General features: G+C 35.4%; 1 protein-coding gene across 1 annotated transcript; it reads right to left on the bottom strand.

The window, feature by feature from the left end:
• Nucleotides 1-55,679: 55,679 nt before the first annotated feature.
• LOC100371963 (uncharacterized) lies at nt 55,680-119,345 on the bottom strand. The gene is made up of 38 exons (XM_085505131.1): nt 118,954-119,345; nt 112,167-112,317; nt 110,876-111,006; nt 106,569-106,692; nt 105,854-105,988; nt 96,667-96,762; nt 92,477-92,613; nt 91,940-92,144; nt 90,196-90,307; nt 87,840-87,994; nt 87,340-87,462; nt 86,500-86,660; nt 84,116-84,266; nt 83,832-83,966; nt 83,455-83,615; nt 82,975-83,281; nt 82,762-82,872; nt 80,216-80,413; nt 79,596-79,768; nt 78,741-78,954; nt 72,402-72,602; nt 71,830-72,010; nt 71,225-71,358; nt 70,387-70,671; nt 69,732-69,859; nt 69,305-69,443; nt 68,768-68,953; nt 68,100-68,215; nt 67,167-67,344; nt 64,832-65,016; nt 64,136-64,258; nt 63,826-64,003; nt 61,278-61,553; nt 61,017-61,176; nt 60,208-60,371; nt 59,874-60,041; nt 58,180-58,450; nt 55,680-57,948 (listed from the first exon to the last, which is right to left on the bottom strand). Exons 2-38 carry the CDS (start codon nt 112,296-112,298, stop codon nt 57,827-57,829), a joined length of 6,156 nt encoding a protein of 2,051 aa, XP_085361257.1. The 5' UTR covers nt 112,299-112,317; nt 118,954-119,345; the 3' UTR covers nt 55,680-57,826.
• Between the last annotated feature and the right edge of the window lie 17,402 nt (nt 119,346-136,747).

Raw genomic sequence — 136,747 nt, 5'->3', positions numbered from 1 at the left:
TACAATAATCATATAGCCAATATATGGACTACCAACACATTTATGACCATTACATCCATACAATAATCATACAGCCAATGTATGGACTACCAACACACTAATGACCATTACATGCATACAATAATCATATAGCCAATATATGGACTACCAACACAATTATGACCATTACATCCATACAATAATCATATAGCCAATGTGTGGACTACCAACACAATTATGACCATTACACGCATACAATAATCATATAGCCAATATGTGGACTACCAACACAATTAAGACCATTATATCCATACAATAATCATATAGGCAATATATGGACTACCAACACAATTATGACCATTACATCCATACAATAATCATATAGCCAATGTATGGACCAGCAACACAATTATGACCATTACATGCCATACAATAATCATATAGCCAATGTATGGACCTACCAACACTAATTATGACCATTACATCCATACAATAATCATATAGCCAATATATGGACCACCAACACAATTATGACCAATACATCCATGCAATAATCATATAGCCAATATATGGACTACCAACACAATTATGACCATTACATCCATACACTAATCATATAGCCAATATAGGGACCACCAACACAATTATGACCATTACATCCATACAATAATCATATAGCCAATGTATGGACTACCAACACAATTATGACCATTACATCCATACAATAATCATATAGCCAATATATGGACTACCAACACAATTAAGACCTATACATCCATACAATAATCATATAGCCAATATATGGACTACCAACACAATTATGACCATTACATCCATACAATAATCATATAGCCAATGTATGGACTACCAACACAATTAAGACCATTACATCCATACAATAATCATATAGCCAATGTATGGACCACCAACACAATTATGACCATTACATCCATACAATAATCATATAGCCAATATATGGACTACCAACACAATTATGACCATTACATCCATACAATAATCATATAGCCAATGTATGGACCACCAACACAATTATGACCATTACATCCATACAATAATCATATAGCCAATGTATGGACTACCAACACAATTATGACCATTACATCCATGCAATAATCATATAGCCAATATATGAACTACCAACACAATTATGACCAATACATCCATACAATAATCATATAGCCAAAATATGGACTACCAACACAATTATGACCACTGCATCCATAGAATAATCATATAGCCAGTATATTGACTACCAACACAATTAAGACCATTACATCCATACAATTATCATATAGCCAATATATGGACTACCAACACATTTATGACCATTACATCCATACAATAATCATATAGCCAATGTATGGACTACCAACACACTTATGACCATTACATGCATACAATAATCATATAGCCAATATATGGACTACCAACACAATTATGACCATTACATCAATACAATAATCATATAGCCAATGTATGGACTACCAACACAATTATGACCATTACACGCATACAATAATCATATAGCCAATATATGGACTACCAACACAATTAAGACCATTATATCCATACAATAATCATATAGCCAATGTATGGACCACCAACACAATTAAGACCATTACATCCATACGATAATCATATAGCCAATATATGGACTACCAACACATTTATGACCATTACATCCATACAATAATCATATAGCCAATGTATGGACTACCAACACAATTATGACCATTACATCCATACAATAATCATATAGCCAATGTATGGACCACCAACACAATTATGACCATTACATCCATACAATAATCATATAGCCAATGTATGGACTACCAACACAATTATGACCATTACATCCATACAATAATCATATAGCCAATGTATGGACCACCAACACAATTATGACCATTACATCCATACAATAATCATATAGCCAATGTATGGACTACCAACACAATTATGACCATTACATCCATACAATAATCATATAGCCAATGTATGGACCACCAACACAATTATGACCATTACATCCATACAATAATCATATAGCCAATATATGGACTACCAACACAATTAAGACCATTATATCCATACAATAATCATATAGCCAATGTATGGACCACCAACACAATTAAGACCATTACATCCATACGATAATCATATAGCCAATGTATGGACCACCAACACAATTATGACCATTACATCCTTACAATAATCATATAGCCAATGTATGGACCACCAACACAATTATGACCATTACATCCATACAATAATCATATAGCCAATGTATGGACTACCAACACAATTATGACCATTACATCCATACAATAATCATATAGCCAATGTATGGACTACCAACACAATTAAGACCATTACATCCATACAATAATCATATAGCCAATGTATGGACCACCAACACAATTATGACCATTACATCCATACAATAATCATATAGCCAATGTATGGACCACCAACTCAATTATGACCACTGCATCCATACAATAATCATGTAGCCAATATATGGACTACCAACACAATTATGACCAATACATCCATACAATAATCATATAGCCAATGTATGGACCACCAACACAATTATGACCATTACATGCATACAATAATCATATAGCCAATATATGGACTACCAACACAATTAAGACCACTGCATCCATACAATAATCATGTAGCCAATATATGGACTACCAACACATTTATGACCATTACATCCATACAATAATCATACAGCCAATGTATGGACTACCAACACACTAATGACCATTACATGCATACAATAATCATATAGCCAATATATGGACTACCAACACAATTATGACCATTACATCCATACAATAATCATATAGCCAATGTGTGGACTACCAACACAATTATGACCATTACACGCATACAATAATCATATAGCCAATATGTGGACTACCAACACAATTAAGACCATTATATCCATACAATAATCATATAGCCAATATATGGACTACCAACACAATTACGACCATTACATGCATACAATAATCATATAGCCAATATATGGACTACCAACATAATTAAGACCATTATATCCATACAATAATCATATAGCCAATGTATGGACCACCAACACAATTATGACCATTACATCCATACAATAATCATATAGCCAATGTATTGACCACCAACTCAATTATGACCACTGCATCCATACAATAATCATGTAGCCAATATATGGACTACCAACACAATTATGACCATTACATCCATACAATAATCATATAGCCAATATATGGACTACCAACACAATTATGACCATTACATCCATACAATAATCATATAGCCAATATATGGACCAGCAACACAATTATGACCATTACATCCATACAATAATCATATAGCCAATGTATGGACCACCAACACAATTATGACCATTACATCCATACAATAATCATATAGCCAATATATGGACTACCAACACAATTATGACCAATACATCCATGCAATAATCATATAGCCAATATATGGACTACCAACACAATTATGACCATTACATCCATACAATAATCATATAGCCAATATAGGGACCACCAACACATTTATGACCATTACATCCATACAATAATCATATAGCCAATGTATGGACTACCAACACAATTATGACCATTACATCCATGCAATAATCATAAAGCCAATATATGAACTACCAACACAATTATGACCAATACATCCATACAATAATCATATAGCCAATATATGGACTACCAACACAATTATGACCACTGCATCCATACAATAATGATATAGCCAGTATATTGAGTACCAACACAATTAAGACCATTACATCCATACAATAATCATATAGCCAATATATGGACTACCAACACATTTATGACCTTTACATCCATACAATAATCATATAGCCAATATATTGACTACCAACACATTTATGACCATTACATGCATACAATAATCATATAGCCAATATATGGACTACCAACACAATTATGACCATTACATCCATACAATAATCATATAGCCAATGTATGGACCACCAACACAATTATGACCATTACATGCATACAATAATCATATAGCCAATATATGGACTACCAACACAATTAAGACCATTATATCCATACAATAATCATATAGCCAATGTATGGACCACCAACACAATTATGACCATTACATCCATACAATAATCATATAGCCAATATATGGACTACCAACACAATTATGACCATTACATCCATACAATAATCATATAGCCAATGTATGGACTACCAACACACTTATGACCATTACATGCATACAATAATCATATACCCAATATATGGACTACCAACACAATTATGACCATTACATCCATACAATAATCATATAGCCAATGTGTGGACTACCAACACAATTATGACCATTACACGCATACAATAATCATATAGCCAATATATGGACTACCAACACAATTAAGACCATTATATCCATACAATAATCATATAGCCAATATATGGACTACCAATACAATTAAGACCTATACATCCATACAATAATCATATAGCCAATATATGGACTACCATCACAATTATGACCATTACATCCATACAATAATCATATAGCGAATGTATGGACTACCAACACAATTAAGACCATTATATCCATACAATAATCATATAGCCAATGTATGGACCACCAACACAATTAAGACCATTACATCCATACGATAATCATATAGCCAATGTATGGACCACCAACACAATTATGACCATTACATCCTTACAATAATCATATAGCCAATGTATGGACCACCAACACAATTATGACCATTACATCCATACAATAATCATATAGCCAATGTATGGACTACCAACACAATTATGACCATTACATCCATACAATAATCATATAGCCAATGTATGGACTACCAACACAATTAAGACCATTACATCCATACAATAATCATATAGCCAATGTATGGACCACCAACACAATTATGACCATTACATCCATACAATAATCATATAGCCAATGTATGGACCACCAACTCAATTATGACCACTGCATCCATACAATAATCATGTAGCCAATATATGGACTACCAACACAATTATGACCAATACATCCATACAATAATCATATAGCCAATGTATGGACCACCAACACAATTATGACCATTACATCCATACAATAATCATATAGCCAATGTATGGACCACCAACACAATTAAGACCATTACATCCATTCAATAATCATATAGCCATTGTATGGACCACCAACACAATTATGACCAATACATCCATACAATAATCATATAGACAGAATATGGACTACCAACACAATTATGACCAATACATCCATACAATAATCATATAGCCAATATATGGACTACCAACACATTTATGACCATTACATCCATACAATAATCATACAGCCAATGTATGGACTACCAACACACTAATGACCATTACATGCATACAATAATCATATAGCCAATATATGGACTACCAACACAATTATGACCATTACATCCATACAATAATCATATAGCCAATGTGTGGACTACCAACACAATTATGACCATTACACGCATACAATAATCATATAGCCAATATGTGGACTACCAACACAATTAAGACCATTATATCCATACAATAATCATATAGCCAATATATGGACTACCAACACATTTATGACCATTACATCCATACAATAATCATATAGCCAATGTATGGACCACCAACACAATTATGACCATTACATGCATACAATAATCATATAGCCAATATATGGACTACCAACATAATTAAGACCATTATATCCATACAATAATCATATAGCCAATGTATGGACCACCAACACAATTATGACCATTACATCCATACAATAATCATATAGCCAATGTATTGACCACCAACTCAATTATGACCACTGCATCCATACAATAATCATGTAGCCAATATATGGACTACCAACACAATTATGACCATTACATCCATACAATAATCATATAGCCAATATATGGACTACCAACACAATTATGACCATTACATCCATACAATAATCATATAGCCAATATATGGACCAGCAACACAATTATGACCATTACATCCATACAATAATCATATAGCCAATGTATGGACCACCAACACAATTATGACCATTACATCCATACAATAATCATATAGCCAATATATGGACCACCAACACAATTATGACCAATACATCCATGCAATAATCATATAGCCAATATATGGACTACCAACACAATTATGACCATTACATCCATACACTAATCATATAGCCAATATAGGGACCACCAACACAATTATGACCATTACATCCATACAATAATCATATAGCCAATGTATGGACTACAACACAATTATGACCATTACATCCATACAATAATCATATAGCCAATATATGGACTACCAACACAATTAAGACCTATACATCCATACAATAATCATATAGCCAATATATGGACTACCAACACAATTATGACCATTACATCCATACAATAATCATATAGCCAATGTATGGACTACCAACACAATTAAGACCATTACATCCATACAATAATCATATAGCCAATGTATGGACCACCAACACAATTATGACCATTACATCCATACAATAATCATATAGCCAATATATGGACTACCAACACAATTATGACCATTACATCCATACAATAATCATATAGCCAATGTATGGACCACCAACACAATTATGACCATTACATCCATACAATAATCATATAGCCAATGTATGGACTACCAACACAATTATGACCATTACATCCATGCAATAATCATATAGCCAATATATGAACTACCAACACAATTATGACCAATACATCCATACAATAATCATATAGCCAAAATATGGACTACCAACACAATTATGACCACTGCATCCATAGAATAATCATATAGCCAGTATATTGACTACCAACACAATTAAGACCATTACATCCATACAATTATCATATAGCCAATATATGGACTACCAACACATTTATGACCATTACATCCATACAATAATCATATAGCCAATATATGGACTACCAACATAATTATGACCATTACATCCATGCAATAATCATATAGCCAATATATGAACTACCAACACAATTATGACCGATACATCCATACAATAATCATATAGCCAAAATATGGACTACCAACACAATTATGACCACTGCATCCATAGAATAATCATATAGCCAGTATATTGACTACCAACACAATTAAGACCATTACATCCATACAATTATCATATAGCCAATATATGGACTACCAACACAATTATGACCATTACATCCATACAATAATCATATAGCCAATGTATGGACTACCAACACAATTATGACCATTACATCAATACAATAATCATATAGCCAATGTATGGACCACCAACACATTTATGACCATTACATCAATACAATAATCATATAGCCAATATATGGACTACCAACACATTTATGACCATTACATCAATACAATAATCATATAGCCAATGTATGGACTACCAACACAATTATGACCATTACACGCATACAATAATCATATAGCCAATATATGGACTACCAACACAATTAAGACCATTATATCCATACAATAATCATATAGCCAATATATGGACTACCAACACATTTATGACCATTACATCCATACAATAATCATATAGCCAATGTATGGACCACCAACACAATTATGACCATTACATGCATACAATAATCATATAGCCAATATATGGACTACCAACACAATTAAGACCATTATATCCATACAATAATCATATACCCAATGTATGGACCACCAACACAATTAAGACCATTACATCCATACGATAATCATATAGCCAATGTATGGACCACCAACACAATTATGACCATTACATCCTTACAATAATCATATAGCCAATGTATGGACCACCAACACAATTATGACCATTACATCCATACAATAATCATATAGCCAATGTATGGACTACCAACACAATTATGACCATTACATCCATACAATAATCATATAGCCAATGTATGGACTACCAACACAATTAAGACCATTACATCCATACAATAATCATATAGCCAATGTATGGACCACCAACACAATTATGACCATTACATCCATACAATAATCATATAGCCAATGTATGGACCACCAACTCAATTATGACCACTGCATCCATACAATAATCATGTAGCCAATATATGGACTACCAACACAATTATGACCAATACATCCATACAATAATCATATAGCCAATGTATGGACCACCAACACAATTATGACCATTACATGCATACAATAATCATATAGCCAATATATGGACTACCAACACAATTAAGACCACTGCATCCATACAATAATCATGTAGCCAATATATGGACTACCAACACAATTATGACCAATACATCCATACAATAATCATATAGCCAATGTATGGACCACCAACACAATTATGACCATTACATCCATACAATAATCATATAGCCAATGTATGGACCACCAACACAATTATGACCATTACATCCATACAATAATCATATAGCCAATGTATGGACCACCAACACAATTATGACCATTACATCCATACAATAATCATATAGCCAATGTATGGACTACCAACACAATTATGACCATTACATCCATACAATAATCATATATTCAATGTATGGACTACCAACACAATTAAGACCATTACATCCATATGATAATCATATAGCCATTGTATGGACCACCAACACAATTATGACCAATACATCCATACAATAATCATATAGACAAAATATGGACTACCAACACAATTATGACCACTGCATCCATGCAATAATCATATAGCCAGTATATTGACTACCAACACAATTAAGACCATTACATCCATACAATTATCATATAGCCAAAATATGGACTACCAACACATTTATGACCATTACATCCATACAATAATCATACAGCCAATGTATGGACTACCAACACACTAATGACCATTACATGCATACAATAATCATATAGCCAATATATGGACTACCAACACAATTATGACCATTACATCCATACAATAATCATATAGCCAATGTGTGGACTACCAACACAATTATGACCATTACACGCATACAATAATCATATAGCCAATATGTGGACTACCAACACAATTAAGACCATTATATCCATACAATAATCATATAGCCAATATATGGACTACCAACACATTTATGACCATTACATCCATACAATAATCATATAGCCAATGTATGGACTACCAACACAATTATGACCATTACATGCATACAATAATCATATAGCCAATATATGGACTACCAACATAATTAAGACCATTATATCCATACAATAATCATATAGCCAATGTATGGACCACCAACACAATTATGACCATTACATCCATACAATAATCATATAGCCAATGTATTGACCACCAACTCAATTATGACCACTGCATCCATACAATAATCATGTAGCCAATATATGGACTACCAACACAATTATGACCATTACATCCATACAATAATCATATAGCCAATATATGGACTACCAACACAATTATGACCATTACATCCATACAATAATCATATAGCCAATATATGGACCAGCAACACAATTATGACCATTACATCCATACAATAATCATATAGCCAATGTATGGACCACCAACACAATTATGACCATTACATCCATACAATAATCATATAGCCAATATATGGACTACCAACACAATTATGACCAATACATCCATGCAATAATCATATAGCCAATATATGGACTACCAACACAATTATGACCATTACATCCATACAATAATCATATAGCCAATATAGGGACCACCAACACATTTATGACCATTACATCCATACAATAATCATATAGCCAATGTATGGACTACCAACACAATTATGACCATTACATCCATGCAATAATCATAAAGCCAATATATGAACTACCAACACAATTATGACCAATACATCCATACAATAATCATATAGCCAATATATGGACTACCAACACAATTATGACCACTGCATCCATACAATAATGATATAGCCAGTATATTGAGTACCAACACAATTAAGACCATTACATCCATACAATAATCATATAGCCAATATATGGACTACCAACACATTTATGACCTTTACATCCATACAATAATCATATAGCCAATGTATGGACTACCAACACACTTATGACCATTACATGCATACAATAATCATATACCCAATATATGGACTACCAACACAATTATGACCATTACATCCATACAATAATCATATAGCCAATGTGTGGACTACCAACACAATTATGACCATTACACGCATACAATAATCATATAGCCAATATATGGACTACCAACACAATTAAGACCATTATATCCATACAATAATCATATAGCCAATATATGGACTACCAATACAATTAAGACCTATACATCCATACAATAATCATATAGCCAATATATGGACTACCATCACAATTATGACCATTACATCCATACAATAATCATATAGCGAATGTATGGACTACCAACACAATTAAGACCATTACATCCATACAATAATCATATAGCCAATGTATGGACCACCAACACAATTATGACCATTACATCCATACAATAATCATATAGCCAATGTATGGACCACCAACACAATTATGACCATTACATCCATACAATAATCATATTGCCAATGTATGGACCACCAACACTATTATGACCATTACATCCATACAATAATCATATAGCCAATATATGGACTACCAACACAATTATGACCATTACATCCATACAATAATCATATAGCCAATGTATGGACCACCAACACAATTAAGATCATTACATCCATACAATAATCATATAGCCAATATATGGACTACCAACACAATTAAGACCATTACATCCATACAATAATCATATAGCCAATGTATGGACCACCAACACAATTATGACCATTACATCCATACAATAATCATATAGCCAATGTATGGACCACCAACACAATTATGACCATTACATCCATACAATAATCATATAGCCAATGTATGGACCACCAACACAATTATGACCATTACATCCATACAATAATCATATAGCCAATGTATGGACCACCAACACAATTATGACCATTACATCCATACAATAATCATATAGCCAATGTATGGACCACCAACACAATTATGACCATTACATGCATACAATAATCATATAGCCAATGTATGGACTACCAACACAATTAAGACCATTACATGCATACAATAATCATATAGCCAATGTATGGACCACCAACACAATTATGACCATTACATACATACAATAATCATATAGCCAATGTATGGACTACCAACACAATTATGACCTATACATCCATACAATAATCATATAGCCAATATATGGACTACCAACACAATTATGACCATTACATCCATACAATAATCATATAGCCAATGTATGGACTACCAACACAATTAAGACCATTACATCCATACAATAATCATATAGCCAATGTATGGACCACCAACACAATTATGACCATTACATCCATACAATAATCATATAGCCAATGTATGGACCACCAACACAATTATGACCATTACATCCATACAATAATCATATAGCCAATGTATGGACTACCAACACAATTATGACCATTACATCCATGCAATAATCATATAGCCAATATATGAACTACCAACACAATTATGACCAATACATCCATACAATAATCATATAGCCAAAATATGGACTACCAACACAATTATGACCACTGCATCCATACAATAATCATATAGCCAGTATATTGACTACCAACACAATTAAGACCATTACATCCATACAATTATCATATAGCCAATATATGGACTAACAACACATTTATGACCATTACATCCATACAATAATCATATAGCCAATGTATGGACTACCAACACACTTATGACCATTACATGCATACAATAATCATATAGCCAATATATGGACTACCAACACAATTATGACCATTACATCCATACAATAATCATATAGCCAATGTATGGACCACCAACTCAATTATGACCACTGCATCCATACAATAATCATGTAGCCAATATATGGACTACCAACACAATTATGACCAATACATCCATACAATAATCATATAGCCAATGTATGGACCACCAACACAATTATGACCATTACATCCATACAATAATCATATAGCCAATGTATGGACTACCAACACAATTATGACCATTACATCCATACACTAATCATATAGCCAATGTATGGACTACCAACACAATTAAGACCATTACATCCATACAATAATCATATAGCCAATGTATGGACCACCAACACAATTATGACCATTACACGCATACAATAATCATATAGCCAATATATGGACTACCAACACATTTATGACCATTACATCCATACAATAATCATACAGCCAATGTATGGACCACCAACACAATTATGACCATTACATCCATACAATAATCATACAGCCAATGTATGGACTACCAACACAATTATGACCATTACATCCATACAATAATCATATAGCCAATGTATGGACCACCAACACAATTATGACCATTACATGCATACAATAATCATATAGCCAATATATGGACTACCAACACAATTAAGACCATTATATCCATACAATAATCATATAGCCAATGTATGGACCACCAACACAATTAAGACCATTACATCCATACAATAATCATATAGCCAATGTATGGACCACCAACACAATTATGACCATTACATCCATACAATAATCATATAGCCAATGTATGGACCACCAACACAATTATGACCATTACATCCATACAATAATCATATAGCCAATGTATGGACTACCAACACAATTATGACCATTACATCCATACAATAATCATATAGCCAATGTATGGACTACCAACACAATTAAGACCATTACATCCATACAATAATCATATAGCCAATGTATGGACCACCAACACAATTATGACCATTACATCCATACAATAATCATATAGCCAATGTATGGACCACCAACTCAATTATGACCACTGCATCCATACAATAATCATGTAGCCAATATATGGACTACCAACACAATTATGACCAATACATCCATACAATAATCATATAGCCAATGTATGGACCACCAACACAATTATGACCATTACATGCATACAATAATCATATAGCCAATATATGGACTACCAACACAATTAAGACCACTGCATCCATACAATAATCATGTAGCCAATATATGGACTACCAACACAATTATGACCAATACATCCATACAATAATCATATAGCCAATGTATGGACCACCAACACAATTATGACCATTACATCCATACAATAATCATATAGCCAATGTATGGACCACCAACACAATTATGACCATTACATCCATACAATAATCATATAGCCAATGTATGGACCACCAACACAATTATGACCATTACATCCATACAATAATCATATAGCCAATGTATGGACTACCAACACAATTATGACCATTACATCCATACAATAATCATATAGCCAATGTATGGACTACCAACACAATTAAGACCATTACATCCATACAATAATCATATAGCCATTGTATGGACCACCAACACAATTATGACCAATACATCCATACAATAATCATATAGCCAAAATATGGACTACCAACACAATTATGACCACTGCATCCATGCAATAATCACATAGCCAGTATATTGACTACCAACACAATTAAGACCATTACATCCATACAATTATCATATAGCCAATATATGGACTACCAACACATTTATGACCATTACATCCATACAATAATCATATAGCCAATGTATGGACTACCAACACACTTATGACCATTACATGCATACAATAATCATATAGCCAATATATGGACCACCAACACAATTATGACCATTACATCCATACAATAATCATATAGCCAATGTATGGACTACCAACACAATTATGACCATTACATCCATACAATAATCATATAGCCAATGTATGGACTACCAACACAATTATGACCATTACACGCATACAATAATCATATAGCCAATATATGGACTACCAACACAATTAAGACCATTATATCCATACAATAATCATATAGCCAATATATGGACTACCAACACATTTATGACCATTACATCCATACAATAATCATATAGCCAATGTATGGACCACCAACACAATTATGACCATTACATGCATACAATAATCATATAGCCAATATATGGACTACCAACATAATTAAGACCATTATATCCATACAATAATCATATAGCCAATGTATGGACCACCAACACAATTATGACCATTACATCCATACAATAATCATATAGCCAATGTATTGACCACCAACTCAATTATGACCACTGCATCCATACAATAATCATGTAGCCAATATATGGACTAGCAACACAATTATGACCATTACATCCATACAATAATCATATAGCCAATATATGGACTACCAACACAATTATGACCATTACATCCATACAATAATCATATAGCCAATATATGGACCAGCAACACAATTATGACCATTACATCCATACAATAATCATATAGCCAATGTATGGACTACCAACACAATTATGACCATTACATCCATACAATAATCATATAGCCAATATATGGACTACCAACACAATTATGACCAATACATCCATGCAATAATCATATAGCCAATATATGGACTACCAACACAATTATGACCGTTACATCCATACAATAATCATATAGCCAATATATGGACCACCAACACAATTATGACCATTACATCCGTACAATAATCATATAGCCAATGTATGGACTACCAACACAATTATGACCATTACATCCATGCAATAATCATAAAGCCAATATATGAACTACCAACACAATTATGACCAATACATCCATACAATAATCATATAGCCAATATATGGACTACCAACACAATTATGACCACTGCATCCATACAGTAATCATATAGCCAGTATATTGACTACCAACACAATTAAGACCATTACATCCATACAATAATCATATAGCCAATATATGGACTACCAACACATTTATGACCTTTACATCCATACAATAATCATATAGCCAATGTATGGACTACCAACACACTTATGACCATTACATGCATACAATAATCATATAGCCAATATATGGACTACCAACACAATTATGACCATTACATCCATACAATAATCATATAGCCAATGTGTGGACTACCAACACAATTATGACCATTACACGCATACAATAATCATATAGCCAATATATGGACTACCAACACAATTAAGACCATTATATCCATACAATAATCATATAGCCAATGTATGGACTACCAACACAATTATGACCATTACATCCATACAATAATCATATAGCCAATGTATGGACTACCAACACAATTAAGACCATTACATCCATACAATAATCATATAGCCAATGTATGGACCACCAACACAATTATGACCATTACATCCATACAATAATCATATAGCCAATGTATGGACCACCAACTCAATTATGACCACTGCATCCATACAATAATCATGTAGCCAATATATGGACTACCAACACAATTATGACCAATACATCCATACAATAATCATATAGCCAATGTATGGACCACCAACACAATTATGACCATTACATGCATACAATAATCATATAGCCAATATATGGACTACCAACATAATTAAGACCATTATATCCATACAATAATCATATAGCCAATGTATGGACCACCAACACAATTATGACCATTACATCCATACAATAATCATATAGCCAATGTATTGACCACCAACTCAATTATGACCACTGCATCCATACAATAATCATGTAGCCAATATATGGACTAGCAACACAATTATGACCATTACATCCATACAATAATCATATAGCCAATATATGGACTACCAACACAATTATGACCATTACATCCATACAATAATCATATAGCCAATATATGGACCAGCAACACAATTATGACCATTACATCCATACAATAATCATATAGCCAATGTATGGACTACCAACACAATTATGACCATTACATCCATACAATAATCATATAGCCAATATATGGACTACCAACACAATTATGACCAATACATCCATGCAATAATCATATAGCCAATATATGGACTACCAACACAATTATGACCGTTACATCCATACAATAATCATATAGCCAATATATGGACCACCAACACAATTATGACCATTACATCCGTACAATAATCATATAGCCAATGTATGGACTACCAACACAATTATGACCATTACATCCATGCAATAATCATAAAGCCAATATATGAACTACCAACACAATTATGACCAATACATCCATACAATAATCATATAGCCAATATATGGACTACCAACACAATTATGACCACTGCATCCATACAGTAATCATATAGCCAGTATATTGACTACCAACACAATTAAGACCATTACATCCATACAATAATCATATAGCCAATATATGGACTACCAACACATTTATGACCTTTACATCCATACAATAATCATATAGCCAATGTATGGACCACCAACACAATTATGACCATTACATGCATACAATAATCATATAGCCAATGTATGGACTACCAACACACTTATGACCATTACATGCATACAATAATCATATAGCCAATATATGGACTACCAACACAATTATGACCATTACATCCATACAATAATCATATAGCCAATGTGTGGACTACCAACACAATTATGACCATTACACGCATACAATAATCATATAGCCAATATATGGACTACCAACACAATTAAGACCATTATATCCATACAATAATCATATAGCCAATGTATGGACTACCAACACAATTATGACCATTACATCCATACAATAATCATATAGCCAATGTATGGACTACCAACACAATTAAGACCATTACATCCATACAATAATCATATAGCCAATGTATGGACCACCAACACAATTATGACCATTACATCCATACAATAATCATATAGCCAATGTATGGACCACCAACTCAATTATGACCACTGCATCCATACAATAATCATGTAGCCAATATATGGACTACCAACACAATTATGACCAATACATCCATACAATAATCATATAGCCAATGTATGGACCACCAACACAATTATGACCATTACATCCATACAATAATCATATAGCCAATGTATGGACTACCAACACAATTATGACCATTACATCCATACACTAATCATATAGCCAATGTATGGACTACCAACACAATTAAGACCATTACATCCATACAATAATCATATAGCCAATGTATGGACCACCAACACAATTATGACCATTACACGCATACAATAATCATATAGCCAATATATGGACTACCAACACAATTAAGACCATTATATCCATACAATAATCATATAGCCAATGTATGGACCACCAACACAATTAAGACCATTACATCCATACAATAATCATATAGCCAATGTATGGACCACCAACACAATTATGACCATTACATCCATACAATAATCATATAGCCAATGTATGGACCACCAACACAATTATGACCATTACATCCATACAATAATCATATAGCCAATGTATGGACTACCAACACAATTATGACCATTACATCCATACAATAATCATATAGCCAATGTATGGACTACCAACACAATTAAGACCATTACATCCATACAATAATCATATAGCCAATGTATGGACCACCAACACAATTATGACCATTACATCCATACAATAATCATATAGCCAATGTATGGACCACCAACTCAATTATGACCACTGCATCCATACAATAATCATGTAGCCAATATATGGACTACCAACACAATTATGACCAATACATCCATACAATAATCATATAGCCAATGTATGGACCACCAACACAATTATGACCATTACATGCATACAATAATCATATAGCCAATATATGGACTACCAACACAATTAAGACCACTGCATCCATACAATAATCATGTAGCCAATATATGGACTACCAACACAATTATGACCAATACATCCATACAATAATCATATAGCCAATGTATGGACCACCAACACAATTATGACCATTACATCCATACAATAATCATATAGCCAATGTATGGACCACCAACACAATTATGACCATTACATCCATACAATAATCATATAGCCAATGTATGGACCACCAACACAATTATGACCATTACATCCATACAATAATCATATAGCCAATGTATGGACTACCAACACAATTATGACCATTACATCCATACAATAATCATATAGCCAATGTATGGACTACCAACACAATTAAGACCATTACATCCATACAATAATCATATAGCCATTGTATGGACCACCAACACAATTATGACCAATACATCCATACAATAATCATATAGCCAAAATATGGACTACCAACACAATTATGACCACTGCATCCATGCAATAATCACATAGCCAGTATATTGACTACCAACACAATTAAGACCATTATATCCATACAATTATCATATAGCCAATATATGGACTACCAACACATTTATGACCATTACATCCATACAATAATCATATAGCCAATGTATGGACTACCAACACACTAATGACCATTACATGCATACAATAATCATATAGCCAATATATGGACTACCAACACAATTATGACCATTACATCCATACAATAATCATATAGCCAATGTATGGACTACCAACACAATTATGACCATTACACGCATACAATAATCATATAGCCAATATATGGACTACCAACACAATTAAGACCATTATATCCATACAATAATCATATAGCCAATATATGGACTACCAACACATTTATGACCATTACATCCATACAATAATCATATAGCCAATATATGGACTACCAACACATTTATGACCATTACATCCATACAATAATCATATAGCCAATATATGGACTACCAACACATTTATGACCATTATATCCATACAATAATCATATAGCCAATGTATGGACCACCAACACAATTATGACCATTACATGCATACAATAATCATATAGCCAATATATGGACTACCAACATAATTAAGACCATTATATCCATACAATAATCATATAGCCAATGTATGGACCACCAACACAATTATGACCATTACATGCATACAATAATCATATAGCCAATATATGGACTACCAACACAATTAAGACCATTATATCCATACAATAATCATATAGCCAATGTATGGACCACCAACACAATTAAGACCATTACATCCATACAATAATCATATAGCCAATGTATGGACCACCAACACAATTATGACCATTACATCCATACAATAATCATATAGCCAATGTATGGACCACCAACACAATTATGACCATTACATCCATACAATAATCATATAGCCAATGTATGGACTACCAACACAATTATGACCATTACATCCATACAATAATCATATAGCCAATGTATGGACTACCAACACAATTAAGACCATTACATCCATACAATAATCATATAGCCAATGTATGGACCACCAACACAATTATGACCATTACATCCGTACAATAATCATATAGCCAATATATGGACTACCAACATAATTAAGACCATTATATCCATACAATAATCATATAGCCAATGTATGGACCACCAACACAATTATGACCATTACATGCATACAATAATCATATAGCCAATATATGGACTACCAACACAATTAAGACCATTATATCCATACAATAATCATATAGCCAATGTATGGACCACCAACACAATTAAGACCATTACATCCATACAATAATCATATAGCCAATGTATGGACCACCAACACAATTATGACCATTACATCCATACAATAATCATATAGCCAATGTATGGACCACCAACACAATTATGACCATTACATCCATACAATAATCATATAGCCAATGTATGGACTACCAACACAATTATGACCATTACATCCATACAATAATCATATAGCCAATGTATGGACTACCAACACAATTAAGACCATTACATCCATACAATAATCATATAGCCAATGTATGGACCACCAACACAATTATGACCATTACATCCATACAATAATCATATAGCCAATGTATGGACCACCAACTCAATTATGACCACTGCATCCATACAATAATCATGTAGCCAATATATGGACTACCAACACAATTATGACCAATACATCCATACAATAATCATATAGCCAATGTATGGACCACCAACACAATTATGACCATTACATGCATACAATAATCATATAGCCAATATATGGACTACCAACACAATTAAGACCACTGCATCCATACAATAATCATGTAGCCAATATATGGACTACCAACACAATTATGACCAATACATCCATACAATAATCATATAGCCAATGTATGGACCACCAACACAATTATGACCATTACATCCATACAATAATCATATAGCCAATGTATGGACCACCAACACAATTATGACCATTACATCCATACAATAATCATATAGCCAATGTATGGACCACCAACACAATTATGACCATTACATCCATACAATAATCATATAGCCAATGTATGGACTACCAACACAATTATGACCATTACATCCATACAATAATCATATAGCCAATGTATGGACTACCAACACAATTAAGACCATTACATCCATACAATAATCATATAGCCATTGTATGGACCACCAACACAATTATGACCAATACATCCATACAATAATCATATAGCCAAAATATGGACTACCAACACAATTATGACCACTGCATCCATGCAATAATCACATAGCCAGTATATTGACTACCAACACAATTAAGACCATTACATCCATACAATTATCATATAGCCAATATATGGACTACCAACACATTTATGACCATTACATCCATACAATAATCATATAGCCAATGTATGGACTACCAACACACTTATGACCATTACATGCATACAATAATCATATAGCCAATATATGGACCACCAACACAATTATGACCATTACATCCATACAATAATCATATAGCCAATGTATGGACTACCAACACAATTATGACCATTACATCCATACAATAATCATATAGCCAATGTATGGACTACCAACACAATTATGACCATTACACGCATACAATAATCATATAGCCAATATATGGACTACCAACACAATTAAGACCATTATATCCATACAATAATCATATAGCCAATATATGGACTACCAACACATTTATGACCATTACATCCATACAATAATCATATAGCCAATATATGGACTACCAACACAATTAAGACCATTATATCCATACAATAATCATATAGCCAATATATGGACTACCAACACATTTATGACCATTACATCCATACAATAATCATATAGCCAATGTATGGACCACCAACACAATTATGACCATTACATGCATACAATAATCATATAGCCAATATATGGACTACCAACATAATTAAGACCATTATATCCATACAATAATCATATAGCCAATGTATGGACCACCAACACAATTATGACCATTACATCCATACAATAATCATATAGCCAATGTATTGACCACCAACTCAATTATGACCACTGCATCCATACAATAATCATGTAGCCAATATATGGACTAGCAACACAATTATGACCATTACATCCATACAATAATCATATAGCCAATATATGGACTACCAACACAATTATGACCATTACATCCATACAATAATCATATAGCCAATATATGGACCAGCAACACAATTATGACCATTACATCCATACAATAATCATATAGCCAATGTATGGACTACCAACACAATTATGACCATTACATCCATACAATAATCATATAGCCAATATATGGACTACCAACACAATTATGACCAATACATCCATGCAATAATCATATAGCCAATATATGGACTACCAACACAATTATGACCGTTACATCCATACAATAATCATATAGCCAATATATGGACCACCAACACAATTATGACCATTACATCCGTACAATAATCATATAGCCAATGTATGGACTACCAACACAATTATGACCATTACATCCATGCAATAATCATAAAGCCAATATATGAACTACCAACACAATTATGACCAATACATCCATACAATAATCATATAGCCAATATATGGACTACCAACACAATTATGACCACTGCATCCATACAGTAATCATATAGCCAGTATATTGACTACCAACACAATTAAGACCATTACATCCATACAATAATCATATAGCCAATATATGGACTACCAACACATTTATGACCTTTACATCCATACAATAATCATATAGCCAATGTATGGACTACCAACACACTTATGACCATTACATGCATACAATAATCATATAGCCAATATATGGACTACCAACACAATTATGACCATTACATCCATACAATAATCATATAGCCAATGTGTGGACTACCAACACAATTATGACCATTACACGCATACAATAATCATATAGCCAATATATGGACTACCAACACAATTAAGACCATTATATCCATACAATAATCATATAGCCAATGTATGGACTACCAACACAATTATGACCATTACATCCATACAATAATCATATAGCCAATGTATGGACTACCAACACAATTAAGACCATTACATCCATACAATAATCATATAGCCAATGTATGGACCACCAACACAATTATGACCATTACATCCATACAATAATCATATAGCCAATGTATGGACCACCAACTCAATTATGACCACTGCATCCATACAATAATCATGTAGCCAATATATGGACTACCAACACAATTATGACCAATACATCCATACAATAATCATATAGCCAATGTATGGACCACCAACACAATTATGACCATTACATGCATACAATAATCATATAGCCAATATATGGACTACCAACATAATTAAGACCATTATATCCATACAATAATCATATAGCCAATGTATGGACCACCAACACAATTATGACCATTACATCCATACAATAATCATATAGCCAATGTATTGACCACCAACTCAATTATGACCACTGCATCCATACAATAATCATGTAGCCAATATATGGACTAGCAACACAATTATGACCATTACATCCATACAATAATCATATAGCCAATATATGGACTACCAACACAATTATGACCATTACATCCATACAATAATCATATAGCCAATATATGGACCAGCAACACAATTATGACCATTACATCCATACAATAATCATATAGCCAATGTATGGACTACCAACACAATTATGACCATTACATCCATACAATAATCATATAGCCAATATATGGACTACCAACACAATTATGACCAATACATCCATGCAATAATCATATAGCCAATATATGGACTACCAACACAATTATGACCGTTACATCCATACAATAATCATATAGCCAATATATGGACCACCAACACAATTATGACCATTACATCCGTACAATAATCATATAGCCAATGTATGGACTACCAACACAATTATGACCATTACATCCATGCAATAATCATAAAGCCAATATATGAACTACCAACACAATTATGACCAATACATCCATACAATAATCATATAGCCAATATATGGACTACCAACACAATTATGACCACTGCATCCATACAGTAATCATATAGCCAGTATATTGACTACCAACACAATTAAGACCATTACATCCATACAATAATCATATAGCCAATATATGGACTACCAACACATTTATGACCTTTACATCCATACAATAATCATATAGCCAATGTATGGACTACCAACACACTTATGACCATTACATGCATACAATAATCATATAGCCAATATATGGACTACCAACACAATTATGACCATTACATCCATACAATAATCATATAGCCAATGTGTGGACTACCAACACAATTATGACCATTACACGCATACAATAATCATATAGCCAATATATGGACTACCAACACAATTAAGACCATTATATCCATACAATAATCATATAGCCAATGTATGGACTACCAACACAATTATGACCATTACATCCATACAATAATCATATAGCCAATGTATGGACTACCAACACAATTAAGACCATTACATCCATACAATAATCATATAGCCAATGTATGGACCACCAACACAATTATGACCATTACATCCATACAATAATCATATAGCCAATGTATGGACCACCAACTCAATTATGACCACTGCATCCATACAATAATCATGTAGCCAATATATGGACTACCAACACAATTATGACCAATACATCCATATAATAATCATATAGCCAATGTATGGACCACCAACACAATTATGACCATTACATCCATACAATAATCATATAGCCAATGTATGGACTACCAACACAATTATGACCATTACATCCATACACTAATCATATAGCCAATGTATGGACTACCAACACAATTAAGACCATTACATCCATACAATAATCATATAGCCAATGTATGGACCACCAACACAATTATGACCATTACACGCATACAATAATCATATAGCCAATATATGGACTACCAACACAATTAAGACCATTATATCCATACAATAATCATATAGCCAATGTATGGACCACCAACACAATTAAGACCATTACATCCATACAATAATCATATAGCCAATGTATGGACCACCAACACAATTATGACCATTACATCCATACAATAATCATATAGCCAATGTATGGACCACCAACACAATTATGACCATTACATCCATACAATAATCATATAGCCAATGTATGGACTACCAACACAATTATGACCATTACATCCATACAATAATCATATAGCCAATGTATGGACTACCAACACAATTAAGACCATTACATCCATACAATAATCATATAGCCAATGTATGGACCACCAACACAATTATGACCATTACATCCATACAATAATCATATAGCCAATGTATGGACCACCAACTCAATTATGACCACTGCATCCATACAATAATCATGTAGCCAATATATGGACTACCAACACAATTATGACCAATACATCCATACAATAATCATATAGCCAATGTATGGACCACCAACACAATTATGACCATTACATGCATACAATAATCATATAGCCAATATATGGACTACCAACACAATTAAGACCACTGCATCCATACAATAATCATGTAGCCAATATATGGACTACCAACACAATTATGACCAATACATCCATACAATAATCATATAGCCAATGTATGGACCACCAACACAATTATGACCATTACATCCATACAATAATCATATAGCCAATGTATGGACCACCAACACAATTATGACCATTACATCCATACAATAATCATATAGCCAATGTATGGACCACCAACACAATTATGACCATTACATCCATACAATAATCATATAGCCAATGTATGGACTACCAACACAATTATGACCATTACATCCATACAATAATCATATAGCCAATGTATGGACTACCAACACAATTAAGACCATTACATCCATACAATAATCATATAGCCATTGTATGGACCACCAACACAATTATGACCAATACATCCATACAATAATCATATAGCCAAAATATGGACTACCAACACAATTATGACCATTACATCCATGCAATAATCATAAAGCCAATATATGAACTACCAACACAATTATGACCAATACATCCATACAATAATCATATAGCCAATATATGGACTACCAACACAATTATGACCACTGCATCCATACAGTAATCATATAGCCAGTATATTGACTACCAACACAATTAAGACCATTACATCCATACAATAATCATATAGCCAATATATGGACTACCAACACATTTATGACGTTTACATCCATACAATAATCATATAGCCAATGTGTGGACTACCAACACACTTATGACCATTACATGCATACAATAATCATATACCCAATATATGGACTACCAACACAATTATGACCATTACATCCATACAATAATCATATAGCCAATGTGTGGACTACCAACACAATTATGACCATTACACGCATACAATAATCATATAGCCAATATATGGACTACCAACACAATTAAGACCATTATATCCATACAATAATCATATAGCCAATGTATGGACCACCAACACAATTATGACCATTACATCCATACAATAATCATATAGCCACAATTATGTATGGACCACCAACTCAATTATGACCACTGCATCCATACAATAATCATGTAGCCAATATATGGACTACCAACACAATTATGACCAATACATCCATACAATAATCATATAGCCAATGTATGGACCACCAACACAATTATGACCATTACATGCATACAATAATCATATAGCCAATATATGGACTACCAACACAATTAAGACCATTATATCCATACAATAATCATATAGCCAATGTATGGACCACCAACACAATTATGACCATTACATCCATACAATAATCATATAGCCAATGTATGGACCACCAACACAATTATGACCATTACATCCATACAATAATAATCTAGACAATATATGGACTACCAGCACAATTAAGACCATTATATCCATACAATAATCATATAGCCAATGTATGGACCACCAACACAATTATGACCATTACATCCATACAATAATCATATAGCCAATGTATGGACCACCAACACAATTATGACCATTACATCCATACAATAATCATATAGCCAATGTATGGACCGCCAACACAATTATGACCATTACATCCATACAATAATCATGTAGCCAATATATGGACTACCAACACAATTATGACCAATACATCCATGCAATAATCATATAGCCAATATATGGACCACCAACACAATTATGACCATTACATCCATACAATAATCATATAGCCAATGTATGGACTACCAACACAATTAAGACCATTATATCCATACAATAATCATATAGCCAATGTATGGACCACCAACACAATTATGACCATTACATCCATACAATAATCATATAGCCAATGTATTGACCACCAACTCAATTATGACCACTGCATCCATACAATAATCATGTAGCCAATATATGGACTACCAACACAATTATGACCATTACATCCATGCAATAATCATAAAGCCAATATATGAACTACCAACACAATTATGACCAATACATCCATACAATAATCATATAGCCAATATATGGACTACCAACACAATTATGACCACTGCATCCATACAGTAATCATATAGCCAGTATATTGACTACCAACACAATTAAGACCATTACATCCATACAATAATCATATACCCAATATATGGACTACCAACACAATTATGACCATTACATCCATACAATAATCTTATAGCCAATGTGTGGACTACCAACACAATTATGACCATTACACGCATACAATAATCATATAGCCAATATATGGACTACCAACACAATTAAGACCATTATATCCATACAATAATCATATAGCCAATGTATGGACCACCAACACAATTATGACCATTACATCCATACAATAATCATATAGCCACAATTATGTATGGACCACCAACTCAATTATGACCACTGCATCCATACAATAATCATGTAGCCAATATATGGACTACCAACACAATTATGACCAATACATCCATACAATAATCATATAGCCAATGTATGGACCACCAACACAATTATGACCATTACATGCATACAATAATCATATAGCCAATATATGGACTACCAACACAATTAAGACCATTATATCCATACAATAATCATATAGCCAATGTATGGACCACCAACACAATTATGACCATTACATCCATACAATAATCATATAGCCAATGTATGGACCACCAACACAATTATGACCATTACATCCATACAATAATAATCTAGACAATATATGGACTACCAGCACAATTAAGACCATTATATCCATACAATAATCATATAGCCAATGTATGGACCACCAACACAATTATGACCATTACATCCATACAATAATCATATAGCCAATGTATGGACCACCAACACAATTATGACCATTACATCCATACAATAATCATATAGCCAATGTATGGACCGCCAACACAATTATGACCATTACATCCATACAATAATCATGTAGCCAATATATGGACTACCAACACAATTATGACCAATACATCCATGCAATAATCATATAGCCAATATATGGACCACCAACACAATTATGACCATTACATCCATACAATAATCATATAGCCAATGTATGGACTACCAACACAATTATGACCATTACATCCATGCAATAATCATAAAGCCAATATATGAACTACCAACACAATTATGACCAATACATCCATACAATAATCATATAGCCAATATATGGACTACCAACACAATTATGACCATTACATCCATACAATAATCATATAGCCAATGTATGGACCACCAACACAATTATGACCATTACATGCATACAATAATCATATAGCCAATGTATGGACTACCAACACAATTAAGACCATTATATCCATACAATAATCATATAGCCAATGTATGGACCACCAACACAATTATGACCATTACATCCATACAATAATCATATAGCCAATGTATTGACCACCAACTCAATTATGACCACTGCATCCATACAATAATCATGTAGCCAATATATGGACTACCAACACAATTATGACCATTACATCCATGCAATAATCATAAAGCCAATATATGAACTACCAACACAATTATGACCAATACATCCATACAATAATCATATAGCCAATATATGGACTACCAACACAATTATGACCACTGCATCCATACAGTAATCATATAGCCAGTATATTGACTACCAACACAATTAAGACCATTACATCCATACAATAATCATATAGCCAATATATGGACTACCAACACATTTATGACCTTTACATCCATACAATAATCATATAGCCAATGTGTGGACTACCAACACACTTATGACCATTACATGCATACAATAATCATATACCCAATATATGGACTACCAACACAATTATGACCATTACATCCATACAATAATCATATAGCCAATGTGTGGACTACCAACACAATTATGACCATTACACGCATACAATAATCATATAGCCAATATATGGACTACCAACACAATTAAGACCATTATATCCATACAATAATCATATAGCCAATGTATGGACCACCAACACAATTATGACCATTACACCCATACAATAATCATATAGCCACAATTATGTATGGACCACCAACTCAATTATGACCACTGCATCCATACAATAATCATGTAGCCAATATATGGACTACCAACACAATTATGACCAATACATCCATACAATAATCATATAGCCAATGTATGGACCACCAACACAATTATGACCATTACATGCATACAATAATCATATAGCCAATATATGGACTACCAACACAATTAAGACCATTATATCCATACAATAATCATATAGCCAATGTATGGACCACCAACACAATTATGACCATTACATCCATACAATAATCATATAGCCAATGTATGGACCACCAACACAATTATGACCATTACATCCATACAATAATAATCTAGACAATATATGGACTACCAGCACAATTAAGACCATTATATCCATACAATAATCATATAGCCAATGTATGGACCACCAACACAATTATGACCATTACATCCATACAATAATCATATAGCCAATGTATGGACCACCAACACAATTATGACCATTACATCCATACAATAATCATATAGCCAATGTATGGACCGCCAACACAATTATGACCATTACATCCATACAATAATCATGTAGCCAATATATGGACTACCAACACAATTATGACCAATACATCCATGCAATAATCATATAGCCAATATATGGACCACCAACACAATTATGACCATTACATCCATACAATAATCATATAGCCAATGTATGGACTACCAACACAATTATGACCATTACATCCATGCAATAATCATAAAGCCAATATATGAACTACCAACACAATTATGACCAATACATCCATACAATAATCATATAGCCAATATATGGACTACCAACACAATTATGACCATTACATCCATACAATAATCATATAGCCAATGTATGGACCACCAACACAATTATGACCATTACATCCATACAATAATCATATAGCCAATATATGGACTACCAACACAATTATGACCAATACATCCATACAATAATCATATAGCCAATGTATGGACTACCAACACAATTAAGACCATTACATCCATACAATAATCATGTAGCCAATATATGGACTACCAACACAATTATGACCATTACATCCATGCAATAATCATATAGCCAATATATGGACTACCAACACAATTATGACCATTACATCCATACAATAATCATATAGCCAATATATGGACTACCAACACATTTATGACCTTTACATCCATACAATAATCATATAGCCAATATATGGACTACCAACACACTTATGACCATTACATGCATACAATAATCATATAGCCAATGTATGGACTACCAACACACTTATGACCATTACATGCATACAATAATCATATAGCCAATATATGGACTACCAACACAATTATGACCATTACATCCATACAATAATCATATAGCCAATGTGTGGACTACCAACACAATTATGACCATTACACGCATACAATAATCATATAGCCAATATATGGACTACCAACACAATTAAGACCATTATATCCATACAATAATCATATAGCCAATATATGGACTACCAACACATTTATGACCATTACATCCATACAGTAATCATATAGCCAATGTATGGACCACCAACACAATTATGACCATTACATGCATACAATAATCATATAGCCAATATATGGACTACCAACACAATTAAGACCATTATATCCATACAATAATCATATAGCCAATGTATGGACCACCAACACAATTATGACCATTACATCCATACAATAATCATATAGCCAATGTATGGACCACCAACACAATTATGACCATTACATCCATACAATAATCATATAGCCAATGTATGGACCACCAACACAATTATGACCATTACATCCATACAATAATCATATAGCCAATGTATGGACTACCAACACAATTATGACCATTACATCCATACAATAATCATATAGCCAATGTATGGACTACCAACACAATTAAGACCAATACATCCATACAATAATCATATAGCCAATGTATGGACCACCAACACAATTATGACCATTACATCCATACAATAATCATATAGCCAATGTATGGACCACCAACTCAATTATGACCACTGCATCCATACAATAATCATGTAGCCAATATATGGACTACCAACACAATTATGACCAATACATCCATACAATAATCATATAGCCAATGTATGGACCACCAACACAATTATGACCATTACATGCATACAATAATCATATAGCCAATGTATGGACTACCAACACAATTAAGACCATTATATCCATACAATAATCATATAGCCAATGTATGGACCACCAACACAATTATGACCATTACATCCATACAATAATCATATAGCCAATGTATGGACCACCAACACAATTATGACCATTACATCCATACAATAATAATCTAGACAATATATGGACTAGCAGCACAATTAAGACCATTATATCCATACAATAATCATATAGCCAATGTATGGACCACCAACACAATTATGACCATTACATCCATACAATAATCATATAGCCAATGTATGGACCACCAACACAATTATGACCATTACATCCATACAATAATCATATAGCCAATGTATGGACCGCCAACACAATTATGACCATTACATCCATACAATAATCATGTAGCCAATATATGGACTACCAACACAATTATGACCATTACATCCATGCAATAATCATATAGCCAATATATGGACTCCCAACACAATTATGACCAATACATCCATACAATGATCATATAGCCAATATATGGACTACCAACACAATTATGACCATTACATCCATACGATAATTATATATCCAATATATGGACTACCAACACAATTATGACCATTACATCCATACAATAATCATATAGCCAATATATGGACTACCAACACAATTATGACCATTACATCCATACAATAATCAAATAGCCAATTTATGGACCACCAACACAATTATTACCATTACATCCATACAATAATCATATAGCCAATATATGGAATACAACACAATTATGACCAATACATCCATACAATAATCATATAGCCAATATATGGACTCCCAACACAATTACGACCAATACATCCATACAATGATCATATAGCCAATGTATGGACCACCAACACAATTATGACCATTACATCCATACAATAATCATATAGCCAATGTATGGACCACCAACACAATTATGACCATTACATCCATACAATAATCATATAGCCAATGTATGGACCACCAACACAATTATGACCATTACATCCATACAATAATCATATAGCCAATGTATGGACTACAAACACAATTACGACCATTACATCCATACAATAATCATATAGCCAATGTATGGACTACCAACACAATTAAGACCATTACATCCATACAATAATCATATAGCCAATGTACGGACCACCAACACAATTATGACCATTACATCCATACAATAATCATATAGCCAATGTATGGACCACCAACACAATTATGACCAATACATCCATACAATGATCATATAGCCAATATATGGACTACCAACACAATTATGACCATTACATCCATACGATAATCATATAGCCAATATATGGACTACCAACACAATTATGACCATTACATCCATACAATGATCATATAGCCAATATATGGACTACCAACACAATTATGACCATTACATCCATACGATAATCATATAGCCAATATATGGACTACCAACACAATTATGACCATTACATCCATACAATAATCATATAGCCAATATATGGACTACCAACACAATTATGACCATTACATCCATACAATAATCAAATAGCCAATTTATGGACCACCAACACAATTATGACCATTACATCCATACAATAATCATATAGCCAATATATGGACTACCAACACAATTCTGACCAATACATCCATACAATAATCATATAGCCAATGTATGGACCACCAACACAATTATGACCATTACATGCATACAATAATCATATAGCCAATATATGGACTACCAACACAATTAAGACCATTATATCCATACAATAATCATATAGCCAATATATGGACTACCAACACAATTATAACCATTACATCCATACAATAATCAAATAGCCAATTTATGGACCACCAACACAATTATTACCATTACATCCATACAATAATCATATAGCCAATATATGGACTACAACACAATTATGACCAATACATCCATACAATAATCATATAGCCAATATATGGACTCCCAACACAATTACGACCAATACATCCATACAATGATCATATAGCCAATGTATGGACCACCAACACAATTATGACCATTACATCCATACAATAATCATATAGCCAATGTATGGACCACCAACACAATTATGACCATTACATCCATACAATAATCATATAGCCAATGTATGGACCACCAACACAATTATGACCATTACATCCATACAATAATCATATAGCCAATGTATGGACTACCAACACAATTACGACCATTACATCCATACAATAATCATATAGCCAATGTATGGACTACCAACACAATTAAGACCATTACATCCATACAATAATCATATAGCCAATGTACGGACCACCAACACAATTATGACCATTACATCCATACAATAATCATATAGCCAATGTATGGACCACCAACACAATTATGACCACTGCATCCATACAATAATCATGTAGCCAATATATGGACTACCAACACAATTATGACCATTACATCCATGCAATAATCATATAACCAATATATGGACTCCCAACACAATTATTACCAATACATCCATACAATGATCATATAGCCAATATATGGACTACCAACACAATTATGACCATTACATCCATACGATAATCATATAGCCAATATATGGACTACCAACACAATTATGACCATTACATCCATACAATAATCATATAGCCAATATATGGACTACCAACACAATTATGACCATTACATCCATACAATAATCATATAGCCAATGTATGGACTACCAACACAATTAAGACCATTACATCCATGCAATAATCATATAGCCAATGTATGGACCACCAACACAATTATGACCATTACATCCATACAATAATCATATAGCCAATGTATGGACCACCAACACAATTATGACCACTGCATCCATACAATAATCATGTAGCCAATATATGGACTACCAACACAATTATGACCATTACATCCATGCAATAATCATATAGCCAATATATGGACTCCCAACACAATTATGACCAATACATCCATACAATGATCATATAGCCAATATATGGACTACCAACACAATTATGACCACTGTATCCATACAATAATCATATAGCCAGTATATGGACTACCAACCCAATTAAGACCATTACATCCATACAATAATCATATAGCCAATGTATGGACCACCAACACAATTATGACCATTACATCCATACAATAATCATATAGCCAATGTATGGACCACCAACACAATTATGACCACTGCATCCATACAATAATCATGCAGCCAATAGATGGACTACCAACACAATTTTGACCATTACATCCATGCAATAATCATATAGCCAATATATGGACTACCAATACAATTAAGACCTATACATCCATACAATAATCATATAGCCAATATATGGACTACCATCACAATTATGACCATTACATCCGTACAATAATCATATAGCCAATGTATGGACTACCAACACAATTAAGACCATTACATCCATACAATAATCATATAGCCAATGTATGGACCACCAACACAATTATGACCATTACATCCATACAATAATCATATAGCCAATGTATGGACCACCAACACAATTATGACCATTACATCCATACAATAATCATATAGCCAATGTATGGACCACCAACACAATTATGACCATTACATCCATACAATAATCATATAGCCAATGTATGGACTACCAACACAATTATGACCATTACACGCATACAATAATCATATAGCCAATATATGGACTACCAACACAATTAAGACCATTATATCCATACAATTATCATATAGCCAATATATGGACTACCAACACATTGATGACCATTACATCCATACAATAATCATATATTCAATGTATGGACTACCAACACAATTATGACAATTACATCCATACAATAATCATATAGCCAATGTATGGACTACCAACACAATTAAGACCATTACATCCATACAATAATCATATAGCCAATGTATGGACCACCAACTCAATTATGACCACTGCATCCATACAATAATCATGTAGCCAATATATGGACTACCAACACAATTATGACCAATACATCCATACAATAATCATATAGCCAATGTATGGACTACCAACACACTTATGACCATTACATGCATACAATAATCATATAGCCAATATATGGACTACCAACACAATTATGACCATTACATCCATACAATAATCATATAGCCAATGTGTGGACTACCAACACAATTATGACCATTACACGCATACAATAATCATATAGCCAATATATGGACTACCAACACAATTAAGACCATTATATCCATACAATAATCATATAGCCAATATATGGACTACCAACACATTTATGACCATTACATCCATACAGTAATCATATAGCCAATGTATGGACCACCAACACAATTATGACCATTACATGCATACAATAATCATATAGCCAATATATGGACTACCAACACAATTAAGACCATTATATCCATACAATAATCATATAGCCAATGTATGGACCACCAACACAATTATGACCATTACATCCATACAATAATCATATAGCCAATGTATGGACCACCAACACAATTATGACCATTACATCCATACAATAATCATATAGCCAATGTATGGACCACCAACACAATTATGACCATTACATCCATACAATAATCATATAGCCAATGTATGGACTACCAACACAATTATGACCATTACATCCATACAATAATCATATAGCCAATGTATGGACTACCAACACAATTAAGACCAATACATCCATACAATAATCATATAGCCAATGTATGGACCACCAACACAATTATGACCATTACATCCATACAATAATCATATAGCCAATGTATGGACCACCAACTCAATTATGACCACTGCATCCATACAATAATCATGTAGCCAATATATGGACTACCAACACAATTATGACCAATACATCCATACAATAATCATATAGCCAATGTATGGACCACCAACACAATTATGACCATTACATGCATACAATAATCATATAGCCAATGTATGGACTACCAACACAATTAAGACCATTATATCCATACAATAATCATATAGCCAATGTATGGACCACCAACACAATTATGACCATTACATCCATACAATAATCATATAGCCAATGTATGGACCACCAACACAATTATGACCATTACATCCATACAATAATAATCTAGACAATATATGGACTAGCAGCACAATTAAGACCATTATATCCATACAATAATCATATAGCCAATGTATGGACCACCAACACAATTATGACCATTACATCCATACAATAATCATATAGCCAATGTATGGACCACCAACACAATTATGACCATTACATCCATACAATAATCATATAGCCAATGTATGGACCGCCAACACAATTATGACCATTACATCCATACAATAATCATGTAGCCAATATATGGACTACCAACACAATTATGACCATTACATCCATGCAATAATCATATAGCCAATATATGGACTCCCAACACAATTATGACCAATACATCCATACAATGATCATATAGCCAATATATGGACTACCAACACAATTATGACCATTACATCCATACGATAATCATATATCCAATATATGGACTACCAACACAATTATGACCATTACATCCATACAATAATCATATAGCCAATATATGGACTACCAACACAATTATGACCATTACATCCATACAATAATCAAATAGCCAATTTATGGACCACCAACACAATTATTACCATTACATCCATACAATAATCATATAGCCAATATATGGACTACAACACAATTATGACCAATACATCCATACAATAATCATATAGCCAATATATGGACTCCCAACACAATTACGACCAATACATCCATACAATGATCATATAGCCAATGTATGGACCACCAACACAATTATGACCATTACATCCATACAATAATCATATAGCCAATGTATGGACCACCAACACAATTATGACCATTACATCCATACAATAATCATATAGCCAATGTATGGACCACCAACACAATTATGACCATTACATCCATACAATAATCATATAGCCAATGTATGGACTACAAACACAATTACGACCATTACATCCATACAATAATCATATAGCCAATGTATGGACTACCAACACAATTAAGACCATTACATCCATACAATAATCATATAGCCAATGTACGGACCACCAACACAATTATGACCATTACATCCATACAATAATCATATAGCCAATGTATGGACCACCAACACAATTATGACCAATACATCCATACAATGATCATATAGCCAATATATGGACTACCAACACAATTATGACCATTACATCCATACGATAATCATATAGCCAATATATGGACTACCAACACAATTATGACCATTACATCCATACAATAATCATATAGCCAATATATGGACTACCAACACAATTATGACCATTACATCCATACAATAATCAAATAGCCAATGTATGGACCACCAACACAATTATGACCACTGCATCCATACAATAATCATGTAGCCAATATATGGACTACCAACACAATTATGACCATTACATCCATGCAATAATCATATAGCCAATATATGGACTCCCAACACAATTATTACCAATACATCCATACAATGATCATATAGCCAATATAAGGACTACCAACACAATTATGACCATTACATCCATACGATAATCATATAGCCAATATATGGACTACCAACACAATTATGACCATTACATCCATACAATAATCATATAGCCAATATATGGACTACCAACACAATTATGACCATTACATCCATACAATAATCATATAGCCAATGTATGGACTACCAACACAATTAAGACCATTACATCCATGCAATAATCATATAGCCAATGTATGGACCACCAACACAATTATGACCATTACATCCATACAATAATCATATAGCCAATGTATGGACCACCAACACAATTATGACCACTGCATCCATACAATAATCATGTAGCCAATATATGGACTACCAACACAATTATGACCATTACATCCATGCAATAATCATATAGCCAATATATGGACTCCCAACACAATTATGACCAATACATCCATACAATGATCATATAGCCAATATATGGACTACCAACACAATTATGACCACTGTATCCATACAATAATCATATAGCCAGTATATGGACTACCAACACAATTAAGACCATTACATCCATACAATAATCATATAGCCAATGTATGGACCACCAACACAATTATGACCATTACATCCATACAATAATCATATAGCCAATGTATGGACCACCAACACAATTATGACCACTGCATCCATACAATAATCATGCAGCCAATAGATGGACTACCAACACAATTTTGACCATTACATCCATGCAATAATCATATAGCCAATATATGGACTACCAATACAATTAAGACCTATACATCCATACAATAATCATATAGCCAATATATGGACTACCATCACAATTATGACCATTACATCCGTACAATAATCATATAGCCAATGTATGGACTACCAACACAATTAAGACCATTACATCCATACAATAATCATATAGCCAATGTATGGACCACCAACACAATTATGACCATTACATCCATACAATAATCATATAGCCAATGTATGGACCACCAACACAATTATGACCATTACATCCATACAATAATCATATAGCCAATGTATGGACTACCAACACAATTATGACCATTACATCCATGCAATAATCATATAGCCAATATATGAACTACCAACACAATTATGACCAATACATCCATACAATAATCATATAGCCAATATATGGACTACCAACACAATTATGCCCACTGCATCAATACAATAATCATATAGCCAGTATATTGACTACCAACACAATTAAGACCATTACATCCATACAATAATCATATAGCCAATATATGGACTACCAACACATTTATGACCATTACATCCATACAATAATCATATAGCCAATGTATGGACTACCAACACACTTATGACCATTACATGCATACAATAATCATATAGCCAATATATGGACTACCAACACAATTATGACCATTACATCCATACAATAATCATATAGCCAATGTATGGACTACCAACACAATTATGACCATTACACGCATACAATAATCATATAGCCAATATATGGACTACCAACACAATTAAGACCATTATATCCATACAATTATCATATAGCCAATATATGGACTACCAACACATTGATGACCATTACATCCATACAATAATCATATATTCAATGTATGGACTACCAACACAATTATGACCATTACATCCATACAATAATCATATAGCCAATGTATGGACTACCAACACAATTAAGACCATTACATCCATACAATAATCATATAGCCAATGTATGGACCACCAACTCAATTATGACCACTGCATCCATACAATAATCATGTAGCCAATATATGGACTACCAACACAATTATGACCAATACATCCATACAATAATCATATAGCCAATGTATGGACCACCAACACAATTATGACCATTACATGCATACAATAATCATATAGCCAATATATGGACTACCAACACAATTAAGACCATTATATCCATACAATAATCATATAGCCAATGTATGGACCACCAACACAATTATGACCATTACATCCATACAATAATCATATAGCCAATGTATGGACCACCAACACAATTATGACCATTACATCCATACAATAATCATATAGCCAATGTATGGACCACCAACACAATTATGACCATTACATCCATACAATAATCATATAGCCAGATATGGACTACCAACACAATTATGACCAATACATCCATACAATAATCATATAGCCAATGTATGGACTACCAACACAATTAAGACCATTACATCCATACAATAATCATATAGCCAATGTATGGACCACCAACACAATTATGACCATTACATCCATACAATAATCATATAGCCAATGTATGGACCACCAACACAATTATGACCATTACATCCATACAATAATCATATAGCCAGATATGGACTACCAACACACTTATGACCAATACATCCATACAATAATCATATAGCCAATGTATGGACTACCAACACAATTAAGACCATTACATCCATACAATAATCATGTAGCCAATATATGGACTACCAACACAATTATGACCATTACATCCATGCAATAATCATATAGCCAATATATGGACTACCAACACAATTATGACCATTACATCCATACAATAATCATATAGCCAATATATGGACCACCAACACAATTATGACCATTACATCCATACAATAATCATATAGCCAATGTATGGACCACCAACACAATTATGACCATTACATCCATACAATAATCATATAGCCAATGTATGGACTACCAACACAATTATGACCATTACATCCATGCAATAATCATATAGCCAATATATGAACTACCAACACAATTATGACCAATACATCCATACAATAATCATATAGCCAATATATGGACTACCAACACAATTATGACCACTGCATCCATACAATAATCATATAGCCAGTATATTGACTACCAACACAATTAAGACCATTACATCCATACAATAATCATATAGCCAATATATGGACTACCAACACATTTATGACCATTACATCCATACAATAATCATATAGCCAATGTATGGACTACCAACACACTTATGACCATTACATGCATACAATAATCATATAGCCAATATATGGACTACCAACACAATTATGACCATTACATCCATACAATAATCATATAGCCAATGTATGGACTACCAACACAATTATGACCATTACACGCATACAATAATAATATAGCCAATATATGGACTACCAACACAATTATGACCATTACATCCATACAATAATCATATAGCCAATGTATGGACTACCAACACACTTATGACCATTACATGCATACAATAATCATATATCCAATATATGGACTACCAACACAATTATGACCATTACATGCATACAATAATCATATAGCCAATATATGGACTACCAACACAATTAAGACCATTATATCCATACAATAATCATATAGCCAATGTATGGACCACCAACACAATTATGACCATTACATCCATACAATAATCATATAGCCAATGTATGGACCACCAACACAATTATGACCATTACATCCATACAATAATCATATAGCCAATGTATGGACCACCAACACAATTATGACCATTACATCCATACAATAATCATATAGCCAATGTATGGACTACCAACACAATTATGACCATTACATCCATACAATAATCATATAGCCAATGTATGGACTACCAACACAATTAAGACCATTACATCCATACAATAATCATATAGCCAATGTATGGACCACCAACTCAATTATGACCACTGCATCCATACAATAATCATGTAGCCAATATATGGACTACCAACACAATTATGACCAATACATCCATACAATAATCATATAGCCAATGTATGGACCACCAACACAATTATGACCATTACATGCATACAATAATCATATAGCCAATATATGGACTACCAACACAATTAAGACCATTATATCCATACAATAATCATATAGCCAATGTATGGACTACCAACACAATTATGACCATTACATCCATACGATAATCATATATCCAATATATGGACTACCAACACAATTATGACCATTACATCCATACAATAATCATATAGCCAATATATGGACTACCAACACAATTATGACCATTACATCCATACAATAATCAAATAGCCAATTTATGGACCACCAACACAATTATTACCATTACATCCATACAATAATCATATAGCCAATATATGGACTACAACACAATTATGACCAATACATCCATACAATAATCATATAGCCAATATATGGACTCCCAACACAATTACGACCAATACATCCATACAATGATCATATAGCCAATGTATGGACCACCAACACAATTATGACCATTACATCCATACAATAATCATATAGCCAATGTATGGACCACCAACACAATTATGACCATTACATCCATACAATAATCATATAGCCAATGTATGGACCACCAACACAATTATGACCATTACATCCATGCAATAATCATATAGCCAATATATGGACTCCCAACACAATTATGACCAATACATCCATACAATGATCATATAGCCAATATATGGACTACCAACACAATTATGACCACTGTATCCATACAATAATCATATAGCCAGTATATGGACTACCAACACAATTAAGACCATTACATCCATACAATAATCATATAGCCAATGTATGGACCACCAACACAATTATGACCATTACATCCATACAATAATCATATAGCCAATGTATGGACCACCAACACAATTATGACCACTGCATCCATACAATAATCATGCAGCCAATAGATGGACTACCAACACAATTTTGACCATTACATCCATGCAATAATCATATAGCCAATATATGGACTACCAATACAATTAAGACCTATACATCCATACAATAATCATATAGCCAATATATGGACTACCATCACAATTATGACCATTACATCCGTACAATAATCATATAGCCAATGTATGGACTACCAACACAATTAAGACCATTACATCCATACAATAATCATATAGCCAATGTATGGACCACCAACACAATTATGACCATTACATCCATACAATAATCATATAGCCAATGTATGGACCACCAACACAATTATGACCATTACATCCATACAATAATCATATAGCCAATGTATGGACTACCAACACACTTATGACCATTACATCCATACAATAATCATATAGCCAATGTATGGACTACCAACACAATTATGACCATTACACGCATACAATAATCATATAGCCAATATATGGACTACCAACACAATTAAGACCATTATATCCATACAATTATCATATAGCCAATATATGGACTACCAACACATTGATGACCATTACATCCATACAATAATCATATAGCCAATGTATGGACCACCAACACAATTATGACCATTACATGCATACAATAATCATATAGCCAATATATGGACTACCAACACAATTAAGACCATTATATCCATACAATAATCATATAGCCAATGTATGGACCACCAACACAATTATGACCATTACATCCATACAATAATCATATAGCCAATGTATGGACCACCAACACAATTATGACCATTACATGCATACAATAATCATATAGCCAATATATGGACTACCAACACAATTAAGACCATTATATCCATACAATAATCATATAGCCAATGTATGGACCACCAACACAATTATGACCATTACATCCATACAATAATCATATAGCCAATGTATGGACCACCAACACAATTATGACCATTACATCCATACAATAATCATATAGCCAATGTATGGACCACCAACACAATTATGACCATTACATCCATACAATAATCATATAGCCAGATATGGACTACCAACACAATTATGACCAATACATCCATACAATAATCATATAGCCAATGTATGGACTACCAACACAATTAAGACCATTACATCCATACAATAATCATATAGCCAATGTATGGACCACCAACACAATTATGACCATTACATCCATACAATAATCATATAGCCAATGTATGGACCACCAACACAATTATGACCATTACATCCATACAATAATCATATAGCCAGATATGGACTACCAACACACTTATGACCAATACATCCATACAATAATCATATAGCCAATGTATGGACTACCAACACAATTAAGACCATTACATCCATACAATAATCATGTAGCCAATATATGGACTACCAACACAATTATGACCATTACATCCATGCAATAATCATATAGCCAATATATGGACTACCAACACAATTATGACCATTACATCCATACAATAATCATATAGCCAATATATGGACCACCAACACAATTATGACCATTACATCCATACAATAATCATATAGCCAATGTATGGACCACCAACACAATTATGACCATTACATCCATACAATAATCATATAGCCAATGTATGGACTACCAACACAATTATGACCATTACATCCATGCAATAATCATATAGCCAATATATGAACTACCAACACAATTATGACCAATACATCCATACAATAATCATATAGCCAATATATGGACTACCAACACAATTATGACCACTGCATCCATACAATAATCATATAGCCAGTATATTGACTACCAACACAATTAAGACCATTACATCCATACAATAATCATATAGCCAATATATGGACTACCAACACATTTATGACCATTACATCCATACAATAATCATATAGCCAATGTATGGACTACCAACACACTTATGACCATTACATCCATACAATAATCATATAGCCAATGTATGGACCACCAACACAATTATGACCATTACATCCATACAATAATCATATAGCCAATGTATGGACCACCAACACAATTATGACCACAGCATCCATACAATAATCATGCAGCCAATAGATGGACTACCAACACAATTTTGACCATTACATCCATGCAATAATCATATAGCCAATATATGGACTACCAATACAATTAAGACCTATACATCCATACAATAATCATATAGCCAATATATGGACTACCATCACAATTATGACCATTACATCCGTACAATAATCATATAGCCAATGTATGGACTACCAACACAATTAAGACCATTACATCCATACAATAATCATATAGCCAATGTATGGACCACCAACACAATTATGACCATTACATCCATACAATAATCATATAGCCAATGTATGGACCACCAACACAATTATGACCATTACATCCATACAATAATCATATAGCCAATGTATGGACTACCAACACAATTATGACCATTACATCCATACAATAATCATATAGCCAATGTATGGACTACCAACACAATTAAGACCATTATATCCATACAATTATCATATAGCCAGATATGGACTACCAACACAATTATGACCATTACATCCATACAATAATCATATAGCCAATGTATGGACTACCAACACAATTATGACCACTGCATCCATACAATAATCATATAGCCAATGTATGGACTACCAACACACTTATGACCATTACATGCATACAATAATCATATAGCCAATATATGGACTACCAACACAATTATGACCATTACATCCATACAATAATCATATAGCCAATGTATGGACTACCAACACAATTATGACCATTACACGCATACAATAATCATATAGCCAATATATGGACTACCAACACAATTAAGACCATTATATCCATACAATTATCATATAGCCAATATATGGACTACCAACACATTGATGACCATTACATCCATACAATAATCATATAGCCAATGTATGGACCACCAACACAATTATGACCATTACATGCATACAATAATCATATAGCCAATATATGGACTACCAACACAATTAAGACCATTATATCCATACAATAATCATATAGCCAATGTATGGACCACCAACACAATTATGACCATTACATCCATACAATAATCATATAGCCAATGTATGGACCACCAACACAATTATGACCATTACATCCATACAATAATCATATAGCCAATGTATGGACTACCAACACAATTATGACCATTACATCCATACAATAATCATATAGCCAATGTATGGACTACCAACACAATTAAGACCATTACATCCATACAATAATCATATAGCCAATGTATGGACCACCAACTCAATTATGACCACTGCATCCATACAATAATCATGTAGCCAATATATGGACTACCAACACAATTATGACCATTACATGCATACAATAATCATATAGCCAATATATGGACTACCAACACAATTAAGACCATTATATCCATACAATAATCATATAGCCAATGTATGGACCACCAACACAATTATGACCATTACATCCATACAATAATCATATAGCCAATGTATGGACCACCAACACAATTATGACCATTACATCCATACAATAATCATATAGCCAATGTATGGACCACCAACACAATTATGACCATTACATCCATACAATAATCATATAGCCAGATATGGACTACCAACACAATTATGACCAATACATCCATACAATAATCATATAGCCAATGTATGGACTACCAACACAATTAAGACCATTACATCCATACAATAAACATATAGCCAATGTATGGACCACCAACACAATTATGACCATTACATCCATACAATAATCATATAGCCAATGTATGGACCACCAACACAATTATGACCATTACATCCATACAATAATCATATAGCCAGATATGGACTACCAACACACTTATGACCAATACATCCATACAATAATCATATAGCCAATGTATGGACTACCAACACAATTAAGACCATTACATCCATACAATAATCATGTAGCCAATATATGGACTACCAACACAATTATGACCATTACATCCATGCAATAATCATATAGCCAATATATGGACTACCAACACAATTATGACCATTACATCCATACAATAATGATATAGCCAATATATGGACCACCAACACAATTATGACCATTACATCCATACAATAATCATATAGCCAATGTATGGACCACCAACACAATTATGACCATTACATCCATACAATAATCATATAGCCAATGTATGGACTACCAACACAATTATGACCATTACATCCATGCAATAATCATATAGCCAATATATGAACTACCAACACAATTATGACCAATACATCCATACAATAATCATATAGCCAGTATATTGACTACCAACACAATTAAGACCATTATATCCATACAATAATCATATAGCCAATATATGGACTACCAACACAATTATGACCACTGCATCCATACAATAATCATATAGCCAGTATATTGACTACCAACACAATTAAGACCATTATATCCATACAATAATCATATAGCCAATATATGGACTACCAACACATTTATGACCATTACATCCATACAATAATCATATAGCCAATGTATGGACCACCAACACAATTATGACCATTACATGCATACAATAATCATATAGCCAATATATGGACTACCAACACAATTATGACCATTACATCCATACAATAATCATATAGCCAATGTATGGACTACCAACACAATTATGACCATTACATCCATGCAATAATCATATAGCCAATATATGGACTACCAACACAATTATGACCATTACATCCATACAATAATGATATAGCCAATATATGGACCACCAACACAATTATGACCATTACATCCATACAATAATCATATAGCCAATGTATGGACCACCAACACAATTATGACCATTACATCCATACAATAATCATATAGCCAATGTATGGACTACCAACACAATTATGACCATTACATCCATGCAATAATCATATAGCCAGTATATTGACTAACAACACAATTAAGACCATTATATCCATACAATAATCATATAGCCAATATATGGACTACCAACACAATTATGACCACTGCATCCATACAATAATCATATAGCCAGTATATTGACTACCAACACAATTAAGACCATTATATCCATACAATAATCATATAGCCAATATATGGACTACCAACACATTTATGACCATTACATCCATACAATAATCATATAGCCAATGTATGGACCACCAACACAATTATGACCATTACATGCATACAATAATCATATAGCCAATATATGGACTACCAACACAATTATGACCATTACATCCATACAATAATCATATAGCCAATGTATGGACTACCAACACAATTATGACCATTACATCCATGCAATAATCATATAGCCAATATATGGACTACCAACACAATTATGACCATTACATCCATACAATAATGATATAGCCAATATATGGACCACCAACACAATTATGACCATTACATCCATACAATAATCATATAGCCAATGTATGGACCACCAACACAATTATGACCATTACATCCATACAATAATCATATAGCCAATGTATGGACTACCAACACAATTATGACCATTACATCCATGCAATAATCATATAGCCAATATATGAACTACCAACACAATTATGACCAATACATCCATACAATAATCATATAGCCAATATATGGACTACCAACACAATTATGACCACTGCATCCATACAATAATCATATAGCCAGTATATTGACTACCAACACAATTAAGACCATTATATCCATACAATAATGATATAGCCAATATAGGGACCACCAACACAATTATGACCATTACATCCATACAATAATCATATAGCCAATGTATGGACCACCAACTCAATTATGACCATTACATCCATACAATAATCATATAGCCAATATATGGACTACCAACACAATTATGACCACTGCATCCATACAATAATCATGTAGCCAATATATGGACTACCAACACATTTATGACCATTACATCCATACAATAATCATATAGCCAATATATGGACTACCAACTCAATTATGACCATTACATCCATACAATAATCATATAGCCAATATATGGACCACCAACACAATTATGACCATTACATCCATACAATAATCATATAGCCAATATATGGACTACCAACTCAATTATGACCATTACATCCATACAATAATGATATAGCCAATATATGGACCACCAACACAATTATGACCATTACATCCATACAATAATCATATAGCCAATGTATGGACCACCAACTCAATTATGACCATTACATCCATACAATAATCATATAGCCAATATATGGACTACCAACACAATTATGACCACTGCATCCATACAATAATCATGTAGCCAATATATGGACTACCAACACATTTATGACCATTACATCCATACAATAATCATATAGCCAATATATGGACTACCAACTCAATTATGACCATTACATCCATACAATAATGATATAGCCAATATATGGACCACCAACACAATTATGACCATTACATCCATACAATAATCATATAGCCAATGTATGGACCACCAACACAATTATGACCATTACATCCATACAATAATCATATAGCCAATGTATGGACTACCAACACAATTATGACCATTACATCCATGCAATAATCATATAGCCAATATATGAACTACCAACACAATTATGACCAATACATCCATACAATAATCATATAGCCAATATATGGACTACCAACACAATTATGACCACTGCATCCATACAATAATCATATAGCCAGTATATTGACTACCAACACAATTAAGACCATTATATCCATACAATAATGATATAGCCAATATAGGGACCACCAACACAATTATGACCATTACATCCATACAATAATCATATAGCCAATGTATGGACTACCAACACAATTATGACCATTACATCCATACAATAATCATATAGCCAATGTATGGACCACCAACACAATTATGACCATTACATCCATACAATAATCATATAGCCAATATATGGACCACCAACACAATTATGACCATTACATCCATACAATAATCATATAGCCAATGTATGGACCACCAACACAATTATGACCATTACATCCATACAATAATCATATAGCCAATATATGGACCACCAACACAATTATGACCATTACATCCATACAATAATCATATAGCCAATGTATGGACTACCAACACAATTATGACCATTACATCCATACAATAATCATATAGCCAATGTATGGACCACCAACACAATTATGACCATTACATCCATACAATAATCATATAGCCAATATATGGACCACCAACACAATTATGACCATTACATCCATACAATAATCATATAGCCAATGTATGGACCACCAACACAATTATGACCATTATATCCATACAATAATCATATAGCCAATGTATGGACTACCAACACAATTATGACCATTACATCCATACAATAATCATATAGCCAATATATGGACCACCAACACAATTATGACCATTACATCCATACAATAATCATATAGCCAATGTATGGACCACCAACACAATTATGACCATTATATCCATACAATAATCATATAGCCAATATATGGACTAACAATACATTTATGACCATTACATCCATACAATAATCATATAGCCAATGTATGGACTACCAACACAATTATGACCATTACATCCATACAATAATCATATAGCCAATGTATGGACCACCAACACAATTATGACCATTACATGCATACAATAATCATATAGCCAATATATGGACTACCAACACAATTAAGACCATTATATCCATACAATAATCATATAGCCAATGTATGGACCACCAACACAATTATGACCATTACATGCATACAATAATCATATAGCCAATATATGGACTACCAACACAATTAAGACCATTATATCCATACAATAATCATATAGCCAATGTATGGACCACCAACACAATTATGACCATTACATCCATACAATAATCATATAGCCAATGTATGGACCACCAACACAATTATGACCATTACATCCATACAATAATCATATAGCCAATGTATGGACCACCAACACAATTATGACCATTACATCCATACAATAATCATATAGCCAATGTATGGACTACCAACACAATTATGACCATTACATCCATACAATAATCATATAGCCAATGTATGGACTACCAACACAATTAAGACCATTACATCCATACAATAATCATATAGCCAATGTATGGACCACCAACACAATTAAGATCATTACATCCATACAATAATCATATAGCCAGATATGGACTACCAACACAATTATAACCAATACATCCATACAATAATCATATAGCCAATGTATGGACTACCAACACAATTAAGACCATTACATCCATACAATAATCATATAGCCAATGTATGGACCACCAACACAATTATGACCATTACATCCATACAATAATCATATAGCCAATGTATGGACCACCAACACAATTATGACCATTACATCCATACAATAATCATATAGCCAGATATGGACTACCAACACAATTATGACCAATACATCCATACAATAATCATATAGCCAATGTATGGACTACCAACACAATTAAGACCATTACATCCATACAATAATCATGTAGCCAATATATGGACTACCAACACAATTATGACCATTACATCCATGCAATAATCATATAGCCAATATATGGACTACCAACACAATTATGACCATTACATCCATACAATAATCATATAGCCAATATATGGACCACCAACACAATTATGACCATTACATCCATACAATAATCATTTAGCCAATGTATGGACCACCAACACAATTATGACCATTACATCCATACAATAATCATATAGCCAATGTATGGACTACCAACACAATTATGACCATTACATCCATGCAATAATCAAATAGCCAATATATGAACTACCAACACAATTATGACCAATACATCCATACAATAATCATATAGCCAATATATGGACTACCAACACAATTATGACCACTGCATCCATACAATAATCATATAGCCAGTATATTGACTACCAACACAATTAAGACCATTACATCCATACAATAATCATATAGCCAATATATGGACTACCAACACATTTGTGACCATTACATCCATACAATAATCATATAGCCAATATATGGACTACCAACACAATTATGACCATTACATCCATACAATAATCATATAGCCAATGTATGGACTACCAACACAATTATGACCATTACACGCATACAATAATCATATAGCCAATATATGGACTACCAACACAATTAAGACCATTACATCCATACAATAATCATATAGCCAATGTATGGACCACCAACACAATTATGACCATTACATGCATACAATAATCATATAGCCAATATATGGACTACCAACACAATTAAGACCATTATATCCATACAATAATCATATAGCCAATGTATGGACCACCAACACAATTATGACCATTACATCCATACAATAATCATATAGCCAATGTATGTACCACCAACACAATTATGACTATTACATCCATACAATAATCATATAGCCAATGTATGGACCACCAACACAATTATGACCATTACATCCATACAATAATCATATAGCCAATGTATGGACTACCAACACAATTATGACCATTACATCCATACACTAATCATATAGCCAATGTATGGACTACCAACACAATTAAGACCATTACATCCATACAATAATCATATAGCCAGTGTATGGACCACCAACACAATTATGACCATTACATCCATACAATAATCATATAGCCAATGTATGGACCACCAACTCAATTATGACCACTGCATCCATACAATAATCATGTAGCCAATATATAGACTACCAACACAATTATGACCAATACATCCATACAATAATCATATAGCCAATGTATGGACCACCAACACAAGTATGACCATTACATGCATACAATAATCATATAGCCAATATATGGACTACCAACACAATTAAGACCATTATATCCATACAATAATCATATAGCCAATGTATGGACCACCAACACAATTATGACCATTACATCCATACAATAATCATATAGCCAATGTATGGACCACCAACACAATTATGACCATTACATCCATACAATAATCATATAGCCAATGTATGGACCACCAACACAATTATGACCATTACATCCATACAATAATCATATAGCCAATGTATGGACTACCAACACAATTATGACCATTACATCCATACAATAATCATATAGCCAATGTATGGACCACCAACACAATTATGACCATTACATCCATACAATAATCACATAGCCAATGTATGGACCACCAACTCAATTATGACCACTGCATCCATACAATAATCATGTAGCCAATATATGGACTACCAACACAATTATGACCATTACATCCATACAATAATCATATAGCCAATATATGGACTACCAACACAATTATGACCATTACATCCATACAATAATCATATAGCCAATGTATGGACCACCAACACAATTATGACCATTACATCCATACAATAATCATATAGCCAATATATGGACTACCAACACAATTATGACCAATACATCCATACAATAATCATATAGCCAATGTATGGACTACCAACACAATTAAGACCATTACATCCATACAATAATCATATAGCCAATGTATGGACTACCAACACAATTATGACCATTACATGCATACAATAATCATATAGCCAATGTATGGACTACCAACACACTTATGACCATTACATCCATACAATAATCATATAGCCAATGTATGGACTACCAACACAATTAAGACCATTACATGCATACAATAATCATATAGCCAATATATGGACTACCAACACAATTATGACCATTACATCCATACAATAATCATATAGCCAATGTATGGACCACCAACACAATTATGACCATTACATCCATACAATAATCATATAGCCAGATATGGACTACCAACACAATTATGACCAATACATCCATACAATAATCATATAGCCAATGTATGGACTACCAACACAATTAAGACCATTACATCCATACAATAATCATATAGCCAGTGTATGGACCACCAACACAATTATGACCATTACATCCATACAATAATCATATAGCCAATGTATGGACCACCAACTCAATTATGACCACTGCATCCATACAATAATCATGTAGCCAATATATAGACTACCAACACAATTATGACCAATACATCCATACAATAATCATATAGCCAATGTATGGACCACCAACACAAGTATGACCATTACATGCATACAATAATCATATAGCCAATATATGGACTACCAACACAATTAAGACCATTATATCCATACAATAATCATATAGCCAATGTATGGACCACCAACACAATTATGACCATTACATCCATACAATAATCATATAGCCAATGTATGGACCACCAACACAATTATGACCATTACATCCATACAATAATCATATAGCCAATGTATGGACCACCAACACAATTATGACCATTACATCCATACAATAATCATATAGCCAATGTATGGACTACCAACACAATTATGACCATTACATCCATACAATAATCATATAGCCAATGTATGGACCACCAACACAATTATGACCATTACATCCATACAATAATCACATAGCCAATGTATGGACCACCAACTCAATTATGACCACTGCATCCATACAATAATCATGTAGCCAATATATGGACTACCAACACAATTATGACCATTACATCCATACAATAATCATATAGCCAATATATGGACTACCAACACAATTATGACCATTACATCCATACAATAATCATATAGCCAATGTATGGACCACCAACACAATTATGACCATTACATCCATACAATAATCATATAGCCAATATATGGACTACCAACACAATTATGACCAATACATCCATACAATAATCATATAGCCAATGTATGGACTACCAACACAATTAAGACCATTACATCCATACAATAATCATATAGCCAATGTATGGACTACCAACACAATTATGACCATTACATGCATACAATAATCATATAGCCAATGTATGGACTACCAACACACTTATGACCATTACATCCATACAATAATCATATAGCCAATGTATGGACTACCAACACAATTAAGACCATTACATGCATACAATAATCATATAGCCAATATATGGACTACCAACACAATTATGACCATTACATCCATACAATAATCATATAGCCAATGTATGGACCACCAACACAATTATGACCATTACATCCATACAATAATCATATAGCCAGATATGGACTACCAACACAATTATGCCCAATACATCCATACAATAATCATATAGCCAATGTATGGACTACCAACACAATTAAGACCATTACATCCATGCAATAATCATATAGCCAATATATGGACTACCAACACAATTATGACCATTACATCCATACAATAATCATGTAGCCAATATATGGACTACCAACACAATTATGACCATTACATCCATACAATAATCATATAGCCAATATATGAACTACCAACACAATTATGACCAATACATCCATACAATAATCATATAGCCAATATATGGACTCCCAACACAATTATGACCAATACATCCATACAATGATCATATAGCCAATATATGGACCACCAACACAATTATGACCATTACATCCATGCAATAATCATATAGCCAATATATGGACTACCAACACAATTATGACCAATACATCCATACAATAATCATATAGCCAATATATGGACTACCAACACAATTATGACCACTGCATTCATACAATAATCATATAGCCAGTATATGGACTACCAACACAATTAAGACCATTACATCCATACAATAATATAGCCAATGTATGGACCACCAACACAATTATTACCATTGCATCCATACAATAATCATGTAGCCAATATATGGATTACGAACACAATTATGACCACAGCTTACGTACAATAGCACATTTGATACTCTTTATTGCATTGATATTTCATTTTATCTGTTCTTCACTAAAACCTATCACCATATGGACACCTATATATTGCTGTCATTAATGGATTATATGGCAGTGAGTTGTAAACACATTATTATATACATGAATATTCTAAAATATATATCAAACTACTGACTATACAATTATAGTATACAATGATTGTACTACAGTCTAATACAGTCATGTTAACTTTTTAGCTCAGTGATTGTTATCTTAAATAAAGTAAATATAACCTGATTTTTGAAATTCTTGGTCTACATCTGGAGTCCTAATGAGCATATATAGCAATGTTCGTCTTAATATCTTAATTTGAAAGTCGGTTTAAACTATAATGTAGTTTTGGAACATATTATTCAAGAAGTTTCTTCATCACATTCAAGTAATAAATGCAGTCATCAAATGTAAGAATATTTTTGTCATGATTTTAAACTTATATAATTATAATAAATGCTCAAAATTCTTTTAATAATATATGTCAGCTAAAAAAACAGAAAATAATAATTTTGACATCATGGTATTAAATTATGTTGAGTTGCGTAGGTAATATTTAATAGATGATTAGAGAAAGACGTTCTTTAAATATTGTCAGTATTCCTGATGTACAGAAAGAAATATAATATTACAGTACATTACATTATAAAACATAGGAATGATCATTACACTGATGAAGTGTCAAAATGAGATTATTACATTTAAACCTAGCTGTGATTTAACTAAGACACATCTTCTTTCAACTTATTTGCTATTAAGATTTAAGAAACAGAACTACTACAAGAATAAAAAAGTAAAAAGATCAAGAAATAATAAAAATGATATTTTGGCAGTTTCCTTCATGTGTTCAATAAGATATTAGTATAATCAACAGTGTGATACATGTATGTCAATAGCACCACAGAGTGCCATAGACACATCAGTAACCATAGTGATATGTGAAGACTCCTTTCCACATGATTTACACATGTATGTCAAATGATCTGACCAATAACATCACAGAATGCCATGGTCTGAAGAAAGAAAGAACAAAGTTATTGGTTTATTCAACAAAATATGTAATACAAACAAATACTGGATATGCAAGGGCACTACAGTAATCGGATATGACTACTGTCCCTAAAATTGTGTGATATATCATGAATCTCCTTCACATATCACTGCACAACATCAACATTTTCACTACCAGACTTTCTCAACCAAATTTGTATATACTTTTTTTGCTAATATTCAATATTTCTGGAAATGAATCCTAATTGTGGAGCCAACAGACAAAATTTGAGTCAATTTTCAGTTTTTACTATAAAAAAATTTGGCAATTTTTGTCCAAATCTTTTGTAAATTTGTAATGAAAAGAGGGAACTGGTGGTGAAAAGATTATTAATGTACGATGGATATGTTATCATAAAAGTAAACAAATATGTAAAATAATAAAAATAAAAGAATATCAACTTTGAAATATACAATTAAAAAAAATGATATGATTACATATCAATGAAATGTACTTTTTGTCCATTTTTGACACAACTCTTGAGACTTCTCACAGGCTATTATGGATTGACTTCTTGTTATGGAAGTATTCAACTGAATGCATAGAGGGAGTAAGCAACTTGCTTGTCATATGCGTTAAGACATCAGTGTTTTCTTGAATCATTGTATTGAATTATTATTATACTTGCAGTATGTGTTAAGAGTAGAAACAACAACATACATGTACTTCATACTTAGACCAGTACTCAAGGTAATTAAACCAAAACACATACACACATTATATGTATATCCATCCAAAGAACAATCATGATGGCCAAAGACGTATATTGTTGCCATGGTAATATGTAACATCAAAGCAGTATGAGCAACTATTCACAAGAAAATTACTCAAAAATGCTTTTGGAATGAGGATAAGGATAAGCATTCTTAATCTGTCTAGACAGACCACAGGGAAATACTGGTGTTTTACATTTAATAATGTATATGGTAAACAATGTGGTAACTGACTACACAGCTCAGCCTCTCTCAATATGTAAATAAGACACCAACCAATCAGAACAGATTGTGGACAATCAAATGGTTCTATCAACCAATGAAATCTGATCAGCTGAATATTGTTTTCTTTAGATGACACCACCAGGTCCAGCCAATGAAGTCTCTCCCATCAAAAACAAATCTACTTGACGTGCTGCTTGGCGTCCCTCGTTAATGGCATGTACCACCAAAGATTGTCCACGCCTACAATCTGGAAAATAAAATAACAAAAAATTGAAGTAAACTATATTCAAATGTTTTAAAACTGGTTTGATTTCACACAACCACAAGATGTACATAGCACTCAAATTGAGTCAAATATTGGCCCTGTTCACCTTATGCTTAAATCTGAGTATTTATAATAACCACTGGTTATATTTCACATAAATGATTGCACATAAAGAATCCATGAGATTCTGTGTAAATTCTGATATCCACATACCTCCTGCAGCAAAGACTTTATTCATACTACTCAAGTATGTGCCTTCTGGTGTCTGTATATTAGACCTAGGGTCCTGGTTTAACTTGAGTTCATTTATAATACTGTTTTCTGGTCCTAAAAATCCCATAGCAATCAACACCATGTCAGCAGGGAAGATTCTCTCAGTTCCCTCAATTTTCTTCATTTCAAATCTTCCTCCAACTCCTTTAGTCCACTTGATTCTCTGTGCCTTAATGCCTTTTACGTGACCATTCCCATCATCCAAAAATTGCTGCAAACAAATAAAGAATTAGCATTTATTAATCCGCCATTTTGAATTAGAACTTATGTGAAACATGTACAATGTTCTCCCCTGGATACAAACTGTATGGCTGCTCTGAGAAATTGCCTTGCTAAAAATCATTACTGCCATGATTGATTTCTACACCTTCTGCCCCTGTTGGTTTTTTATTTATACAGGTATTGAGACTTGTGCTTGCTGTTCTTTTAGGCCATGAAGAATAACCAACAGAAGTCAAAAACATGCTAAGTTTATTTGGGTTGGTAATGTTGAAAATAAATCGTGAATGAAATCGTTTAAACAAATTTTTAACGTGCTTTTCCATTGTAGCTGGTTTATTGGAATCGGTAAAACATCACAAATTCAAACAGTTTGTATGCTACTTTTATCGATCACACCACGACTGATATCTTGAGAACAAAAATCGTTTAAAGAAATGCTGATTCCAATGTTGAAAATAAAACTTTTTATGAAAGTACTAATGACTGAAACATTGATGAAATCAGAAAATTGTTGCAGGCTTCACGTAAGGCCAGGAAAACTTAATGTCAAAAATGTCAACTTGCTTTCTATCATGGCTGGTAATCTCTCGGCCTACCTTATTCACAGACTGCAGTCTAACTACCGTTGAGGGCGTTTAATCATAACACTAAGTTGAGAGAACTGAAATACTGCATTCTGGGTAGATACTTTTGTTAGAGTTAACAAACAAGGCTGCCATGATGGTTTACGATCATCGTAACCTTCAATTTACACTATGGGTAGGTATATTTTTTACAGTTCATATTTTGAAATTATTTTTGCACAACAAATAGCAGATGAGTACTTTATAATAATATTGATTTTTTAGATTTACGCCACGAGTCAGGTTTTCATTCTGAATTGTAAAAGTCATGCACGTATGAGGTTTGTATGGTCAGGGCATGTCAGTGATATGGTTTGAAACAGCATTTTAATAAAACAAAAAGGTTACCATTCACCATCTCACATCAGAGCATGAAACAAATAGACGTGTACCCCAAGAAGCATGATGTATGTGTGCTTTGAATATGATCACTCCAGTCATGTCTGATGAGAAATAGATGGGGATGCACAAACACACAAGTTTACAAATTTTTAGAACTGCGTTTGAAAACTAATTAGCATGCAAATGTCCAGTGTCTCTATATCCTGAGATAAATTATTACTAACAAAGCCTAAATTAATGTCAGAGTGGAAAAACGATTAGCTTTAAAACATCATTTTTATTTCCTATATTTAATCGCCATTAATGTCAACATTGGCTACAAAGACTTGGTTAAACTTGTGCCCTGTACGTCTGTGAATATATGTTAAGTCAGAATATTATTTTGACATAATCTATCAGGTACAAAGCACCAACAAGGTAAAACAAATCAACAACCAAAGGACTTACCTCACTGAGTATACAGAAATGTCTGGGATCTTCTCCAAACTTCAATTTGGATTCTTCATGTCCATAGTCAACACGGAATATACGTGGCCATGTTGGCCATGGATTGTTCTCAGCTCTCCCTACAGGAGGCTCATCTAAGATTTCAAAGGTTGTTATACTTTTAGCACCCTATAATATACAATGAGAAACACATTAGCTGGCTCCAGTTTTCAAAAAAAATTACACCTGCATCACAGCGATACACAGAGAGCTAATCCTGTTATAGTAAAATCATCAAAACGTCTTAGAATTTGATAATTTATATGTATACAGCTACCAGTATGTAATAACTTACCATTCTCAGTGATGTTCCAATGCAGTCACATCCAGTATCACCACCCCCAATAACAATGACGTCTTTATCTTTAGCATCCAGATACACATTATTATTGCCCATCTGGTTCTTCTGCCATCCTTCTAAGAATTCCATAGCAAAGTGAATACCCTCCAAGTTATGTCCTGAAGATATACACCTATGTTACTACATATAACTCACTAATTACTAGGAGTAGTGTATAGTGGTCTGTGTAAGGCGAAAAACAAAACAAAACTTATGTTGCCCTCAAGTCGGAAAATTGAGTCAGTCGGTTGGATTTTTTTTTTTTTAAACTCGTGAAAACTAAGGGTATCGTAAATAGCAGAGGTATATGGGAATCAATCAAACGCATGCTAGATATTAAACACAAAAATCAAAGTGTTTCTTTCAGTCTTTTATATTTAAATACACATCAACCTGAGACGGGATTGTTAATATTTAGAGGAAATACATTTTTACTGCTTAAAATGGTGAGTTTTCAATATTTGGGTCTATTAAAAAAAAAAAAAAAAAAAAAAAAAAAAAAAAAAAAAAAAAAAAAACGCGACCCAATATTTAATATTTTTCGATCGGCCTGTCGCTGAGGGCAACAAAACAATTTTCCTTTTTTTTGATACACACCAATGTTACTAAAAGCTTAAGCACACTATTCTCCAAAAACCTCCAATGTAAAAGGAAGAATAATTTGATCTACTAAGAGAGCATTTAGTGCTACACCAATATTATACTTCTTGAGAGATTTTGTGGCATAGTTGAACAAGTCCTTGATACAGCAATATTATACATACCTGGTATGGGGAGATTTCTCGGTAATGTTGAGCCGAGACACAAGATAATTGCATCACTTTCATTCAATAATGAATGAGGTGACATGTCTTTTCCAATTTCACAATTTGTTACAAACTTGATTCCTTCCTCCTTCATCAATGCAACTCTTCTGTCCACAACCTGTCAGATTAAAACAACAATTGCACATAATGAATAATGCTTTAACAAACAATTAACTATAGTGTACCACACGTATACCTTCCAGTGTCAAGAGAAATTACCTGTTTACTTAGTTTCATGGTAGGTATACCATATCTCAACAACCCACCAATCCGATCTTTTCTTTCATATACAGTTACGTCATGACCAGCTTTATTTAACTGCGCTGCGGCTGCCAAACCACTCGGACCACTCCCAACTACAGACACCTTTTTACCAGTTCTATGTTGTGGTATGATTGCTTTGATCCAACCCTCACTGAATGCATGGTCAATTATTGTACATTCAATGTTTTTAATGGCCACAGCTGGTTCATTAATAGACAACACACAGGCACCCTGTAATTATAAATGTAAAAACATTTGACATGTGCTTCTAATAGCATTTTTATGACACAAATACAAATAGTACATGAATAGTTTATTACTTAGGCAAAACAGGGAGGCACACAACGTAATCCATTGGCTTACAAGATATATACCAGGATGGACATGTCATGAGCCCCCACCATGTGAACGCAAGAAATAATACACAACTCAAAGATTTGTGTTAGTAATGAAACTTCAGCTGCGGAGGCTATAGTGTATTGAGAGATTGCAGCGTGACTACAATTTGAGGTATAGGCAGCGAAAGCAGTGTTGGCTGCAAGAAGTTAGTAGTTATGGTAGATGCAGCGTGGCTGCAAGAAGTTAGTAGTTATGGTAGATGCAGCGTGGCTGCAAGAAGTTAGTAGTTATGGTAGATGCAGCGTGGCTGCAAGAAGTTAGTAGTTATGGTAGATGCAGCGTGGCTGCAAGAAGTTAGTAGTTATGGTAGATGCAGCGTGGCTGCAAGAAGTTAGTAGTTATGGTAGATGCAGCGTGGCTGCAAGAAGTTAGTAGTTATGGTAGATGCAGCGTGGCTGCAAGAAGTTAGTAGTTATGGTAGATGCAGCGTGGCTGCAAGAAGTTAGTAGTTATGGTAGATGCAGCGTGGCTGCAAGAAGTTAGTAGTTATGGTAGATGCAGCGTGGCTGCAAGAAGTTAGTAGTTATGGTAGATGCAGCGTGGCTGCAAGAAGTTAGTAGTTATGGTAGATGCAGCGTGGCTGCAAGAAGTTAGTAGTTATGGTAGATGCAGCGTGGCTGCAAGAAGTTAGTAGTTATGGTAGATGCAGCGTGGCTGCAAGAAGTTAGTAGTTATGGTAGATGCAGCGTGGCTGCAAGAAGTTAGTAGTTATGGTAGATGCAGCGTGGCTGCAAGAAGTTAGTAGTTATGGTAGATGCAGCGTGGCTGCAAGAAGTTAGTAGTTATGGTAGATGCAGTGTTGGCTGCAAGAAGTTAGTAGTTATGGTAGATGCAGTGTTGGCTGCAAGAAGTTAGTAGTTATGGTAGATGCAGCGTGGCTGCAAGAAGTTAGTAGTTATGGTAGATGCAGCGTGGCTGCAAGAAGTTAGTAGTTATGGTAGATGCAGCGTGGCTGCAAGAAGTTAGTAGTTATGGTAGATGCAGTGTTGGCTGCAAGAAGTTAGTAGTTATGGTAGATGCAGCGTGGCTGCAAGAAGTTAGTAGTTATGGTAGATGCAGTGTTGGCTGCAAGAAGTTAGTAGTTATGGTAGATGCAGCGTGGCTGCAAGAAGTTAGTAGTTATGGTAGATGCAGCGTGGCTGCAAGAAGTTAGTAGTTATGGTAGATGCAGCGTGGCTGCAAGAAGTTAGTAGTTATGGTAGATGCAGCGTGGCTGCAAGAAGTTAGTAGTTATGGTAGATGCAGCGTGGCTGCAAGAAGTTAGTAGTTATGGTAGATGCAGCGTGGCTGCAAGAAGTTAGTAGTTATGGTAGATGCAGCGTGGCTGCAAGAAGTTAGTAGTTATGGTAGATGCAGTGTTGGCTGCAAGAAGTTAGTAGTTATGGTAGATGCAGCGTGGCTGCAAGAAGTTAGTAGTTATGGTAGATGCAGCGTGGCTGCAAGAAGTTAGTAGTTATGGTAGATGCAGTGTTGGCTGCAAGAAGTTAGTAGTTATGGTAGATGCAGCGTGGCTGCAAACTACCGAGGTTAGCATACTAGTAATATAGTACTGACTTCACAAATTGTCATTCAGTCCGTGAAACAGGTCAGTCTAATGACGTTATGTATCCGAGACTTTTCAGTAATTTGTTGTGAATCTAAAAAGTTTCTTGCCTGAACTTTGCTAAAAGATTATCACAACAGTTTATATATGTCAATAATTCAAATACAGGTTGCAGTAATAGTACACATAGTCTTAATACTGTTATACATAGTTATCAATACCATATATCAGTAATTTATACACAAGTGCTCTGTTATACGTTTTTTGAGTTGAACCAGCTAACTGACAAATACATCTTGTTATGTTTTATGATGCAATTCAAATTTGGTGAATTTGTACACACATCATATTATGACATCAAGAAGGTTACACGTTTGATTCCTCTAGCAACTGTTATCACAGCAGTATCATTCAGAATAAAGTTTGCTTCACTTTCAAATATACATCCCATGATACTAGACGTGTATTGTTGAATTGGAACAATCACATGACATATCTAGAAGATATTAATAATTTAGATTTCGAGTGAATCTTTATGAATCTATTGGGAATTGTACTTACTTCACATGGTGCTGGACACACTCTACCAGTAAATTCTGGAAAGTTGTTAGTTTGTTGTAATCTTTCCAGAGCTTCCTTCCAATTATCCTGAAATACCAAGTCATTCCATTTTGGAATAATATTCCCAAGTGGACATCCATTGGTAGACTGACAAAATGGAACTCCACAATCCATACACCTAAAAATTCATTAAATACACAAAATAAGCAGGTTTGTATTATCACCAGTTAAAAACATAACCACAAAATACACAAAACAGTTACCAGTTACAAACATAACGACAACATACACTGAAAAGTTAGAAACATACCTGGCAGCCTGCATTTTAATATTTGTCTTGACTTCTCCATGGTTGTGTATCTCACTCCAGTCTCCTATTCGAGAATCCACTTTACGATACTGATTATTATTTCTGGGATATTTGATAAATCCTCTGAAAAGAATTAGATACACCTTACTTTAGTGTAGCTAGTATTGGTCAAATAACACTAAACAATGACTTAGACTTTTGGCAACTGGCAATTCTCAATGAATATTTTGATTTAGTGACAGAGTTCAGCAAGAGTGGCCAAAGGCCGATAGATAAATAAATATATAGAAGAATATGGAGAAGTAAATATACCCTATAAAACGGTGAAACAGGTGGCACCCCCCCCCCCCCAGCCACCAAATTATGCTCTTCTTTGGAATGTCAATCAAAGATAAGGCAATCGTTTTCTGGCAGTGAACTGAAAATATTTTTATATGAATAGTTTTCTGGTCATTTTTATCAGCGGTGACACACAAATTGTGCATGGTGCAAGTATGAATTCGCACGTTTCATTGTTCTTTGGTTAGGTCAGTTCTATTTTTAGTAAATCAATAAACTATTTGGCTGTGCTTGCTTGCCAGGCATTGGCTGCAACATATTTTTATATGTCTTTAACCTCTCTGTAAAATTACAACTTTACATAGAATTTATGCAGCCATGTCAAGCATTGTATTCTGAGGGGAGGGTATTACTCACTTCTTTTTATCTAGTATACGATCTAGATTCTTCTGTGATTTTTCAACATCTGGAATACTGTCTTCAATATCAACAATGCTAGGCCCATTGGTCACACTTTTTTCAACTTTAATAACTGAATTCAACTCTGGTACTAACTTTTTATTTAGCTTTTTCAAGGCTGCTCGATATTCATGTGGAAATACCTAATAACACAACATGAAGTAGCATGAAATAACATAATGTAAGACAAGACACTGCATGTCATGTAAACTATTTGCAGTATCCCACGCCATACAGTCCAGCAGTATTCTACATGGTACAATCCAGCAGCATCCAATCCCATACAGTTCAACAGTATTCCACCCCGTACATCCCAGCAGCATTCCACCCCGTACATCCCAGCAGCATTCCACCCCGTACATCCCAGCAGCATTCCACCCCGTACATCCCAGCAGCATTCCACCCCGTAATCCCAGCAGCATTCCACCCCGTACATCCCAGCAGCATTCCACCCCGTACATCCCAGCAGCATTCCATCCCTTACATCCCAGCAGCATCCCATCCCATACAGTCCAGCAGTATTCCACCCCGTACATCCCAGCAGCATTCCATCCCTTACATCCCAGCAGCATCCCATCCCACACAGCCTAGCAGCATCCCATCCCATACAGTCCAGCAGTATTCCACCCCATACAGTCCAGCAGTATTCCACCCCATACAGTCCAGCAGTATTCCACCCCGTACATCCCAGCAGCATTCCATCCCTTACATCCCAGCAGCATCCCATCCCATACAGTCCAGTAGTATCCCATCCCATATAGTCCAGTAGTATCCCATCCCTTACATCCCAGCAGTATCCCATCCCTTACATCCCAGCAGCATTCCATCCCTTACACATCCCAGCAGCATTCCATCCCTTACACATCCCAGCAGCATCCCATCCCTTACACATCCCATCCCATACAGTCCAGTAGTATCCCATCCCTTACATCCCAGCAGCATTCCATCCCTTACACATCCCAGCAGCATCCCATCCCTTACACATCCCATCCCATACAGTCCAGTAGTATCCCATCCCTTACATCCCAGCAGCATCCTATCCCTTACAGCCCAGCAGTATCCCATCCCACACAGTCCAGCAGTATCCCACCCTGTGCAATCCAGCAGTATTCTACCCGGTACAATCCAGTAGTATCTCACTGCATAGTCCAGCAGCATCTCATCCCCTACAGTCCAGTAGTATCCCACCCCATACAATCCAGCAGTATCCCACCCCCATACAATCCAGCAGTATCCCACCCCCATACAATCCAGCAGTATCCCACCCCCTACAATCCAGCAGTATCCCATCCCATACAATCCAGCAGCATCCCACCCCCTACAGTCCAGTAGTATCCCATCCCATAGTCCAGCAGTATCTCACCCCCTACAGTCCAGTAGTATCCCATCCCATACAATCCAGCAGCATCCCACCGCATACAGTCCAGCAGTATACCACCCTTATAGTCCAGTAGTATCCCACCCCATACAATCCAGCAGTATACCACCCCCATACAATCCAGCAGTATCCCACCCCATACAATCCAGCAGCATCCCACCCCCATACAATCCAGCAGTATCCCACCCCATACAATCCAGCAGTATACCACCCCCTACAGTCCAGTAGTATCCCACCCCATACAATCCAGCAGTATCCCACCCCATACAATCCAGCAGTATCCCACCCCCATACAATCCAGCAGCATCCCACCCCCATACAATCCAGCAGTATCCCACCCCATACAATCCAGCAGTATCCCACCCCATACAATCCAGCTGCATCCCACCCCATACAATCCAGCAGTATCCCACCCCATACAATCCAGCAGTATCCCACCCCCATACAATCCAGCAGCATCCCACCCCCATACAATCCAGCAGTATCCCACCCCATACAATCCAGCAGTATCCCACCCCATACAATCCAGCTGCATCCCACCCCATACAATCCAGCAGCATCCCACCCCCATACAATCCAGCAGTATCCCACCCCCATACAATCCAGTAGTATCCCACCCCCATACAATCCAGTAGTATCCCATCCCATAGTCCAGCAGTATCTCACCCCCTACAGTCCAGTAGTATCCCACCCCATATAATCCAGCAGCATCCCACCCCATACAATCCAGCAGTATCCCACCCCATACAATCCAGCAGTATCCCACCCCCATACAATCCAGTAGTATCCCACCCCCATACAATCCAGCAGTATCCCACCCCCATACAATCCAGTAGTATCCCACCCCATACAATCCAGCAGTATCCCATCTCTACACAAAAAGCTGGTGTCAGAAGTGAGTATTAAAGTAGTTACCTTAACAAAGTTCCCAAGTGGTTGTGGCCATGCATCTAATATCTCCTTGGCAACATTTGATCCAGTCGATTCCACAAATTCCTCCAAAATCTGTTTGAGGAATTTAACATCTACATCCTTGACAACAGCTTCCAAGGAAATAGATTCTTTGTTACACATTTGTGAAAATTTCTTTTCCCTGATCAAAATAGATCATACATAAATGTTTATTAGCAGACTTTAACATGTTCCAAATTTTACGTCACTGATCAGTACATGTATGTGGATTGAGAAAGCACATGAAGAATTATTTGCAGGACTCACTTGTCTGAAATGTATGTTGCCTTTATATAGTCTCTTAAGGTAAGTCAGTTACTATTCAGTTGTCAGAATGGCAATTTAGTGTCAACTTGTGAATGGTTTTTTCACTACTCACAAAAGACGACAACAAAATACTTCCCAGTATTTTCAGTTACAAGAATAATTGTCTTACTATATACCTTACAATGATCACCAGTATTCAAAGCACTATTGATATATGCTTGATTATTACAAATCAGTTGAGTTGTAGTAAATTCAGTCTTTTGTGCTATGGGCAAGGCAGAATGTTCTATTAAAGAGACAGTTAGATGACTCAAACCTAATGCCTTGGGTCTTATCGAGCTAGGCCAAGTGCACACACTAAAATTCTCAGAGATGGGGCTACAACACATAACACCAGTGGAAGTGTCTGTGAAAACAGCTAAAGTCTATAAAACAGCACAAACTCAACTTCAAAGTAATCCTGAGCAACCAAAATATAAGGGTAATCTTGTTACACTGTTCAGGGGAGTCTAAACAACAATCCCAAAGCACAGTTTTCATAGAGTTTTTGTTGTTTGTTTTCAGTAATGGTTGCCAGGTGAAAATGCCTGGATGTCCACCCTGTAATTACAGTTAATTATATTGACTTACTTATCCAATACATATGCAATTCCTCCAGACATGCCAGCAGCAAAGTTTCTACCAGTTGTTCCTAATATAACAACTCTGCCACCAGTCATGTACTCACAACCATGGTCACCAACACCCTGAGTAGCAATACAAACATGTAATAAACACTGCTGTTTTGTTTCATATAAAATTAAACAATATTTATTTTAGAATTTATTTTCCATTGTTAATGCATCTACATGACATGGTGAAATAAGTTTAATTTACAACAATCGCATAATGTTCTAAACGTATCATATCAGGATCACTGTCAATAATACAGCAATAAATTTATAGCATCATCAGAAATAGTTTCTATTGGTTGACAGCAGTAAAATGTTAGTAATAAAATACAATGCATATAATACTAATAAAATGTCAGTCATTGCTATTCCTAATTTTGTATATTCACCAGCTGGGTTTATTATTACATCTTCTTTTTTTCGGCAACATTGTAAGTTTGGTTTTGAATTGGATATGTCCACCCTTCTCTTATTTCTAAAACATGACTGCTTATTTTGAAACAAGTCATTGTGATTTTACGTTTCAAATTACATAGGAGAAATATAGTTCAAAAGTGTACAAGTATTTATATGCAGCATACATCAATAATAAAATTATGTAGTAGAGTTGGAAAATAGTTGACATACCTCTACGACAGCGATTGCACCCGAATTTCTAACACAGAATCTCTCAGCAGCACAGCCTCTGAAGAAAGCCTTACCACTTGTAGCACCGTACAACACAACATTACCCACTATAATATTCTTGTGGGTTTGAAAGGAATCAGGCAAATCATGGGGAGGGTAGACTACAATTTCACCACCCGACAAGCCCTAATGAAGGAAAACATTATATATAACATGTACAAAAATAGACAAATTTCCACAGCTGTATTATAGTTAAACCTTAAAGGAATTCAATATCTAGGTGCCTATAAAATCAGCAACCTGGGGAGTCCCAGTACCCACTAACACCAGTTCTAATTTTGCCACTATAGAATCTATGGTAGAGTGTAGTGTTGGGAGGTGGGTAGGAATAAGGTAATTATCAATATGCATTGCAATATCATAGTAACTATTTATTTATTTATTTATTCAATTGCTCCCTCTATAAGGTGTGACTAAATAGAGACCCTTCTCAATAATGGGTAGACAAATGAGTAGACAGACAAACAAAATATTCACCTTTCCTACATAGTCATTTGCATCACCTTCTAATTCAACATGTATACCTTTAGCCATAAAAGCACAGAAACTTTGACCAGCAGTTCCAGTTAGCTTGATATTAATAGTTTTATCAGGCAGTCCTTCTTCACCAAATGACCTGTGAATAATAACCACCCATATTATGTAAATATCCTATGACACTGCCTGCTTCTTTGTAGTGTACATGTATTAAAAGGTATAACACAACAATATTTCCTATTATATATTAGGTAGTGTGTGTAGTTTGTGGAGTTCAGTGAAGAGTATCTTGAGTAACCAAGGATACCAAAGTGTCACGCTAACATGGGTATGATGCCAATAAGGTGTCCCCCTCATGCTTAGGGTGTTGTATAGTTTTAGCAAAAGATTCAAAAGGCAGCCATATTGTACAGACAAGAATACTCACTTTGAAACATAATAGCTTAATGTTGTAGCAAATGTTCTGATTTCATTGTTAATCTTCAGATTTATGTGTATGGGTTCAATTTTCACACCACTCAGAATGTCTTTACATGATTCTATTACAGCGTTATCCTGGTTCCACAAAAGAATCAAAGAATACAGTAATCAAGGCCCATTTACTTGGACACAGTCAAGAGAGTACAGTAAGAGTACATAACCCTAGCTTGTACTGAACAATTATTGAGCTAAGGATAGCTCAATAATAGCTCAAAGGATCAATTGCAGTTGATTCACTCAAGTCCAATTAATTGATAAGTGACGTGATTACACTATAATTTCAGTTTTCTTTCTAGCAAGCATCCAACATTACATTTGAAAGCTTACAAAATCTTGTACAACATAAGAAACATGTTTATCATTCATGCACACAATAAAACAAAATGTAATTCATAACATCTTGGCACCTGCATGTACAATGTATTTTAGAGAGACAACATTACAAGCATGTAATAAGATCATACAAGCAATAAGATCATGACGAGTGGTTATGAAATATAGCAACAAGAGAACATGTCTGATAAATCAAAACATGTCTACTTTTGCCAAACAAAACAACATCATACTGAGCAGTTTCAACATCTGGGAGATGAACTACTTACCAATCTATTTTCCATTTCATAATTCTGAGCTAGACTTCCACCAACAATATTCACCTCTGGTCTTAGATCGCTTGCATTGGTTAATATAGCATCAAAGTTCAATAGTTTAGCTTTGTTAACTGATACATCATTTGACATTTCAAGAAGTTCAGTATGACCAATCAGTTGTTGAAATTTACTAAATCCCATCTTAGCCAAAATCTCTCTTATTTCTTCCGCCAACAAGAAGAAAAAATTCACAACATGTTCCGGTTTGCCTTCGAACTTCTTTCTCAGTTCTGGGTCCTGCAATGACATTTCAACAATAGTATAAAATAATATTTTGCATTATAATATTATCATTGTCAGAATAAATTGAAACTATAAAAAATGTTTGAATGATGCCTTACATTCTCATCTATTTCATTTGGAGAGTACTGGAGTGTCTTATCTACAATGTAACTCACCTTCTAACTATATTGTTTACAAATATTGCTTAATTTAGGAGGATCTTTTAAATTAACATTCTGCAGTTAATTTGTCATTACCCATCCACAATCTCAATAATTGATAGTGTGTATATATGAGGCGGGAGAGGGTACCTCATAAACTTGCGATTTACATAATTATTTAAACATTCTGTATTTTTCTATTATTCTTTACTTTTTGACATTTGGAATTGATAGTTGGATACTACAGTGGATTCAGTCAACAGGTAAGTTGAATAAGTTATTGAGACCTGCATATTGAATACATGTGCAATGTATGATAAAACATAACCAGAATGGAGTGTTACAGAACAATTGATTTTAGCATGCATAGTAGAAAATTTATAATTCAGTTACTCTTTTTCACTAACCTGAGTTGCTATGCCAACAGGACATGTATTCAGATGACATTTTCTCATCATTGTACAACCCAATGTTATGAGTGGAGCGGTAGAAAATCCAAATTCATCTGCACCCAGTAACGCAGCAATAACAACATCACGACCTAGAAGAGAATATATGGTTGGATGCAGTCTATTCACATATATTATCTAGGGCAATAACTACATCACGACCTTGAAGAGAATATATGGTTGGATGCAGTCTATTCACATATATTATCTAGGGCAATAACTACATCACGACCTAGAAGAGAATATATGGTTGGATGCAGTCTATTCACATATATTATCTAGGGCAATAACTACATCACGACCTAGAAGAGAATATATGGTTGGATGCAGTCTATTCACATATATTATCTAGGGCAATAACTACATCACGACCTAGAAGAGAATATATGGTTGGATGCAGTCTATTCACATATATTATCTAGGGCAATAACTACATCACGACCTAGAAGAGAATATATGGTTGGATGCAGTCTATTCACATATATTATCTCGGGCAATAACACATAACAAAATAATTTATATTTTATGATCATCTTAGTTTGCAAGGTGCTTCATTTACTTGCCTGTTCTAAGCTGTCCATCTGTCTGTAAAATAACACGAGATCTCAGATCATTCATAACCAACACTTGATGTGTTTCTGCAATACCAAGTTCCCATGGTAACCCAGCATGTTTAATACCAGTCCAACTACTAGCCCCAGTTCCTCCATCATGTCCAGATATCACTATGTGCTCAGCTTTACCCTGTAAAAAATTTGATAATGTCAGCATTTGATGGTGGTAACATTATACCTTGTACAAACTAATTACTTGCATAAGTCACAAATTAGATGCATTTTACTGAAAGATATTTTAAACTGGCGATGTCATCAGAACTGTACAATTCCAGCAGAAAACGTGGTGTCTAGATACACTTATTTTAGCAAAATTTATCAAATGTGTATAGCACATTATTAAGAGTCGAAATAGTTATGAGGTTGCTGAAGCTCATGCAAAGTTTTGATGTCTCTATAATGCTATGACATCTTGTTTTTATGTACGGTTTCATGGATAATGTCAAATATTGCATGGAAAATTAGTTTTCAAAATTATAAATTTAAAATAAATCTCTATATTCTCAACAAACCATACTCACCTTGGCAACTCCGGATGCAACCACCCCAACACCAACCTCTGATACCAATTTAACACTGATTCTTGCTTGCGGATTGGCACATTTCAAATCATAAATCAGCTCAGCTAAATCTTCAATAGAGTAAATATCATGATGAGGTGGGGGTGAAATCAAACCAACACCAGCCACGGAATGACGAGTGGCAGCAATAGCTTCAGATACCTGAAAATAAACCAGACTACAACAATTACAATCTTATACTAGTTCATAGATATCAGATATACAAGCATTACAACAGATATTAAGGATAAATTAACAGCTTGAAATATTGCTGGAAAATGATCTGGCCAAAATTTAAACTTTAACTAAATACACAAACAGAGTGAAAAGACTGTTTTCTAAATGCTGGTTTAAGTCAGTTTTGAAAAAAATGAAAGAAAATAAGTTTATTAATAAGTAATAATTATTCAGTAGATCTTTCAATGACAATGACATGTATGATTTTATTATGGAATACCATGATCACATCAAAATTTCTCAAACAATACAATATCAAAGACATGTTTATGAAAAATACTGGCCAAAATTTGGCAGGAATTATATTTTATTTACCCTTTATATTACACATAAACATATCAGGGTATAGAATTATCTGAATAACAGACTTTGAAAAGTATTTGAACAGTGGCAAACTAACATGAGTTTCAGTAGCATAGGTGCCACTTTGTATTTATTGCAACCACAAAAAAATAATAATAATTGCATTAACAATGACATACTTCTACATGAATCTGATTATACAATGAAAGAATCAAAGAAAGCTTAAAAAGAACTCCTGTGTGCTGAGAATATGAAGACACATTAAAAATTAATTAAAAATTACTTGTACATTAGATATTGATGGAATAGCTGAAAACTAATTATGTAAATCAGGTAACTAATATGAACAAAACAATTATGCATTATTGTGCTAATTAAAGAATTAATAAGAACAAATTTTAACCCAAAATTAATCAGGCCTGTCTATTGGTCTAGAGCATTTATGTACCAAATTTCATTCAAAAATTCAGATATCAGTGTTAATTATGTTAATTAGGTGATTAATGAGCATAAATATTTACCAAAAACTAATTGGGTCTTTGCATAGTCCTAGAAGATCTATGTAGCAAGTCTCATTGAAATATGATGATTAGTACTTGGGATATCAGGCAAAGAGCTGAAAATTAACTAATTATGCTAATAAGGAGGTATGTAAATGTGTCTAAATGGACATAGTGCGAGTGGTTAGTGCGAGTAGCACTAATCCGAAAAACTACTAGATCTAGTGCTAAAATGGCACTAGATCTAGCGCTAAAATGGTACTAGATCTAATGCTAAAACGGCACTAGATCTAATGCTAAAACAGCACTAGATCTAGAGCTAAAATGTACATAGTGCGAGTGGGATTGATATCGCGTTGTCAACGACGTCAAGACATCCCGTAATTCTCTGAAAATAAATTAATATTTATGTAAAATTGTTGTATCTTTCATTCATTGGAAATGTGCTACAGTGGGAAAATTGAGAATGTCATTGTCCACGTTTGTCGTAATAGACCTTTGGAACAACGCGATCGGCTGGGAAACTAGCTGAAACAGTGAAACTGCAGGTCGAACTTCGCAATTTTTACAAATTGTGAATAGATATACTGTATGAAATGGTATTGTGGGGAAGTTTGTGTTTTCAACTTTGGCGAATGGAAACTTTATGTAAATGGTGGAATTCAGCGTTGATTTTTTTAAATCTCTGATGTGCCGTTTTATTTCTGGTCGGCGCCACACTTAATGAAAATAGATCTTCGAAAATGAAATTATGATGCCATATGTGAACTAAATAAAAAATTGGTATACTCCTAGTCTAAGTCCCGGGTCCTGTAATGCTCGGTGGATTTTGTGTGTACTGCGACCTGTGAATGGGCATATACATATTCACGCAATCTTGTTGTTACCTTTCTATCATGGAGGAACTAACGGAATATGAGGAACCTCGCCGATTTTTTGATTTTTTGACGTGACCATATTATATATGTCTGAACACTTTCTCTGCAATAATATTTGTTAGGAGCCCTTAGAATGTTTTGTTGTAGACTCTCGAAATCTTGTTCTTGCTACAGTTGCTAATAATTAAAACATGTGAAGTAACAAGTTCGTCTGTTGAATTTCCGGTTGTAAAATACGTATTTTAACCCTTCACAGCTAAACAAACCGCCCAGAAATCGCTCAGGGCGAATTTTCGACAGTTTTTAAATTTATTTTTTAAAATATTTTGTCGTAATTTATCGGACATTTCAATCGTCCCTTACGCCTAAATCAGTCTATTTAAGTTTTTATTCAAGAGCGTGTTTATTGTGACTAGCGTAAGCTCAGTTTGGACAAAGAGCTGTTATCACTGTAAACAATGTTAAAGTATTCTTCTTAGGGAACTGATCATTACCACCCAGCCGGTTTCCTGTGAGTTTGACTCGATTTACCGTACCGGTCGTTGCTTACCGTACCGGTCGTTGCTTTACCGTACCGACCGTTGCGTTACCGTACCGGCCGGACAATTACCGTACTGATAGGACCAATACCGACTATTTATCACCTTCGATTAATGAATGCATGGTAAACAAAGCCCCGGTAACTGATCGGCGCCTTGCCGGTAACCGTGAGTCATGCATGAATTAATTGGGCATTTTGCAAACAATAAGAATTTTTTTTTACCCACCCATTGAAAGTGAATAATTTGAAAAGGACATGACTTGTACAACAGAGTGTTACGTCCCAGTCGACTAGAGGACTCGATGGGTTAATTATTTGTTTATATTTGTCAGTAGCTCACACAGTGGAAAGAAAGTCGGACAACCGTCGAAATACAAATAAATAAATTAAATAAAAAAGTCTTTCTGAAATTTCATGGTTTTTTTTCAATATATGTGTGTTATTCACATATTCATGATCGCCTGTAACGCTATAAAACGACAGTCCTACATCGTAGCTTACCCACGACGTTGAATAAAACGTCTCAACCTGTCGCATGAATTCGATGATACTTGCATAATGTGTCAGCGTGACTCGCTTGGCCGAGCTCACATGTATTTAAATTCGGGCTTGGGCGTTCGAAAATCTGTTTTGATACATTGTTGACAATAACACGCGCAACGCGTGCACGTAGTCCAGATAAAATTCAAGTGCGTAAAACGGAATTTGACCTTGCTCTAGGTCAACATTTTTCTATTGCTTTTCGACCTCATTTTGTGAGTTTGCTTATGGAATTGTCCAAACATATTTACCCGATATTTACACACCTCCTCCAACAATCCCCAATGTAACTTTATTATAACAAAACAGAGTGTGCAAGTGTGCCGGTATATCTCTTTTTGGAACATGTGATTGGCCCTGAAAAGGGCTGTTTGGTTTGGGGCAGAATACGATTTAGACTGGAAAGGTCGGGACTTTTTTTTGTTTTACAAAAAAAATATAATTACAGCCAATACAAAGTCAGCTTGGACATTCAGTTGTGAGACATAACAAAATAAACGGTGCCAGCGATAGATTTTGCGAATGAAAGAACAAACTAAACGCAATCAAAGGCGCCGACCACTCGCGTTGGAAATAAACTAATAAAACGCGTTGCGACGAGAAATCTCGTCTGCATCTATCATTCACGCAAACGCACACACTTGCTATTTTCGTATGTTGAATGCGTTGGCAACGTCGTCAAATATTTAGCCCAATCACTGAATAAAAAAACATCCAAGCACACGTGCACTGGCGTCAGATAAAGTGAAAAAATGAAAACAAAATTACGTCTGCACTGTGCATTTTTAACAATAACCAAAACCATTAGGTTACATGCCAAAACTACCGACTCAGGATTCATCATACACAAATATAGCCACTTTCATGGAACTGTTATTTTTGTAACCCACTTTGTCGGCTCAGTTGATTTGGGAGCACTGATCCCAATTTAAAAAAAATAAAAATATCGTATAAAATAAAGACGCAGTTCCGTCTGTAGTCATATCCAACAGTTCACATGGACGTACTGGGAGCTCCATGGTCTCAAAAAAATCATGTGTAGCATTATCACGCGCAACTTGAATGTAAATATTATGCAATAATAATGATTAAGTTTAATCTCTGACAAATAAAAAGACGCAACAAATTGACCTGGTGGTGTATTTGACCTCGAAAGCTACTGCATAGCAAACATGAACAAAATGATTTATAAACAGACTATAACTACAAACTAAACAAATTCTACTCAAATTAATTCTACAGTTTTGCTTTCTCAGGCGATCCTGTGCATAAAACTGAAATTTAAACAGGTCGGCATTTTACCGGTAAACCGGAAAATCAATGCATAAATTAACTTGTCAGAAGTGTGAATTGCCTCCTGCCAGTACGGTAACGGCCTTGCCGGTACGGCTAATGACCTTCGGGTACGGTAAAGCAGCGGCCGGTACGGTAAAGCAGCGGCCGGTACGGTAAAGCAGCGGCCGGTACGGTAAAGAAACGCATGCCGCAGGAGACTCACAGGAAACCGGCTTGGTGGTAATGATCAGTTCCCTTATGCTAAGTTCATCTTTGAAAACAACTATTTTTTTTTATTTAAAAAAAAAATCATGCCATTTTCCCCTCAAAATCCAAGCCAAAAGAGCATACTACAACATCGGCAAATCTCTTCCGCGTTGCGTTCAATTACATTAACATATTTAAATGAGCTATGGTGATTTAAACGCGTTGGCATCATCCAGCATTTTGATTGGTTAATTAGCGATTCGACTATTAGCTCAACTCATGCAAGAGAAACATGGCGGATACACTACCGCATCGAGCGTTTATGCGTTTATTTGCTTACGATGAAACTAAGTTGAATTTTATTTGAATTTCATAACAATTAACGAATTTATTTTTTGTGCATTATTATAATCACTACTGAGTAATAATCAACGTTTGTGAAACATAGCATGTCTGGATTGAGCATCTGTGATCGCTTGCCGGGATAGCTTGTTGCTACGCAATGCAGTTGTGTTGGTTTTTATTAGAAACGTCGTTTAAAATATACATTTGTTACCAATAAAATAAAAACAAACGTATTTGAAAAATGACACTGGGCGACACTGTAATGACATTTCAGGTGGTCTACTTTTTAATTCAGCAAGAATTATTAATTATTATTAATTCTGCAATAGTTTCTTTCATCTTGGGTGGCCCAACTGACGGCATAGAAAGTCTGTGTAGTTGGATACAATGAAAATGTCCCCCCAAAATATTTGATAATTATTTTTTGAAATTTTAAACCCCAAATAAGCGCCCATCAGCCGTGAAATCCCCTGGGCGATTTTTCGGGTGGGCGAATTTACGGCAGAATCCGGTATTATATAAAGAAAGTATTATGGACATCTCGCACATATTGCGGATGTTTTATATACTGTTTGTAGTTTGCATATGAAAGTGGTTGTTGATGCCCCTCCTATTACTCGACATCGTTGACAATGCGATAACAATGCCACTCGCACTGAGCACATTTTAGCACTAGATCTAGTGCCATTTTAGCGCTAGATCTAGTGCCATTTTAGCGCTAGATCTAGTGCCATTTTAGCACTAGATCTAGTACTTTTTCGGATTAGTGCTACTAGCACTAACCACTCGCACTACGCCCATTTCGACACATTTACATACATGTAAGGTAATTAATATGCACAAATATTTTCCCAAAAACTAATCAGGGGTCTGCACAGTCCTTAAGTAACTATGTACCAAGTGTCATTGAAATGTGACGATTACTACTTGAAATATCAAAAGTTGAAAAATAATTAATTATGCAATTTAGGTAATTAATATGTACTAATATTACCCTAAAAACTATCAGGTTTGTGCAGTGTCCTATTACATCTATGTACCAAGTTTTATTGAAATGTGATGATTAGGACTTGAGATATCAGTGGAAAAGCCAAAATTGATTAATCGTTATGCAAATTAGGTAATTAATATTGCACAGATTTTTACCCAAATCTAATAAAATCTGTGCATTAGTTTGGAGCATCTTTGTGCCAAGTTTCATCAAAATCCAATGAGTGGTTCTTCAGATATCAGTGGAACAGCTAAAAATCAGCTAATTATCATGCAAATTAGGTGATTAATATGCATGGATTTTTACCAAAACCTAATCAAATCTGCACATTGGCCCAGAGCATCTATGCACCAAGTTTCATCAAAAATCAATGTATGGTTCTTGAGATATCAGTGGAACAGACAGACACACATACACACACATACACACACACATACAGACACACTAACTGCAAAGACTCCCACAAATTAAGAATGTACTTACCTTGTACCCGGGCAGTTCACCACCTTCTCCTGGTTTAGCTCCTTGAGCCATTTTAATCTGTAAATCATCGGCATTAGCTAGATACGAACTAGTCACACCAAATCTTCCAGATGCCACTTGTTTAATAGCTGACCTTTTGCTATTTCCTTCTTCTTGGTTCAGATAACGGTTTGCATTTTCTCCACCTTCACCTGTATTGCTCTTTGCTCCCATTCTATTCAAGTACGTAGAAACAACTAGGTCTTACTTTTCATTTTTATATTTTCATCTGCCATAGTTAATTTCTACCAACATTTTGCTCATGACATGCAAGATTTCCTAAATCTATTCGTAGCAATGGCTAATGTGAAATGTAGTGCTAAAGATATTTTAATAATGCCTACCTATTCATAGCAATGGCTAATATGAAATGTAGTTCTAAAGATATTTTAATAATGCTAACCTATTCATAGCAATGGCTAATATGAAATGTAGTGCTAAAGATATTTTAATAATGCTTACCTATTCATAGCAATGGCTAATATGAAATGTAGTTCTAAAGATATTTTAATAATGCTTACCTATTCATAGCAATGGCTAATATGAAATGTAGTTCTAAAGATATTTTAATAATGCCTACCTATTCATAGCAATGGCTAATATGAAATGTAGTTCTAAAGATATTTTAATAATGCTTACCTATTCATAGCAATGGCTAATATGAAATGTAGTTCTAAAGATATTTTAATAATGCCTACCTATTCATAGTAATGGCTAATATGAAATGTAGTGCTAAAGATATTTTAATAATGCTTACCTATTCATAGCAATGGCTAATATGAAATGTAGTTCTAAAGATATTTTAATAATGCTTACCTATTCATAGCAATGGCTAATGTGGAATGTGCTTCCAAAGAAATACTCCCAAAACTCATCGCTCCAGTAGCAAATCTTTTCACAATATTAGCAGCTGGCTCAACCTCACTTATATCAATAGGAACTTCTGGAAATTTCAAATCAAGTTGACCTCGAAGTGAACAATATTTGACCTACAAAAAATAACATATAAATTTGTTAGGTCTCTATTGAATTACTTCTAATAGATTAAACACATCATGAATAGTAATTTGAAAACTACAACATTTATATCCATTAATCAATGTTTAAATTGTCTATAAAACTTGACTTGCTATCGTTACCAATCCCACTATGTTTATTTTGAGTCAATGTTAGAACTGAAATTTGAGAAACTGTTGATGACATTAAAAAGTTGGTTTTACATGTTTTTTGGACAAATCGGTCCAGACATGTCAGATAAATGATCCATATAGACAAAACCCAAAACACAAGTCCCAATAACGAACTGCATCTGACGGAGACTAATAAATCTATTGTTTTACACACACACATATATATATATATATATATATATATAAAATGATTTTTTTCCCACTGAACATAGTTATCAACTAAGGCAATAAGAGATAGTAACTCACTGCATTCATAGCGGATTCTTTAAATTTGTCATACGCATGTTTACTGCTAGTTCTGGCAGCATCTTGTAAATTAGCCAAGCTTTCTGGTTCATTGATATGCTTCTCACCACCACTACGCCAGTGGTAATTCCCAGGGTTCAAGATAATTTGATTATCACAGCTTCTATCTGAATATGCAATCACATGACGCTGTAGAGCCTGTAAACAAAATTATAATATTAACTTCCTGTCTTCATCCAACATTTGCAAACATGCTAGCAAAACTGAGCTAATGGTCTGAACTGTGAACAAGGCATGGAAAGGTAGACAAGGCATGGAGAGGTAGACAAGGCATGGGGAGGTAGACAAGGCATGGAGAGGTAGACAAGGCATGGAGAGGTAGACAAGGCATGGAGAGGTAGACAAGGCATGGAGAGGTAGACAAGGCATGGAGAGGTAGACAAGGCATGGAGAGGTAGACAAGGCATGGAGAGGTAGACAAGGCATGGAGAGGTAGACAAGGCATGGTGATGTGGACGAGACATTTTTCAATCTTACAGTTGTTGGTAATAGCATGTGACTACTATCAACAGCCATGTCTCCATATTTTGCATGGAATCACAGATTTTGAATATTTACACATCATATAACACACACTGGTGATTAGAACACATTCTGCTGTATTTATTTCAGTGGTAAAAATATAACTGGATAGAAGATGGAATCACTAACTATACCATTCTAAACCACAATTACACATATATAATGGGACAATTCAATTATAGTAACAAATTTTTGGTTTGTTGGTACACATGGAACCTGCCAATTTTAATCAAGCCGTGGAAATAGATTCAAATCTGTAGTTATATCAAACAATTAAATTGACAAATATTTATGTCATATACACATGCATGTATAGTCAAAGTTTATGCAACCCATATCTGATATTCAAATTTTTGAGTTTACAATTATAGCTATATATTTGGAAGTACAGTAGAACGTCGATTATTCGAACTGTTAGGGGGACATGCTTTTTGTTCGGTTATGCAAACAGTTCGGATATGCGATCTTGTGTGGGCGTGCTCAAGTTTACAGGCTCACTACACACAAATTCTAACGCACATGACTGTAATGAAATCAAACAATAATACATGTAGAGTACGTCATTAAAAACATTTTTATTTAATCAGTAATACATTGTAATAAAAATGTTGCATGCTGGAATGTTAAAAAAATGTTTCAAAATGTCCGTAAAATGTAGCGATAATAAAGTTCTTGGGAAAACCAAGTCCCGGAACCAAGTGAAGACGGATTTCTCTGAATGATCGTCATAGGCTGTTTTCGTTATCTTTCGTTGCAATCCTGCACTTGAATCCATTTTACTGAAAAAATCCAGCAGCTTTTGTTTTGCCTTCATATCGGATATCATCGATTTACCAACACCATACTCGGTAGATAGATTGCTTGCGGTTTCGCCACGTTCTAGTCGATTTATAATTGACAACTTTGCGTCCAAATCAAGCACACCGCGTTTGCATTTCACTGGGGGGTAGCCACGCCAACGCTAGATAAAAGACGCTGATAAAGTAAACAGGTGAAAGGTCGCTTCGTATTCGCTGTGTATAGATCGGCTAGCGGCTCGATGTTACCAGATTGCTCGGGGATTTTCGAATGGTAAACTGCTATAAGATGTCCCGATTTTATTGGATTCAGCAAAGTTTTTAACACCTAAAACGATTGACATAATAAATTGTTGTAAAAATCCAGGTTGGCTACTGTGATCATCGGACGTAAAGACTTCGACGCTGTGAACCATCAAACGGCCCGCCGACTGTGGTCATTGGTTGCCGTTGTCTGCTGATAAACCATCAAAGAGGCACACCAAAGGGTTGTCGTTTCGCCTCTCTTTTTCACTGCACTATTAAACTGGCGTCGCTTCTGTGGCAAGACATCCCAGAAGTTATTTTCTTTCTTTTTTTATTCCGAAGAGGATGTGACTTCTCATACTGGACATTAAAATTAAAAATCGGAAAAAACATGGGATCGGCTCATGGCCGCGTTTCTTTGACGGCAGTGGAACATCGTACAATTTTCTCGGGAAACGTATTCGAACTGCGGTGACTTACAATTTGGTAAAGTTAAGGATCTGACTGTAAACAGTGGAGAAGACATTTGATGAAGTTTGTGTTTTTAGGACATTTTTTATTTACAGTGGAACACTGGTGTGGCGTAATAGGCTTGTCTGAATTTAGGAAATTATTGGATACTGTAATTCGTTTCATTGTTTGCGCAGACACTGTAAACAATGAACGTACACGTGAAAGACGTCAGATTACATGTTGATAACAGCTTTATTGAAAGTGTTGCACCAGGAAATCACACAAGGCGACTGTAGTATTTACTGTTCACAGTTGACTTTTGTATTATACAGAACACAGCCAGACCTGCATACAAACTTTGGGGGACACACAGTAGGTTCGGATAACCGAACATTTCGGATAATAGACGTTCGGATAATCGACGTTCTACTGTACCTAGACTAATTCATACTAAATGACAATACATACCTCCTCTGCAAGCACTTCAAAAGTACAGCCACCAATTCTGGATGCAGTTCCTATAAAACACTTACTAACCACTTCATCACTCAAGCCAACAGCTTCAAATATTTGGGCACCCTGTAAAAAAGAAATGTATATAAATAAATAAGTACACGTGAATGCTATAGTAGTGTCCTCTGGTAGTTGTTTAGCTTCAATTTGAGACTGTCCTGTACTTGCCTTGTAACTCTGTAAAGTTGATATGCCCATCTTTGCCATCACTTTAGAAATACCTCTCTCAGTAGCAGCTATGTAATTATCACTTATTATATCATCAGTTAGAGAAGAATCCAGCAGTCCATGTTGTCGTAGTGAAGAAATTGTCTCAAAAACCAAATATGGACAGATTCCATCAGCTCCATAACCTAGCAGCACGCAGTGATGTTGAACTTCACGTGTTTCTCCACTTTCAATGATGACACCGACTTTCATTCTTAGCCTTTCTTTAATTAGATAATGATGGACAGCCCCTACAGTCAATAATGAACTGACAAAAAAAATTTGTTAGACAAACAAAAAATCTTTGACTCACACCTTTCAAAATTATAACTTTCATTATGAAACTTTCCCCCCATACCCCTCCCAGTACTGGTATAAGTATGGGATTACACATAAAGGCATTACACCATGTATATATTTTGAAGCTGAAATATAGTTTACCTGACAGGAATTCTATCTTTGCCAGCAAGTCTATCAGACAGTACTATTATAGTATAATCCTTCCTTGCTGCAGATGCTGCCTCTTCACAAATTCTATCTAAAGCCGGTACCAATCCACCCTTACCATCACACACTGGATATGTAATGTCAATAACATGCGTCTAAAATATACATACAATAATTATTAGAATATGTATGTTTTGTTTTTGGTCTGAAATATATCTATAAGTATAATTCTACAAAATACACTAAATTATGACAAAGTAAAAGCACTTAAAACCATGTGTTTGAAGCAATAATTTTTAACCTATTCTTTATTTGTATAATATGAAAGGAAAAAGTGATAGAGAAAGTGCTAGATTCATGCATATAAATACCTTCCATCCATTGTAAGTGGTAGCTTTAATAACCTCCAAATCTTTCAACGTCAATATTGGTTGTTGTAGAAACAACCTTTGACACTGCTTTGCACTTGGTTCCAAGATATTGTCTTCAGGACCAATAGGACAAGCCTACATACAGCATCAAATAATCAAGATTAAACTAACAGGACAAGTCAGTTGGTTTTCTTTCTAAGATCAGATTACATTTCATACTGTTATTGTTAAACACTGCAATTTTGAATTATTTAATTTAAAACACAAACTTGAGAATGACTCACCAAAGACATCACAATCTTTTCTCTGAATGGATCAATTGGAGGATTGGTGACTTGTGCAAATAGTTGTTTGAAATATTCATACACCAGAGGATTTCTTGTAGATAGACATGCTAACGGAGTGTCATTTCCCATAGATCCCAGTGCTTCTTTTCTGCAAATTAATTATTATATGTTTAAATATGGTGGTCGCTGCAATGTGCCATACAATATCAGGGATTGCACTTCACAGATATATCAAAGGCAACTGCCCTGATGCCCAAAAGGTTTGAAAATTTATTTCTCCCATACTATATATGCAAAAGCCATTTTATCAAATTTTCCTTGAAGATGGGTTTCCTCTCAATACTGATGTTCAAGCCCATGGGTCCCATGCAATATAAATTACATCATTAGCTTACACCATAGGCTATATGACAACCACCATTATGGTCCAATGAAGTCCACAAAAATACAATCAAAGAAAGCTTAGAAAGAACTCCCATGTGCTGAGAGTATTGGAGACACATTAAATATAATTCGAAATTACTTAGCTGAAAACTAATTTTGCAAATCAGAAAATTAATATGACCAGATTTGAGTGTAAAACTAATGAGGTCTGCGCAATGTAACAGAAAATCTATGTCTCCAAGTTTAATTGAAATGTGATTAGAACCAAAAAATTATGAATTATTATGCTTATTAGGGAATTAATATGAACAGATTTTTACCCCAAACTAATTAGGTTTGTACATTGTCCTAGAGCATCTTTGTACTAAGTTTCATTGAAATGGAATAATTAGTACTTTAGATATCAGTGTGAAAGCTTAAAATTGGTTAATTATGCAAATTAGGTAATTAATATGTACAGATTTTAACCCACAATTATTCAGGTCTGTCTATTGTCCTACAGCATCCATGTACATTCATTGATATGTGATGATTAGTACCTGAGATATCAGTGTGAAAGTTGGTTAATTATGCAAATTAGGTAATTAATATGCACAATTATTTACCCTAAAACTAATCAGGTCTCTGCATAGTCCTAAGGATCTATGTACCAAGTTTCATTGAAATGCGATTAGTACTTGAGATACCCTTGGAAAAGCTGAAAATTAACTAATTATGCAAATTAGGTGATTAATATGCACAAATATTTATCGAAAACAATCAATCTCTGCATAGTCCTTGAGTATGTAAGTACCAAGTTTCATTGAAATGTAATGCTCACTACTTATATCAAATGCTGAAAATTAATTAATTATGCAAATTAGGTACTGATATTACCATAAAAACTATCAGGTCTGTGCAGTGTCATATGACATCTATGTACCAAGTTTCATTGAAATGTCATGATCAGTACTTATATCAAATGCTGAAAATTAATTAATTATGCAAATTAGGTAATTAATATGTACTGATATTACCATAAAAACTATCAGGTCTGTGCAGTGTCATATGACATTTATGTACCAAGTTTCATTGAAATGTGATGATTAGTACTTATATCAAATGCTGAAAATTAATTAATTATGCAAATTAGGTAATTAATATGAACTGATATTACCATAAAAACTATCAGGTCTGTGCAGTGTCATATGACATCTATATACCAAGTTTCATTGAAATGTGATAATTAGTACTTGAGATATCAGTGGAAAAAACGAAAATTGACTAATCATTATGCAAATTAGATAATTAGTATCCACGGATTATTACCAAAAACTAATCAAAACCTAGCATTAGTTCAGAGCATGTATGTACAAAGTTTCATCAAAATCCAATGAGTGGTTGTTTAGATATCAGTGGAACAATCATGGAACAGCTAAAAATCAGCTAATTATCATGCAAATTAGGTAATTAATATGCACAAATTTTTACCAAAAACTAATCAAATCTGCGCATATGTTCAGAGCATCTATGTACCAAGTTTCATCAAAATCCAATGAGTGGTTCTTTAGATATCAGTGGAACAATCATGGAACAGCTAAAAATCAGCTAATTAACATGCAAATTAGGTAATTAATATGCACAGATTTTTACCAAAAACTAATCAAATCTGTGCATATGTTCAGAGCATCTATGTACCAAGTTTCATCAAAATCCAATGAGTGGTTCTTTAGATATCAGTGGAACAGTCATAGAACAGCTAAAAATTAGCTAATTATCATGCAAATTAGGTAATTAACGAGCATGGATTTTTACCAAAACCCAATCAAATCTGCGCATTTGCCCAGAGCATCTATGCACCAAGTTTCATCAAAAACTGATGTATGTTTCTTGAGATAGCAGTGGAACAGTCGGACACACATACACACATACACACACACAGACACACTAACTGCAAAGACTCCCATTATGTGCTTCGCACATGGAAGTCAAAAATGAATGAAAAATAATTTTCTTACCTATCTTTAACCATTGGCAAGACCAGCATATTAATATGCTCCACTGTATAGCCAAACATTATTAATCTACGATCAGTTTCCACAGGTACACGCTCCTTTTCAACTACATTATTAATGATGTCAGGTTTTTTGTGAGCAGCATGTAATTCTTCTAATCCAATCTAAAACAATAATCAATATATATCTCAAAATACATGTGCCTGTCTTGATGACATCAAATAACAATTGTAAAAAAATAATATAAACCATGAAAGTATTCATAGTTTTCTGACTGTACAATATTATAATTTTATTACAAATATACACAAGGGCAGAAGAGTACTGTAAAATACTTTTGTTTAGCTACAATAATTTTTGCTGAAAAGACTTTTTGATGAGTGTTTTGTATGGAATTTATTTTCACTGATTTTTAACAAGTTGAATGTAAAATATAGGAAAAAATGTATATTCACTGGATTTTATTTTCACTGAATCATTCCTTCAGCAAAAATTAATTCCAAGCGAAAATAAAGTATTTTACAGTAATCATATCAACTGAGTGTAATGTATATGATCCTGTACTTTGCATACATTGTAGTATTCCTGCAATAACCTTTTTATTACACAACTTTTCCTACTTGTAGACATGATATATTGGCATACAACAGCCAGCAAAACACATCTAACAAAATTTTATCCTTATTTTATTTATAAAATATAAACATCATTTTACCATTGAAATTCAATAACTATAGTAAAAGGTTGTTGAAAAATACCAATCGAGCATTACTAGTTACGTTACAACAATCTCTATGTGTCATCATGACTTAGATGGAGAACTATCTCTTCACATACACATACCTGGAAATTTAGCCAGTCACCAAACGGTCTTGATGTAGAGACATATTTCTTCACTTCTTCATCCTTGATGACAGATCCAACTTTAGTGTCCACAAGTAACATTCTACCAGGCTGCAAACGACCCTATAACAAAAATCACACTCTCAATGCACTAGTTGCTATGGGAAAACATGACAACAACAAATTAAGTGAATTTGAATTGTTGGGAAGATGACATTTTTTGTTTTCATTTGTGAGAGATGTGTACATTTAATGCATGCAAGTTAGCACATGCATCTTGAACTAAACATTATCTATGCATAACATATTTTGCCCTATGACATACATCCCATAATAGGCTCCTTAATGTATGCAAATATTGTAATAATTTTGCATAAATTAATAAATGATATTATAAGGTTAGTAATCTGAAATTTCAACTCACATAAATATGAAATTATTCAGTTTACAGCTGAAACACCAAAGTTTTGGGTTTTGATAGCAGAGATCCAGTTACTCACCTTTTGCGTGACATTATTGTCAGGAACATTAGTAACACCAACTTCACTAGCCATGTACATTTGTCCTGTTTTAGTGATAGAATATCTAGATGGACGAAGCCCATTCCGATCTAATATAGCCCCAATGTATCTACCATCCGTGAATGTAAATAAAGCTGAAAATACAGAAAAACAAACAAAACAAACAAACTCAAATCTGTCAAACATACAAGATGATATAAGCATACATGTATATAAAGGAATGTACAGCTCTACAACATAAGTGTACACAGGTTTAGTTGTCTCAAAATCAATTGAGCTGCATGAAATGCAGAACGTTTTATCAAAACATTTTTAGAATTGTTTTAAAACACAGCACCATTCTAATTGCTACTAGTCTAAACATAGCTTCATATTGGAAGAGTGTAGTTTTGTCTTGCATTCTAGACAAGTGATCAGATATAATGGATATAATGCTCTTATCAACTGTACAAATAAAGAAAACAACTGGAAGTTATTTCACACACCTCAATTGATTTTGATTGTAGTTTGGGACATTTTGTAACAATTGCAACTAGCAACCCCAAACATTTTTAATTATTTGTCATATTTTGGGTGTAAAAGAGAAAATTTAAAGTGGGGAAGTAGATATCTGTAGATATCATATGACAAAGTGCCATGTCATTGTTTACAAAAAGAATTTACCCATGAGCCTTTGCATTTTTAGTTTCCATTGTAAGCGTGAGTTAGGACTCATTTCCCGCATGTGCACAGGTGACAACTCCCATATTTAAAAAAAAAAAAATTGTGTGTTTTCAGACAGTGTTTAATATGGTACTAATAATTCACCAAAAAATCCAACAGGTCTTGGAGGCTTACTTTCAACATATTAGTAACATGCACATATTCCAACTGAAACCTTATCAGGTCTGCCCATTATCAGAAAGCATCATTAAAATCTAATGATTGGTTTATGAGATATTGATGGAACAGACACACATAAATAGACATCTATATACCTACACAGATGAAGTAAACTGTAACAACTCCCATTGTATGCCTAACACATGGCAATCAAGTAGACAAAATTTATTCAAGTAATAGATTTTCAGATATAGATTTAGTCAATTTCCACCAAAACTTTATCAGGTCTATCATTATTTCTATGCAGCTACAAACCCAGTTTCAATTAGATTGGCAGTTCTTTTACCATTGATTGTTAAAAGGCAGTGGTCGCCGCGTCGCACATGCAAGTCATTTGTGTTGATAAACATTGATACTCCCACAATCCAATGTGCTCTTTTTAATTGAAATCATGAGTATGTATTTTGACCAAGGTGCAACATTCACCAAAGAAATGACATAGCTAAGGCTTAGTAATGTCTATGTTTATTATCATTGCAAGGTGAAGGTTTTATTTTAGAAACATTTCATCTCACTTCTCACTCTGCTCAAAACAGTACTACAGTACTACTACTAAATTAATCTTGGTGAAAAGTAAATAGTCATCTGTTTCCTGCTTACCGTTTTTACAGGCAAACATTTTTTGTGAAACAGTAACATAAATTGTGTTGTTGTCACAAGACAGCCAAACCAAGTTTCTTCTCCTAGTGCCTTGGTGGGATCCACCTTGTCAGAATAATTGCTTCCAAGCATGTAACCTGCCAGAATGGCACAGGCATTATTTAACAGTACATTGAGACCCAAGTCAGCCTGCTATTATGGACTACACATTATTTCAATATTGTTCATGAATCAATTACAGAACAATTACAAGTATAATGGTTTATACTATACACAGTACTGGATATCACTAAAAATGACGTCATTTTTAAGCAACACCCACACACGCACACACACATGAATTAGGATTGGACATTTTGTTTTTTTGAGGGGAGGGAATAATTCCATAATTTGGCAATTTATTATCCCAGATATACAAATATTATTTATTTATCATTCAACATCGATCAGTATTAGAATGTTATAATAGAATATTTTTACCCACCAGTATCAGCCATGGAGACCCAATAGTGTCATAGTAGAAGTCATTTAAGCATTTTTATAGTTTGTTATAGATAATTTGCATAATATTTAATGGATCGACTTCTGTATTACTGTGGAATACTTTATTTTCGCTGGAATTAATTTTCGCTGAAAAGGCTTTTTTGGGCGTTTTGTATGGAATTTATTTTCACTGATTTTTGATGAGTTTAATGTGAAATATAGGAAAAAAAGTATATTCGCTGGATTTTATTTTCACGGAATCATCCCTCCAGCGAAAATAGCGAAAATAAATTCCAAGCGAAAATAAAGTATTCTACAGTATCTTTTATCCAATCAAAAACATTTAACAAAATATATAGACTTGACTCACCTGGTCCATCCCATGGCTCCATGGCAAATGAACTCCATTTATAAAACTGTTTTTTCTCTTTAGTCATCAAAACATCGTTCTGCCAGGCTTCTGGTACCATAGTCATCATAGCCTACAGAATTCCATACATTTCATGTTATCAATAGCAGCCTGACATATCACCCATATTTGATTTAATCTTTGACAGTCAGAGAAGCAAATTAATTCGTAACCCTGAATGGTTAGTTATGTTATGTTGTTATCTTCCTTTTAACAAAACTGATTTTGTAGACATCTTTGAGTCAAAATGGATCTCAAAAAATCAAGTTGAATCAGTTTGTTGACTCCTGGGGAAAAAGAGGTCTTCAGAATAAATAAATTTCATTTCACAAAATCACAAAATTTTTAATTACATATTTTTTTGTTCGGGAGATCACTATATGATTTCTGTGATGTCATTGACATGCCAGTTTCGTCATGAAAAAGTTGTGTGCATCAGTGATGCGTTATTTCTACTTAGAGGGCACACTGGCAACTATTTATTATCACAATAAAAACAAGTATGTGGATTTAGATGCAGGTGTTTATAATGGGATTTTCTCAGCTGACAGTTCCTCTTTGATATATAAATATACATGTATCTTCATTCTATTTTGTGTGAACAGGTTTACCAAAATCAATATATACAAGCCAATATTTCAAGTGCCATTTATATTTTCCATTAATATGAAGTCACTGAGATTAAACTTAAAAGTTCAACCTTAGTTGGAAATACAGCGAACAAGTCATAAATGTCACAGTTATTTAATTATAAAATACTCATGTTAAAATAATACATGGAACATCTGTAAACAATTGAATTAATATGTACTCTATGTGGGTACAACTCATTATAAAGTGATTTCTCTTAATCTGATAACTGAAAACTTTCATTAACCCAGGTCCAAAATCCCAGAGTACACAAGTGCAACCAAACTAAGCCTCATACATGCTCAAGAATCTGCATTCATAAATCTGAGTAAACCTTGATGTACCTTTAATAACAATTTGACTTCTTTGTTAATTCAGGTCTTTGTATATTACCAGAACCTGGGTTTGTTTCATTATCACCACTATAATTCCCATCAAAATGTGGCCCTGACAATCTAAGCTAATTATTCTCTCAGTGGTGTTGGGAGAGGTAGTTTTGGATGAAAATCATGAAAAAGACCCACTTAGGATTTTCAAATCTGGAAAGATTACGTGCATATTCGGAAGAGACGTGTTCATCAACCTGCCAAGTTTCATCGATATCTGCTACAGAATTTCTGAGAAAATGTTAGAGACGTCACAGACGGAAAAATGAAATAAGAATTAATAGTCTGACAGGGACTAAAAAAATGGCCACCAATCATGCAGATATCTTGAATCTGGTTTTGAACAAACAATATGCACCTACAACCCAATATGTTTTCATATGCCAAATTTGATTACAATGCCCCATTTATCTCAGAGAACCAGTCACAAACATGTTCAAATATTAGGATTTATGCCTATTGTAGACTAAAAATGTTCAATTACTAGCCATATTTGTTCAACACAAAGACAAAATGCATATAACCATCATGCATTGTTTTTGTACCAAGTTTGAAAAAAATACACATCTAAGAAATGATGTTATTAAACTATGACTGTAACCTAAATTATTAGTCCCAATTTTTGGACTTGTCTACATCAAGGTTAAAATATTTACAGACCTGAAATTTTAATAATAATCAGTACAAACCTCAGGTAGGGATCTACCACCCGCCATTATAAGGAACTCGAGCACAGTATCCACACATCCAGAATCAGATAACCCATCTTCTACAACTGGGTATAATTTCTTGAGTTCATCGCCAAATTTCTTACTTTTCATAACACCCTCTCTGGCTTTCATCAAGTTCACATTACCACGTAATGTGTTAATTTCACCATTGTGAGCCAAATATCTACAGGATACATTATCAAAAGTATATTATCTATGTTATTAACCAACATACAACTATTTCAATCAGATTTAACATTTTGTACCCAGCTTTAACCCATTCAGTCAAGTGTAACCCTCACACAACCAGATTCATCCCTATCATAGCCAGATTCCACCCTATCATAGCCAATTCAACCCTTTCACAACCAAAATCCTACCATTCACAAGCACATTCAACCCTTTCATATCTAAATTCAACTTTTCCCAGATTCAACCCTTGTTAACCAGATTCAATCCTTTCACAGCAAAATTCAACCATTTTATAAGATTACATTAATTGTCATGGTTACTTACCTATTTGGATGTGCTCGTTCCCAGCTAGGAAATGTGTTGGTAGAGAACCTACTATGAACCAATGCTATGTGTGTTTCATAATCTGCATCTTGGAGATCTTTGAAATACAGCCATAACTGATGAGTTGTTAACTGCCCCTGTAAGTAAACGAGAATACTGTGTTAAAGGTGTTTATTTACATAATAAATCAACAAGGTCTGCATTTTATCAAAAGATTACTTCATTAAAAGAATCCTAACACACACACACACACAATACTATACAAATTAATAAAATTATTGCAAATAACTAGCTCTCTTGTCAAATTTGTGATATTCGAAGATATAAATGTAAGAGAAGAAAATTATTTAGCACATTGTTGATTATATTAGATTATACATATCCAAAATCTCCCATGTGATCATCGTACCACACCCTGTTTGGTGTAGCGTTGTACACAAACAGTGTAAAATACATTGTTCATTTATATGAAATTCAGGTGTTGTGCGACAACTACCACCCTTTAAGATGCTGTAAAGCAAAAGATAGTGGTTTGTTGATAATTCAAATCAAAAAATCATTTTCTGATTCATCTGCAAACAAATGGACTGCCTGGAAGCATGGTTGAAAATGTAGTACTTGAAATTTGAAATTTATTAATATATTGAAAACCATTGTGATATTACAATGCCAACTACTATTAATATTAAACCATGCATATTCTAATGAATATAAAACTGCCGATATGCCAACAACATGGCCTTCGAGGCAGATCAATTTATGATAGCATACTATTTTTAGAGAGACTCAAAATGTCAATCAAGAAATTGTTTTTTTAAAACTGCACTGCTGTTGTAATTCTGTATCACTATATATCACATGCATAATGTTCATGTGACGTAATAAAGGACAGATCAAAAACACATCACATAGTTTGACGTCATATAAAGGAGTCTTTTTTTCTTTGTACATGCTGTCTAAAGGTTATCTGAAGTTTTTGGGTTAATATATGGTCTGATAATTAGGAAAATGATTCTTTTTGGCAAGTTATTATTCAGTCGCTCAAATCTTTACAGACTGAAGCAAACATCACAAAGTAGCAGAAAAGCCACTCAGTGCACGCAATGGGTTCATGCGAGAAAGATCACTACAGTGTCAACAAAATTAGCATATGAGGCATGTGCAATGATAAATTTGTATTCAGTGTTATTTCAGCAAAAGAAAAATATTCCCACTTTCAACCTCTGTAGTTCAACCTCTGGAAATTTGCATGTGATAAATATATAATCCCACAATATTTTCTCACAATATATTACTGCCAGAGTACCATTAATCCTAGTCTGAGGTTCTGAGTGATACCTACATGTAACATGGCAGTAATCACTTGTGTCTGCTGACGTCAACCTAAGAGAAAATAACTATACTCCACCTACTCAATACCTAGTAAATATACAAGTAGGTTATTCTGCTGTTGATGTGGCATTTTATTTATTGGTTCATCCTAGAAAATTACTCCCCATGATTTAACATATGGACACCATAATGTATGGATATTGTATGTTCAGAAACATATTGATCGTATAATTAATTTTTTTTTTATATTTATAATTAACACAATACTAGACATTTCTAGCATTGTTGATATCTCAGTTTCATCTCAGCTGAGCCAACAAAATAAAACATCTGTGAAGATTAAAACTGAGCAGTATAGCTTTCTTTTTAGTTGCTAGGAAACGAAACACATTGATACCCATCTATACAAATACATGCAGGTGACCATGATCTTGTTACAATGGATTACATCTGATTTAAAAAAAAAAGATCTTTTTCAGGGTTGAAATACAATAATACATTTAATTTGCATATCTGTGTTTTCATTGATTATCATTTGTGCTAAAACATAAATGAATACATCTGGCATCACGCCTCAGTCTGATGTACCACATCATCTATTGAGACACAAGACAAGAACAAATCACTAATATTTGTCAAAGCAGTAAGATTTATACTTAATTACCTTCTTTGCAATTCAATCTCTTTGAAACTATTAACACTCCATTATAAACTCAATGTATGACATCATTCGTATCCATGGTGATTCTCAAATATTGTTTTTGCTTTCAATAAACTGGTTAAAAAGATGGATTTTATACAGCCTCTAAAATCCATTGACAATAGAAGCATGGTTTGAATACTAATTAATTGGTGGGGATGAGGAGAGAGGGTCCCTCACCTAATATAAAGTCTGAAATAATATTTAATTTTTATACGTGGTGAGATATGTAGCATACTTAAATTTTCTTGGCACATTAGAAATGGGAATAAATATACATGTATTTTCCCTCAGCATTAGAAACTCACAATAGTAGAACAAATTTATGCATGATATACCTGCTTTAATGAGATATTGTAATTATGTACTCAATATGTTGCAGTAATAGCAAGGCACTGACACAGAATAATTGAGAGTATGTACACACTAGTTTCAATTATTTATTTTATTACTTCCTTTCAACCAAATCAAATTATCATCAAACAGCAATTTACATTTGTCATCAGATTAGATTTAAGATGGTATTAAAGTTAAGCTCAAAGTGTAGGATGTACTGAATATTAATATTCAGATCAATTTTCAGTTGCCTTCCTTGTCTTCTACCAACCATTAGGAAATATGCCATGCTGTGACATTGGGTGCATAAGTTGACGGGGATGAAACATTTGAGTTTTTAATAGTCAGTAACACGCACTCAATATACAATGTGTGGAATTGAACAGACAATATTAAATCCTTAGGGACAGCAGTACAGTAATACAATTATAGATACATTCAGATTTCAATATACAATGTTGAAATAAAGCACTGATGCATTTCAATGCTTTCTCTGTTCTAACATGTCTTGAATACACACTCACTTCATTTTAAAAATAAAAGTTTAAAACAAGCCATGCATGACACAGTCTCTGTCAGTTATCAAACTTGAGATACATAGTTTTGTTTATAGTAATATAGTTGGAACATAAACATTTTTTAACATTGAAATTACTTGTCCATATTGGGAGATATTTTTCTGGATTAGCATTAATTAAAACAAAATGGCCACTAGTCAGCCATTTTGAATACATCTGTATATCTATAACATGATGTAAAATGAATATATCAAATTTGAACATAATCAGTCAAAGTGTGTCAGAAATTTGGCTCTAGAACTAATGCACTCAGCCATTTTGAATCAGATTTGAAAAATAAAACGACATGCATCAAGGTCCCATCCATAAATTCTCGATTTTGATGATTTTTCAGCATAAAAATGGTTGCCATCCGGCCATCTTGAATCAGATTGTGGAAAAAATTGATGTGCATATGTATAATATTATGTACGATGTATGTGTGGAGTTTGAATGTATCTATGTCCAGGCATGTCTAATAAACTTCGCACAAAAAATCCAACAATTGAAAACTAGTTCCAGCTAAAAAAAATATTTAACAGTATTTTCATTGGGTTCTATTTTTCCCACCCCACCAATGAAAATAATGGAAAAATAAGTGGCAATAAAGGTTCTATGGTCGAAGGTGACCTGAAAGAACTAATTTGATAATCTCACTACAATGTCAGAGGTCAGAGGTGAGCACATGGCTAATAAATAGAAAATCTTCAAAAAGAAGGGGCAAGGGGAAGATGCCTGGTACAGGTTGCGGGAAATAAAAAAAGCGTTCTATGTTTTTACAGGAAAATGAAAGTATAAAATTTGTTTTTACTCTTTACAGATAAAGCAAGTTCCTAAATACATTTTCACTTTTTATAATACATTTGATAATTGTTGTTTAAGAATCTAAATTACAAATTACGAAATTTAACATGGGAAATGCTTTATATGCTTACAAAAAATAAGATCTTTGTACAAATTACAAACGAATAAAATAGCTGATTACATTTTACACCTTGCCCAGGTCTATGAATTTACGTATTTAAAATACATTATTACGAAAATAAAAACAATTGATTACAGCTCACGAAAATACCCAATGCAGACCCGACCCTCTTCAAATGTATTATACCTGAAGCAGACAACAATTTTATCTGACATGTCAAGGTATTTTTAATTTTTGTCTAATTCAGTGTTTAGATTCAATACAACCCTATATACATGTCTATAGGGTGTGCCAATTTATAAATAGACATTCATACAGAGTTGACAATTAGTTTACATACCTTATATACTATAGTATCTGCTGACAGGTTACATATGTAGAATCTATAGCCTTCATGTTGGATCCGATGAGTGGACTGCTTTCTCAATGAGAACACCTAGCAATCAAAGTAAAATAAACTACAGTAAACTCATCAGGTAATTTTAAACAAGTCATTGAAAATGGCACAGTCCCCGTAAAATTTTTGAAAGTTCCCTTTGTGCTCATCATATTAAAGCGGAGGGGTTTGTAGCGAGCATCACATGCAAAGAATGAACGAAATCGATCCACAGAATTTTGAAATATGACTTTGGACAGACTGACGCACAGACGACTGAACAGACTCAGGAACTCACGGACGGCCTATGTATCCTAACATGTATGATCTATGTACTAAATTTGAATGAAAACTGACAAAGCATGTCCAAAATACGACATTTTCAAAAAACAAGATGGCTGCCAGTCAGCCATCTTTGATCCAATTGTGAAATAAATTGTCATGGACATGTATCCTAACAAGTATAATCTATGTACCAAGTTTTAATGAAAACTGACAAAGCATGTCCAAAATACAACATTTTCAAAAAACAAGATGGCTGCCAGTCAGCCATCTTTGATCCAATTGTGAAATAAATTGTCATGGACATGTATCCTAACATGTATAATCTATGTACCAAGTTTTAATGAAAACTGACACAGCATGTCCAAAATAGAACATTTTCAAAAAACAAGATGGCTGCCAGTTGGCCATTTTGAATCGAATCGCTAAACCACTGCATGTGTATATGTCCCACATAAAGTACTAGGCACATGCAAAGAATGAACGGAATCGGCCCAAGGGATTCTGAGATACGACTCCGGAGGGATGCACGGACGTAAAGAGGCCGAATTATAAGTCCCCGTTTTCAAACTTCGTCCGAACGAGGACTAAAAATGCTGTAATAAATACTACAACTTGTCAATATGTCAATAGCTAAAACAGCTAAAGTCAAGAAAACAGCACAAATTCAATTTTGAGGTAATCCTAAGCAACCAAATTGTTGCACATGTACATGTAGGTGTAATCTTGTTACTCTGTTCTGGGGAGTCTCAACAACTATCACAAAGCACAGTTTTCTGAGAGTTTTTGGCCTTTGTTTTCACTGCGATGGTTACCAGGCGAAAATGCCCGGATGTCTGACGTTGAAAATGCAAATTTTTATATTATATATTCCATATTAGCAGCCTTGGAGTCTCTAATGTATTGAATCCCATATTAAAACAAAGTTCACCCTAAGGCACTGTCATTATAATTCCAGTCACTAGTATAATGATATTAATGTGAATAATGTATTATCAACATAAATTAGAGATACAAATATATATATATCATAGAAAAACAGACTACTGATAAATATATGTTATAAAAATTCCTGTTTGCTTCCCAAAATATTTAGCTTTTTCCAGTCACTACTCATTTTGAATAGAAAATACAACCGGAATTGAATAACTTTTTTTAATAATAATATTTTTATAATAACACACAAAGGGGGCACTTGGCAAAATGTCAGGTACGCAAATATTGTACACATTGTACATAAAAGGTGAATGAATTTCTATTCACCAAGACTTGCTTAGGGGTAAATTGAAAGCTACTTTTTAGTCACTACCTACTGAATAAACATAAAATTAATTTAAAAAATATGCATAGTTGAAGAAAAAGACAAGACTAACAATATTATATTTACATGGACACGACAGAGTGTGACCACTAACCTATACCATTCAGCCATGGGTGTGACAGGGTGTGACCACTAACCTATACTATTCAGCCATGGGTGTGACAGGGTGTGACCACTAACCTATACTATTCAGCCATGGACATGACAGGGTGTGACCACTAACCTATACTATTCAGCCATGGACATGACAGGGTGTGACCACTAACCTATACCATTCAGCCATGGGCATGACAGGGTGTGACCACTAACCTATACCATTCAGCCATGGGCATGACAGGTTGTGACCACTAACCTATACCATTCAGCCATGGGCATGACATGGTGTGAACACTAACCTATACCATTCAGCCATGGGCATGACAGGGTGTAAACACTAACCTATACCATTCAGCCATGGGTGTGACTGGGTGTGACAGGGTGTGACCACTAACCTATACCATTCAGCCATGGGTGTGACAGGGTATGAACACTAACCTATACCATTCAGCCATGGGCATGACAGGGTGTGACCACTAACCTATACCATTCAGCCATGGGTGTGACAGGGTGTGACCACTAACCTATATCATTCAGCCATGGGCATGACAGGGTGTGACCACTAACCTATACCATTCAGCCATGGGTGTGACAGGGTGTGACCACTAACCTATACCATTCAGCCATGGGTGTGACAGGGTGTGACCACTAACCTATACCATTCAGCCATGGATGTGACAGGGTGTGACCACTAACCTATACCATTCAGCCATGGGTGGGACAGGGTGTGACCACTAACCTATACCATTCAGCCATGGGTGTGACAGGGTGTGACCACTAACCTATACCATTCAGCCATGGGTGTGACAGGGTGTGACCACTAACCTATACCATTCAGCCATGGGTGTGACAGGGTGTGACCACTAACCTATACCATTCAGCCATGGGTGTGACAGGGTGTGACCACTAACCTATACCATTCAGCCATGGGTGTGACAGGGTGTGACCACTAACCTATACCATTCAGCCATGGGTGTGACAGGGTGTGACCACTAACCTATATCATTCAGCCATGGGCATGACAGGGTGTGACCACTAACCTATACCATTCAGCCATGGGCATGACAGGGTGTGACCACTAACCTATATCATTCAGCCATGGGCATGACAGGGTGTGACCACTAACCTATATCATTCAGCCATGGGCATAACAGGGTGTGACCACTAACCTATACCATTCAGCCATGGGTGTGACCACTAACCTATACCATTCAGCCATGGGCATGACATGGTATAAACACTATTCTATACCATTCAGCCATGGGTGTGACAGGGTGTGACCACTAACCTATACCATTCAGCCATGGGTGTGACAGGGTGTGACCACTAACCTATACCATTCAGCCATGGGTGTGACAGGGTGTGACCACTAACCTATACCATTCAGCCATGGGTGTGACAGGGTGTGACCACTAAGCTATACCATTCAGCCATGGGTGTGACAGGGTGTGACCACTAACCTATACCATTCAGCCATGGGCATGACAGGGTATGAACACTAACCTATACCATTCAGCCATGAGCATGACAGGGTGTAAACACTAACCTATACCATTCAGCCACGGGTGTTACAGGTGTGAACACTAACCTATACCATTCAGCCATGGGTGTGACCACTAACCTATACCATTCAGCCATGGGCATGACATGGTATAAACACTAACCTATACCATTCAGCCATGGGTGTGACAGGGTGTGACCACTAACCTATACCATTCAGCCATGGTATAAACACTATTCTATACCATTCAGCCATGGGTGTGACAGGGTGTGACCACTAACCTATACCATTCAGCCATGGGTGTGACAGGGTGTGAACACTAACCTATATCATTCAGCCATGGGCATGACAGGGTGTGAACACTAACCTATACCATTCAGCCATGGGCATGACAGGGTGTGAACACTAACCTATACCATTCAGCCATGGGCATGACAGGGTGTGAACACTAACCTATACCATTCAGCCATGGGTGTGACAGGGTGTGAACACTAACCTATACCATTCAGCCACGAGCATGACAGGGTGTGACCACTAACCTATACCATTCAGCCATGGACATGACAGGGTGTGAACACTAACCTATACTATTCAGCCATGGGCATGACATGGTATGAACACTAACCTATACCATTCAGCCACAGGCATGACAGGGTGTGAACACTAACCTATACCATTCAGCCATGGGCATGACAGGGTGTGAACACTAACCTATACCATTCAGCCATGGGCATGACAGGGTGTGACCACTAACCTATACCATTCAGCCATGGGGGTGACATGGTGTGACCACTAACCTATACCATTCAGCCATGGGGGTGACAGGGTGTGACCACTAACCTATACCATTCAGCCATGGGCATGACAGGGTATGAACACTAACCTATACCATTCAGCCACGGACATGACAGGGTGTGACCACTAACCTATACCATTCAGCCATGGGTGTGACAGGGTGTGACCACTAACCTATACCATTCAGCCATGGGCATGACAGGGTGTGACCACTAACCTATACCATTCAGCCATGGGTGTGACAGGGTGTGACCACTAACCTATATCATTCAGCCATGGGCATGACAGGGTGTGACCACTAACCTATACCATTCAGCCATGGGTGTGACAGGGTGTGACCACTAACCTATATCATTCAGCCATGGGCATGACAGGGTGTGACCACTAACCTATACCATTCAGCCATGGGTGTGACAGGGTGTGACCACTAACCTATACCATTCAGCCATGGGCATGACAGGGTGTGACCACTAACCTATACCATTCAGCCATGGGTGTGACAGGGTGTGACCACTAACCTATACCATTCAGCCATGGGTGTGACAGGGTGTGACCACTAACCTATATCATTCAGCCATGGGCATGACATGGTGTGAACACTAACCTATACCATTCAGCCATGGGCATGACAGGGTGTGACCACTAACCTATACCATTCAGCCATGGGCATGACAGGGTGTGAACACTAACCTATACCATTCAGCCATGGGTGTGACAGGGTGTGAACACTAACCTATACCATTCAGCCACGAGCATGACAGGGTGTGACCACTAACCTATATCATTCAGCCATGGGCATGACAGGGTGTGAACACTAACCTATACTATTCAGCCATGGGTATGACATGGTATGAACACTAACCTATACCATTCAGCCACGGGCATGACAGGGTGTGAACACTAACCTATACCATTCAGCCATGGGCATGACATGGTATGAACACTAACCTATACCATTCAGCCATGGGCATGACAGGCTGTGAACACTAACCTATACCATTCAGCCATGGGTGTGACAGGCAGTGACCACTAACCTATACCATTCAGCCATGGGCATGACAGGGTGTGACCACTAACCGATACCAATCAGCCATGTGTGTGACAGGGTGTGACCACTAACCTATACTATTCAGCCATGGGCATGACAGGGTGTGACCACTAACCTATACCATTCAGCCAGGGCATGACAGGGTGTGACCACTAACCTATATCATTCAGCCATGGGCATGGCAGGGTGTGACCACTAATCTATACCATTCAGCCATGGGTGTGACAGGGCATGACCACTAACCTATACCATTCAGCCATGGGTGTGACAGGGTGTGACCACTAACCTATACCATTCAGCCATGGGTGTGACAGGGTGTGACCACTAACCTATACCATTCAGCCATGGGTGTGACAGGGTGTGACCACTAACCTATACCATTCTGCCATGGGTGTGACAGGGTGTGACCACTAACCTATACCATTCAGCCATGGGCATGACAGGGTATGAACACTAACCTATACCATTCAGCCATGGGTGTGACAGGGTGTGACCACTAACCTATACCATTCATCCATGGGCATGACAGGGTGTGACCACTAACCTATACCATTCAGCCATGGGTGTGACCACTAACCTATACCATTCAGCCATGGGCATGACATGGTATAAACACTAACCTATACCATTCAGCCATGGGGGTGACAGGGTGTGACCACTAACCTATACCATTCAGCCATGGGCATGACAGGGTATGAACACTAACCTATACCATTCAGCCACGGACATGACAGGGTGTGACCACTAACCTATACCATTCAGCCATGGGTGTGACAGGGTGTGACCACTAACCTATACCATTCAGCCATGGGCATGACATGGTATAAACACTATTCTATACCATTCAGCCATGGGTGTGACAGGGTGTGACCACTAACCTATACCATTCAGCCATGGGTGTGACAGGGTGTGACCACTAACCTATATCATTCAGCCATGGGCATGACAGGGTGTGAACACTAACCTATACCATTCAGCCATGGGCATGACAGGGTGTGAACACTAACCTATACCATTCAGCCATGGGCATGACAGGGTGTGAACACTAACCTATACCATTCAGCCATGGGTGTGACAGGGTGTGAACACTAACCTATACCATTCAGCCACGAGCATGACAGGGTGTGACCACTAACCTATACCATTCAGCCATGGACATGACAGGGTGTGAACACTAACCTATACTATTCAGCCATGGGCATGACATGGTATGAACACTAACCTATACCATTCAGCCATGGGCATGACAGGGTGTGAACACTAACCTATACCATTCAGCCATGGGCATGACAGGGTGTGACCACTAACCTATACCATTCAGCCATGGGCATGACAGGGTGTGACCACTAACCTATACCATTCAGCCATGGGGGTGACATGGTGTGACCACTAATCTATACCATTCAGCCATGGGTGTGACAGGGTGTGACCACTAACCTATAGCATTCAGCCATGGGCATGACAGGGTGTGACCACTAACCTATACCATTCAGCCATGGGTGTGACAGGGTGTGACCACTAACCTATACCATTCAGCCATGGGTATGACAGGGTGTGACCACTAACCTATATCATTCAGCCATGGGCATGACAGGGTGTGAACACTAACCTATACCATTCAGCCATGGGCATGACAGGGTGTGACCACTAACCTATACCATTCAGCCATGGGCATGACAGAGTGTGAACACTAACCTATACCATTCAGCCATGGGTGTGACAAGGTGTGAACACTAACCTATACCATTCAGCCACGAGCATGACAGGGTGTGACCACTAACCTATATCATTCAGCCATGGGCATGACAGGGTGTGAACACTAACCTATACTATTCAGCCATGGGCATGACATGGTATGAACACTAACCTATACCATTCAGCCACGGGCATGACAGGGTGTGAACACTAACCTATACCATTCAGCCATGGGCATGACATGGTATGAACACTAACCTATACCATTCAGCCATGGGCATGACAGGGTGTGAACACTAACCTATACCATTCAGCCATGGGTGTGACAGGCAGTGACCACTAACCTATACCATTCAGCCATGGGCATGACAGGGTGTGACCACTAACCTATACCATTCAGCCATGGGCATGACAGGGTGTGACCACTAACCTATACCATTCAGCCATGGGCATGACAGGGTGTGAACACTAACCTTTACTATTCAGCCATGGGCATGACAGGGTGTGAACACTAACCTATACCATTCAGCCATGGGTGTGACAGGGTGTGAACACTAACCTATACCATTCAGCCACGAGCATGACAGGGTGTGACCACTAACCTATATCATTCAGCCATGGGCATGACAGGGTGTGACCACTAACCTATACTATTCAGCCATGGACATGACAGGGTGTGACCACTAACCTATACCATTCAGCCATGGGTGTGACAAGGTGTGACCACTAACCTATACCATTCAGCCATGGGCATGACAGGGTGTGAACACTAACCTTTACTATTCAGCCATGGGCATGACAGGGTGTGAACACTAACCTATACCATTCAGCCACGGGCATGACAGGGTGTGAACACTAACCTATACCATTCAGCCATGGGCATGACAGGGTGTGACCACTAACCTATACCATTCAGCCATGGGGGTGACAGGGTGTGACCACTAACCTATACCATTCAGCCATGGGCATGACAGGGTGTGAACACTAACCTATACCATTCAGCCATGGGTGTGACAGGGTGTGACCACTAACCTATACCATTCAGCCATGGGCATGACAGGGTGTGACCACTAACCTATACCATTCAGCCATGGGTGTGACAGGGTGTGACCACTAACCTATACCATTCAGCCATGGGTGTGACAGGGTGTGACCACTAACCTATATCATTCAGCCATGGGCATGACAGGGTGTGAACACTAACCTATACCATTCAGCCATGGGCATGACAGGGTGTGACCACTAACCTATACCATTCAGCCATGGGCATGACAGGGTGTGAACACTAACCTATACCATTCAGCCATGGGTGTGACATGGTATGAACACTAACCTATACCATTCAGCCACGGGCATGACAGGGTGTGAACACTAACCTATACCATTCAGCCATGGGCATGACAGGGTGTGAACACTAACCTATACCATTCAGCCATGGGCATGACAGGGTGTGACCACTAACCTATACCATTCAGCCATGGGGGTGACAGGGTGTGACCACTAACCTATACCATTCAGCCATGGGCATGACAGGGTGTGAACACTAACCTATACCATTCAGCCATGGGTGTGACAGGGTGTGACCACTAACCTATACCATTCAGCCATGGGCATGACAGGGTGTGAACACTAACCTATACCATTCAGCCATGGGCATGACAGGGTGTGACCACTAACCTATACCATTCAGCCATGGGCATGACAGGGTGTGAACACTAACCTATACCATTCAGCCATGGGTGTGACAGGGTGTGAACACTAACCTATATCATTCAGCCACGAGCATGACAGGGTGTGACCACTAACCTATATCATTCAGCCATGGGCATGACAGGGTGTGAACACTAACCTATACTATTCAGCCATGGGCATGACATGGTATGAACACTAACCTATACCATTCAGCCACGGGCATGACAGGGTGTGAACACTAACCTATACCATTCAGCCATGGGCATGACATGGTATGAACACTAACCTATACCATTCAGCCATGGGCATGACAGGGTGTGAACACTAACCTATACCATTCAGCCATGGGTGTGACAGGCAGTGACCACTAACCTATACCATTCAGCCATGGTCATGACAGGGTGTGACCACTAACCTATACCATTCAGCCATGGGTGTGACAGGGTGTGACCACTAACCTATACCATTCAGCCATGGGGGTGACAGGGTGTGACCACTAACCTATACCATTCAGCCATGGGCATGACAGGGTGTGACCACTAACCTATACCATTCAGCCATGGGCATGACAGGGTGTGACCACTAACCGATACCAATCAGCCATGGGTGTGACAGGGTGTGACCACTAACCTATACTATTCAGCCATGGGCATGACAGGGTGTGACCACTAACCTATACCATTCAGCCAGGGCATGACAGGGTGTGACAGAATGTACTAACCTGCTTTCGAAATAATTCTTCACTCTGGTCTTGTTCTGTACTGATAACAAACACTTGTCTCATGTATGGTTCCACATTTTTGGCTACTCTACCAATACAGGTATTGTCAGTGGGAACAGTGCGCCAGTGTAATACCTATATAATTTAAATAACAAAAAATACTGAGTATGTCACATTGCATTAAAGGTGTAATATCATGCTTCTACAGGGTACATGGTTTCTTGTGCATGTGTTATTCTGTCTAATTATGACAGCAAACTCATAACAGCAACCTTACAGATTTGTTCAAAACTGGTTCATGCACGTAATGTCACTGTAAGATTTTAACAAAAGCATGATTTTGTGGTGTTTCAAATTAAACATTTATCTTCCATGTTGAAATATATATATTTGATTTTTATTGCTTAGACATTATAATAGATACTGCAAGAAGCATGTCACCTACTCACACTAGAAAGTATTTATGCACCTGTCATTTGATCATTTTTGTAATTAAAAATAACAATTCCAGGTGACATTACGTGTTGTCTTTAATATAGACTAAATTTTAAATTATCATTATTCATTTTATTTTATTGAATTATACCGTAGGTATTAACTGTATGTAGTGTGTAAATACTTTCTAGCAGGTCTAGATAATGTACAATTATAATTCAAGAATATGCAAAGTTGTATGCAATATTCAATGTGCTGTTTTCCCAACACATAATCTCACCTTTAACTTGCACTCCAAGGCAATGTTTGCAAACAATGTCTCGCATTCATCTGCAGTGGTTTTATCCAAAAACAGTATACCAGTAGCATATTTACCAAGGGCTGGCAAAGTTACACCATCCTTACTGGAATAGAGAACAGTATACTAGTAGAAACATAGCTAAACTCTCGATGCTTGCCTCTATCATGAAAAAATCATTTCATAGATTCTATCTCATGCAAATCAATTAAATCAAATCATTAACTATGGTCAATTAATATTAATAACAAGCCATGCATGGCACAGTCCCTGTTATTTATCAAATTTAAGATATATAGTTTTGTTTATAGTAATATAGCTGGAATATAACCATGTAAGAAATATGATTATAATGATTGTTTAACATTAAAATGATTGACATTTGTATCTGATCGTCAAACAAGTACTTGCTTTGCCATTTTGAATAATCTATATATCTGTGACATGATGTATAATGAATATTAAAAATTTGAACATAGTCAGTCGAAGCAAGTCAGAATTATGGCTCTAGAAGCTTATTTATTAGTGGTGTCCGGGAACCAAAATTAGGGACATGAATGGCTTGGATGACAATAATATCTAAGAGGTGAGAGACTACTTACCGCGAAAATGAGCTATGGTGATTTGTGACCCCAATCATATTTAAAATTTAGTAAGTGAGGGTAAAAACAGTTTCAGATCTTCAAAGTACTTTAGTGCAAATACATTGATTGCCTAGCACAGCAAATTCAATTTAGTGCGAGTGAATTTCCCTAAGATTTAAATGCTGTAGTTGTATGTGGTGTTCAATATGGCAACCAAGGGCAAAAGCATTGTTACACAAATTTGTTTGAGTTCTCTCGGTGATAGCTACGTGAATTTGAACCAAAATTTTATCGACAAGACTCAGAAGATGACAATGACAGCCACTGAAACGTAATTGAAGGCAAATGAACACGTCAAGCAAAAAAGACTGTTTCGAGTCATAGTGTAAAATGTCGCAATAAGCGAGGGAGCAAATCGTTTTTATGCTACGAAAAAGTGAAGACCTTAAATCTACTCTGTGGACTTTAGTACGTCGTCATTTTTGTTTGATTACCTAACGTTTTTAGGTTCATGTGCTGCAAGTTACAAAGCACATACCTAAGTGGTCGTCCCTCAGCAAATAATGAAGTCAAGGCATTTTCGATGTCGAAATCATGAAACTCTCCCTTTTTACGCAAACTGGGAAGTTTGAATTACTAAATGAAGTACAAGATGATGAAGCTAAAATATCCAAGAACCAACACATACTAAAAACAAGCAGCCTCTCGGCTGAGATAGCTCCGCTGTTAGCAATGCACATTTCAATTAAAGAACAGAAAGTATCATTAAAAAATGAACAATATGTATTGTATCAAAACAATCAGACTTGCGGTTTTCAACAAGATGTGGAAAAAATCACTTTTTACCAAAAATTACAAAAATATTCCTCAAAATTAGAGAATTAAAGATATCATCATGAAATGAACAAATCTGAGTTAGAACCACATGTAGTACCTATATATGTAATATCAAAGCAATTGGACTTGCGGTTTTCAACAAGAAGTTGAAAATATAACTTTTTACCAAAAATGACAAAAATATTCACCAAAATTAGAAAATTGAAGATATCATTACAAAATGAACAAATCTGAAAGAGGTCTACATGTAGTACCTATATATGTAATATCGAAGCAATTGAACTTGCGGTTTTCAACAAGAAGTCAAAAATATCACTTTTTACCAAAAATGACAAAAATATTCACCAAAATTAGAAAATTGAAGATATCATCATGAAATGAACAAATCTGAGACAGGTCTACCCAAGGTACAAATACACCAAGTATCAAAGCATTCAGGCTTGTAGTTTTCAAGAAGAAGTCGAAAAAGTAAAACATTGACACGGACGACGACGGACAATCACTCGTATGATAAGCTCCGCTCGACAAAGTCGACAGCGGAGCTAATTATATCTCAAAAGTCAATATTCGTGGTGTATTTTAAGTCTAACTGAACCGGAAGTGGGAATTTGTTAGTACTCTAAATATCCAAACATATTTTAGTATAAGGTAGTAACTAGTAGATTTGTAGATGAGTGGCTCTCGTGGTGAGTGGCAGAAACTTATCTTTTCATTGGAGTTGAGAATACGTGTTAATCTGGGAATGTCATGTATAATTAAAAGTAGACTGATTGTAACATGATCATGAAAAATATTGTTTATTACTTATGAAATGATCTGCATTTAAATATTAATATATTAACTACATGATATTTGTTCACAATTTTATAAACTGGCTTCCAACCGCCAATACGAATTTACATAACTTCATGCGGTAATCATAATAAATGAGATTGAAAGTTTACAACTGGTGGGGATCCATTGGGGCTGTAGGATTTTTAAAAACAAATATTGTATTCACTGACATTTATTTTATATTCAAATTTTCATGGGTCCATAGTATCTTTTTTCATTGATTTGACTACTGTAGTGTGCTTTGTGATTGTTGTTAGTTGTTTGTGGACTTTTATGCAAAAATCAATGGTTAAACAGATATATTATTTCCACTTTGTAGTATATTGTATCCAGGAGTTCAGTGTGTTGTACTGGGTTTCCCAGCATAAATAACTGATTGTTCGGAAGCATAAGATTGTAGTGTGAATTTCGTTCATCAATGCTGTTACGGTATGAAGACGCTATTCTATCTTCAGGGTCTACCTGTGATTCTGAGTCCCATGTTGACTATGACCCCGACCATTTACTTACTTGTCAGTGTCTGACTCGTATATACAAAATGCGACCAGGAAAACGTCAGAATGGTAAAATAATAAGCTAAAAGTCAGTTGCCAATCACATCTGTTGTCCATCACCGTCCATAATAGTAATCACATAGAAATTGAGAATGGCTAGTATGTACAGATTGCATTGCAATAAACACTAAATATGGCTATCACGGCCAATAATCGAAAATTCAATCTTCATGAGTGATTAAAATGGTATTTCTATCTATTCACCATGGTCTATGGATTGGCACATCAAAATCCATGAATAGAACATGTTCTATATTCACCAAAACAGCTGGTTATGTTTCTAAAACAAACCCAAAACAAAAGAAACTGTCCAATTAAAACGACCTGCATCCTTGAAAATCTGGCAAACCCTAAAAGGCAGAATTCCAGAATTCCTGGACTTTAATTATTCCAGTTTATAAACCGTTCATGGATTAGTTTTTAAAATAATTGCTGTATTGTCACGTTTACCATAAAAGCCAGTCACATTTTTTGGTGGCAAAATAATTTGTGGTTTCCTATAAATTCTCCAGACGATATTTAAGTTGGGCATACATGTGTTTATATTATTCAGGTCATATTTGACGATCTGGGGGAACTACTAGGCATGAACACTTTGAGCGAATTTTTATTTTATTTTGCTTTTTCTTCAATCAAATAGCAACAGCACTCTTTAAACTTTTAATCACATACACTGTCTTGTTTCCCTATTATATTTTAAAGATTGAGTACTCACAAACCTGTATTTATTACAGAAATTCTAAATTTGGTTGCACTAATCCTGTGATCCGTATTTTCAGTATTGAAAATTCTATTGTTCAAGCTTGTGGTCTGATTGCATGTATGCATTTTATTATTATTATTATTATTTTTTAAATACTGTAATATTGATAAATAAATATTACTAGTGTATTTGTTTATATCTTCCTAAAATACATATATACATGTATAGTCTGGCTGGTGGATTTGCAAGTAATATGACAAGGAAGCCATCGGGGATATGAATACCACTACATAGCTGAAAGCACTATTTACCTGGGGATAGAAAATGTTTTTTCAGCATACACACATCTTCATTGCACCACTATATTTGTCACATACTTCTAGAGCAACCCCAAGTGTTTGATTGAATTTGGTGATTTTCCATTTGAACATTCGCCACAAAAATGGAATGATTTGAATTTGAACTTTTTTTTAAATATATAGTTCAATGTCAAAATTCCTATTTTTCAGAGAGAATTATGGCAAAATTGACCAACATCAAATGTGTATACACATTATTAGTGTGGAAATACACAAAAAATAGTTTTGCAATTGTTGAATCTCATGCGATGTTTTGACGCCAATAGACAATGTCCTTTGTTTGTCCTAGTTTTACTTTTGATTTTATGCATATCATGGGAAATTGTCTACTTAGCTAAATAATATATTCTAACTATTAATTCAAAAATGAAGACAAGTTTTATTACGCTTGCTGCTATATGGAAGTTGCTAAATTTACCTGAGAAATTTAGAATACAGGCCATGAGGAATCCCTGTGATAACACCAGCTCCATCACCTGTATCATTGTCACATCCACATGCTCCTCTATGCTGCATGCGTTCCAACATTATTTGAGAATCTCTCAAAACCTAAGAAAAATGAATATGTAAGCTTTATCCTTATGGGCTTCTAGAGCAAATGTGCAACCCCAAAGGATTCAATGTGATGTCATCACAATATGGGTTCCATGTGATGTCATCACAATATGGGTTCCATGTGATGTCATCATATGCGTTCATGTGAAGTCAACACAATATGGGTTCCATGTGATGTCATCATGATATGGGTTCCATGTGATGTCATCATGATATGGGTTCCATGTGATTGCTATTATATGGGCCCATGTGATGTTATTATGATTTGGTTCCCATTTCATGATATGGGTAGAGACATTTTTTACTAGCCCTTTTTTTTTGTCTTGCATATAAGAACTGTTTTGCAGATATGAGTGTTATAAGTTGTGGATAAAGTTGTATTTTGTTTAAAGTTTTGAATTTCTATAAAATCTTATTCAAAGCCTGATGTTTTCAATATAGCCAAAAAAGTTTAAGGTTAGGCAGTATAAATAGAGTTGGTTGTGTCAACAGTCAGCTAGCGCACACATGATAATAAAATAAATGTGATATTTACTATATGGGGGCCACTATATTGTGAAACACGTTTTTCAGATTCCTACAAATCAGGACAAAAATACCAATCTTTCACAGAAATATGATCTGTTGGGGTAATATTAAGCCAACCAATAACAAAATTCGGCCGAGTTTGGCATTTTTGTGTGGAAAAATCCCTTAACTACGAACACCTAATTACACGAACAACATAGAACACTTTCCTGGGGTATTTTTAACTAAAAATTGTCATTCTACCTCAGCAGCCAATCAGCGACGACCTTACAATTAGAAGACAATTTTTGTTTCAAATATCCCTCCCTGATTTGTAGGAATCTGAAAAACATGTTTCACAACTTGTCTCTTATTTAGTTTTATGCCGCATCCAAGATGGCGGCCCCCATATAGTAAATATCACGTGTGCGCCAGCTGACTGTGGTTTTGTCATAGGAACCCTAACCACACTTTTTTTCTTTTGGGCCTTGTATCAATACTGATATAAATTTGTCATTTTAGTAATTATATTTGTTTTACCCATAGCAATAGGGTTTGACAGGAAGTAGAGGATTATCTCCGTTTTAGGTCAACATTCTCTGAAACTAGAAATGCAATAAGTGGTTGTTACAGTGTTGTTCATGTACCTTGTGGTCTTTAGCACCATTAATGTTAACAACAAATCCTACACCACAGGCATCTTTCTCGTACCACGGATCATATAAACCTTGCTTCAATGGTAACCCATCTTTCCCCAACAACAGTTTGGAAGTCGCCATGGTGATTTATATTTTCAACCTGAAAAGAAGAAAAATAAATTAGCAGAATATGTGGAAATCAACCCAAGCCATCAATACCAATTTCAAGTTTGCTAGTACCAAAAATACAGGTATAATTAGTGTTGACATTGTGACATCCCTTTCTTACTTGAGGAAGTCTTTTCTCTTCACACAAACACAAATGGAAGGAAGCTGGTAACCACTGGTAACCAAGCTGTTCACATGACCAGTGCTAGTGGCACTCAATGTGTTCACATGACCAGTGCTAGTGGCACTCAATGTGTTCACATGACCAGTGGTAGCGGCACTCAATGTGTTCACATGACCAGTGCTAGCGGCACTCAATGTGTTCACATGACCAGTGCTAGCGGCACTCAATGTGTTCACATGACCAGTGCTAGCGGCACTCAATGTGTTCACATGACCAGTGCTAGCGGCACTCAATGTGTTCACATGACCAGTGCTAGCGGCACTCAATGTGTTCACATGACCAGTGCTAGCGGCACTCAATGTGTTCACATGACCAGTGCTAGCGGCACTCAATGTGTTCACATGACCAGTGCTAGCGGCACTCAATGTGTTCACATGACCAGTGCTAGCGGCACTCAATGTGTTCACATGACCAGTGCTAGCGGCACTCAATGTGTTCACATGACCAGTGCTAGCGGCACTCAATGTGTTCACATGACCAGTGCTAGCGGCACTCAATGTGTTCACATGACCAGTGCTAGCGGCACTCAATGTGTTCACATGACCAGTGCTAGCGGCACTCAATGTGTTCACATGACCAGTGCTAGTGGCACTCAATGTGTTCACATGACCAGTGCTAGTGGCACTCAATGTGTTCACATGACCAGTGCTAGTGGCACTCAATGTGTTCACATGACCAGTGCTAGTGGCACTCAATGTGTTCACATGACCAGTGCTAGTGGCACTCAATGTGTTCACATGACCAGTGCTAGTGGCACTCAATGTGTTCACATGACCAGTGCTAGTGGCACTCAATGTGTTCACATGACCAGTGCTAGTGGCACTCAATGTGTTCACATGACCAGTGCTAGTGGCACTCAATGTGTTCACATGACCAGTGCTAGTGGCACTCAATGTGTTCACATGACCAGTGCTAGTGGCACTCAATGTGTTCACATAACCAGTGCTAGTGGCACTCAATGTGTTCACATGACCAGTGCTAGTGGCACTCAATGTGTTCACATGACCAGTGCTAGAGGCACTCAATGTGTTCACATGACCAGTGCTAGTGGCACTCAATGTGTTCACATGACCAGTGCTAGTGGCACTCAATGTGTTCACATGACCAGTGCTAGTGGCACTCAATGTGTTCACATGACCAGTGCTAGTGGCACTCAATGTGTTCACATGACCAGTGCTAGTGGCACTCAATGTGTTCACATGACCAGTGCTAGCGGCACTCAATGTGTTCACATGACCAGTGCTAGCGGCACTCAATGTGTTCACATGACCAGTGCTAGCGGCACTCAATGTGTTCACATGACCAGTGCTAGCGGCACTCAATGTGTTCACATGACCAGTGCTAGCGGCACTCAATGTGTTCACATGACCAGTGCTAGCGGCACTCAATGTGTTCACATGACCAGTGCTAGCGGCACTCAATGTGTTCACATGACCAGTGCTAGTGGCACTCAATGTGTTCACATGACCAGTGCTAGTGGCACTCAATGTATTCACATGACCAGTGCTAGTGGCACTCAATGTGTTCACATGACCAGTGCTAGTGGCACTCAATGTGTTCACATGACCAGTGCTAGTGGCACTCAATGTGTTCACATGACCAGTGCTAGTGGCACTCAATGTGTTCACATGACCAGTGCTAGTGGCACTCAATGTGTTCACATGACCAGTGCTAGTGGCACTCAATGTGTTCACATGACCAGTGCTAGTGGCACTCAATGTGTTCAAATGACCAGTGCTAGTGGCACTCAATGTGTTCAAATGACCAGTGCTAGTGGCACTCAATGTGTTCACATGACCAGTGCTAGTGGCACTCAATGTGTTCACATGACCAGTGCTAGCGGCACTCAATGTGTTCACATGACCAGTGCTAGCGGCACTCAATGTGTTCACATGACCAGTGCTAGCGGCACTCAATGTGTTCACATGACCAGTGCTAGTGGCACTCAATGTGTTCACATGACCAGTGCTAGTGGCACTCAATGTGTTCACATGACCAGTGCTAGTGGCACTCAATGTGTTCACATGACCAGTGCTAGCGGCACTCAATGTGTTCACATGACCAGTGCTAGTGGCACTCAATGTGTTCACATGACCAGTGCTAGTGGCACTCAATGTGTTCACATGACCAGTGTTAGTGGCACTCAATGTGTTCACATGACCAGTGCTAGTGGCACTCAATGTGTTTACATGACCAGTGCTAGTGGCACTCAATGTGTTCACATGACCAGTGCTAGCGGCACTCAATGTGTTCACATGACCAGTGCTAGTGGCACTCAATGTGTTCACATGACCAGTGCTAGTGGCACTCAATGTGTTCACATGACCAGTGCTAGTGGCACTCAATGTGTTCACATGACCAGTGTTAGTGGCACTCAATGTGTTCACATGACCAGTGCTAGTGGCACTCAATGTGTTTATATGACCAGTGCTAGTGGTAATTTTGAGGTAATCAACATTTTGGACTGAGTCTATCAATTCATAAGGTCAATTAAGAAAGCAAGATAGTCTTTTTGTTAGAAAAATTTATGAGAACTGTAATTGGAACAATTCAAAAGCTATCAAACCAATATATTTGTAAAAGGTTGTTCTGAAACATAAGTGGAGAAAACAGCACTTGTATGGATCTGTACTTTTGGCAAGGTTATCTCTTACACTCACAGTCAATTAAATTGTCAATTAATAATTTGAAGCATTGCCATGGAAAGAAAACTCACATTTCTGTTATATCAGTTGGGTTTTTTGGGCTGAATTCAGAAAACTTTTTGCTTTTGGAAATGACCATTGTAATCTTATCTAAAGGTGTTTGTATTTAACAAACACAAGAGCTAATTCTCCTTTACACCTACTTGAAGCTTGTTGTTTGTGTGTTTAACAATCAGAATTATTAATGAACTTTTGCATTTGTTATGAGAGGAGAAAATCATGCATTTTTCACAAGAAACACATTTTTTAACAAAATTTATATGACAGTACATAGAGCAAATGCCAAAGTTTTTTTATATACAAGACTAAAAAACTATCCCACTACTTAAAGCAATGTTGTGAAAAAAAACATACAGATATACTGTAGAATACTTTATTTTCGCTTGGAATTTATTTTTGCTATTTTCGATGAAGGGATGATTCCGTGAAAATAAAATCCAGCAAATATATTTTTTTTCCTATATTTCACATTCAACTCATTGAAAAATCTGTGAAAATAAATTCTATAAAGAACGCCCAAAAAGCCTTTTCAGCGAAAATTAGTTCCAGCGAAAATAAAGTATTCCACAGTAATTGCTTTGAACACTTTGGCTGTGAAAGGTAGAATGAAACAACAATGAATGAAATCAATTAGATATGTATACCAGTACAGTATAGGCAACAACATAAAAATAGAGCAGTACAAAATACTGGTAGATGGTGGTTACATGTACACCTTAATTTAACTAAACTTTATACATACAAAGATATGCTATAAATCTGGATTTCCCACATCACCATTGGGAAGCCTTCATTGATATCACACTAAATTATATACCACACACAAACCAGTTTGAAAGTTTGAATCAAATAACAAAACACCATGTGTGGTGCCTTGGTATTCGTATCCAAATGAGATAAAGCACATCTGAGAAATGGTTTCAAAGGACACATACAAATAAAACCAACATGGCCTCCAGGTTGAATTCAATCACAAAACAAACTCATCAGTAACCATAATTGTGTATCCATTGTTTCTGTCTGGCATATGGTGTGTCGAGCATACAGTAATGCTGTATGTAATGCAAATTACGTGAGCCTTTGAAATTTTGTGACCTTGGTGGAGAGGTGAAAGTCGGGCATTAACTTTGCAAGCCAGCACTAAAAAATAACTGTGCAATATTTGAAGCAGTGACAATACATGGAGACCATGGGAGTGTTTGTAGTAGCAAAAAAGCAGTGATTACTGGACCCACATTCAGTGCGAAATCAGTGATGAAATATATACAGATCATTTTCTGAATTCAGTGCTTACTGAGTGGTTATATCACCAACAGTGGTTATATAAAGTGATGATGTGCATGGGGGGAAATCGCTTTATATGTGTATAGACAACATGACAACAATTCCCATCACATGTAGTATCATGTGGTGTGCAGCAAAGCCACATTCATTCATTTAATTATGAATAGTTTTGAGATACTATGGTGCATGCCTTTCTTCTCTTACCAAATGTCACATCTGCTATTCGTTGAATAAATACTGTTAGTGTTTTATTGAATTACAATAATGTAACTTTGATTTCAAATTTATTTCTGTATTGACTATTCCAACTTTGTGTTTTTGAGGGAAATTGTGTCTCTCAATTCAACAAACCAATTACAATCATTAGCTTTCGCTTATATGTGAACTAAGTCATAATTTTCACAAAAGGGAATCGTATGGTGAGGTGTAAAATTTAAATGACAAATGATAGCAATACAAGAGAATGTTGTCTATTTTCCTTTCAGTATATAGATGTACATTTTTAACAATTTCTGAAATGACTATTATTAATTCTCTTGTATCTCATAAATTGGGATATTATCACCTCAATTTATTGGAATATAACATACAAATATAAGAAATCTATCATAATACAATTAACTTTTATCTGATGGTATTGTGCAATTGCCATGATAGGAGGTACCATAAAATCTGTATTAGAAGCCGCATCTTTTATACAAGTCGCACCCATTCTTTTTGAGCAGTTGAGCACCAAACATTCACAATTTCTCATATGTGTAGATGCTCTAATTGAAGCCGCATACCCTCTGTTGCATTGTACCATTTTAATAGAAGCCGCAGCTTCTAATACAGATTTTACAGTACTTATAAAGGCTTCAGAATTTTGTACAGACAATTTATCCAACAGAATACCAAAGTTGCACCTCTCAACAATAGTTGAGGATGAATTTCACTTCCTGATTGAATAAGTTTATATTATCAAAGGAACTAATCTTAGAAATAGTTTCAATCCATTTTCTGATTGTATCTGAACAGTTATTAGGTAAGCAAAATAGCTTTAAATTGCATACTTTTATAAACAAATAATTTAGTATCAATCATTTCATTAATCACAAGTCTACACAAACAGTAATGCATAATACAATACTCAGTTTCAATCCATTTGAGCAAACAGTTAAATAGTATGCAAATTAGCTAATTATTATGCATAATTCTTCTACAGAAACAGCAAGCACATACAAAGTTTCACTATGTGTCAGCACTAGCTCTTGCTATTTGCACATAAAAAAATATCAAGTATTGTCATCTGGCACAAAAATATTACCGTAATATACTTTATTTGGAATTAATTTTTGCTGAAACAGCTTCTTGGGTATTTTGATGAGTTGAATGTGAAATATAGGGAAAAAATTATATTCGGCTAATCTATTTTCACTGAAGCATCCCTTCAGAGAAAAAAGAGAAACTAAATTACAAGTGGAAATACCAGTAAAGTATTATACGGTACCATTTAAAAAAAAAAAAAAAAAAAAACAGGTTTAATTTAATTGAGTATAAACTAATACAGTCTCAAATGTCAGGACAGAGTTGCATGTGTGTCTAGTGCAGAGTAAGTAACTGCGATTGAGAAAAGAAAACTTAAAATGGCCTTTTAGTAAATTTTGAAAAAAAATTGTCAGTTATCTATATTTACTAATGACAGGGAGAATAAAGTGTATGGCCTAATACTTGTATTTCAAGCAAGCAGCCTACCCTCTTAAAAATGGTTTGATCTAACAAGCACTAACCACATACAATCTGAAATGGGCGTACCTGGCAATGTTGCTGTTTGGGTGTCAAATATAATCATGTTTGAATTATTCAATGATATTGTTTCTTTATCTTATCTATATGGCACACCATAGCATGGTATACACGTGACTTCACTACACTGGTATATACTATTGTGAACACGATACTGGCATGATATCGCGTGTCCTCGCCTGTCTGACCATGGAGCTCCATGGTCTGACTAGCCAGTTGTAAACATGGACCGCCAAGCTATACTAAATACACAATGACAATCTCATTCTTTATGAACATGGACGTTGTTCTAGTACAGAAGACAGACGTTTTTAATTAAATAATATGACTGACGTTTACCATATACAGTCTCTAGTTTTAGGTATAGAATGACGCATATTATTAATACACAGAATGAATGAACACGGGAGAAGGCGCATACAAGCCGTGGTATGACATGACCTCGGCGTCGGCGGCATTGTGTGGTCGCCGTGGCAGTGACCCAAATAAACCATATGTATCACAAAAACAACACACTGTGCACTAATACGCAGATTATTAATAATTAAACTTATCAAGGCTGACATCGGAAGTATTGACACTATTATCCACAGACTGTCATGAAGTCATTTCATAAAATAATGAGAAAATCCGACACTATAAAGAGTACGGTTTCAGTGAGAGTAATTACCTATTTGACAGGACACAGCATACGTTGGCCCCTGGCGTTCTAATGCAAACTTTAAATTCACTGTCTTCTTTATTTTAAGCAAGGTGAACAATACCGGTAATACACAAATAGCTGCTCAGTCTGCCTGGTTACGTAACAGTGTCGCCGATTTCAAGGTTGTCACTCTGAATAAGAGGCTTTTAAAATTGCGCTTTGTCTAGATTATGCGGCGTGCAAACTACGTGTAAGCCCAGGTCTGAGATTTTCGATTTTCCAACGAACGAAAACTTTCCACGAGCTTGTCCACACAATGACCTATTTTTTTATGTTTTCCCCAAGTAATATAGCTGAACACATGGGCTAGCTATCACGCACGATAGCCGTGTTTACATTGTATACCCAGACACTTCCACATAGATAAATAATACAGGGGTGATGGGATGCCACATTATACATTTTTAAACAACTGCCACACTTTTATGTTAATTTGAGTGTATTCAAATGATTATACATGTTTATACTAAAATTATTAGAGTCCAGTGTATGTACCAGGTACATATTATCAAAATGAAACACATGCTGGATGCTAGTGTGACCCCATCTACTATGAGCGTTACAATCCGACCCCCGCCAGAAGAATGGTTAGCTCAAGTATGAATTGCTTTCACGTGCTTTCGCCAAAGTGCTGGCTGGCTGTTAAAAATACTTCTGAAAATTAATAACCAACGCGGCATACATAATAGTCATAATATTAACGTTATTGTTGTATGGGCTTGATATTTATATTATTAGTAATCTGCCGTAGTGTGTGATTCGGGGTGTGATTGTAACAGTCGATCCTTGTGATTCAAGTATGCAAATGAACTGCAGTGGTTTCGATTCATATATTTGGGGACACCCCCTGTATTGCACTGTTACCGTTACTCGCTGTGTCACATTTCACGTTTTCAGTTCAATGTTTGTGAATACATATGCTCGGAGAAATTGCAAAATATGAACGAAAATATCGTATGTGCTACTTTGGCATTTGCCACCAGCCTTTCTTCACGGGATTCATTCATGATTCCATGAGACTGATCACGCTTCGAACATGACGGGCGAGAGTGGACGGTTGCTGTCCAATCACAGAGGCCTACAACGTTGCTGATTGGCTAGCACTCAACGTCTTGATTACTAATTAATTACTTATCATGACGACCTTGATAGAATTTGAGTAAAATGTGAAGGGCATTTGTCCCCCAAGCCGGGGGACTACTTCCAGTGGGTGGGGGTAGGGTAGGGGTGTGCAGCCAACCTCTAGTATATCATACTCACCTCTAAACATTTTTTTTCTATTCATATACACATTTCTAAACATAAGTGTTTTCAGCGCAAAAAAAAAAAACACCCAGCTCACAACTTTTGCAACCAGTGAGCGCATCCGCACGACTCTTGAATATAAGGACCTGTGAAAAAGTAAACTAATGCTACACACTTCTAAACAAAAACATTGATAAATTACTACCCACTTCTAAAAAAAAAAAGAAGTGATATGACACCCCATAGAATTCGCCGAATGGGGACGTGCCCCTCAAAAGGGTCTCGTTTTTTGGATTTTAGGTATAAGTATCGACCTTATTTCTGGTCAAGATAGGTATATATAGCGGTAATATTTTTGCGATTTGGTATATTTGTGGGTCCGTATATGAGCGAATATCTCCACCTCAGATCCTGGCCTCAGATCCATATATACACCAACCCGGAAATTAAATAAGGCAGTCAACATTTAAACGGAAATTTGACACGGAATAGAAGAGGGCGCACATTCCTCAGTGAATTGGCTTACATGTGCTTCTATTGGAGATGCTCTTCTAATAAGGCAAATACGGTAACTGTTTATTTAAAATAAACACCCTAACAAAATTGTACGCCCCAATAGTATATTAATTGTATACATATTCTGTACAAAACGTATACTTTTTTTTAAATTAGTACATTATGTGTATACAAAATTCATACAAGAAAACAGCAGTACATTATTTGTATACACACTTTATACAAACTCATTAATGTATATTTGTTGTATACTAGAAATGTACAGACTTTTTGCATAGGATTCAATGACTAAATATTTTATAATTTACATATACATAAAATGTACAATATCATGACTAAGAAATAAAGAGTAACCACACAAATTTATGTTAGATTGATGTCAGAATGAAGTATAATTTATGTATACATTAATTGTACAAATTATTGACTTGGATCTTGACAAATATTAGTACTATTTATGTATACATAGAATGTACAAAAATTAGAATCTGAATAAACTTAACCAGGCCCAATAATACAATATATGTATACATAAACTGTACAAAAATATGGAATTTAATATTCAATTAAATTCATAAGAGAGTATAAAAACATTTTTAATAGATTAATTACAGGAATACTAAACTATATTTTTGAATATCAGTAAAATTATATTTTTACTACAGTTTAATGAAATAGTTCAGTCATTATAAGAAGAGTGTATAACACATTACCCAAGAGAGTTGTTTAGAGTTTGCCTAATTTGCATATATTAAAAATTATCCTGTTTTGGATCCTAACATGTTTTATTGCCAATTTTTATGAACTTTTTCTTGATCAATTTAACTAAATTAAAATTTAATTTCCCATTATATATCAAGTTTTAGTTGAGCAAAACACAAAGAAATAAATTATTATTTCTCTCACAACAATCAGTTTGTTGTTCATCCTTGGCTGACATATATGTCAAACAGATACAAGATAAGATGTAAATGAATGTGCCAGTCAGTCAGGTAAGCATAAACAAATCATAAATAATAATGAATTGGATCTTAGAAATAATTTCCATTGGTTAACAGCAATAAAAGGTTAGTAATAAAGTACAATACATAGAAAACAAAAGTAAAATGTCAATTATTGTTATTTCTGATTTCAAATATTTTGTATAAGTATTCACCAACTTGTCTTATTAGTACGTCTTCTCTTGAACTCATATATTTAAATATCTGGTCATCACTTTTCAATTCTTCTGGAATATTGATATTATTAAATAGCTGTTGTCTTTCTATTTGGTACCTAAGACATTCCATGAAGAAATGTTCTTCATTTTCAATTTTGATCTGGGAACATTGCTTACAGATTCTGTCTTCTAAAGGTATTTTGGGTTGGGTATGTCTACCCTTCTCAATTTCTAATACATGAATGCTTATTCTGAAACGAGTCAATAAGATTTTATGTTTCAGATTACATAAGAGCAAATATGGTTCAAAAGTATACGAGTCTTTAAACTTTATATACGTTCCAGAACTCTGCATACCTTTGTTGAATGTTTTTTCGTATGTTTTTTTTTTATTTTACTGTGTGGTAAAATTTGAGGTATGACAGACAAGGACAAGTTTGTAATATTTTCGGAGACCATGTTTTTTATTGATGTAAACCAATTTAAATTTTGTTGTTTTTGTTCTTCAAAGGCTTGTTTTGTAATATTACCGTCTGGTAAGGCACTAATACGATACCAGTATTTAATAAGATTTTCCTGAATATCTACAATAGTAATGGAAATTTACCAAGTTCAGCTCTGCATGCTGCATTTGAGGAGAATTTACTCACACCTAGTATTTTTTTGAAGAATTTCAAATGTATCTGTTCAATTGGTATTTTGTCCCATCTATTATTGTCTAGTATGTCATGACCTCAAGTTGTTGATCCATATAACAAAATTGGTTTAATACATATCTGGAAAAGGTACATAAATGTTCTACAGTCAGTCTCTCTTGGCATTGCTTTCAACAGTGCATACATTGCTCTAGTAGCTTTGTCTGCTAAACGTTGTCTTGTTTCTTGGAACTTTCCATTTGATTGTAAAGTTATACCTAAATAAATATAAGAATTGACACAACTTATATTTTGTTCTTGGAATTGAAATAACTCTCTCTTTCTCATTGTTCCCTTTTTGAAAATCATAACTTTGGTTTTATTAAGATTTACCTGGAGTTTCCGTTTGTGGCAGTATTCAGATATTTAATGCATTTTGCAAACCTAATTGTGTTGTTGAAATCAATACTAGGTCATCTGCATAAAATAGAGAGTTCATTTTATAATTATTTAATGTTACCTGGTTTACTGAATCTTTTAATGTGTCATTCAAGTCATTAACATAAAGATTAATAAAAAAAAGCATTGGCCTCATAGTACATCCCTGTCTCACACCCTTATTTGTATTAAATATTGGAGATATTTTTTTGCCAAAGCGAATACATGTTTTAGTATTGTTATACATGTTTTTTAATTAAATGATAAAGTTTCCCATCAATTCCGTTCTTTAATAATTTATAAAATAAACCATCCCTCCAAACAGTATCGAAAGCCTTGCGGAAATCTACAAAGCATGTATATAGTTTACCATTTTGTTTCAGGTATTTATTAACTATTGCTTTTAGAGTAAAAATGTGATCTAAGTAAGTATAGATAAATACAAACGCATGCTGTTGTGTAATATGACCATACACTTGGGCAAATGAAACACACAATGAAGTTGAATTTAATTTTGTTAAATAAATGTCCTTTTTATGAATTGAGCTTTGTACAATTTTTGTATAAAAAATTGTTCCAAATATGGGATACTTCTTGTATACAAAAGTACATTTTTTGTACACTATTTGCATAGTATTTGCATACTTGTTGTATACAAATCTGTTCCAAATATAGGGTACTTATTGTATACAAAAAAATATACATAAAATGTACAAATTTATTCGGAATTCGTATACTTTTTGCACACAAAAAGTATACATTTTGTTTAATGAATTTTGGTAAGGGCAGTGATGACAGAAATGGTACTTTGGTATAAATATCGGTATATATTTTGCCACTATTCTGGTATAAAAATGATCACACTTTTGAGCACTCGGGGCACCTCCCTACCCAACTATGTATCAACCACAGTCAGCTGGCGCACACGTGATAATAAAATAAATACGATATTTACTATATAGGGACCGCCATCTTGAAAGACGCATAAAACTAAATAAGAAACAAGTTGTGAAACACGTTTTTCATATTCCTACAAATCAGGATAAAAAATACCAATCTTTCACAAAAATACGGTTCGTTTGGGTTATATTAAGCCAACCGATAACAAAATTCGGCCTAATTCGTCGTTTTGTGTGGAAAAATCCCTTGCATACAAAAACCTAATTACGCGAAGAACATTTTTGTCATGACATGTGATATCAAAACATTGCTCAAATTTAGTAGTATATCTGGAATCCTTATGCTCGCTTCTGTTTTAGCTGCTGTCCACATATTTCTCCATGTTTTAAAATTTGTTTGACTATTGAATGAAAAACACCTAGCTTAACATTAGTCAATTTGACAAAGAACTATAAAACATTGTAATGACATAAATACCTTTACTCTATATTGTACACACGCCTTTCAAATATGCTGTTGATATGAAATTTGCGGCGGTTCTATTAACATTTGTCAATATAGAAAAAAAAAGTTTCGAGGAAAACCTTGAAATGAAATACTGTCTGCATTATATACATCATAATGATGTCTATTGTAAAAGTAACAATGTAACGATAACAAAAATACATTTCTTTCACGATATTAGCCACTTTCATTGCGAAGAGTCAATATACTAAACCTGAACTGCTTTGGGAATGAGGGCGTACTTAGTATCTAAAATAAAATGTAAATACAATGTACTCTGCTTTACTGTAAACTGACTTAAATATTACGTAACCACGTAATTTGGATTTGTTACAAAGTTTATTGATGTATTCAACGCTTTTATTAATTATACCTCAGACTAGTAATGGGTCATTCCAGTTTATATCTGCACCCCCCTGTTTATGAGCTTGTGTGTTTACTTCATACAGGGTATAATTTCCATGGGTGTATAAGTCATACAAAGTTTTATTTCCAAATCACCATTCACCATACAGTGATGGAAATCCAAAATTATAGTTCCTAATTATGGTGTTAATGAGTTCCATTGTGCCACCATACAGAGTAGGATTTCCAAATTTAACTCATCATACATGTATGCTAATTTACCAAGTTAAAAATTTTATATTTGATAATGGAAATCCAAACTAGTCCTGATTCACGGTGTTGATGAGCTCATTCGTGCCTCCATCCTTATCTAATTTCAGTAATAACTATTTCATACTGGCCCAGTTTTTTTACCATATACAATCAGAAGTTTTTTTGGTCATACTGTTGGAAATCCAACCTCATCAACCGGTATGTGGTGAGATAAACTAGGCCATATTTTATTTAGTAGCCATAACTGCCAGGATTTTTTTTCCATACTCGTCTGAATTTCCAGATTCTGTTTCTCCATATACAGTTGGAATTCCAGGGTATTTCCCCCATCATACAATGCTGGAAATCCGACCACATCAACAGGGGGTGCAGATATAAACTGGAATGGCCCAATACAATTACTAGTCTGAGTTTAAACCTGAGTATGAAGCTCATTAGCATATATATCCATATCACGTGACTAAAACGCCGATTACTGTCGATGCTGGCGCTATATTCCGGTGATTACGACGTAGAGTGCAGTTTTTGAAACCTCATATAGCAAAGCAAGAGCCCGTTATTTCCATGTCACAATCTTCATAAAATGTGGTAAACCAATATTTTTAATTTCCCTGAATTTCAAAATAATCCAAGTGCTTGATTAGCCGAATTTACTTGTCTTCTTGGCATAAATTTCGAATTAAAGAAAGAAAGAAATCCACAAAGCTCACACCATTGTATGAGCAGCCAGCAAACTATTGGGACTTTAATTGTACCATAGGAGTTATTCTACCATGATCGCCACCACAAAACCGAACATAATACCAGTCAGTTTGACAGGAATAGCCCAGAAGTGTTAGCTGCAACACCCCGGGTAGGGGGAAGTACTCTATAAGGAGTTAAAGGGGAGCAGAGGTGTGGCTTTTGACACTCTGTACATGAAATTTGAGATCTATGAATGAATTCTGTCGATAAAAACAACTTGTATGTGCTGCGAAATGCCCTAAATATCGGGTATAAAACGGGCTGTGAAGCGTCATTTCGCCTCTAGAGGGCCAGTCAAATGACGTCATCAGTGAACACTGACAATTGAACCCATTCATGCTAGTACGTCAATCCCATAGAAATACTACTATGAAAGATCTTGTTAACTGACTACATGTACTTAAAAGTTGAAACATGGCGAGGTGTTGTGTTATGAATGCCATAACGATTCATGTTATGTTTCTCGAAATCCCAAATAAAAAATCACGTTGTTGGTTTCGAGAAATCGGCGGAATGAACTAACCTGAAAGTGAAGACAGTACAACGTTCTGGCTATAGTGAACAGTGAGTGAATAAATATTGTACGAGTTAAAACTAAATGAGAAAGCTACGAGAAGAGACTTGAATGGGATCTTGACATGATGTCACCATACAGTACTATGCGAGTTGCAAACCCCAAGTAATGTACCTCTGCTAATACGAAGTTCGCAAACACCATTCAGTTTTTGGAAGTCACTTAGTTTATTACTAGGACCACAATCACTCCCCTAGTCCAGTGACTGTGCTAGGACGTATTCTGCTGTTACATTTATTATTTCCAACCGTTTTGCGATAGCATTTTCTAGAATGAAGCGTTTCCTGTAAATGCTGGAAATCGAAATAATGAAATAACGAGATGGTAAATATTTACCTAAAGTACAGTGTGTTGACCTTCATAATAATATACTTCATAATGCAAAACATTAGTCACGGTGAGTTATTTAAATATACGACTCCTAATCGAAAAATATGACCACAGTCCAGAATTTCAGATGGATATTAAGAAACCTAAGAGCATATCAAAAGCATTTACTCTAAAATATAAAAAAGAACTGCAGTCAAAAGTCAAGAATGCCAGCAAATAAAGGACTCTGCCCCACAATCCTTTGTGCGCGTTATTACGGACACGCGCAAAAAACTGTACCACGCTTGTCAAATCTGGGTCAAATATACAGTACGCTACTATCTTGCCACAGTGGAGTGTTCGGTGACCATTGAATTAGCCCGTGATTCATATTTTATGTGTATTAATTTATTCATCAATTTTCGTGACTGACAGTACTGCCCAAATTTTAGTCAAAAAAACGCAACTGGTGAAACGGGGCTCTTTGGCGACGACCGCATAGAGGTCAAAATACGCGTTCTATTTTTACGCGTTAAATATGGCTCTTCCATTTCGCCCCCTCTGGAATGTTCTACTTTCACAGCCTAATCGCAGGTTTTTCAAAAAACGTCAAAAAAACACAAGAATTAGTAGAAATGTTCCTGTTTTGGGCGGATTATTGATGGAGAATAATGTCTTTATTACAAAAATGCTGAAAAACCGTGAGTTGTTGCCTTAGTTATTTTTTTATTGGCGAAAAACTGCGAACTCGGCAAATTTGGTTGCACAACTTCCCTTTATCATATACACCCAGCGACACCGATAAAACTGGTAGGAGGTAATACATTTGGGGCGAAAGTATTCAAAAATCAGTTTTTGGATGTTGCAATGGCAATGGTGGGCCAGGATTGTTTTCCAATTAGTGACGGCACGACCTACCTGTGAAGTATGAACAAAACCGGCGGAGCCGAAACAATCACAGAGGAGTTAAAAGCCGTTGCTGGTGAAAAGTTACCCCCAACTTTAAAAATTGATTTTGCATGGAAACAGTAGAACAGAACAGATTTTCAAATTTGTTCACCTTTCTATAGTGTAGGCGTAACTTGCCTGCCAAGTATGAACAAAATCAGCCGAACCAAAAAAACACACAGAGGAGTTAAAAGCCGTTGCTGGTGAAAAGTTACCCCAACTTTGGGGGTCAAATTTCTCGGTAATGAAAAAAGATATCAAAAATTCAAATAGTAACTTTGTGCCCACACTCAAGCTGAGTAGAATGAGCTATGTCTGAAGTGTTTTATCCCAAATTTGTAGGAGGAGATAAATTTGGTGTCAAAAGTCAAGAATGCCAGCAAATAAAAGACTCCGTCCCAAATCTTTTGTGCGCGTTATTACGGACACGCGCAAAAAACTGTACCACGCTTGTCAAATCTGGGTCAAATATACAGTACGCTACTATCTTGCCACAGATTGTTTAGTAGTGGAGTGTTCGGTGACCATTGAATTAGCCCGTGATTCATACAGTGGATTTCACTTTAGCTCGACACTTCAACATCAGCTTTGTATCAACTTTGTTATCAGTCATTGCCTTTATAGACGCCGACAAACGTAAACATTCACGACAAAACACGCATATAAAAGCGTTCCATTTTTATTGTCTAATGAAATTGAACCATGAGAGTATTACATATATATACAACCATATAATGTACCTCTGATATAACCGTTGTATTTACATCAATGTACAATGTTTCGGCACAATGCTCTACTGACCAACCATTTACATGTTCAGATATCCGACTGACCTAAAAAAGCCCAAGCACTGGGCGGGCGTAATTTCGCCAACAGCGCGTAAAATGGCGTATTCTAAATTGTCTTGAGCAAGGTGTCTGTAAAAAGGTCGTTTGAATATGATCTTGAGGCATCTGAAAGCATACTCTGTTGCATTGAAATCAGGAGAATATGTCGGGGTGAAAATATATTCAATACCTTGATTATCTAAAAACTCGGATAATATTGCACCGCCCCTGTGATGGTGAGTGGGACAGTTGTCTACAACGACAATATTGCCGTGTAAAAGTGCGGGCATACCGTTTTCCATGACTGTATTAGCGGCTTCATTAAAAAATTGCAGATAACTATCGGTATTTGATGCACCACGAACAATATTAGCATGTGAAACACCAAATGGGCTAATCAGTAGATTCAAGGTGAAATTTGCCCCTGAGTTATAACGTTGAATCTCTACAGCAGGAAGTCCAATTTGAGCATGTCCATAATTTCGTTGGGATGCATGGAGAGTGAAACCACTTTCATCAAAAAAACGAATGCGCATTGGATCGATTTCGCGAAATGCTTGAAGATATGCTTCAGTATAAATGAGATTCCGCTCGGTAAACCTTTCTGCAGCAGGTTTAATCATTTTTTTCCATGTCCATTTTGTTTGACGCAGGCCGCTTCTCACTGCACGACATAATGTTGAATTTGAAACATGCACATTCGCGTTTTCTTCTAACTTTTGTCGAATATCTTCATAACTCATAGAAGGATGTTCAGTTTTCAAAAGTTCTATGTACCTGTAGTCGTCGTCTGTTAGTAGTGTAGGCCGATATGTTGAACGTCTTCGTGGGGAAACCGAGCCAGTATCACAGTATCTTTGCCATACGGCCAGGACAGTACTACGAGCCACTTTAAATTTCTGAGCACAATTTGAAACAGCTCCCCAAGGTAAAGCATTTCCGTCATCTCCACGCAGTTTCTTCAATTCCTCAACCAACACACTTCTATAGTCATTTCCGAGGGGCACTCCAACGATCCACTCTCGACCAGAAATATTTATTTTTGTTGTTCGTTGTGTCATCTTTTGCGTCAGAACTCTCAAGTATAAAAGCCAAACAAGCGGTGAACAAGTTGCAAGTCGTCAAATATAACTTGACTGACAACCAGCGCAACTCTGTTTTCCCATGGTTTTCAGTAACTTGATTGACAGATACGCTTACTGTTAAGGTATGACCAACTGAGGTCAGAGGGCATTTGTTTATTTATATATTCTGATTGGGTTGGAGTTTCTGTCCCATTTCAGAAATGGGACGACCCTGTCACCAGGGCCGGACGCGGTAAATTCTGATTCGACACCCATGAAACTTTGCATTGACGTCACCACTCCGTGTTGCAACATTTTATTTTTTCGTGATTCAGTTCGGCGGGAAAACATCTGAGCTCGGACTTTCAGTGTGTGCACAAGGACGATTTATGATCATGGCTTTATTGAAAGAATGTTTTTCTGCAACAGAACAGGTTGATATTAAAGTGCATTACAGTTATCACAACACAGACCGCTGCACCATTGTTGAGGTGGGATACCGTGACTTGTGTTTGATGGATTTTACCGAATTCTGTGCTTTATTGAAGAACGAGGTCAGCTATCTTGCACGGTTAAATATGATTCGTACCAGTTACAAAGATGCAGAGGGAACTTATGTCGATCTTAATGATAGTAAATCCTTTTCAAGATTTCGAAATCACTGCAGCAAAATATCTACCGCTAACGTGAGAGTAGATGACGGGGAATCGCCAGCAGTGTGTCGAACGCCGGTTATTGGTCACACGTCACGGACATCTCGACGCACGCTCGAATATAGTGTAACGGACACTGGCCGTAATAGTCCAAAGAGGGTTAAAGTGTATATGAGCCCGATAGAAATTGAAATACAACTCAAGGAGCGGGAAATTGAGCTACAACAACAAGAAGTAAACAAATGATCTGAAAAATACCGCGAATTGGATAACAAGTATAATCCGAAGGTATTTAGAGATACTTCAAGAAAGTTATGTAGAAATTGCCATCTTCGTTCGGGTCACACGAAAGCAAGATGCACATCGGAAGCATGCGACAATGTGATGATATGCGGGGAACTTGACTTGCACTCCGAACAAAAGAAAGAACTTACTACGCTGGCACAACTTAAAGTTAAAGCAGAAAGTTCCTTGAAAATTCTGCAGACAGAGCTGGATGTAAAGCAGAGTGTTGCAAATTCCGTGTCCAACTCATTTGAAAGCGCAGTTCAGTCACATTTTAAATAAACAGCGATCCTGAGAAATACTTAATAAACGGTCGAGTTAGACAAGTCATAGTTAACGCTGATATAGCAATATTACGAGGCTTTTACAATGGCAAGGCACCGGGAAATATGGAATATGCAAGCTCACAATGGCCGCAAATTATTGACTCGTTTATTAATAAACACGCAGACAAGCGGCGTGCGACGACCAACCCAGTTGAGAAATTACTGGAAACACGTGGTATTCATGTCCAACCCCGTAAACCGTCCACAGTTACACGAGCAGACACACCACAAAATGAAACTGATCAAGGAAATACCAGCCGTCAAGAGTTGAATCATACTCAACAAATGCAGCCGCATTTTCCTGCCAACCCATATTATGGGCAGTATTACTCGCCCTATAACACCTATCCGCAAAATTACTACCACTACGTCAATCCATGCTTTACCCAGGGAAATTCCCAGTCACAGTCAACCGCGGCTACACCTCACGTCGCGCAATCGGAATTCATACCTCCCCTGCCAGTGAATAGTCCCACGCGATCACCACCCCGACCGCCGCCACCACCACCGATGTGAAAGTGCGACCTATTAGACACGCTTTAACATTTTAATGTTGTGACTGTTCTTGTTTAAACTATTTGAATATTATTGCAGTCTCCTGCATTCGATTTTTTATCCATTGCCACTCAATATTTTGTGACCAGGCATGCTTTTATTCATGTGTTTATATTTCTATCGTTCCCGCTGTTTGTTCGTTATCGCGTCACGATAGCCAACATTGACGGAGATATTAATCTTAGTAAATTTATAGTTAATTAATATTATCCATGTTCAATTTCTTTATAAAATTAAAATGGAACGTTGACGTGTGTGTTTTGTCTTGTTTTGTCGGCGTCTATCAAGGCCGCACTGATAACAAAGTTGATACAAAGCTGATACAAATACAATGTTCGTGCCAGATGTCGAAGTGTCGAGCTAAAGTGAAATCCACTGTATTTTATGTGTATTAATTTATTCATCAATTTTCGTGACTGACAGTACTGCAATGGACGCAGGGCTCTTTGGCAACGACCACATAGAGGTCAAAATACGCGTTTTTACACATTAAATTTGGCTCTTGCGTTTCGCCCCCTCCGGAATGTTCTACTTTCGCAGCCTAATCGCAGGTTTTTCGAAAAACGTGGAAAAAACACAAGAATTAGTAGAAATGTTCCTGTTTTGGGCGGACTATTGATAGAGAATAATGTCTTTATTACAAAAATGCTGAAAAACCGTGAGTTGTTGCCTTAGTTATTTTTTTATTGGCGAAAAACTGCGAACTCGGCAAATTTGGTTGCACAACTTCCCTTTATCATATACACCCAGCGACACCGATGCCAGCTGACTGTGTACAAAACTGGTAGGAGGTAATACATTTGGGCGAAAATATTCAAAAATCAGTTTTTGGATGTTGCAATGGCAGTGGTGGGCCAGGATTTTTTTCCAATTAGTGACGGCACGACCTACCTGTGAAGTATGAACAAAACGAGCGGAGCCGTTGCTGGTGAAAAGTTACCCCAACTTTGGGGTCAAATTTCTCGGTAATGAATACAGATATCAAAAATTCAAATGGTAACTTTGTGCCCACACTCAAGCTGAGTAGAATGAGCTATGTCTGAAGTGTTTTATCCCAAATTTGTAGGAGGAGATACATTTGGCGCGAAGCTATCCAAAAATCAGTTTTTTGGCTGTTGCTATGGCAACGGTGGGCCAAATTTTTTTTTTCAGATTTTTCCTTATAACTAGGGTGGAGGTGTGACCTACCTGCCAAGTTTGAAAGAAATCGGCCAAGCCAAAAAAATCACAGAAGAAATACGTGAAAACACTGGAAATGTACACACACAGACACACAAAACGACAAAAGTGATTATAAGGGCAATCCTAGCGGAGCGGATCGCCAATATGCAAAATATATGCGGAAGTTAGTTAGTTTAGAAGTTCGATCGCCAGCAAACTGCATATTTTATATATTCTGCGAGTTCATGCCTTCCTAACATTCCACAGATGATTCTTATCTATTATACCAACTAATAGCTTCGAGGTGAGTGGCTTTCGTAATGATTGGATTTCCATCGGAGTTGAGAATCTAATGTTGTATGTGTCATTAACCGGTGTTAATCTGGGAATACCATGTATAATTAAAAGATACTAAGTACATGTATATGAGATATATAATTATATGCATAAATGATACACACTAATGAGGAAACGCCTTTCGCGTTAAGTGTTTTTAAGAAAATATTTGTTAAACATGTTATAAACTGGCTTAGAAATTCCCACCACCAATACAAATTTACATAATTCTGTTTACTTTGCATGTGTACTATGATTGTATATTTTCATACATACACACTATTTATCATATAACCTGGAAAAAAGAATACATTATTTTTCCATGCCATGAGATATTTCCCCTATCTGTGTGACTTCGTATTTCAGTATAAGGTAGTGTCAAATGATATATGTTAACTGTATGGGATGTATATATCCTAGCTAGTTTCTAGTGCATCCCTCATATTACCTGACAATAGCCTACAAATATTTTGTAAGCTATAAAATTGGGACATGTATACGTTAACTGGGATGTAACAGAAGTAAGTGAAAGTTACATTCTAGTAAGTAAAAGAACTAAAAGAACTAATGTTTCGTTGCATCTTATATTAAAAAAAAATATTCACTCTGACATTATTTTATAGTAACATTTACATGTATACCATTAAGTTGAAAGTATCTTTTGCTTACTGACTTGTGTACATATTGTACTATCGAATTATTCGGAAACATAATATTGTAATGTAAATTTTGTTCATTAATGCTGTATGTTGACGCTACATTCGTGTTGACTATGCCCCTGATAGTTTACTTACTTATTATTTACTTATCAGTGTATAATTCGACCAAGAAAAGGTAAGAATAGTAAAAGAAAGAAAGCTACAGAATCAAAATAGTCTGTCAGCCGTCGCCGTCTATACTAGCGATATTTTACACATAGAAATTGAAAATCACAATTGCATAGAAATGAACAATACAGCTATTAAATCAAACCATCAAAATTGAATCGTCAGTCTTCATAATTGATTTAACTGATATTTCCATCCATTTGTCTGAGAGTGAATGTTGTCAAGTTCGTGAGTGTGTTTTTACGTACGGCACTGCAACATTATCAATTACGTTCCAGTAATCCTTTATTTGAATAGGACATGTTCTATATATTTACCGAAATAACAACGTTGCTATGTTTCTAGGCATACAACGAACTTGAATCAAAAGAAATCGTTGATCCAAACGGCCCTTATTTTTCCGAGCGAAAATACCAGCGAAGATGCCCGGGGAACCAATATTAATGCTGTAATTCATTCAGATGTGGGAATAGATGACAAAGGGCAAGAACAAATTTGAGGAATCCGAAAACGTAACTTACTGAACGGGAATTTCACGACGAAGTTTTCAACGTTCTGGTTATCTCCGTGCGACTGCAGTCTTTGAAACAGCATTGAGGGACTCTAAAACGCAATTTATGGCATGACAAAAACGCAATGTAATGCAAGTAATACAATATCACGATGAATGTTCGCCCATTCTTCCATATTCATTTGGTGATATGAATAATTCAGCCCAGCGCTTAGTAGATAGGTTATTTATTAGGCACGCCCGGGGAATCAAAATTTAGCGTTAATGGCTTAGGCTATGGTGACTGTACCCCAATCATATTTTAAAAACAAACAATAATTTATTCATAAATTCGGAAGTTTTTATATTTGACTTCTTTTGTTAGAAAACAAAGACTCTCACTATACAATCTAGATAAATTTATTTTGCAGAATTATATGAATAGTTAAGAATACAAAAGACAAAAGGATTTTAACCTATACAAAATAAGTGTATTCAGGTGTATAGGAAAGTTCACTAGTTCATCGTTATATGTGCGCCACCGACACTGTTTTCTTCAATCTGGTTATCCACGGCTAGCGTCCTATTTTCTGGAACATTTTGGATTTTGACGTAATTTCAACTGATGAATTGGCAGCAAATAATTACAATTTAAAGTTTAGCTGTAGTTTTCAAAATTATGCTTCTGACGGTAACATCGCATTTCAAAAATAGGATTTTGAGGCTGTTCATTTTATTGACGGCTAGGGGATACAGTCAAGGAAAGTGAAATCAAGTATGTAGTATGTATCCAGTGAGTTATCTTCCATAGCTTTGTCTACACGATGATCTCTCGTGGATAACCTGCAATGTACAATATGGAACAGTGACATTTTTCATTGTCTTTAGCTAACTGTAGTTGTCTGTCTTGAAAATAAAAGCTAAACCATACCTTGATGCTGTTCCACATTAACTGAACCATGCCTTGAAGCTGTTCCACATTAACTGAACCATGCCTTGAAGCTGTTCCACATTAACTGAACCATGCCTTGAAGCTGTTCTACATTAACAGAACCATGCCTTGAAGCTGTTCTACATTAACTGAACCATGCCTTGAAGCTGTTCTACATTAACTGAACCATGCCTTAAGCTGTTCTACATTAATTGAACCATGCCTTGATGCTGTTCCACATTAACTGAACCATGCCTTGAAGCTGTTCCACATTAACTGAACCATGCTTTGAAACTGTTCCACATTAACTGAACCATGCCTTAAAGCTGTTCCACATTAACTGAGCCATGCCTTGAAGCTGTTCCACATTAACTGAACCATGCCTTGAAGCTGTTCCACTTTAACTTAACCATGCCTTGAAGCTGTTCCACTTTAACTGAACCATGCCTTAAAGCTGTTCCACATTAACTGAGCCATGCCTTGACACTGTTCCACATTAACTGAGCCATGCCTTGAAGCTGTTCCATATTAACTGAACCATGCCTTGAAGCTGTTCTACATTAACAGAACCATGCCTTGAAGCTGTTCTACATTAACTGAACCATGCCTTGAAGCTGTTCTACATTAACTGAACCATGCCTTAAGCTGTTCTACATTAATTGAACCATGCCTTGATGCTGTTCCACATTAACTGAACCATGCCTTGAAGCTGTTCCACATTAACTGAACCATGCTTTGAAACTGTTCCACATTAACTGAACCATGCCTTAAAGCTGTTCCACATTAACTGAGCCATGCCTTGAAGCTGTTCCACATTAACTGAACCATGCCTTGAAGCTGTTCCACTTTAACTTAACCATGCCTTGAAGCTGTTCCACTTTAACTGAACCATGCCTTAAAGCTGTTCCACATTAACTGAGCCATGCCTTGACACTGTTCCACATTAACTGAGCCATGCCTTGAAGCTGTTCCATATTAACTGAACCATGCCTTGAAGCTGTTCAACTATAAGTGAACCATGCTTTGAAGCTGTTCCACATCAACTGAATGATGCTTTGAAGCTTGTCCACATCAACTGAAATATGCCTTGAAACTGTTCACATTAACTGAACCATGCTTTGAAACTGTTCCACATTAACTGAACCATGCTTTGAAGATGTTCCACATTAACTGAACCATGCCTTGAAGCTGTTCCACATTAACTGAGCCATGCCTTGACGCTGTTCCACATTAACTGAACCATACCTTGACGCTGTTCCACATTAACAGAACCATGCCTTAAAGCTGATCCACATTAACTGAGCCATGCCTTGAAGCTGTTCCACATTAACTGAACCATGCTTTGAAACTGTTCCACATTAACTGAACCATGCCTTAAAGCTGTTCCACATTAACTGAGCCATGCCTTGAAGCTGTTCCACATTAACTAAACCATGCTTTGAAACTGTTCCACATTAACTGAACCATGCCTTGATGCTGTTCCACATTAACTGAACCATGCCTTGAAGCTGTTTCACTTTAACTGAACCATGCCTTAAAGCTGTTCCACATTAACTGAACCATGCTTTGAAGCTGTTCCATATTAACTGAACCATGCCTTGAAGCTGTTCCATATTAACTGAACCATGCCTTAAAGCTGTTCCACATTAACTGAACCATGCCTTAAAGCTGATCCACATTAACTGAGCCATGCCTTGAAGCTGTTACTCATTAACT

This window comes from Saccoglossus kowalevskii, chromosome 11 (assembly GCF_978046115.1).
Source record: "Saccoglossus kowalevskii chromosome 11, keSacKowa6.1, whole genome shotgun sequence".
Lineage (NCBI taxonomy): Eukaryota > Metazoa > Hemichordata > Enteropneusta > Harrimaniidae > Saccoglossus > Saccoglossus kowalevskii.
The sequence above is the reverse complement of the archived record's forward strand: the minus strand, read 5'-3'. Positions and strand labels throughout refer to the sequence as shown.

Excerpts from the sequence above, each read along its gene's own strand:
- LOC100371963 (XM_085505131.1), bottom strand. The coding sequence starts at position 112,298 with ATGGCGACTTCCAAACTGTTGTTGGGGAAAGATGGGTTACCATTGAAG. Across the intron at positions 106,693-110,875 it reads CTGTATTCTAAATTTCTCAG|TAAGGATGGTGTAACTTTGC; the intron begins GTAAATTTAGCA and ends TCTCTATTCCAG. Across the intron at positions 84,267-86,499 it reads TTGCCAATGGTTAAAGATAG|AAAAGAAGCACTGGGATCTA; the intron begins GTAAGAAAATTA and ends ATTAATTTGCAG.